The sequence below is a fragment of the Schistosoma mansoni genome (assembly GCF_000237925.1).
Source record: "Schistosoma mansoni, WGS project CABG00000000 data, supercontig 0041, strain Puerto Rico, whole genome shotgun sequence".
NCBI classification, from domain to species: domain Eukaryota; kingdom Metazoa; phylum Platyhelminthes; class Trematoda; order Strigeidida; family Schistosomatidae; genus Schistosoma; species Schistosoma mansoni.
In genome coordinates, this window is record NW_017386027.1 from 583,819 (window position 1) to 727,997 (window position 144,179).

General features: G+C 36.7%; 4 protein-coding genes and 1 non-coding gene across 5 annotated transcripts in view; 2 read left to right on the plus strand and 3 right to left on the minus strand.

The window, feature by feature from the left end:
* Window positions 1-20,326: 20,326 nt before the first annotated feature.
* Window positions 20,327-44,324, plus strand: Smp_053190 (hypothetical protein; the record flags this gene model as incomplete). Its single annotated transcript, XM_018790664.1, has 14 exons — window positions 20,327-20,388; window positions 20,821-20,987; window positions 23,226-23,322; window positions 24,488-24,641; window positions 25,623-25,670; window positions 26,446-26,554; window positions 28,241-28,371; window positions 29,849-29,982; window positions 32,456-32,538; window positions 33,883-33,953; window positions 34,671-34,795; window positions 36,601-36,682; window positions 41,902-42,195; window positions 44,163-44,324. 14 exons carry the CDS (start codon window positions 20,327-20,329, stop codon window positions 44,322-44,324), a joined length of 1,719 nt encoding a protein of 572 aa, XP_018646062.1.
* Window positions 44,325-44,568: 244 nt separating this feature from the next.
* Window positions 44,569-44,642, minus strand: Smp_tRNA_01634_Pseudo_TTG.1.1. The gene has a single exon. It is a non-coding gene (tRNA).
* A 2,548-nt stretch (window positions 44,643-47,190) lies between these two features.
* On the plus strand, window positions 47,191-80,201 carry Smp_150660 (phosphatidylinositol 4-kinase; the record flags this gene model as incomplete). Its single annotated transcript, XM_018790666.1, has 19 exons — window positions 47,191-47,266; window positions 49,562-49,747; window positions 50,153-50,427; window positions 51,646-51,813; window positions 52,625-52,712; window positions 53,010-53,175; window positions 54,258-54,508; window positions 56,399-56,481; window positions 57,715-57,896; window positions 58,988-59,120; window positions 59,611-59,790; window positions 60,902-61,031; window positions 61,092-61,152; window positions 64,613-64,790; window positions 65,896-66,010; window positions 68,118-68,170; window positions 71,840-72,070; window positions 76,126-76,246; window positions 79,117-80,201. 19 exons carry the CDS (start codon window positions 47,191-47,193, stop codon window positions 79,500-79,502), a joined length of 3,063 nt encoding a protein of 1,020 aa, XP_018646063.1. The 3' UTR covers window positions 79,503-80,201.
* Window positions 80,202-89,040: 8,839 nt separating this feature from the next.
* Smp_150650 (hypothetical protein) lies at window positions 89,041-105,051 on the minus strand. The gene is made up of 2 exons (XM_018790667.1): window positions 104,887-105,051; window positions 89,041-89,529 (listed from the first exon to the last, which is right to left on the minus strand). Exons 1-2 carry the CDS (start codon window positions 104,927-104,929, stop codon window positions 89,339-89,341), a joined length of 234 nt encoding a protein of 77 aa, XP_018646064.1. The 5' UTR covers window positions 104,930-105,051; the 3' UTR covers window positions 89,041-89,338.
* Window positions 105,052-143,042: 37,991 nt separating this feature from the next.
* Smp_150640 (hypothetical protein) overlaps window positions 143,043-144,179 on the minus strand; it is a 63,164-nt gene continuing 62,027 nt past the window's right edge. Inside the window, exon 13 of the mRNA XM_018790668.1 lies at window positions 143,043-143,857. Within this exon, the coding sequence (XP_018646065.1) occupies window positions 143,829-143,857 (29 nt within the window). The 3' untranslated portion in view covers window positions 143,043-143,828. The remainder of the gene's footprint in view (window positions 143,858-144,179) is intronic.

Genomic DNA, 144,179 nt, shown 5'->3' on the forward strand with positions numbered 1-144,179 from the left:
ATATGAAAGCATTTGTAAAGGGAGAGAGGGCTTCTACCCAAATCGGACCGTATCAGAGCATTCCGAAGCCATATAATAATATGAACACAACAAAATGAAATTATCAAGTCAAATGTCAAAGTAGTAAAAAGCAGTAATAGTATTAGTCAATAGTAGTAAAGATTAAAGATAGACAATATAATTCGAGGAGAAAGAATAAATTTCAAAATAACTGTCAGTATTTTAAAATGAAAAGTGATTACATTCGCATCGTTGTAACCGATTCTAAGCCATGTCATTCAATGGCTCCAATTATTGATTATGATAAACTTGCGGACTACAACCAGATTGTCTGTATTCACCGACATTGTTTAGTTCAGATATTACTGGCTCGATGAACTCTAAGTTTTTATTGTTTTGTCAGCCGTAGATTTCTTCCATTTTCTTCCTACACCTAGAGGCTTTGGGCGTCGAGGTAGGCAGTACTCCAAGATATGTTCTACTCGGTTGAAACTCTAATCTACTGAGCTCAGTAGTTAAACATTAAGCTACAAATGGTCCTTAATTATGTTTAATACTTTCTTTATCAATGTTCAATTTTCACTGCAAAACTACTTTACATCAATTCATATAATCCATCATGTTGTCACAATCATACAATATTAAACCTTCATGACAGAAATACAGATTACTTACGAGCTATTTAAGCCTCCCAGTTTTAATTTTTAAAAGGTTTAGTTTTCTTATTAGATATATCATAGTTGATCACAAGGCTATTTACTGTTTACTGATACCTAAAAGTTGTTTAAACGTAAAACAGTTTACTCTTAACATCGTTAGATGTCGGCTCAGTAGTCTATCGGTTAAGTGCTCGCGCGCGAGACCGATAGGTCCTGGGTTTGAATCTCGCGAGGCAAGATCGTGGGTGCGCACTGCTGAGGAGTCCCACAATAAGACGAAACGGCGTCCATTGCTTCCAGGTTTTCCATGTTGGTCTAGCTTCAATTGACTCATGATCTCAACTATATAATGAGAATTGTAAATCCACTCAATAATTCATGCTCATCATTGATTTCTGTTTTGTGTATGTATGTGATTATTTCATGCAAATGCAAACGGTTAAATAATCATCAACCCTTGAACTTGAACTGCATTACTGACACAATCTAAAACTAACGTAACCACGTACACATTCATGTAACAGTGTTCAAATTATGGTCGGATTTAACAGATTAGGAAATGTTTTTTTATATTTTTAAATTATATGATCACATATACATCAAAGTTAATTTAATGGCGGTAATATATAAAAGAAAGGTTGTATATAAGGATATAGTATTGGAAGAAAGACAGATATGAAGCAATTTTAATCTGAAGAATTAAGGGAAGATAAAGAGTGTATACACCTACGCCATTCTGATCGATTCTGAGTCATATCACACAGTCTCCAACCATTGGTTACAATAGTCACGCGGACCCCAACCAGGTAGTCTGCATCTACCAACATGGCTCAGACTAGAAGTTAGTGATTTCAAGCACTGATGCCACGTTTTGGATTGGTCTCCCCTAACTTTCTTCCAACCGTCTCCAACACTAGTCAGCACAGCGCGTCGTGGTAATCGGTGTTCAGGCATACGTAACACGTGGCCCAACCAACTCAGTCGATGAAGATTCGTGACCTCATCAACTGATTTATCATCATTCTCTAATACCCTGTGTCTAACCTCACCCGGTGATCCCAACAGATGCACAACTACCCACTATTCCCAGACAGTCTGAATGGAACATTGACGTAGGCCCTCCGGCCCTACCTGAAGTTCAAAAGGCTATAACTAATCTGAAACGAGGAAGAGCAGCTGGTCCTGATGGATTGGCCCCAGATCATGAATCAATTGAAGTTAGACCATCATGGAAAACTTGGAAGCACTGGACAGCCGTTTCGTCCTATTTTAGAACTCCTTTTATAGTTTGTAGTTACCCAATAAAACCACATATGATAAAGTTGTGTCCGTTCTGATGTGTTTATTTCATTTGTATAAGTACAAACACATTGATTTCGTTTTTAAATCACACGTTTTATGATGAATAGTTTACAGGTTTAAACCTCATTCTACCTACCTAGTTTTAGGTAATTGGATAATCAACATACTATCTGATACATAACTAAAGTACAATCCAAAGCCGAACATATAGTAGTCAATTCGATAAATAAATTATATAAAATTTCGAGTAACATATGGACATATTAATAGGTTCAAACTTTTTTTTGATGTAGGTTTGTTCTCTGAGCTGGATGGTTTGTTCGTGGAGCTTTCATCGTCCGTCTGAACGACATCATCGGCACAAACTTCGGGTAGAAGTGAAGTGTTTGAATTTCTCCACATGTCATTCACAGCTTGTCCTGTGCACCCGAAGTTTGTGCTGATGATGTCCTTCAGAAGGACGATGAAAGCTCCACGACCAAACCATCCAGCTCAGAGAAAAAACCTACCTCAAAATCACCCACCTGAGCTACAAATCTTCTCCACCATAGGTTCATCATCATCACAAATACCTCCTGATATTACTATGAGTTCCGTCTTTGATAACTTGAGCTACCGTATACTTTTTTGCCAGAATTTATTCATTGATTATGATCTTCTTGACCGTGAGTTCAATGGTTGGTTTTTTCTCTTCGAATTTCTCTCTTTATAGAAAACTTCTTCAACATGTTCATTTGTTAATTATGAAGCACAATTAATTGAATTATCTAAAATTGAACGACATTTAACTTATTATAATCGTATATTGGAACATGTACGTGGTGCTGCAATTGAAAGTCTTTGTCGGTAATCATTAAAACAAAATTAATTTAAATTTCATTTTTTATCAGAAGGGATTTTTTGGAGATTTAGTATTTTCATAGTTGAAAGCGTGAGTCAATTGAAGCTAGACCAACATGGAAAACCTGGAAGCACTGGACGACCGTTTGGTCCTATTGTGAGACTCCTCAGCAGTGGGCATCCACCATCTCGCCTCGCGAGATTCGAACCCAGGACCTACCAGTCTCGCGCCAGAGCACTTAACCGATAGACCGACATCCAATGGTGTTTATGTGGATATTAATCGTGGATGCGCACTGCTGAGGAGTCCCACAATAGGACGAAACGGCCGTCCAGTGCTTCCAGGTTTTCCATCTTGTTCTAGTTTCAATTGACTCACACTTTCAACTATAAATTTCATTTGTTTTATCAAATAAAAATAGAAAATTTAATTTTAATTTAATGCGTGATAAGGAAATAATCTACAAGATTAGGGAATATATATGAATTTTTCGGCTAACAGTAGAGTGTAAGATGATGATTTCGTCTTATTCGTGATTCGTCAGCTGAATATACTTGGATTCCAGTGTTGACCCGACCGTTGCTGCTACCTTGACGTGGTGGTCAGGCTTGCCTATCGTGATGAACCAATCGAACTAAACTGGCTGGAACAATCGTTCCTTAAGTCTTACCATGCCAGACAGGTCGGTTGATAAAACGGTAAGACTAAAAGCAGCGAACCCAAGGTCCGAAGGCGAAGTCGTACTGCTGACTGTACAGAGATGTGAAGGGAGGAAGGGGTTTCCTTCAGACAACCAGCTTAACAGAGATGCTGCCCTCCCACAAGAAGGGGTGGGATTAGAAAAGGTCGACCCAAAAAAGCACACGGAAATTCGTCTCCGCCGGTAAGGTCCAATCAAGCACGGAGCTAACACAAAAAGTACCCACAAAAAGGTCGTATGTGACCGACCTCAAGCAGTTGTCCCTTGGGCACTGCGGTCACGCTCTCAGGTCGTTAAGACCACTTCTAACCCAATTTTCTTTTCAGGTACCTCTAGAAGAACCCTTCCACGGTGTGAGCATCCGGTAAGTGATAACTTCCCTCATACCTCTAACTGACTGACCAGTGTTGATATTTTGACTGCGGCTTGAACCTTTGTCCACTGTGTTCCAATAATCATTATCCTGTTCAGTTTGTATGATGTTTGTATCATTATTAGCTAGGGTTTAAATCATCCTGTTACTGATAGTCGAGACTGAATTTTGATAAATATTACTTGACATATGGTATGATATTAGAGCGGTTTATCTTGCTCTGTCTATTTCATCATAAGTTTCATATAGCAAGGATAGACTGTGGGAGTAATATAATCAAAAGCACATGTTCAGTCAAAATCCAGTTCTAAGTCTCAACAACAGAATACTTGAAACAGCTCTTAATAATCCCATCAATATCAAAAACTGACCTATTTTGGGAAACCATATAAAGCTGGAATCGTTGGATGGCCATTTTTTTCTACTATGGGACTTCCAAGCAGTGCGCATTCATGATATCACCACCAGGAATCGAACGCACGACCTTCGGTCTCGACTTAATAAAGGTGATATAATATTATAGCAATCAATTTGAAATATATCCTCTTGTTTTATAACCTTGTTTCATCAGTTGTTTTGAATCTCCCCATTCGTAAATATTTACTCCTACCTGTTTTTTTGTAAATTGTCTATTTTTTTTCTAGCATCCTACTACTTACTCCCAGTTTTATTGAAACATTTCTAGCGGATTTATCATCTCGAATATTCAAGGCTGCGGAGAGTGATCGGTAAGATTGTCTAGTGGATTTATATGGGTTAGATTTATTTATATACCTTGTGGAAATATAAATTTTCCATTAACTTTATAATTATAAGTGCTAGGAGTGTTGATTACGGTATGATCTCAGTCAAATCGCTACTGAAACTTAGGTCTTGGATGTCATGTACTCGATATCCGCTGAGAGTATAGATGTTTAATGCAATGGAGTAGTAGCTTCATGTTAAATCTGAACAGATGTATAGTGTTCTTTTGGTTTTCAGTGGTTGTGTGAATTAGTGGGTTGTCAATTAAACTACTTGATTTTCTACCATTAGAATCATTATTCTAACTCTATTCTACTTACTAATTCGATTTCCCTCATCCGATTAGTGTCTTCATTCATATTAACATATTTGTTAAGTGATCTTGTAGCGTGTAGTTGTAACTCCATACCCAATTATGAAGACATGCGATCCACATACACAAACATGTACGTGCCTGTTATATCTAGAGCTTTGATTCTTGCTATACCGCGTACTAATAGACTACTTGTACGATAGAACCCGCAACGTCGCAAGAGAGAAGACAGAAGACTAGTAAGTAGGAATTTTATTCCCCAAAACAGTGTCAAAATATAGTACAAAAATATCATGTATTTATAGTTTTTTGGCTGAAAGTAAATCATCATTTCGGACAGGCAATAGGCACATAGGGGGTCATTCTTATCCATCCTATAGGGAGGCTACACGTCGATATTTTAGAATGTTCCCCTAGTGGTGATTGGATTGAATGTATTCGGATCTTTCTGGGCTTCTTAAGGCTTCCTAGAGTTTTCCAACGAGCCATCCTTACAGTGCCATTTTTTGCTCATTCATATTTTATATCGTTTTTAGTTGATCAGTTTATTCAATATTATCTATTTCCGTCGTAGTTTATCATAGATGGTTGGGCTTCTTTCATTGTGGGCCAATACGCAGGACATTCATTGATTAGTGCTTTTCATAAAAAGTATTTTCATAACCACATTGCATTATTGATCTATGGAATTCGAGGCGTATTGAGAATCGGCTGAACATGATATATGTTATAACTCAGGGCTAAAGAAGGTCATTCGCTGTCTAGATAACTTACTGATGAAGTTTCAGATTGTAAAAGTAGTAGATGTGTCTTAAAAAACCATAAGGAGCTTCAATTTCCTTGAAGATAAGAAATATATCTTTCTGACGAGTAACAACGAGCACAAAACTTAGATCCGTGTTTCCTTCCGATTCTTTTTAACCATCTAACATAGTGTACATGATGTCGAACTACGTAGAATGATGGACACATTGTAACATGATCTTCACAAAGATGACTGGACAAATATGACCTTTTAATAGAATAATGAGAAGACTGGGTTAATCTGATCTGTTTGTTCTATCAACATTTATAAAAGGGATTAATCGCTTTAAATTTGACATCAATCAGTGTTCAACTATGTTTATACGATTACAGCGGTAATTCACCACTTCGCACAGATTATCTTTCCTATACGATAGTATACCATTCAGGGTGTATTTGACTTTTTTAGCTGATAAGCTATCATTATTATCATCATCCTCATCAATAACGTGAAGCATCATTTTCCTATCCTATTAGTATAATTATGAAAACAAATTAATTCATTCAATGCACTTTTAATACAGTCAGTCAGTGATCTTGAGTGCTGTTAGAGGTGTGAGGGCAGTTATCACTTACCGGTTGCTCACACCGTGGAAGGGTTCTTCTAGAGGTACCTGAAAAGAAAATTGGATTAGAAGTGATCTTAATGACCTGAGAGCGTGACCGCAGTACCCAAGAGACAACTGTTTGAGGTCGGTCACACACGACCTTTTTGTGGGTAGTTTTTGTGTTAGCTCCGTAATTGTTGAGACGCATATCCGTAAGATAAGGCGAGATGTGCATTTTTAGGTCTAACGATACTTCTTAGTTGCTCAAACCGAAGGTTTACCACGTCTTGAACATAAGACATAAGCTCAAAGTTAAATGACTTAATCACTAAGTCAAATTGGATGTTTTCTTTTGAATGATTCGTATTTAAGAGATTCCTATTATATTACTTTGATAAACTCAATTGTTGACTATTTAGGGTTTTTTTTAATTTATGCTAATAACACAGAAAGATGTGTATAGTTGAACAAACAATTCTCACAGAGTTCCGATCAACATGTTATGTGCTAGACATATAGGATAGTTAGTCACGGATAACATAGAAGAAACCATCACAAGTGTACATTCTCATAGTCAAGATTAAAATTTTCATAGTTGAAATCATGAGTCAATTGAAGCTTGACCACCATGGAAAACCTAGAAGCACTGGATGGCCGTTTCATCCTATTGTGGGACTCCTCAGCAGTGCGCATCCACGACCTCGCCTCCCGAGTTTCGAACCCAGGACCTATCAGTCCTGCGCTAGAGCACTTAACCGATAGACCACTGAGCCGGCACCCAACGGTATTAATGTCTAACTTCAACCAATCCACGAAATCTGAGCAACCGTTCACCAGTTGTCTTCAGTGAGTTGATATCTCTACAACAGACGTGGTTTGAACTCCACTGGTCACTGCTTCCCAATAGAACTCCAAGAAATATCTCTTGAAGTCAGTCACTAATGAATTGTCAAAACAATAAGTTCAGCTAACATGTAGTGTAATAAAACTTTGCAGCTGTTTGAAAAAACTATTCCAATTAGCTATCAATGATGTAGGACCTTATCTTTTTACTAGTCAGCCAGAATAGAATAGCATCCATAATTTTTGTCAGTCTCAACTTTAAGTGTTAGAGTTTATTTCCTATTGAACTAACTATGCAAAAAGTCACCCGAGGTCTTCAACGACCCATTACGGTTATCATATGCTCCACCTACTAACCCACTGCTCAGTGGAATAGCCAATGACTTTATAGAATGACTCAGTCTTCTTTTTTCATTTTAACTACCTCCTTCTCTCTCCTCACCTACTTCAGTCAACATAATCTGTTGAGGTAGACTGTGGTAGGATATTCCAAAGTTATATCTCAGCCTTCTTATCCGATAAAGATTTACAATATCATCAATAAATCGGTCATCTTTACTTGATAGTTTACATTTCACCTCAATCTTTGGTAATTCTGCTTTTACACCATATCCAAACTATACTTTCAAGACGATTATACTTTTGAATTGTTAAAAATCACGAAAATTCTAGGCGATCATTGATCTATGCTTTTGTTAATCGACACTTACAAATTGATATCAGAAGGGGTTTTGTGGATATTATAGTATTTTTAATAGTTGAGATCATGAATCAATTGAAGCTAGACTACCATGGAAAACCTGGAAGCACTGCGTGACGGCCGTTTCATCTTATTGTGGGACTCCTGAACAGTGCGCATCCACGATCCCGCCTCGCGAGATTCGAAGCAGTGACCAGTGGAGTTCAACCGTGTCTGTTGTGAGATAGTAACTCATTGAAGACAATGGTGGATGTGTCTCTCAATTTCATGTAATGGTTGAAGTTAGACATTAACACCGTTGGATGCTGGTCGAGTCAGTGGTCTAGAGGTTAAGCGCTCGTGCGCGGGACTGGTAGGTCCTGGGTTCAAATCTTTCGAGGCGGGATCGTGGATGCTCACCGCCGAAGAGTTTCACAATAGGACGAAACGGCGGTCCAGGTTTTCCATGGTGGACTAACTTCAATTGATTTATGATCTCAACTATGAAAATTACAAACTGTTTCACTGCGTTTTTCTGTTTGTTTTTTTCCTTACTACATATTGTAACATCTGATCTCTTAGTTTAATTTAATTAATAATTCGGATGATATGATAATTTTGTTAAATGTATGTTTCTAAGGTAGTTATCGTGTTACATATAACAATATTAGACTTTTAAATACAAAATTATCAAAGGAAATTAATCTGCACAAGAAGATCTGGACTCAGTAGCTAAGTAGATAACGCGATGGCGTTTGAAGCGGACGGTACTGGGTTCGAGTTCTTCCCAGAGTGAACATCAACTGTGAGGTGCAGGTACATCCAACTGACGAGTCCCAGATAGGATGAAACACGCGTCCTCGATTCCACTGTTAGCCACTATCCATCTTTGCTCAGGGTTTTCCAACTCTCCTAGGTGGATATTCCGTGTCGACCAACCCGGTTAAAGCTCTTACCGGACATTCTCTTTTCTTCCTCTCAATTTCGTAAACAACACACCGGTTGAGAGAAGGCAGTGATTAGGACTTCCCTGACAGAGGCTATATACGCGTGGCCATGTGAGAGCATTTGGAGAGGGAGAGCGGACTCTCCCTACTCTCTGTCGTACCAGGGAATTCGGGGACCAGACATATACAAATGAATCTCATATTAATCCTTCTTGTTTTCGAGTGTAACAACCGAATTATTATCATGTTTTGATTTGTGTTTTTCTTCTTGATTTATTTCTAGGGTACCAACCAGGTAAACAATAAATGCTTAAACACGCATACACATACACACACTACATACATACTTACATATTTAATCCCTGTGTAGATATTTTGTTTTGCATTGTCTTGTTACTGCTTTCCTTACTTTAGTTTGTGTGTTTGTGATTTTGTTACTAATTAACTTACATATTATTGCCATCACCACTATGAATATACGTTTGTTTGTTGGTTGGTTCAATGATTTGAAAAAAAGGTCAATTATATCACATTTATATGATCTACAGTTGTTTACACCCTTTTCTAATCCATCTCTATATTGGATTCCTTTCCTTTATTGCTTTAATAATCCATTGGGTTAATTCACAAGTTTACAAATGCACTATGTAATTGTTTTTTTTAATAGATTGTAGTGGTGTTCTTTTATTTTGATATTAACAAGCTGTATATATTCGCTTCATTAAAACAGTAGAATTAGCTATTAGTCGTTAACTTGGTGTAAATTAATAATGTAGACTATTTAATCAAATTGATCTAATAATAAGTGCTTAGTTAGGCAATTTCATTCTATATAAGCAAAGATGGATAGTGGCTAGCAGTGAAATCCAGTTTGACGCGGGTTTCGTCCTAGTTGGGACTCGTCAGACGGATGTACCTGCATCTCAGAGTGTACGTCAACTTCACCCTATTGCACAAGCAAGTGGCTATCAGGATTCAGTAGCTAAGTGGATAAGGCGCTGGCGTTTAAAGCGAAAGGTACTGGGTTCGAATCCCAGAGTGAACATCAACTCTGTGATGCAGATACATCCAGCTGACGAGTCCCAAGTAGGACGAAACGCGCATCAAACTGGATTCCATTGATAGCCACTATCCATCTTTACTTACAATGCTTGTGAAATTAGGCTATATCGAGGCAATACTCACAGTATGCACATATGCCAATAAGAGGCTGACCAGTTGCAGTCTTAAACATCAATGGGAAGATTCAAACAAGTAATACTAAGTGAATTTAATTTTAGTCTTTGCTGTTAAAAACTATTTTTCTCAGTTTGATTTTATGTGTATTAATGAATTACTCCTCAGCAGTGCTCATCCACGGTCCTGCCTCGCGAGATTCCACCCCAGGACCTATCAGTCTCGCGCGCGAGCGCTTAACCATTAGTCCACTTAGCCGGCATCCAATAGCGCTAAGAATAAACTGTTTTATGAAATGAGTAATTTGTCCTTTTTGTTATTATGATAATTATAATAGATTGATTATCTTTTTATATTCGATTCCTTAATTACTTATTCTAGTGAGATGTAACTCCGTAAGAAAGTACAATTTTATGTACTTCACTTGGAATTACATTGTGTCAATCATTGATAGATGAACAAGAGAATCTTAAGTGCTGTTAGAGCTATTGGGGGCAATTATCACTTCTCTGTTGCTCATTGTTTATGTGACTGCTACTGATGTACATGACTGTTCAAATTAATGTAGGTGGTATGAGGTTTAAAATCAAGATTCAATCTTTGAAAAGCCGAATACTTTAACCACCAGCAGATTGTCAGTGTACTATTGACACACTATTTGTGACCTTAAGATTCTGGAGCCCATATGGACCATTGATTTTGAATCAGGTTTTTCAACTTTCTTAAATAGATGTTCCTCAGCCGCCAACCTGGCTTAGGTGCCAAACATCTGCTTTTCGTCTTCAATTTAGTAAAAAACACTCTCACCTCGCAAAGATGGTGAGTAGGACTCTCTAGGAGTGGCTATATACGCGTAGCATTTCAAAAAAGTGACTGGGCTCTACCCAATCTCGGCTGTATCAGAAAATCAATTTTCCAGTATTTCTGCCTAACTAGCAGTAAACCTTAGTTCACTATTATAAGTGGTATAACTATCTCTTGATTTTGTGTAATCGATAAAACTTCTTTTTTTTATCTTAACATAAGCAACCAGTTGATTTTGCATATTGAAAACACGTGTAACAGCATAATAATCGAATCAATCAGATGACATTTAGTTGTTAGATTATTATCGAAGAACATATTTTCATTTTTATAGTTAAAAGCGTGAGCCAATTAAAGTTAGACCGTCAGGAAAAACCTGGAAGCACTGGACGGCCGTTTCGTCCTATTGTGGGACTCCTGAGCAGTGTGCGTCCACGACCTCGCCACGCAAGATTCGAACCCAGGACCTATCAGTCTCGCGCGCGAGCGCTTAACCACTAGACCACTGAGCCGGCATCCAAAAAATACTAAATCTCTGCCAAAAACCCCTTCTGATATTTTCATTTGTTCAGTCTGCTATCTGTTTTCATTTGTACAGCTTCATTTGATTTATCTAAATAATTATAAATAGTTTCTTCAATTACTTTTCGTTGTTAGATTTATCCAGATTCACGGAATTACAAGCGCTGAACGGACTTTTCTTCCTAGCATGAGACTCCTCAGCAGTGTGCATCCATCATCTCGCACATGGGATTCAACTCCAGGACCTTCGGTCTCGTTTGAAAATTGTTGACCTCCAATTCAACAATTTCCTTAACCCAATACTGATAACTATCATGTATTCACTAGTGACTAGATCTGAGAGGAGATTCCTGAATTTCCAGTGAGAAGCCGTGAACGGTAATACTAAACCATGTCGGGTATGAGCCAGTCATCCATCAAAGACAGTGGAAGATGATCTTACAATATCGAGGATTAACTAAAATGGTCTCGGGGTTAAGCGTTCATGTGCAAGACGGAAGGTCATGGATTCGAATTCCGCACACTGCCGAGGACTCCCATACTAGGACGAAACAGCCGTCCAGTTATTTCAGGTTTCCAGTGGTGGTCTAACATTGATCGGTTCATGATCTCAATCAAAAACTTAACAATCTCTATAACCCTATACTGACAAAATTAATCGTATACTATAGTTTTGTTTTTCCTATGTTATGTTACAGAATTTATTTTCGATTTTGTTATTCTAATTTATTCTTATCCGCACGTTCTAATATGATTTCGTTAGTTTTCTGGTTTATTCCATGATCCCACCCATATGAAATGCACTGATTGGTGTATATATTGATTGGAATCCTTGTTGGTGTATTGTTTTCCCAATGAATATTAGTAGTAGGCATGATCAAGTTTACTATTTTTTAATAGAATAACCTATTCATACTAGTTAAGTGATTTACTAGAGTTGACTCCCAACCAATCCTGAAGTAACATTTTGTAATTAGGGGGATATCCTTAGAAACTTATCTCATCAATATTGGCATTGTTTTTTTCATAGTTATCATAAGAATTGAAATTTTATTAGCGCCTTGATGCTATTTACGTGTTCTAAGTCAGAAAGTTAATCTCTTGTTAAGTGTTCAATTACGGAGTAAGTTGGTCGAAAGCGTTATTTTTAAAATGATGTTTAAGAATAAGGGTTGTGCGCAGCGTTGACGTACATCACTCGTTGTTATCAATTTCGATAACATTTATTTATTTATTTGAACACATAAATATTGGTACACAGTGGCACCGAATACATATGCGCCACATAAGTCACTTGATTTGTATGTGGACTATGATACTGTCCGGGTGTCTAGACTGAAGCAGTTGGTTTTCTTAGGAGACCATACCCTGAGCCTTTGACTTAGAGGTCAAATTTATATGGCAGTGGAGCAACGGCAGGAGATGCAGTCCCATGGTAGCCGGTGACTTAGAATAGGTTCATACGTCATTTGTCCCCTCAGGGTACTGGAGCCCATGTACACGATTGGTTTGGAATCAGGGTTTTCAACTCCCCTAGACGTATTCAATGTGTCCATCGGCCCAGTTAAAGCGCTGGACATTCGCTTTTCATCCTCTTGATTTCGTAAACAACGCCCCCTTCAGGAGAAGTTAGTGAGTAGAACTTCCCTGTCAGTGACCGTATACACGTGGCCGTGTGAAAGCATTTGGAGAGTGGACACTCACCACCCTTAGCCTTACCAGGGCATTTAGCGGCGATTCCGATAACAATTCACCATAAGCTCTGGCTTGATCAGTAATATTGCTGTAAATGGTCTTCAGAAGCTTTATGTACTTATCCACAACTTGACGCAAAATAAACCTTAGTTATCAATTAACCTTTGATCTAGGCTAAGTAAAATCTTTCATTCTATTTATCTATAATTTGTGAATTATTTGATTATTCATAAAAGTTATCTATTGTTTTTAACTTAGGCCATTTTCTGTAGTATATCTTCCACGTATCCGGTACGTTCATTGAATAAGTAGTATTTGAAGTGTTTCTAATCCTCTCCTTCTATACTTTAACAAACTTTTCTTCATCACTTGTCATGATTATTTTAATATAACTAATGCCATTTCATTATTTTCTACCAAATTTTTGCTATTCACCTATAAATAAGTGTTCATTTGTTTGTTCTCCGTAATTCATCGTTTCTTTTTTTCTTTTGGTGTATTCAGTTTCTTTGTCCTTATATTCTTTGTGTTAGGGAATGATGGTAAATCAGTTGATGAGGTCATGAATCTTCATCGACTGAGATGGTTGGGCCACGTGTTACGTATGCCTGAACACCGATTACCACGACACGCTATGCTGACTATTATTGGTGATTGTTGGAAGAAAGTTAGGGGAGACCAAACCAAAACGTGGCATCAGAGCTTGAAGTCACTAACTTTTAGTCTGAGCCATGTTGGTAGGTGCAGATTACTTGGTTGGGTTCCGCGCGACTATCGTAACTAATGGTTGGAGACTGTTTGACATGGCTCAGAATCGATCACAATAGCGCAGATGTATCTTCCATTAAACCTTGAGATTAAAATTGCTTCAAATCTGTCTTCCTATACTATATCCTTATATACAACCTTTCTTTTATATATTACCACCTCTAAATTAACTACTTCTATGAATCCGGTGTTCATCTTGTTGTGCTAACGAGGTGTGGCAACTTGGACCGATGCATTTGTGTGCCTGGTCGTACGTTGTAGCTCACTGACTAACTGACTGATATACTCTGTACGAAAAATATATACCGTTTAAATTCATTGAACTTTTTCAGTTAAATCATCCGATGATTTTCAATCTTGTTTATTGTAAGATAAATAAATTATAAAATTTGTAGGTTATCTTCCTAAAAGGTCCCGTAGCAATTGTATAACCTTCAAAACTAATGGGTCATTTTTGCGTACTGCTGAGGAGTTCATTATTAGAACGAAACAGTTGTCTATTGCTCGCTGGCCTTCTGTAATGGTTCAAATAAAATCTGTATGTGACAAATACTACATATGAATAAAAATTCTTTTCTTAAAACTGTTCTGACTTACGGCTTCTGTGTGAATTCGCACGAAAAAAAAAACACTAATCAGAATCAGTTCAACACCGATAACCCTGAGTCAACTTCAAGTTCTTATTAGTCCACGATTCTATATCTTCTCTCTTCCCTGCCATCAAGTTCATAAATCAGTAAACAACTGGTGGAGAAGATTTGTAGCTCAGGTAGGTGATTTTTATGTAGGTTTGTTCTCTGAGCTGGTTGGTTTGGTCGTGGTGCTTTCATCGTCCTTCACTTCACTTCTAACCGAAGTTTGTGCTGATGATGTCGTTCAGAAGGACGATGAAACCTCCACAACCAAACCATCCAGCTCAGAGAACAAACCTACATCAAAATCAGTAAACAGCCTCCACTAAATATGTATTTCAATGTGACTTAGTTTATATAAAAGCAGGACAGACCGCATCATACCACCAAAATCCTTATGTAGGATAGACTGTGAGTAATAAACTAGCAATAAATTTAGAAAACAACAATAGTTAATGCGGTTTATTAAGAGCTTATAATCAAAAGCACTACCACTCCTTTAATATTCTTTCGAATATCACAAAACCTCCAAATCATATGATTAATCAGTGTTACTTATTTAAGAATCTTATAAACCCTTCCAAATGAATTTACAAAGGGTTAATGAGTGAACAAAATCGATTAAAAATTAAACCTCAATAAATTACATAATACATCATCATCATCATATGTAACTTAGAATTTGGTACAAAGGGGCATCAATTTAAGGTGCCATAGTAGAAAAAAATATTAGGAAAGGAAAAGAAAACAAAGGTATAGGGAAATTTTAGGACTTTAACACTATAGGAGGACAAAAAATGATTGAAACTTCGCTACTGTGGATGATTCTAAGCTATATCATTTGAAGTCTTTACCCAGGGGTTACGATAGTCACGATAATCATCTATATCCATTAATCCTGTTAACGTCCCCGACCTTCGCTTTTCGTCCTCTTAATTTTGTAAACAACATCCCCGTCACGAGAAGTCAGTGAGTAGGACTTCTCTGGTAGTGGTTGTATACACGTGTCCATGTAAGCATTTGGAAAGGGAGAGCGGACTCTCACCACCATCACAAAACCTTCTCCAAATCATATGATTGTTTTCTTTTTTTATATCTTTGTCCCTAACGGTGCTTGATTTCAATTTTTTTCATATTAGCTCATTTTCCTGACAACAATAATAACTATTCGTTTGCATGTCAACTAGAATCATATCAAACAAATCAACATTATATATGTGTGTGCAAGTCTTATTAATTCATTATATATACTATTTGCTTCTTATATATTCTACTCTCTAATATTAACAATCTTTCATTATATATGTTAAATCTTTTCATATTATTTGATCTCAATCATCAATTGTTACTCCCAATGGAGCATAGGCCGTCGACCAGCATTCTGCAACACACTCTGTCCTGTGTCTTCCTTTCTAGTTCTATCTAATTGTTGTTTATTCTTCTCATATCTGTCTCTATTTCTTTGTGTAATGTGTTCTTCGGTCTTCCTCTTATTCTTTGGCCCTGAGGATTCCATGTGAGGGATTGCCTTGTGACTCAGTTTACTGCTTTCTTCAATGTGTACCTTATCCACTTCCACCTCTTCTTCCTGATTTATTCCTCCACTGAAATCTGGTTTGTTCTATTCCACAGTAGATTGTTGCTGATAGTGTCTGGGATAACTGATCCGAAGTATTTTGTGTAGACAACTGTTAATAAACACTTGTATCTTCTGAATGATGGCTTTCGTAGTTCTCCAGGATTCTGCCCCATATATTTGAACTGTCTTGGCATTTGTATTAAAAATTCTGATCTTGGTGCTGGTTGACAGTTGCTGAGTTGACTTCCAGATGTTCTTCAATTGTAGATATGCTGCTGTTGCTTTGCCGATTTGTGCCTTCACATCTCAATCAAATCCACTGACTGAGTCCACTTGCCTAATAGGTTATATTTTATTCAACTGTAATTCAATATGATTTACATCTTGATATTTTGCCTCGCTACGTATTTAATATTATTGCTCATATAGGCTTTTTGTTTGTGGAGCTTTTCGGAACTGTTTGTACTATTTCACATCAATGTTTGTTTGTTTTCCGCGCATTATTATTTCACTTTTCATTAAACTGAAGGCAATCACCTTTATTTCGATTGTTCAGTGTTCTTGTTCTTCCTTTCTTCGCCTGCCTTCACTTATTCTCTTTTCCCAATCTTTCTCAAGAAAGACCTTGTTCCTCACCTTTTTACATTAAATATGTGTCGTAGAGAAAATTGTATTGATCTTACTGTACCAATTAAGTATGCATCTCTCTTTCTCTGTGTTTAAGTACTTGTTTACGTATTTATTGACTATGTCTATTATGGTGATTAATCAAATCAAACGTATTTCCATTCTCAGAAGGGGTTTTGTGGAGATTTAGTATTTTCATAGTTGAAAGCATGAGTCAATTGAAACTAGACCACCATGGAAAACCTGGATGCTGGCTCAGTGGTCTATCGGTTAAGGGCTTTGGTTCGAGACTGGTAGGTCCTGGGCTCGAATCTCGCGAGTACGGGATCGTGGATGCGCACTACTGAGGAGTCCCATGATAATAGGACGAAACGACCGTCCAGTGTTGTCAGCTATTTCCATTCATTTGGAAGTTTTATACTTTACCAAATTTTCTGTGATCAGATTTGTGCAAACGTTTTTTGCTTGAACTACTGTTCAGAATTCCTTTCTTAGTTCATAGAAATTCAAAGCTTGATGAAATTATTTATTGTCGGATAAATGATCAGTTATTTATTTGTCTATACTTATCCTAGAAATACTGAATATACTCACTTCTGTTAAATATTTTCCTTTGAAAATCTCAATTCTTCAACAGTTCGAACTCAGATCTTAGTTAATGGCCTCACAATCTATGACCTTTAAATGTTACATACAGTGAATGCTTTCAAGTATCGACTGTCAGGAAATCTATGTTAATAAACAGACCATGTCAGGGAGTTGCTTCTTATCACTCAACACATATAAAATTTGTCAATCCCTTAAAAGTCATCAATAGCGGCTAAATTGCAACTTGACCTATCAACTGTAAAGGATTACACAAACATTACTTCACTACTTAGTAATCTGTTAGTCACCTATCAAATATCTTAGCGGTCACATCTAAGACTGTAGGTGATGCAAGTTTGAATCACATAGGGAATATCAATTCCCTGAAGATCATTCCAGATAGACTTTGTTGTAGAGTTCATTGTCGATTGGGGTAAATAAAACGAAGTATTACAATAAAAAATATCATAATCTAATTTATTTTGAAGACCAAGTTTTTTTTCTTAATACCATACATGTATGAGTACCTTGATATTGCCTTAATTCACAAGCATTCTAAGCAAAAATGGATAGTGGCTACCAGTGGAATCCAGTTTGATGCGCGTTTCGTCCTATTTGGGACTCGTCGGCTAAATAATAATGCTTGTGAATTAAGGCAATACGCACAGTATGCACATGTGCCAATGGGAGACTAATCAATTGCAGTCCTAAACATCAATGGGAAGATTGAAGTTAACAATACAAAGTGAATTTAAACTTCATCCCATTGCACATGCAATCGCCTATCAGGACTCAGTAGGTAAGTGGATAACGCGATGGTATTTGAAGCGGACGGTACTGGATTCGAGTCCCAGAGTGAACATCAACTCTGTGATGCAGGTACATCCAACTGACGAGTCCCAAATAGGACGAGATGCGCGTCAAACTTGATTCCACTGCTAGCCACTATCCAACTTTGCTTATTATGTACTTAGGTTTTTAGTAGTTGAATATGGGAGACAAGAAATTGTGTATTGATCTATATTTTATGTTAGTTGACACGAATTTTAGCAACTCAATCTTTACGTGCTTAAATGATATAATACTTTTTGATCACAGTCAGTGACATTGCTGCTTGTAATCATCTCATACATTTACATTGTTCAGTTATTAAATAATCAACAGTGTCATATTTATCTTATCCTTACAACTGATCGTATTTTATTGTTCAATACTTTGTGTGTAAATTACTGATTAGGAGTTATCAGGAGGGGGGTTTTTGTTGAGATTTTAGTAATCTCATATAGTTGAGATCATGAGTCAATTGAAGCTAGACCGCCATGGAAAACCTGGAAGCACTGGACGGCTGTTTCGTTCCTTTATGGGACTCCTCAGCAGTGCGAATCCACGATCCCGCACTCGCGAGATTCGAACCCAGGACCTACCAGTTTCGCGCCAGAGCACTTAACCGATAGACGACTGAGCCGGCATCCCACAATAGGACGAAGCGGCTGTCCAGTGCTTCCAGGTTTTCCATTGTGGTCTAGCTTCAATTGACTCATGATTAGAAGTTGGTTATTTAAATTTTTTCCTCATAACAGTCCATCTAGTTTATAATCAATCACATTTTGATGATTGAAATAATTCTGTATTGTAAATCTTTTTCTCAATTTCTTACGAACAATTTATAAAGTTGATTAAAGTTCATCATTTCTGAATGTTTTGGACAAGCCAAGTAGATCAGTATAAGTAGTAGCTTTAAAATGTACTTCAGAAATATACATACTGTGGTGAGTATCTCCACCTGTCACGTGAGAGGCTCAGGTTCGTTTCCTGGTTGTGAAGCCAACCACCAAGTGCCCTGATACGGCTGTGGATTAGAAGAGCCCTCTTTCTCTCTCTCGAAATACTCCCATACTGCTACGAGCATATACACACTACCATGGAAGTCCTACTCACTGTCTTCTTGTGACTAGGGTGTTGTTTACGAAATTAGGGATGAAAAGCTGATGGTTGTTTTTTGAAATGAATAGGTGGATACGGAGCACCCATCCTAAGGAGTTGGAAACCCTGATCCCAAACCAATGGTGCAAATGCGCTCCAAGATCCTGAAGGAACAAATAGCTCATGAACCTATTGTTGTTCCCTGGCTACCATATGACAACATTTTCTTAACGTTGCTCCACTGCCTTATGGATTAAGTCTCTAAATGATAGGCTTGAAGATTGGTAACCTTCTAAGAAAACCACCTGCCTCGTTTTGGGCACACAGGTAGTATATCTGCCTCACACACAAATCGACTGATTTGTATGAAGCATGTACATTTTGGTGCTACTTTGTAACAATGTTAGTGTTTAAATAAACAAAATAACTTTTAGTGTTCTTTCACTACTTTTTTTCGTTTCAGTTCTTAATATCAGTACATGATTGTGATGATTGTTGAGTTTCATTGAAGTTACTATCTAGTCAAAGTTAGACTACTATTGAAACTATGGAAGGAATATATGTCGGTTTTGTTCTAGTATTGGCCATTCACAATCCCTCAAGCAGGAACTGAACCTATGGCCTCTGATCTTCGCTCACGAAGGCTTGATCTCTAGATGCGAACTACGCAGAAATACCTTACTAGGACACAAAGGTCATCCAATGCCTTCAGGTTTCCAGTAGCTGCCATAACTTTGATTGGTTCTTAGTTTCAATGGAATTCTAATTAATTCAGTTTTGGCATACCTTAGCTACAAACCACTTTTTTGTAATACAAATTTTTAAAATCTGTTTATCAGATTTTTTGCGCTCTATTTAGACTTTGTCATTCTACTTTAATTATCAGAAGGGGTTTTGTGGAGATTTAGTATTTTTTCATAGTAGAAAGCATTAGTCAATTGAAGCTAGACCACCATGGAAAACCTGGTTAAGGGTTTCGGCTCGAGACTGGTAGGTCCTGGGTTTGAATCTCGCGAGAGCGGGTTCGTGGATGCGCACTGCTGAGGAGTCCCATAATAGGACGAAACGGCCGTCCAGTGTTTCCAAGTTTTCCATGATGGTCTAGCTTCAATTGACTCATTCTATTTTGTTTTTTTTCCTATTCAACGAGAAAACAAGTAGTTGAGAGATTATAGATCGGTCATTCGTGTGGTTAATACATCAAGTAATTGAATAAAATTACCATTCTAATCTTTTTATAGCTCAAGAATACTAAAAATATGCTTAGAGTTGATTGCCTTCCGTCTGAATACACTAAATATTCTGGTTTTATTGGTCATCGGTAACTAGGGTTAGGATTGATAATTTGTAGTTTACACAGCGGATCGACTTTAGACAGAAAGCTTTTGAAACCTCAGGGAGAGGAGTGGCGAATAGTTCTTTCGTGTTGTCAAGGTGAGGCTCCTTGGGAGTGTACACCTACGGTCTATCAAACCGTTAGACCTCGTGCGGCAACCTTTTACTACCATCATCCATTTCCATTGATGATACAGCTTTTGCACTACGATTGTATATCTCTTCAATGAGGCTTAAAGTTTAAGCATTCTCTTCCTGGTAAGTTCGTATTTGTGAACTGTCAAAGAACTTTATAATTAGTTGATTCATTTGTTCAATTACTCCTTAGTTTTTAGCTTATGATATAAATTTTCTACAGATTAATCAATCTTCTATTCTAATTATAAATAAACTATCTATCATTATTGATACTTTGTAGAGATGTCAATCTAATGTATTTAAATGCTGTCTATTGTCTTGGTCATATGGGTGTTGTATTAGCACAAATGCCAAATACACAAGAATTAATTTTACAATTTTTACAACAAAATTTAAATCCAGCTAAATTATTACCTCAATTAGAAATTAAATCAATGGAACAATTAGGTTGTATGGTAATTGGTGGATCTGTAAGTATGAATACATTGTTTATTGTTGTTATCCTTACTTTGTTTCTATGCATACCTTTTCTTTTTTGTTCTTAATCGATACGAATTTTGGCTTATTTATCAGTTCGGTTATTCTGTATACGATTTGGGGTATCTAGCCTGTCGTATGCCTTAATGGTGTTCTCGTGACTTTCGGGTTGCCTGATCTATCAAGGGCAATGGGACAGTGTATGACAGTATTGTTGTATGCTAGGTTCGAAGAGAATTGTTTGTTATATGCATGCAAGTCCGCCTCGTTATTGTTCTTCCTGCTTCAGTTTGGGCACCTAGGCAGTATCACAGCCCTCATGAGATGAGATTTGTGCGGCGCATATGTATCTGGTGCGAAGACTGAAATAATTATAAATGTTTCATTACTTGATTGAATTGTGATATAAAGAAATCGAAGGTATACGTTTGTCCGTTTGATCTGGACAAAGATTTGTAAGCGCTGACCTTGAGTAAATGTGTATCATCGACTTCCTCTAGTAATGTGGTTAGTTAATAAGTTTCCATTTACCTTTTTGACATGGAAGTTCACGGGCCTATAACCTATCTATTGCTATCTCAACATAGCGCCCGTCTACTTCATTTAGGATTAAAGCTTATAACTGACCTGCCATCTTGTCAATTTTGTTTATGTAACGATCTTTATATTGGAAGATGTTGAATATTACAGTAGTGACTTCATTTCTTTAACAATAAAAACATACCGTTCATGTTTATTATAAAATCAAGCCGTACCTATATCTCTGTTTATTTGCATTTGGAGTCACGGAGTTAGTTCACGTTTCCAAGAAAATCATTCATGGAGTCAAGATGAATCATTGAACTAATGTTAGATAACTCATAAGTATTCATAATCCCATGCGGTTGTATCCTTCACTCACTATAGTTTGACGTTTTCGATCTGATCTCAATGTCAATTGAAGCCAGACCACCATGGAAAACCTGGAAGCACTGGACGACCGTTTTGTCCTATTGTGGGACTCTTCAGCAGTGCTCATCCACGATCCTGCCTCGCGAGATCCAATCTCAGGACCTACCAGTCTCTCCATCCATTCGTTCGTAAAATAGCCAGTAAATATTTAATAATACAATGATCTTGAGTGCTGTTAGAGGTATGAGGGCAGTTATCACTTACCGGTTGCCCACACCGTGGAAGGGTTCTTCTAGTGTTACCTGAAAAGAAAATTGGATTAGAAGTGGTCTCAATGACCTGAGAGCGCGACCGCAGTGCTCAAAGAACAACTGCTTGAGGTCGGTCACACACGACCTTTTTGTGGGTAATTTTTGTGTTAGCTCCGTGCTTGATTGGACTTTACCGCTGGAGACGGATATCCGTGGGATAAGGCGAGGTGTGTATTTTTAGGGTCGACCTTTTCTAACCCCACCACGACGTGCAATGCTTTATGGTGTAGGAGCAGGTTGGAAGAAAGCCAGGGGCGGCCAGACCAAAACATGGCATAAATCCATGAAGTCTCTGACAAATGGACTGGGCCATGTTGGTAGGTGTAGACTACCTGGTTGGGATTCGCGAGATGATAGCAATCGATGGTTAGAGACTTTGAATGACGTGGCTCAAAATCGTTTGCAATGGCGAAGGTGCATCCACTCTTTGTGTTCTACCAAATTCTAATCTTCTGAATTCTTTATGTCCCTATCTTTTTTCTCTTTCCTAATTTATTTCGCCGTATTATACTCCTTCAATAACATCTTCAAACCCTAATCTTTCACATAATACTTATACACTTACTACTACTTCTACCACTATGGGATTCGAATCGACAACTTCATCTCTGTGCTAATGTGGTATGGCAACTCGAACTGATGTACGTACGTACGAAGTTCTACGTTGTAACTGACTGACTGACTGAACCCCACCCCTCCTTTTTTGAAGGCAGCATTTCTGTTATGCTGGTTGTCTGAAGGAAACACCTTACTGCTGTCACACCTTTGTACAGTCAGCAGTACGACTTGGCCTTCGGACCTTGGGTTTGCTGCTTTTAGTCTTACTGTTCTTCAACCGACCTGTCTGGCATGGTAGGACCTTGAGGAACGATTGTTCTAGCCAATATAGCTGGATTGGTTCATCACGTTAGGCAAGCTCGATTACCACGTCAAGGTAGCAACAACGGTCGGGAAATAATTATTAATAATAATAGTTTATTGTTTCTTATATTTATGTTCTAGTCAGTTGTTTATGATCAAATTATGGATATACTAACTGCAATTCGTGTTCGTAGTACCCGTGAAATGGCTTTAAATCCACAAATGAAAAATTCTAGATTAAGGTTAGTTGAATTTTACACATATAATTATTTCAGATTGTAGATAATTAACTTTTGTTATTCACTGTTGAAATCAACTAACAAACATGCGAATTAAGTTCATTGTGTATTGTCTCTTGTCAATTTATTAGTCCTTCAATGCTGACCTAATTCTATTGATCAAATGCTCTGTTACGGCTGAAGGTGAAGGAGGTCAGCTCTTCCTTTCCAAATGCTCTTACATGGTCACACGTATAAAGCCACTGTCAGGGAAGTCTTACTCACTGCCTTCTCACGGTGGTGGCGGTGTTGTTTCAGAAATTCGGTGGACGAAAAGCGAATGTCAGGCATTTCAAATGGGTCGGTGGATATGGAGGATCCACCTAGGGCAGTTAGAAAACCCTGATTCCAAATCGATGATCCACATCGTCTCCAGGATCCTAAGGGAACAAATGGCGTAATAACTTGGTGTTGGTTATTGGCTACACTGGGACTGTATTGGTAATTAGACCTCTAGGAAAAAGGCTTGGGGAATGAACAGCCCTACGTAAACCACATGCTTTGGATTGGGCACCTGGACAGCAATTCAGCCTTCACATAAATGAACATCTAGCTTGTTGATCTAAATTTCGTTCATATTGAAATTACGATGTTTTCTAACAAGTATTCACACTTTTTTCCAGTGTCAACTTCAATTTTAAAAAAAACGTACCCTTAATTAAATTACATCACTATTGACTATGGTATTTACTTACACCTGTTACACCATGTGAAAGAGTATTGGTCGCTAATCAGCATTCTCCATCCAACTCAGTTGTTATTCGTTTTTCTCATATCTGCTTCCGATTTCCGACGTAGTATGTTCTTAGGCCTTCTTTCTATTCCTTTCTATTCCAAATTAGTGCTCACTTCGTGGTGCAGTTTGATGAATTACGCAATTTATGCCTTATCCACTCTCAACATCTTTCCCTAACTTCCTCTTCAGATGGAAGTTGGTTTGTTATCTTTCATAGTAGTTTGTTACTGATAGCATCCGACTAACGGACATGGGGTATTTCGCGTAGACATTTGTTTAGAGATACTTTTTGATGATGATTGTGGTAGTTCAGCTTCATACAGTTGAACTGTCTTTTCAGTTTTGTGTATGTTTAATCGTTTCTTTATTTCCGTTTTTCTTCTTGTTTTATAGACAGTTATCTGAAGCTATGATCAATGTGTTTGCCAATATATCAACCTTTGTTCAAGGTCAATCGAAATTGTACAAATTATTACATCGTCTTTTAGAGCATTATGTTCATGTTGATATGGAATTAGATCAAGACTCGAAAACGACTAGTATACTTGTAAGTTAAATCTGTTTGTTTGTTTATTATTATTTAAATACATAAACATTGGTACAAGGTGCCACCGAACACATATGCACCACACAATAACAATGAGACCAGTAGCAATTATCATTGATTTTTATGAGGACCGTGATACTACCCGGATCCTCAGACCGAAGCAGGTGGTTTTCGTAGGAGACCACATCCGGAGCCTATGACCTAATGGTCTGATCCACTAGGCAGTGTAGCAATGCTAGGAGATGCAATTTCAAGGTAGCCATTGACCAACAATGTGTTCATACGCCATTTATTCCCTCAGGATCCTGGATTCCATGTGCACCATTGATTTTAAATTAGGGTTTTCCAACTCTCCTAGGTCGATCCTCCATGTCCACCAACTCGGTTAAAGCTTCTGCCTGACATTCGCTTTTCGTCCTCTCAGTTTCTTAAATAAGACCGCCGCCACCGTGAGAACGCAGTGAGTAGGACTTCCCTTGCAGTGATTGTTTGTGTGTCCATGTGAGAGCATTTGAAGAGGGAGATCGGACCCTCACCACCATCGGTCGTACCAGGGCAATTGTAATTAAAGTTGTTCGACTTTTAACCATAGAATGAAAAGCTTTACATTCATTTTATGCATCGCTTTTTATCATTAGTATTTCACACATACAGTACAACTCAAAACCGAGTACATACATATGTACTTAATGAATTGTTTTCTCAGCGTTACTGCCACATTGACATGGTGATTGGGCTTGCCTTTCGTGATGAACCAATCGGGTCATACTGGCTTCTTTTTGCTGTGAATTATTTTGTGTATATTGCATCTGTTATCCTACTGCGTTTTAGTTATTAGGTAGGGATCGTTCTATGGATTATTGCAATTTTCCATTGTCTCCGATTATCTATAACCTCAGATAAGATTACTGATCGTTTTTTAATCTTGTAAATGCTTATTTCCTGCTGTCAGCACTTTTTTTTTCTTATTTTCAAATGTAGACAATAGCAGCTCATGGTCTTGGACAACTTATTCCTGTGATTGCAATCGTAAGTTAATTACGTAATAATTGTGTTTATTTTCTTTAGACTTTGTGTATATTATAGGGTATATATATATATATATATATATATATATATGTGTCAGTGAACTATGCGCATTAATTTTCCATCACTGGTCAGCGTTTTCTTAGCGAGTTCGTTTTTCTACGGAATGGGGCCGCTAACCCCATGCCCAACCTTCCTCCTTTACCCGGGCTTGGGACCGGCAGTAACTCTATAAGAGCTAGAGGCGGAGTTAATTTTCCATCACCTTGAATCTTAATCAACACAGATCGATTAATCAATGACTTGCAAATATTTAGACAGGACAGGACTCTCTCATCATCAATAAGTAGAACTGTGTCGGTTGAGCTACAGCTCTATTCTAGGTTACCAAAGCAACTAAATATATAATATAATTTTATTTAATGGAAACAAGTAAGGGAAACTTAACAACCGCCATCATACATAAAGTGTCATTGGAACTTCTTGGGCATATATTATAACCATTAAGTATATGCAGTGGAGTGATTAACGATTTGGGTTTTCCAATCGATTTTTCGAATCCTTTACTTCTCACAGACGACACCTGGCTTCTAATCCTGCATTCAGGATCGTATATCACCACTGTTGAGGAGTCACATACTAGGACGAAATAGCTGTCCATGTTTTCAATGGTGATCCAACATTTATTGGTTCATGATCTCAATTAAAACTCAACAATCTTCACAACCCTATATTGATCATATTGTTGTTATTGGTACTTTATTTTTTTAATATTTAGTTATTAAAACGTTTATCACCAATACAAAATCCAAATCAACGTTTACAAAAATTATTTCGTGAATTTTGGTTATCTGTTACAGTTATGGGATTCGCTGATCCAAATTCAAGTTAGTTAGTTCATTTTAAATAAGATGACTTACTGATGTTTATGCTCTGTGGTTTAGAACCTTTTTGTTTTACTTTTGGAGCCTAGCACTCGATTTGTCATAATAATTAATAACAGTATGGTTCGAAAAGACGAGTCAGTCTTGAGTGCTGTTAGAGGTATGAGGGCAGTTGTCACTTACCGGTTGCCCACACCGTGGAAGGGTTCTTCTAGTGTTACCTGAAAAGAAAATGGGATTAGAAGTGGTCTCAATGACCTGAGAGCGCGACCGCAGTGCTCAAAGAACAACTGCTTGAGGTCGGTCACACACGACCTTTTTGTGGGTAATTTTTGTGTTAGCTCCGTGCTTGATTGGACTTTACCGCTGGAGACGGATATCCGTGGGATAAGGCGAGGTGTGTATTTTTAGGGTCGACCTTTTCTAACCACACACCTCCTTATGGGAAGGCAGCATTTCTGTCTGAAGGAATTACCTTACTGCCGTCACATCTTTGTACAGTTAGCAGTACGACTTCTCCTTCCGACCTTGGGTTTGCTGCTTTTAGTCTTACCGCTCTTCAACCGACCTGTCTGGCATGATAGGACCTTGAGGAACGATTGTTCCAGCCAGTATAGCTCGATTGGTTCATCACGAAAGGCAAGCCCGACCATTACGAAAAGACGGAATGACATTTTAAACATCAAGGAATACTTGAACCTAAAATCTAGATTAAGATATAGAGTTGGTTCATCTATACCATTTCAACCAATTTTGAGTCATATCTTTCATTATATCTAACTAACAGACTTCGACCGCATAGTTCGCATCTACCAGCATTGCTTTGTTCAATAGGCTATGACTCTATGGACTGATTCCATTTGTTCGCCTATGTATTTCTTTATACTTACTCCTAATCAAACAAAAATCATTCGTTTTGGTATACGGTGGTTAGATACCCCTTCAAATATGTTCCAACCACTTCAATTGATGATGAATTACAAAGTCATCCATCAATTTGTCAATGGTTGGTCAATGATGTGCTATTTACTTCAATTCATTTACCCAATACAGGTTTATGTATTAGATTTTGAAACACAGTTTTGTAATTAGGCCTAATGATACTGCTTGGTTGCCCAAACAAAGAATTAGACGCATCTAGATTCAAACCTTTTATCCATTATTTAAGATTTGTGTGTTTTAGCCATCAATCAAGCCGCTGATCAGAATGATTACGTAACTAAAATATCAATGCAACTTGTTTTATATTTTTGTTCTTTATTCTAAGGCATAAACTGTTGTTCATGTTGTAAGTAAAAATGGATAGTGACTAGCAATGGAATCCAGGAGGCGCGTTTCGTCCCATTTGGGACTCGTCAACTGAATTTACCTGCATCTCATAGTTGATGTACACCCTGGGACTCGAACCCAGTACCTTTCGCTTCAAACGCCATCGCGTTATCTACTCGGTCACTGAGTCCTGGATTCCACTGCTAGTCACCATTCGTCTTTGCTTACAATGCTTTTGAGTTAAGGCTGTATCGAGGCAATACGCACAGTATGCATATATACCAATTAGAGACTGACCAGTTGCAGTCCTAACATATCGATCGGAAGATTCAAACAAACAATACTAAATGTTGTTTATATTATTATTATTGTTCTTTCTCTAAAAATAACTGTTATCATCTTCTAATTTGTTATGTAAAGCAATATGGCCTGTAGAATACTATCGTGGTCTTTGTGAAATTGCTACAAAATCTCCAGTTCTTTTATTAAATGATTCTTTACGCGCTGAACTACAACAAAGCTCTGCATTAAGTCCTCGAAATTTATCACAAGTAAGTATATTTTCTTTATACAGTAATATTTTCGTTGTTTATGTTTTCCTCTGTTTAAAAAAGTCTTAGAAAATATGGGAAAAATGAGTTAGTTATTCCACAAATGCCCCCAAATGCCTTGGTACGGCCGAGAGTGGGGAGAGTCCACTCTCCCTCTCCAAATGCTCTCTCATGGCCACGCGTATATAGCCTCTGCCAGGGAAGTCCTACTCACTGCCTTCTCACTCCACGGGTGTTATTTACGAAATTGAGAGGACAAAAAGCGAATATCCGGCTCTTTAACCTGGTTGGTGGACACGGAAAGTTCGAAAACCCTCATTCCAAAAAATGGTGCGCATGAACTCCAGTATCCTGAGGGAACAAATGGCATATGAATCAATTGTTGGTCACCGGCTACCAAAGGACTGCATCTCCTCACGATGCTTCACTGCCTTCTGGATCAGATCTTTAGGTCAAAGGCTGCGGGTGTGGTCCCCTAAGAAAACTACCTACTTCGGTTTGGGCACCTGGGCAGTATCACAGCCCTCACACAAATCAAATGAGATTTGTGTGGCGCATACGTATTCGGTGCCCCTTTGTACCAATATTTTTGTGTTCAGATAATAATAATAATAATCCACAAGACACTCGGGTTTCGTTCACGAAGTCGCATATTCGATACTCACTTCATTTAGTTTGATTTTATTGCCCAAATAATACGGTTAGTCTTCACACATATAACAAATGTGTTAATCGAAGCTCAATGCATGAATGTCTATTAGGTAAATGAGATACCTCGAAGCATTGATTAGTTATTTTGTCGTAATATAAGACTACTCACGAGTGGGGTACGGACAATCATGTTGACAATAAAACCATGAAATGTAAGACTATGGAGATCATATTCAAAATGTAATGAATTTCTCGAATATATTGCTAGTCATTAAAGGTTATCATAATTCTAGGTAAGACCCAAGTATTCTGGTACGGCCGGTGGTTGAGGATGGTCCATTCTCCTTCTCGAAATGCTCTCGAATGGCCACGCATACACAGCCACAGTTAGGAAAGTCCTACTCACTACCTCTATATGGTGGTGGCGGTGTTGTTTACGAAGTTGGATAAACGAAAAGCGAATGTCCGGTGCTTTAATCGAGTCGGTGTATATGGAGGATCCAACTAAAAGAGTTGGAAAACCACGATTTCAAACCAATGATCCACATATGGCGCATAGATATTTGGTGCCACGTTGTACCAATGTTTATGTGTTTAAATAAATAAATAAAGTAGACTCAATATTCTTATTGGAATGCTTATACATCAGTCTTACTCTATGCGTAAAATCATTCACGTATTACTATGCATTTCAGTGCATGTACAAATGCACTAATAATTTGAATCCATCTATTACTTCACGAATAGTACCGACATCTTCCATGATTTAGTTATATTTGCTTCATACATTAAAGTAATTTTACCTCTTCAATGTATCATTTTCTAGATTGATGTAACTGATATACGTAATAAATTATGCATTTTATTGGATAATAATACTGAAACAACTTCATTAATTAATCGAATGAGTGTTACTCAATGTATTTATTTAATGGCAGTCTATAGACTTGAATCATTGTGGTAAGTTTTATATATTATGTCGGATGATGTATGTCTTGTATTGTTTTCAACTTGATGGATTAGTGTTTTCCAGGTATATAAGTTGAAAGTGTGAGTCAATTGAAGCTAGACCATCAGGGAAAACCTGGAAGCACTGAATGGCCGTCTTATCCTATTGTAGGACTCTTCAACAGTGCGCATCCTCGACTCGCAGAGATTCGAACCCAGGACCTACCAGTCTCGCGTCAGGGCACTTAACCGATAGACCACTGAGCCGGAATCCGATGAACGATACGACTGTCACTGGATTATACTCCTTCATAAACATCTTCAAACCCTAATCCTTCAGATTACTGCTTACAACTATGAAAATACTAAATCCCCACAAAAAAACTCTTCTGATAATAAGTTATATAAGTGTTCAAATATTAAAATGATGCATTCCTTAATATTAGCGACCTGCTTGAGTATCTGGGCTACCTAATCCTGCCATTTAGATATTTCAACAAGTTCTTTTGGTTTGTTTCAATACACCATTATGTTTGTTAATCATGTAATCTATTCAGGTGCCTTTATGAAAAGTTTACGATCTTTTGCTGTACAAGTTATAAAAAAGTCCAGAGAGATTGTGGTTGCTGACAATGTTCATCGAAAAGAATGTACATTAGTCAGATGTCGATTCCTGAAACTCTAACTTCTGACTGGTGACCAATCAATATTTATCGTCAAGATCGACCAATGAGTAGGAAACTTGCTGAGAATTCTGTGTTGTACCAAGAATATAATATTGAATAAAGCTAATAATTAAATAATAATAAATCATAAATTAAATTGAGATACATCGTTTACTTCCGGATAATATACTACCACCACCACTAAATAAACTACTTCTATGAATCCGGTGTTGATCTTGTTGTGCTAACGAGGTATGGCAACTTGGACCGATGCATATATGTGCCTGGTCCTACGTTGTAGCTGACTGACTGATTGAATCCTTTTTGCCCAGTTAATTAATTCTCTGTATCGTCTCAAGAGGTTATCCGTGTAACCTTCCCCACCCCGGTGTTAAATAATATTTGTGCAGATGTCAAATAGTATATCCAATGAGCAATAACTTAGTAAATAAAACACTTGACCAGGACTGTTTTATAACCCTAATCAGTAGGTGAACATTCTCAATGTTATCAGAAGGAGTTTTGTGGAGAATTTAGTATTTTCATAGTTGAAATCATGAGTCAATTGAAGCTAGAGCACCATGGAAAACCTAGAAGCACTGGACGGCCGTTTCGTCCTATTATGGGACTCCTCAGCAGTGCGCATTCACGATCCCGCACTTGCGAGATTCGAACCCAGGACCTTCCAGCTTCGCACCGGAGCACTTAACCGATAGACCACTGAGCCAATGGAGCCAATAAGGTCATAAAAAATCCGTTTCAGATAAATAAAGTGTGAGGGGGGGGGGAACTCCAGAATATCAAACTAGTGATTTAAAATCATAATGTTAACAAATCTAAGATGGTTACGTAATGAATCGACTGATAACAGATTAATGACAATAAACAAAGATATGAATTGAAATCAGTTAATTTTAATGAAAATTATGAATTCAAGTGAAGTGACCATAATTTTAGTGAAAATTGGAGAAAGAGTTGATATAATGAATGGTCTTATTGTTAGTAATCGTTAGGAATAGAGTCCAATACATACGTTTCGTCTTATCTGGAACTCATCAGGTGACCATGCTTCCATCCTATGTTGACGTTAACGAAAATTGAACTCGAACTCAGCCACTACCTCTTTAAAAACTACTAAGTTACGTGACACCGCACTCACTTAACAATTTAATAGCTATCTAAACTTAGTATCTAAATGGATAATTCTTTGGTGTTTAAAACTATAGATACAGGAATTATGTCTCAGTTCGCTTATCAGCACTGAGAATAATACAAACGCATCCAGCTGTCAGTTTCAAACGTCATAAAACCTGCGGTGGTTATTACTCAAAACATATTTTCATTTCAGTTGGTTCTTGATGGGATTGTATGTTCTGATTTGTATCATGAAATGATTATTGCTTTTTTTCATCCTATCTACATTAAAGGAATTAAATTACTCCCATATGAGAATATAACCAACAATTATTCAATGATAGATTCAAACTTTCTAAATCATAAAACCTATCTTTTCCCCCCTCCCGATTTTCGCGATATGATCTCTAAATTTTACGTTGTGTTGTTGCTATGTTTCCTGGGGATTTCACCTATAAAAATGGATTACTACTAATTGTTATTTTAAATTTTCACAATCAAGCCCTTTTTTGATTGGACTAGAAATCACCTCCCCCCCATTTTTGCTTTATTTTACTTTGAAATAGTTGGATGGGTCGAGTCCATAATACAAATCTGATCAAATTATGTTTCATTAATTTTTGTGTATTCATAGATTTGTCATAACAGTTTATTTGTATTTGCTTTCATCATATTACCTTTTATAGTATTGGTCATTCATCTGATCCTGAAGCATTACATCGTTTATTCATGTATTTAGAAGATAATATTATTATAAAGGATAAATTTGGTAAGTTGATCTTTTCACTATTGATATTTATATAAGTTGTATATTTGTAAAACTTTGTTATCTTTACTTTGAACTGGTTGGCTTAATGGAACAGCTTTCACTGTTGTTCTGTGCAACATCAGTCTTACTGTATAGTATAACTTCGTGATCTGGAAGTTGTATCGGGCTGGGATCTGTCCATCCATTATGATTCCTTGACTCAAGTCTTACAGGTGGTTCAACTCATTTGCTTAACGTTTTATCAGATATGACTCAAAATAGAGCACGATCACAATCTTACCATAATCTCTTTTTATGTTCTGCATAAAATTATAAAGAACTCCCTTAACTGAAAGAAGTTATTTTTTCAAACCCTTTAGATGAGTGTTCCATATCAACCGACCCAGTTAAAGTACCGGACATTCGCTTTTCTTCCTTTCAATTTCGTAAACGTTACTCACGTCATGAGAAGTGAGTGAGTAAGACTTCTCTGATGGTGCCTGTATACGCGTGGCCATGTGAAAACATTTCGAGAGGGAGAGCAGACTCTGTCTACCATCGACCGTCCCAGGGCATTTGATTGATTCATTGTACTTCTTGTTCAAACGTTTAATGGCTGCATAACTGTGTGATTTATGAATGTTGATTGTCATTTACATTCAAACTGTTCACCTTATACATGGTATTTTTTGTGCGGCTACCTATCTTGTTGAGATTGTTTTCTTCTTATCATTATTATTATTATTATTATCAATGGTTGTAGACTTTGGTTGACATTTCTCAAAATCGTTCGAAATGATTGGGGGGGGTGCATTCGGTTTCTGTCCTACCTTGAATTTTAAGTGTTCTGATTTACTACTTAGATTCTTTCTATTTCTTTTTATCCTACCAATCCATGTCTTCAATGAGAATTGTGTTTTCAATACCTAATCGGTGAGACTATAATTTATAAACAAATCAGTTAGATATATGATAACAGGTCTTGGGTTTTGGCGCGGAATTCGTTCATCCATTGGTTAAAGAGCGTTTTGACACTTTAACTGGTGTCAGTTTGTTATGAAAACCCTATCCATCTACTGTAAATGATTATTTTAACTCCACACATTGCTTCGTAACCCTCATTTAGCTCTAGTAAGAAGGTGGACATTCTTAAGATCACTAAAGCATTGCTCCATAAATTATGGTCTCACCTACCTAATCTTTTCCATCAGACATTTCTTGATGCTCATAAGATGTGGCAACACATATACCAGATTCTACGTTATATATGACTAACTGATAATGCATAAGGGTTTTCGTATATATCAAAGAAAAACTCACCTTATTATTCTATCTTTTATTTTCAATTTTTGTATTTTCTCTTAGGTATGTGGACGTGTATTTCTCAAGTGGCTGTACGAATATTTACACGTTATCTTGCTCATATGAAAGCCAAGGTACGTTTCATTTTAGATCTCAGTCACCTTTGTTTACTTGTTCTTAAATATGATAAACTATCATCTCTGTTCATTGTTGAATCTAATGTAACTCACTAATGTGAGGTACTCGATTTTGAAACTATATTAGTTTGATTATAAAGATGCTTAATACTAATGTGATATGTTTAGTGACTATGATAATATTTCACTACTCCAATTTAATACCATGAATGTGACTCTTCCTGTCCTCTTATCTATTATCGTTGACTCGTGAATTGAACTGTGAAAATACTACAATCTCCACGAATCCCCATACTGATTATAACCATGTGTTCACTAGCTTCTAGATGTAGCTTCTGGAGTTCTAGTGAGAAGCTGCGACCAATGGAGTCCAATATGTGTCGGGTGTGAGATAGTTATACACCTTAAACAATGAATGAAGCGTTGTGCAACATCATGAATCGATTGAAGTTTGACAGTAATACTGTTGAATGTCAGCCCAGTGGTCTAGAGTTTAAGCGTCCTTGGGCGAGATCGAAGGTCCTGAGTTCGAATCCCGCGTGCGGAATCATGGATGCGCGCTAGTGAGGGGTCTCACGCTAGGACGAACACGGCGATCCAGTGATTCCAGGTTTTCCATGATGACCTAGCTTCAATTGACTGATGATCTTAACTACTGAAATTATTATAATTTACTCAGTGTTTTTATTCTGTTTAAATTTTCTACTCATTTAGCCATTAGATAATGTACGTGAATCAATTATGGATATGCATGCTCAATTCTTATTGGTCATGTTTACACGGATACATAAAAGTTTACGTATTGTAGCTGATGAATTTCTTAGTATGTTAGCTAAAGAGTAAGTGAAATGGTAAACTTTGTGTGTGTGTGTGTGTGTGTAGCAAAAAAAGAATCCCGAGTCATTGTAGCTTATTTCTCTATTAGTTAACAGTTTGTTAATTAAGTGAAATGATAACTGTCAGTTCATAATGTAGCATAATTTATAGGCATTAATCTTGGGAATCTTTATTAACATAAATATTAGTACATGGGGCACCAGATATATATGCGCAGCACAAATCTCATTTGATTTGTGTGAGGGCTGTGATACTGCCCAGGTGCCCAGACTGAAGCAGGTGGTTTTCTTAAAGTGCCACATCCGGAGCTTTTGACCTAAAGATCTTATGCAGAAGGCAGTAGAGCATCGTGAGGAGATGCAGTCCTTTGGTAGCCGGTGACCAACAATTGATTCATACATCATTTGTTCCCTCAGGATACTGGAGTTCATGCGCACCATTTTTTGGAATGAGGGTTTTCGAACTTTCCGTGTCCACCAACCAGGTTAAAGAGCCGGATATTCGCTTTTTGTCCTCTCAATTTCGTAAATAACACCCGTGGAGTGAGAAGGCAGTGAGTAGGACTTTACTGGCAGAGCCTATGTCATGTAACATAGGCATTAATGGTTTTAGGCAATAAAATTAGAGACTTATGCGAAAACGGATCTTATGTATCGATATATTTTTGTTATATGGTGAATACCACCAATCTAGTGACCGAGATTATGTTATCACTAGATTGGGTACTCCATTGAATCCTGATATACATAATTCATGACTATATTTAGAGAATCAGTGTATAGACTAGGTTATGTCTTATTCAATACAATTACAAAATGATATACACTCAGTGTGTGCAGATCAGAATTCGATAATAAGAAAGGAAATCACAAATTAAATATTCAGTAAGCTGAGTATCTGTTAGTGGATGCATAGTTGTTAACCATATTTACTCTCACTGGAGGAACATGAGGATTGATCCAAGTAAAAGCATTTAAATCAGAGATGAATTACGGCTAGCAATGGAATCCAGGATGCAGATTGTCTCATTTATGAGTGATCAGCTGGATGTACCTGTAACCCATAGTTGATGCTTATTCCGTGGCTCGAATCCAGTATCATTTAAGACAAAATTAATTTGTGAAGTCATTGCACATTACGCTAAATCATATTGAAAAGTATGATTTTTTTATACTCGTGATCAACGATTGAAGATATTAGGGTAATATGCGCAAAAATAGACCATTGTAGCACACTTTTATTCTTCGTCTGTTTTTCTTCAAGTCTTCCTTTTGTCCCACTATTAATTCTTCGTTTGATGAAATGACCTTAGTTATGTTGGGTGATTGAAAATAAAAATCTAAATTACCGAGATTAATATCTTGTACTCATCGGAGCGTCGTTTTGTTATGACTTCCATTTCATAATATGTTTAATCGGGTTCAATCTTCATGTAAACTTACTTGAGAGTAGTCTGCAGACAACTCTCGAACCCGTCATTCTTTATGCTAGTTAACACTCCTCAGTAAGGTATACGCGCAGTTTTCATGGGATAGGTGCTCTCTGTTGGCTACGTTAAACCATCTTACTTTAAGACTTAGTACAGGTGATACTGAATCATATAGACTAGTGACCGTGTTACAATTTGATTAATAGTATTCGATTGACACTCAAGATTATACAAACCTGACATCAATTATTACCATATAGGGTTTAAACAATCGGAATTATATTTGTCAGTATTAGTAATTATGTGTTCATAGTTTGACTAAACTTTAATGTTACTCCACTGTATATTCTATGTGCAACTTCTTTTTTCACTTTATAGTTTTCCTCATGTTATGTGGAGTGGACGTGTTCTATTCACAATGTTAGATGTTGCTCAATTATTATCACAGTCATTAGAAATGGTAAGTTGCTTTCTCTCTCTCTCTCTCGCTCTCTCTGTACAACATTTGTGTAATTTCTTCTTCCTAGTGTAATGTTGTATAGATATCTGTTGTTGTTTTTTTGGAAACAGTGTACTTGAGTATCATTGACTTTTTTGTTCAACCCTACTTTATACGAAAGCTGCAACTACACCTCTGTAATGTACAAGTGATATCTCATGTAAATTCTTTGTATCCCTGTAATCGGTTAAGTACTGTTCAAAAAGATTTCTACTTAATTTTCTTACTAGTTGAGACTCTTCAATCTGGTGCTCTCTTCCAACTGATTTTTAACATACTACATCAAAATTTATTGCACGAAATATCTAGACACTTAATCTATTTGATCGATTGAACTCTAAAAGCACTAGGGTTTAGGCAAACATGACATTAGTTACTACTTTGCGAACAATCAAGATCACTTTCATGTCACAAGAAAAGACAACAAAATAAATGAAAATCATAGTAAATGTAGTAAGTCAAATGTCATAGCCATATTTCAAAATTCATGATATTGTAGAAATGTACGGTAAGTCAGAGAGTAATACTTATCCTAGTCAAACTTAACACTTCAATACTGATTTCGACTGTTAACCCTATTGCATTATTTGTGTTAGAAATGCTAGATCCCTAGAAATCACTTGGTAAACGTCTTACTTTTGTAATTTTATTTTGGAATTCATTGAGTATTGTTTGTTTGAAACTTCCCATCGATTTGTTAGGACTGCAACTGGACAGTCTCTGATCGGCATATGTGCATACTGTGTGTATTGCCTCGATATAGCCCTAATTCACAAGCATGGTAAAGAGAGGACGAAACGCGCGTCCTGAATTCCACTGCTAGCCACTATCTATCTCTGCTTACCATGTTTATTTTGGAAGTTTGAATTTCTTGCTTTTGCGCCATGAGCTTCCATTTTAACTTTGAGATTGTATTTCACACTTGGAAGGACTCTAAATACCATTGGTTCGTTGCCTCTTTCAATACACTATATATATATATATATATATATATATATATATAACGTAACCTTAGATGCCTACACAACACTGACTAACTCGAGTTCGATGAAGCTTCCTGCAACAAAAATTACTATAAAACGTCATATTCAGACCCTATTACGAGTTTCATACAACTAAATCTCCCGATAAATCCAAACAGGGCAAAGACGCTTACATGATAAATTGAATTCATCAGTTCACGTCACATTATTGAGTTTGTAGGTATGATTACCAAGTTTATTTATTATATTTATTTAAACACATAAATATTGGTACAAGGAAGCACCAGATAAATGTGCGCCTCACAAATCTCATTTGATTTGTGTGTGAAGGCTGTGATACTGCCCAGGTGCCCAGACTGAAGCAGGTGGTTTTCTTAGGAGGTCACACCCGGGGCCTTTGACCTAAAGGTCTAGTCCACAAGGCAGTAGAGCATCGTGAGGAGATGCAGTCCCATGGTAGCCGGTGACCAACGATTGGTTCATACGCCATTTGTTCTTTCAGGATACTGGAGCCCATGTGCACCATTGGTTTGGAATGAGGGTTTTCCAACTCCCCTAGGTGAACTTTCCGTGTCCACCAACCCAGTCAAAGCGCCGGAAACTCGCTTTTCGTCCTCTCACTTTTGTGAACAACACCCCCGCCACGAGAAAGCAGTTAGTAGGACTTTCCTAACAGAGGCTATATATTTGCGTGGCCATATCAGAGCATTTGGAGAGGGAGAGCAGACTCTCCCCACTCTCGGCCGTACCAGGGCATTTGTGGGCGATTACCAAGTTTTGATCTGATAATTTCGAATAAATTTAGCATTGGGTAGATTGCTATAAATAAATAATATATTTCTAATATCCCAGTGAGTAGAAAAATTAGATTTTCTGACGTTTCGTGACTCAGTGTAAGCCTGTTCTTCAGTGAATAAATAGCCAAAATAAAATGAATCTAAGTTTAAATAGTACAACGAAACAACACGCATATTATGCAATCAATCAGTCTGAATAAATCACTATCATGCCATTTCGGTCAAGGAGATTCATAAGCGACATGTATGTAAATTTGTATGTATATATATGTGCACTATTAAAAATGAAAATGGTGTAACTTTTATGGTGATAAACGATAGACTTCAATAGTGTGAATTGTAAACACTATCAGACTAGGTGGCTAGGATAGATTGTCCACGTATAATGCTTGGTAATACCTACCTTTCTATTGAGAGAAGTAGGATTAAGCATTATATGGAAAGCTTTAACTACTCTCTTTTCTTTGTAATTGGAGAAGCCTTTTCGTAATATTTTGATATCAGTATTTTTCAAAGTTGAAATCATGAGTCGATTGAAGCTAGACCACCATGGAAAACTTAGAAGCACTGGACGGCCGTTTCGTCTTATTATCGTACTCCTCAGTAGTGCTCATCCACGATCCCGCACTCGCGAGATTCGAACCCAGGACCTACCAGCCTCGACCCAGAGTCTTTAAACGATAGACCACTGAGCCGGCATCAAATGGTGTTAATGTCTAACTTCAACCGATCCACGAAATCGAGCAACCATTTTGATATTTTTGAGATCGATTTGATTGTCATTGAAAGTGGTGTGAATAGCTATTGCCGATTCAATTTGAAGTCTATTCAGTTGTACAGGATTACGAGGAGGTTTCTTTGTGTACCTAATATGTTCGTTGGCACGAGTCCATATTTCGCGAGATAACTCTCCAATATAGAAGGCATCACAATCGATACAATGTAATTTGTCGACGCAGTTCTGTGTTGACATTAATGGAATTTTTTGTCTTTTAATAGAACTAAAGTTTTACAAAGTGTGTTCGTTGATTTGTAATGTGCTTTAATTCTGTGTTGTTTTGAGATTCTTTGGAGTTCTTCAGTTGTGCTATGACGGTATGGTAAAACTGCAGTACCAATCCTTGTCATTTCATTGGAATTATACATATACTTAAATGGAGTGCTTGGTTTGTTCTTGCTTTTGACTGCTTGTGGAATATACCTTTCCCTCATCTGAACCTGTTTCTGCTCCCTCGAGTTAGCAGATCTGTGGCTTATGAAAATTGTTTAATCTGTCATTGTGTTACTGATCCTTCATTTCTTTCGCCGATTTTAAGGTGTTCTCCTAATCTTTTCAAACATTGCAATTGGATACTGCATATTTATTGAATCAATAGAAATAATGTTTATTCAACTTATATACTATTATTTATTTATTTAAACACATAAATATTGGTACAAGGAAGCACCAGATACATATGCGCCACACAAATCTCATTTGATGTGTGTAAAACCTGTGATACTGCCCAGGTGCCCAAACTGAAGCAGGTGGTTTTCTTAGGGGGACGCACACGAAGCCTTTGACCTAAAGGTCTGATCCACAAAGTAGTGGAGCATCGTGAGAAGAGATGCAGTCCCATGGTAGCCGGTGACCAACGATTGATTCATACGGTATTTGTTCCCTCCGGATACTGGAGCCCATGTGCCCCACTCATTCGGAATTGGGGTTTTTCAACTCCCCTAGGTGGACACGGAGAGTGTCCACCAACTCAGTTAAAGCGTCGAACATTCGCTTTTCGTCCCTTTATTCTTGTTCTTATTTCTGCAATATGAATGTTTAGTATTCAAGTATGGTTCATGTGCCTTTCTTCTTTTTGTCTGTATCCATACTTTTAACTTTTTTCATAGAGTCATTTCAGTTACATTAATCCAGTCTATAAGAGTAATGAAAAACACAAAAAAAAGTTTCTATCATTCCATTCAATGAGAACAATGAACATTAATGTGAATAGATCATTATTTAGTTCCTTCTAGGTTTACTTCATCATAAATGTGGTATGATTTAGATGTGTTTAGTTCTTAATGTAGTTCCTTTGATTCATTTCACTGATCTATCAATGTACTGGTGTATTTGTCATTTGATTTCAGAAGTACTACTGGATAGTACAATTGTGTGTGTATTTGTTGAAGATAAATAAGAAAAGACTATAATCCAAAAGATTATTTTGCATAATATGTTTGCATTCCTTTTTTGTTCATTGTTTCGTAATAATTGGATGTCGTATTGACAAGGTTAATGCCTATCATAACGCCATAGTCTTGTTAATACTTTCAGTGATTACTTTAACTCATTAATGTGAGCTTAAATACTTTGGGGATAGTGGTTAGCAGTAGAATGCAGTACGCGCGTTTCGTCCTATTTGGGACTCATCAACTGGTTATACTTTCATCCTATAGTTGGTGTTTACTCGGAGCTGATGTTCACGCTGAGACTCGAACCCAGTACCGTTCGCTTCAAACGTAAATACTAGGATGTAGATATCCATCCAGCTGATGAGTTTCATATTGATGTGAAATACTTTCTTTCTAAGTTTCGTTTTCAGTCATTATCTTGAATTGAGAATATGTTTCAAAATAACGTCAAACAATGGAAATGACCCATTGAAAGTGATTAATCTTTGTTTACTCAGATTCAGGAATAGTTTTCATCAAGCGTTAGTGTAGTTGTTGATCAGTTTTTTGTTGGCATATGTGCATCTTGTGCGGATTACCTCGATATTGCTCTAAGTCACAATCATTATAAGCTGAGATGATGGTGTCTAGCAGTGGAATCCAGAAAGCACGTTTCGTCTTATTTGGAACTCGTCAACTGTTTTTACTCCGGGACTCAAAGCCAATACCGTACACTTCAAACGCCATCGCGTTATCCACTTAGCTACTGAGTCCTAATAGCCACTAGCTCGTATAATGGGATGAATTTTAATTCGTTTTTTGTATTGATTGCTTGAACCTTAATACACTACTTATCGGTAAACTTTAGCACAATTCGAAATCTCATGATCTTCACATTTTATTGATTATTAGTTGGCATATGTGCATCTTGTGCGGATTGCCTCGATATTGCTCTAAGTCACAAGCATTATAAGCTGAGATGATGGTGTCTAGCAGTGGAATACAGGAGGCACTTTTCATCTTATTTGATACTCGTCAACTGGATATACCATCATCCTATATAGTTGGTGTTCAGTCCGGGACACGAACCTTAATACACTACTTATTAGTAAACTTTATCACAATTCGAAATCTCATGATCTTCAAATTTTATTGATTATTAGTCTAGCTTCTCTGAATAATGATATTCGTACACTTTGGAACTGTCTTTTACAAATCTTAAATGTCCATTTTCTTCTAATATCTCTAGGATCCTAATCTTATTGCACCGGTGTATAATGTTCCAGGAACAAATTTCAAATTATTTACATCTGATAGTTTACCAGCTAGAGAAAAAATGTTAACAGATTTTGTGAAACGTTGTAAAGGAATTATTGAAGTTGGTTTACAATGGGCACCAAATTTAGTTCGTTCGCATTTAATTAATTATATGTTAGAAATACAACATCCATCAACAGATTTACCTCAACATACTGGTTTAGCATTAGCTACAGAATCTGTATTAAATTATGCTGGATATAATCGTTCAGCATCTTTCTTAGGAGTAAGTTTAAAGCTTTTTTTTTGTAGTTTGGTAATCTGTACTTCTTTGATTTTGATCATATTTTAAATTCATTATTTTGGAATACTATCAACGGGATCATCGATCATCATCAAAGATATCTGTATAATGATTCCATTAGTGGCTTCAATACGGGTTTTGCCCCCAAATGCCCTAGTACGGCCGAGAGTGAGGAGAGTCCGCTCTCCCTCTCGAAATTCTCTCACATCACCACGCGTATATAGCCACTGACAGGGAAGTCCTACTCACTGCCTTCTCACAGTGGCGGGGGTGTTGTTTACGAAAGTGAGAGGACAAAAGCGAATGTCAGGCGCTTTATTCGGGTTGGTGGACACGGAGGGTCCACCTAGGGGTGTTGGAAAACCCTTATTTCAAACCAATGGCGCACATAGTCTCCAGTATCCTGATGGAACAATTGGCGTATGACTCAATAGTTGGTCACCGGCTACTATAGGACTGCATCTTCTCACGATGCTCCACTGTCTTGTGGGTTAGACCTTTAGGTCAAAGGCTCCGGGTGTGGCTCCCTAAGAAAACCACCTGCATAAGGGTTTCATTAGTGGTTTCAATATAGTAACAGCAATGATTCGAAGACAGTTCAGTTAGTATGTTTCCAATCAACATATAACATTTATTTACAAAGTTCATGTTTTTGTTAGCCATATCAAGGTAATTTACATGAAGTGTGATGAATAGGTTTGAAGCCTTATACTTACTGATGATACTACTTAGAAGTTACGTTCAGGTGACTAAAAGCTGAGGACTGAATCATAAATTATTAATTTACCCCATCTATCTAAGACTATAAATTAATGAATTGACAATAAAAGGTAAAACAACGAAATTGTTAGACTTCTCATAACTTCCAAACGTAAATCAGTCCATACAGGGGAACGATACAAAACTGTTGTACTCTAAATTTTGCATAACCAAGCGTTTATAACCTCAGTTCGTGTATTTATTGGATAAATTGTGAATATCAGTTACTTACTATTATAACTTATGCCCCTGTCAATTTTCACATGATCAAATCGCCAAACAGAATATCGGCTTCTATGACCTCGTCCTGGTACTAGGCTCATTACTGCTCCAAACAACACTATCAGCCTTGAGTCAACTTTGAGTCCCTATCGGTTGTCGATATAGTAGCTTCTCGCCTAGCCTAACCTGTCCAGTTCAAAACACAAATATCAGTCTGCGCTATATGAATCGTATATTTCTGACATATGTAGTTTACGTGCAAACAGATCAGACTGCATCATACCACAAAATAAAAAATAGCAATTATACGGTTGGTTGCCGGCTCAGCAGTGGTCTAGAGCTCAAGCGTTTGCGCGCGAAATCGAAGTTTCTGAGTTCAAGTCGTGCATGTAGGATCGCGGATGCTTACTGTTGAATAGTCCCATACTAGGACGGAACGGTCATCCAGTGCATTCAGGTTTTCAACAGTGTTCTAGCTTAGATTGACTCGTGAATTCAACTGTTAAAATACTACAATCTCTACAAATCCTCATAATTATAATGATAAAAGATCAAGCCAAAAGACAGTAAAAGAACAGTAGTTAGTAGGTCAAATGAAAACTTATGATGAAAAAAAATACAAATTTGTATATAATCTGGTTACTTAGTAATCATAAAATAAGAATATATATATATATATATATATATAATACTGATAATAGTAGTCTGTAAATAACTTCTGGAAGTTACCAATAATCTAGTCTACTTTAGATACAAGTCCTAGGTTCGAATCTCGCGAGTGCGGGATCGTGGATGCGCACTGCTGAAGAGTCCCATAATAGGGCGAAACGGCCATCCAGTGCTTCCAGGTTTTCCCTGGTGGTCTAGCTTCAATTGACTCATGACCTCAATTCTATAAAATTACTAAAATCTCCACCAAACCCCTTCTGACAAGTCTATATTCCATTTTTTTTAAAAATTATTTCTAGACAAGTGCACTTGACAAACGACCAACTTGTGCCAAAATGGATTCATCAAATTTTATGTATAATTTAATCTTACGTAATCGTTATTTGGGTGAAGTAAGTAATGTCTATCTTAGTTTTCTTTTGGCAATCTATTTGTTTTATGTAATTGTTTTTAAACAATGAAATATTTATGTATACATCTTAGTGATGACCTTGATCTCTTATTGTTATGTAGTAACTTTTGTTTTCATTCAGTCTATATGTACACCTATTGTATTAATGATCTACTGGCTACGAATATAACCTAATATACTGATTTCTTGAATAAACCTATCGATTGATAAGAAAAGATGGATAGTGGCTAGCAGTGGAATCCAGTTTGACGTGCGTTTCGTTCTATTTGGGACTCGTCAGTCGGATGTACTTGCATCTCAGAGTTGGGGCTCGAATCCAGTGCCTTTCGCTTCAAACGCCATCGCGTTATCCACTCGGCCACTGAGTCCTGATAGCCACTTGCTTGGATTCTACTGCTAGTCACTATCCATCTTTGCTTACCATGCTTGTGAATTTAGGCTATATCGAGGCAATACGCACAGTATGCACATATGCCAATTAGAGACTGACCAGTTGCTGCCCTAAAACACCAATGGGAAGTTTCAAACAAACAATACTAAGTGAATTTCTATCGATTGATAGTTAAACACTCAGTTAGTCATCCACAACGTAAGACTAAGCATCGATCTAAATTTCCATACCTTATTAGCATATAACAAGATGAACACCGAATTCATAGAAGTAGTTACTTTAATGGTAGTAATGTATTAAATAAAGATTACATATAAGCATATAGTGCGAGAAAGAATTAGTTTGTAGAAATAAAGGTATGTAGTAATTTCAGTCTCAGTTTAAAGGATGACACAGGTTGTATACACCTACACTATTGTGATCGATTCTGAGCTATGTCACTCACAGTCTCCAACCAAGTAGTTTGCGTCTATCAACATGACTCAGATCAGAAGTTAATGACATTACGGACTGGTGCTACGTATCGGTTTGGCTGCCCCCAACTTTCTCCCAACCATCCCCAACACTAGTCAGCATGCGTAATACATGGCTCAACCATCTCAGATGATGAAGATTCACAACGTCATCAAGCAACTTACCATCATTCCCTAATACCTTGCGTCTAACCTCACTATTACTTACCTGGTGATCCCAGCAGTTACGATTGATAGTTAAGTACTCATTGAGTCAGTCATGAGTAATAAGAAATTGGGCACTTATGTGCATCATCAACATAATGAGTTGCCAGATTAGCATTATTTGTAACAGTATTAGTGTTAGCAGAAGAAGCTAGACATGAAAAATATGGTTCTAAAAGAAATAATTGTTTCCCTTAAAAAAATATAATATTATTTTTAGAACTAAGATTTAAAAGAAGATAAAGAGTAAATACATCTGTGTGTTTATGACCATTTCTGAACCATTCCATTTATTAGTCCCGGTAATCTTACAGACCTCAACTGCGTTGTTAGCATCTGTCAATATGGCCGTAGTTCAGCAGTTTATTGAGTCATAGATAAACGCTACGTTTTGATTTGAACACTAGTTTTTTTCCGACCTACTTTTACACCAGTTAACTTTAACAACAACATGCACATTACCAGGTTCGAAGTTTTAAATTCTGTTTAGCGGTGGTACTTATCTTTATAACAGGAGGTAGTCAGTGTGGGATCGTAACCTAATTTTCATGCTTGTCTTCAGTCCTTATCAAGGTTTATTTAGAATGTCGATACTGAGTGATGCAATTACGAAACCCACAAGGAGTATCAGTTCCTTTTAGATTCCAAAAGACGTCTGATTCATTAGTCTTTAACCAGTGTAAAACCTTAACTCTTATTTATTCTGGTGACTGCCTTCAACTACTTAACGTCAAATATGACTCAGTTGAGTAGTATTTGCACAATCACTTAGGTTAGTAACCAGATTATAATGTAATTCATAGAATGTTGCCACTAAAAAAAACATCATATAAACATGATATTGAGTGGCTATCAGGACTCAGTGGCCGAGTGGATAACACGAAGGCGTTTGAAGCGAAAGGTACTGGGTTCAAGTTCCAGAGTGAACATCAACTCTGAGATGCAGGTACATCCAGCTGACGAGTCCAAAATAGGACGAAACGCGCGCCCTGGATTCCACTGATAGTCACTATCCATCTTTGCTTGCAATGATATTGAGTACTACTCAATGCTGAAATAAATCCGTTTTATTTCATAATTTTTTAGGTATTTTTACCGTATAAAAATATACCTAAATAGAATTGGTGAAATGTAGCAAGCAGTGGAATGTAGGATACGTGCCTCATCCTATTTTGGATTATATTAATGAATGAAAATCCTTCATTGCTTATGTAATTCACACTTCACATCTTCTCTACAGAAATCAATCTTGATTATGTAATGATGTCAGTTGATGATTGAAGTCAAGTTACAAGTTTACAAAATAGGATAGTTACAATATTGTCATCTATTTTTCAGAGAATAAAATCTATTTATTCTTATTATTCTTGCCAATGTAATGTTTTCCTGCTTCGATTTGAGCACCCGGGCAATGTCTCAACCTTCACACAAATCGAATGATTTATGTAGAGCATATCTATTTGGTACCTCTTTGTACCGACGTTTATGTGTTTTTTAAATAAATAAATAAACTTTATGGTTGAAAGCGTGAGTCAATTGAAGCAAGACCACCAGGGAAAACCTGGAAGCACTGGACGGCCTTTTCGTCCTATTGTGGAACTTCTCAGCAGTGCGCATCCACGATCCCGCACTCGCGACATTCGGACCCAAGACCTACCAGTCTCGCGCCAGTGCTTCCAGGTTTTCCCTGGTGGTCTAGCTTCAATTGACTCACGCTTTCAACTATGAAAATATTAAATCTCCACAAAATACCCCTTCTGAAAATAAACTTTAATCACTATGTGTATAATATAACTTTTTATGTGTATCTATCTATCTATCTATATATATATATATAGGCATCAGGAATGTTACGTTATTCTGATGATCCAATGAAACTTGTGAATAAAATGAGTAAAGATTTAGAAGTTGCATGTCATAATGGTAAGTATAAATAAAGTTATGTTCTAAGATATCTTATTAATTTTCTTTTGTTATCTGTTGTAACAGGATGCAAGCTTATTACTTACTTGCTTACTTAGGCCTCTTACTCACAATGGAGCATTAGCCGCCGACCAGCATTCTTCAACCCCCTCTGTCTTGGACTTTCCTTTCTAGTTCTATCCAGTTTTTGTTCATTCTCCTCATGTCTGTCTCCATTTCTCGGCGTATTATGTTCTTTTGTCTTCTTCTTTTCCTTTGGCCTTCAGGATTCCATGTGAATGCAAACTTATAATCAACTTATAATAGCTATCTTGATACGTTATAATTGGAGTTATCTGGTTTAACAAGATTATTCAATTAGACTTTTAATATACTTAAAACACTTCAGTTTACAACGCAACAAATTTTAAATAGTATGATAAAGTTGTATTGTGTTTACTTTGTCGGTATGTATTTCAGCGGTGAATTGTTCTTTCCTTCACGATTTGAATCTAGAGGGCATGGGACAGATGATTTTCTGTTCGTTTATTGTAGTTTCCACATTGTTACTACTCTTAAACTTAAGCAAGGCTAGATTTCCAGAGGTGAGACGATGAAAATTATGAGAAACTGGATCACTTGGCAATATTTATCGATGAACCATACTGGATCGAGGCTCAATCCTTCAAATCTTGTGACTAGTATTAGTGTTATATATGCTTTTCGAAATAATAAATATGTACAATTTTACTGAATTGTAGATGTATCCTTACTAGTGAGTCATAAAGGTGAATACAGGAAAAAGGGCAAATGATTGAAATGTGGCATTGGTGACATAATATATACACAAGCGTCAGTGATTGGTGCGGTTTCTTACCTCATTCTATCTCTAAGGAATAAATACCAATGATATTCAATAATTCATTATGAAAGTACTCTGGCTTGCTCACGTTATAATCTTCATGTTAGAACTTCGTTAGTAATGTACTCCGCATCCACGATCCTGAGCGCGAGACTGCCCGATTCTGTAACTGGCTCGGTGGATATGGATCACTCATCTAGAGTAGTCGGAAAACCCTGATTCCCAAAGAACGATGCATATGGGCTCCAGAATCCTGAAGGAACAAATGGCGTATGGACCTATCATCGGTCATCAACTACCATCTCCTAAAGTTGGCCCACTGCCTTGTGTATCAGACGTTTAAGTACAAAGTGCACTTAGAAAACCAGTTGCTTCAGTTTGAACACCTGGCAGTAGTTAAGCCCTCACACAAATAAAGCTCTGGCGCACATACATTATTGGCACCTCCTTATACCAATGTTTCTGTTTAAATAAATAAACCATTGAGCCGTTCTATGTTCGTGTCCTGTGCGCGGGATCTTGGATGGACACTGCTTAGAACTCCCTTACTTTGACGAAACGGTCGTCTTCCAGGTTTTTAATGATGGTCTACCTTAGATCGAATCATGAATTCAACTATTAAAATTACTACAATCTCCACAAATCCCTATTATGATAATTATATTTATATTGTTATAGAGGCTCTTTGGAGATTGGTAAATTTGTATTTAGACTCACGAACTGATTGCAATTAGATAACCATCAGTCAAGAAAAAACACTTAGCAATCGTTTTGTCTCAGTATTAAACCCTTCAATGGTGTGCACCCATGACTACAGTAATGTTGGAGTCCAGAAACTTCTTGCCCACTTTGTAAAAGCTTTACTGTAAGATCCCTGAGTTGCATCCGATGATGTTAATTTCCCATTTCATTTGATTCACGATACTGTGCAGCCAATATTCAGTATCATAAGTAGGTAACCACTTTGTTATCAACGTGATTGAACTCTCTTGTTACTGCTTCTTACTACGACACCTGGAACAACTACGTCTCGGAGTTTATTATCAATAAATCCTTGATCATATTAGTAGTTTAAATCACTGACTGACTTTCGTTAGACGGCCATTACGAAACTTGATCGATATAATTCTATCAGCACTAAAATGGACCCGGCATTCATGACATTGGTCCACTGATATCCAGTGGCTATTCAATTGTGAAACTAGAAAACACTTAACGCCTTTTTCATCTCAATTTGACAGTTGTCATCCACGCTACGCATCTACCTCAATCCAATCGATTCATCTAAACTGAATAATGAATTTAACTAATGAAGTAACCATGTTCAGTATCGTAATAAAGCTTATTATAACAATCTTGTGTCTAATAACTGTTCTTGACTTCTGTGTGGAACTTTTCCTCTCTCCCCTTTTATTCTAATTCTCTACTTTTACTGTTGTTTACTTTTTTGACAGCATCACGTCTATCTAAAACTCTCGCTAATCTAGAAGAATCACAGCCAAAGTCTAAACAACAACAGCTGTTGAAATCATCTTTGAATAGTAGTAATAATCAGTTAGTCAATGAAACTAATGAACAGATTAAACGATTACAAAATCAAAAATCCATTGCATTGGATGTTGTACAAGCATGTTTATTCCGTATGACAGCTTTATTAGTGATGCATAAATCACAAAATCATGATCCCATGATGAATAAAACTAATTTGACTGGACAAGATCTTATTGTTGGCGATGTTGATGATAACAATGAAGATGATGAGGAAGAATGTCAAGAAGATGAAGTTAGTGAAGATGATGACGGTGACTCCGATGATGACGATGATAGTGATGATAATGATGATGACGACGACATAGATGGTGATGAAGTTAATGAAGATGATGATAGATCGTCTGGACGACAGAGACGTCATTATCATCATCGTCGTAAATTTCATCATCATCTTCAATATGGTGGTTCAGTTATGAAACGACTATTGCTTAAACCAAAACGATCAGTTTCTCGAATGAATAATTCAAACACTACAAACTTTTCTGTTCCTCCAGTCACTACAACAACAGTAACAGTATCAACTACCAGTAATCCTAATCCTTCATGTCAGTTAATCAATGATACCAAAAGTCCTACAACTAATGATCTGACAAGTACAACAACGACATCATCAAGAAAGAAATTATATGTTATGAAAGGTGATACAGTAAGACGTTTATTACAAGAAATATGTCATTCACCATTAAGATTATTTACTACAGAAATGTTAGAAAATGCTTTAGCATGTTGGCAATGGTTAATTGTTGGTAGACCAGAGTTAACTATTCAGGTAAGAATAAATGAGACTATTTATTTTTGTCTTTTAATGATTTTCTCAATATCCACCTGAAATGTGAACAAGTCACATTTATTGGGAAGTCCTACTTACTGCCTTCTCGTCTCGGGGGTGTTATTTACAAAATTGAGAGGATGAAAGCAAACGTCCGGCGCTTTAACCGGGTTGGTGCACACGGAAAATCCACCTAGGGGAGTTGGAAAACTTTGATTCCAGTATCCTGAGGGAACAAATGACGTATGAACCAATCGTTGGTCACTGGATACCATGGATATGCATCTCCTTACGATGCTCCACTGTCTTTTGGATTAGGCCTTTAGGTCAAAGGCTCGGGGTGTGGCCCCCTAAGAAAACCACCTGTTTCGGTTTGGGCACCCGGGAAGTATCACAGATCTCACACAAATCGAATGAGATTTGTGCGGCGCATATTTATCTGGTGCCTCTTTGTACCAATATTTATGTGTTCACATAAATAAATAAAATAAATTGGTTTATAATACAGTAACTCTGATATTCAAAAAACACTTTCTTCATCTGTTGATCTTCATTTATTGTATTTCTTACGATTGCCCACCTCAACTTAAAATACTCATATAGCAACAATATTCAAGATAATGTCATTCAGCGGTTAGGTCAAAGATGAACAAGGCATGGGTTCATAAAACAATTGATTGTCGAGTGATGTAGTGTTCTTGGTCAGTTACGACCTTAATAGTTCAGTGGTAAAAATCTCTGACCATGAAGCTGATTAACACGTGATTGAATCCACCGGGGAAAATTTGTCTCCTCAATAATATGGGTTCATCTTGCAGACGAGTGCCGAATAACATGGAATCTAGATCAAGGGTTTCTAATCAACTACCTTCAACCACCACCTTGTATCTCAACATAGTTTGTCGAAAGTTAAGGTCATCTGATAACGGATATATGCACACAGGCTTTTTTGAATACCAGTTAATCGTCTAATAGTTAAGCGTCCACTCAAATTGTTCACCTTTTCTCAACTATTCGGTTTTATGTGTAGGAACAGCCTGGGATCATAGGAAGCGGCTAAAAAGACAGTAATAAGCGTTAAAAACTCGTCAATATCATGTATGACTCCTGTAACTAGTAAATGTTTCATATTACATCAGATCACTTCTTATTTTGCGATAACTTTTCCTACTCAATGTTTTCAATATATTCTATTTTCATATTATTGTTGTGATGCAGCTTTTAAACGAATTAAGTGATGCTTGGCAAATAACAATTCATCGACGTCTTGGAGTCTTCTCTGTACATAATGCAGATGATGGTGAAGTTTTACCATTAATTGTATCAGATCAATTAAAGTATAGCCCACCAAAATGTAATACTGGTCCGCATCAGTTATGGTCACAGGTAAGTACACGTGTGTGTGTGTGTGTATGTTTGTGTGTACAGCGACGAAAGTTTATTATAAAGTTTTTTTTCTTGTCTTTCTAGAAAACATGACGTTAGTACACACTTCAAAAGTATTAGATTTCATAGAAAATTGCTAATCAAAATACTGACTTCTACGACCTTGTCCTTGTGCTAAACCATAGATACGTCAAACAGCACTAGCAGCCTTGAATCAACTCCGAGTTCTTATTGGTCGTCGATGTAGTATCTTATTCCTAAGCCCACCGGGTTCAGTACAGAATTCAATCTCAACGTCTATTGTATAAATCATGTATTCCAGACATTAAAAGTTTATATACAAGCAAATCACACTGCCTTACACCATAACATAAATATTTTACCAGTCGAACTCATGTTTCATAAATGCCCCATATGCATTGATATAAACAAGACTGTATCACATTGTTTAACAGCTAGCCAATGATCGCATGAACATAAGCAAAGCGGACGGTTTTTTTCTTCTATGTAGTGTTTTTCATAATCATATTGTAGATACTCTGGTACAAACAAGAGTGGGGAGAGTTCACTCTTCCTGTCGAAATGCTCTCATATGGCTACATGTATATAGCCCACTATCAGGGAATTTCTACTCATTGTCTTCTCGAGACAGAGGTGAAGTATTCCAGCCCTCATATATATCGAATGATTTGGGTGGCGCAAATATATTTGTCACTTCCTTGCACCAATGTTTATATGTTTAAATTATTAACTAGATCATGTTTTCTGTTGCTATATGTTTTCTTTCCTCTTTTCTCTATTTTCAATTAAGTTTTTCAGTGAACGTCTATATGTTGCACAATCATCAAGTCAAGAACAATTAGATATATTCTTTGATTTATTACAAAAAACGTTAGCAGGTGAAATTGCTTCATTAAATAAAAGTATCCATACAGTAAAAACGTCATCGGAAACTTCAAAAAAATCACAAAAACATCAATCACGTCGTCATGATCATCCATCTTCAATTATAAGAGGACGTTTAACTAACAATGTTGCTGCATTAGGTGTACGTTGTCGTCTTGTTGAAATGTGTCTTAGTTTATTACAAAATACTGGATTTAAATCAAATTATTCTGCTGGTCAAGGAATATCAACTGATGAATTATCTAGTCATGTTGGTGGTGTAATAACAGGGACGACAACAACAACAACAGGAACTGGTGGTGGAGTAGGTAGCAGTGGTGGAAGTGTTGTTAGTGCTGGAGGAAGAACTGGTGGAAGTAGTGGAAGTCAAGGTCAAATAGAAACAGGATATTTATTTCCTTTAGCTAGAATTGCTCTTCGAGAGAAAGCATATGCAACTATATTGAATTATTTCACGTAAGATTATCGATCATTTGGTTTGTAATATACAGTTATTTATTTAGCCTTTTTAATTCTCATCATTATTGACTTGAACGGTGTAATCAAGTATCTCTAATACTGTAAACACTTGAACCATTAAATCATATTGATTGAACATGTTTCTTTTGCACACTGTTCAAGTTTGAACCTCTCAATTACTACTGAACCCTCAGGAAATACATTCCACATAGTAGGTACTTTGCTCCATTTCTGGGCTATTTTAGCTCTTTATTTATTTCAGATAAGTTGATAGATGATGATTAAACGATCATTAATCTTTAAGTCACGATGTTAACTTGAGATATGAAACAAGATGAAGGTTTTCAGATTCTAATAACCATCCAGTTTTCAATTATTCCCTTACGCCTGTAACCCCTCGTGGAGGAGCATAGGCCACTCACCAGCACTCTCCATCCAACTCTGTCCTGGACAATCCTTTCTAGTTGTTTCCTATTGCTATACATTTTTTGATGTCTGCTTTCAATTATCTACTTAATAAGTTCTTTGACCTTCCTCTTTTATGTTTCCCTTCAGGATTTCAAGTTAGCGCTTATTTTGTAATGCAGCTTGGTGATTTCTGAAATATATTCCCTGTCCACTTCCAACGCCTTTTCTTAGCTTTCTCTTCAGCTGGAAGCTGGTTTGTTCTTTCCCACATTAGGCTGTTGCTGATGGTATCCGGTCAACGGAAATTAAGTATCATGAGCAGAAAACTGTTTATAAATACTTATACCTTTTTGATGATAGTTGTAGTAGTTCTCCATATTTCACCTTCGTACAGTAGAGCTGTCATGACGTTCGTATTAAGGATTCTCACTTTGATATATGTTAACAGTTGTTTTGAGTTCCATATATTCTTTAACTGTAGGAATACCGTCAATACTTTGCCTTTACGTTTGCTTCAACTATTCTCACTGATCACAAATATAATCAGTTGAACGTTTAAAACTCTACTCCATTTCATAAAAAAACCCATTTAGATCATTGCCAATATGTTTTTTAGGAATAGATTATTTTAATAACAAATCTAAATTGTATAATATCTTTTCTTTGTACAGAGTAAAACCACAATATCCCATCAAACATGATGCTGATTTATCTGATGAATTGAAGGCATTAAGTCGACTATGGAGTTTAATGCAAGCTGAACGTAAATATTTAAATACTAGTATGATTGAAACAGAAATGGATGCATTATTAGAAGCTATTGGTCGTGTTGGTTTCATGGTTGGTAATGAATTTGACTATGGAGCTGGTTATCTTTCAGACCAGATGACAATTAATACACAAGAGTCTATCGCTGTCGGTGGTGGTGGCGTTGTTGGTGCTTCCGGTAGTGCTTCAATTGGTCCGTCAAGTTTTCCAACAAATTCTATGTCAAATATAACAACAACATATCACCCTACAAGTTCTTCACCAAATATACGACATGTGAATTCCAATGTATTTACTGAATCATGGATTACTTCTAATGTAACAACAGTGACAACAATGACAACTACTAGTATGACCAGTGGGGGAGCTACACTTCCAAGACTGCGTTCACAAGTCATGCTGTTAACAGACCAACCATTAGAACGTCCTGGTGTTGGCTCACTTATTCTACCGTCAGCTTTAAATTCTACAACTTCACCAACATTACAAAATGCAGCGGTTCTAGCTGGAACTAATATTGCTCATTCGGTTGTGTCAAAGCGTTCCTCAGCTACTGGAGGTAAGTTGTACTGAAATAAATGAAGGGAAGTATTCATAAAGCATTAATGTGTATTTAAGTTTGATAATTTTCTTCTTGTCTAAGTATATCCTCTGAAAGAACCACATAGTGAACAATGTTAAAGTTGGATGCCGCGGTATTAAGCAAAAATGGCAGATCAGTTAATGAAGCAGTGAATCTTCATCGATTGAGGGTGGTTGGGCTATATATTAAGTATGCCTAATCACTGTCTACCACGACGCAGAATATTTGGTAGTGTAAGAGAAACCTAAGTGCAGCCAAATCAGGTTTTGACAATAATTCATAAAGTCATTGACTGTTGGACGGAGCTGTATGAGTAAATACTGACTACTTGGTTGATGTCAGTGCAGTTATTTTAACTAATGAGTGGCGTCGCCTAGAATAGGTCTCAAAAGTGTAGATACATACTGATATTCTTATCATTTCCACTACACTCATTTGTCTCTATAAGTACTTCTCTCTTAATGTATTGTTGGAACCGTTGCATGAATATGCCACGTCTTATACTACCTGTGACTGATTGATCCCCATGTTCACATTCCAAACAATGATAGATCAATTTCAAATTATTTTTTCTTTCAGTGACATATAAGAGACGGTAATCTCTGTTCATCAATCTTAAGCGATACCTAGTTTTTCAATGAAGCAAACAGTTGCTCAGAAGATAGTTTTTGACATTATCTGTTTGTAGTCGAAAGATTAATCACCGAATATGATCTACTACACAGCTAAATTTGAATCTATTATCACATCTTGAGACATATGGCATTACGTGAAATATATTGAGATTGACTCATCTTAAAATGGATAATCTAAACACCACATAAAGCACTTACTCTGATGATAACCATATACTCACGAGGAACTAATTTGGTGAGGTGATTCTTGGATTTTTAGTGACAAACCGTGATCAATATAGCTCAATTATGTCAGGATTGTGACAACTATCTGTTAACGGCATCGGTTAATGGTTGCGCAGTATCGCAAATTAATTGACGTTGTAAATGTTAACTATTAAATGCTAACCTAGTTCTCTGAAGGTTTTATGCTTGATTTTCACTGACATTTTGGATAAACAGTATTACCGATGAGTACCACACTATGAGGAAACAGTTATTTAGTATTTCCAGGTGTCTGATGACTATCTAACTAAGGTCAATTCGAGATGTAAAACTATGAAACTGCACAAATTCCTTAAACCTCTTACACTGAAGATCATCTTAACGTCATTATTTTGAAATCTAACATAATCTAGATGTTCATTGCCTGCTATTCTTGTCTGAACTACTACTGGTACTACATAAGCTATCTTGAATTAGCTAGAAGAATTTCTCATTTAAAACCATCTTGTTTGTTATGAAGCATGAAACCTTCACTTCCTAGTTCGTCTTTTTGGGTGCATAAAACTGTGCCTACTTGTTAGTAGTATAAAATATTTTGTACAATATTTCGCTTTTTAATTAGGTAAACAAAGTGCCAGAACCAATGGAGAGAATTATTTAAAGCAAATATTTTTACAGAAACGTGAATTGATTTTAATCCTGCTGGTATGTCATTAGTTTTGTTTTTATTATTTTTTTGATTGTTTTAAACCTAAATTTATTATGATATTCACCTTTGAATGCCGACTCAATGTTTTTAAAGATTAAGCATTCGCGCGCTAGACCGATGGTCCTGGGTTCGAGTCTTGCGTGCACGATCGTGAATGCACACTGCTGAGGAGTCGTATATTATACCGAAATGGTCGTACAGTGCTTCCATGTTTCTATTGGTGGTCTAGCTTAGATCGACTCATGAATTCAACCATTACAATTCACGAAAGTTTTGATGACGATGCTTTTCGAATAAGTAGCTACTGTGAAAAATTTGTGTAGTATAACCATATATTATTGATTATGAGTAACTCAGTCGTATTTATATTCCGATATTTCACTAATCAGTCGTAAACTGACTGTTTACTCATCGGTTTACAGAAGTTCTTATTTGTATGATCATACTGTTCCTGTCAAAGAACCTGTTTACTGAAATACCTTTTGATCATCAAAAGCTACTTCATAATATTCAGCGTATTTATTTGTTTGTAAAGCCAACTTTAGTCTGTGTTTTCCAACAAAATTATTATCCCTCTTAAACTGATAGTATGTAACCAAAGATCCTAAGTTCACTACCCGGTGGAAGAATTGTCAATGTTCACTATCGAGAAGTCCCATACTAGGATGAAATATATTTCCAATGCTTTCCTGGTTAGAATCAATCCATGGAACTCCAAAGACTAACTAACTTTCATACTGATAAGTTTTTTCATTGTATTCGTTGATGTGATAACGCCATGCTTCACAGTATTGACCTACAGTTAAATTCTCTGTTAAAAATTGTATACCAATTATATTTAATAATTCTTATATATCCGAATATCATGTTTTACCGATCAGATTAAAGATCTTGGAACGTAGAAAAATGTGAGAAGTAATCTGCTTAATCCTTTCTTAGTGTTGTAAATTTTGGTCCACGTGTTAAGTGCTCTGGCGCGAGACTGATAGGTCCTGGGTTCAAATCTCGCGAAGCGGAATCGTGAATGCGCACTGCTGAGGAGTCCCACAATAGGACGAAACGGTCGTCCAGTGCTTCCAGGTTTTCCATGGTGTTCTAGTTTCAATCGACTCATGATCTCAACTATATAAAACTCGTTTTTGGATTGTATTTCACTCTAATAATTATATCAAATTTTGATTTCTTATCTTAGATTTTGCTTTTCTTTTTTCTATAATAATATTTGATAGTCTTCAGAAATTGAACGACTTTCAGTATGGTTTAATCCACAAGGTTTGTCTGATCGTATTGGAATTAAAGAAGCTGAAGTTGAAACTTGGCTACGTGAAACATTGCGTAAAAAATCATGGCATAGATGGATATCATTAGCATGGGATTTATGTCCACCAGTAGCTGTATACATGCCACAAAGGTAGGTTAATTAATTTAGATCATTTTATATTAAATCGATCAACATCATGATTAGTTGCTCTAAGACTTATCACTTTCAATCATTTAGATTGGTTTCAACAGCAAACGTTGGTCAGTTATGACTATAAATTACTGCGCCCATGTTTTTCCAGAGTTTGTGTGTGATAATGATGACAGCTCTTTGTTGAGCGGATCCCTCGATATGTGGGATCGTACGCAAAATTTATTTGAAGGTGTAAAGTTGATTTAATATCAGTAATTGATTCAAGTTTTCAACATTTTTAGTCAGTCCTTGTCATATTCTACATTTCATATTTTGTTATGAGGAGTACATCTAAGTCCTACTCGCGGCGGGGTGTTGTTTACGAAATTGAGAGGTCGAAAAGTGAATGTTCGGAGCTTGAACCCAGGGTTGGTGAACACAGAGGATCGATCTAGAGGATTTGGGAAACCTTGTTGCCGAATCAGTGGTGCACATGGGCTCCAATGTCCTGGGGTAAAAATGACGTATGAACCTATTGTTGGCCATCGGCTACCATGGGACTGCATCTCGCAGCGTTGCTCAACTGCCTTATGGATTAGACCTGTAGTAAAAGATTCGTGGAGTGGCCCCCCAATAAATCCAGTTGCTTTGGTTTGGTCACCCGTGAATTATCACAGCCACGTGCTTCGTTTATGGGCGTCTGGGCAGTATTCCGGGCCTCACGCGAATCGAATGACGAAGTGTGGTGCCTTCATGTTCCAATGTTTAATGTGTTTAAATAGATAAACACACAATCATATTAGAGATGAGTGACTTTTTTTTAATCTCTTTCTCTCTTAATATACTTCATAGCAAACTACCGATGTCTAATTGAATACAAATCTAATGATATCATCCACTTGTGTATAACTAGACGAAGAACGTCCATGTGAGTAGTGAAGCGAGGAATGTGGTTCAGAGATGTTGTCTTTTACCGATTTCATTCACACCACTGTGAAATCACGTCTATATATATTATATTTCATCAATTAATTTGTTCAAAAACATTTTAAAAACCAATATAGATCATATGTATGGTTCTTTTTACTCTGTACATTTTTTTCGGATAGATTTACTGGTTCAGATGAACTACGTCGTGAGGTCTCATCATTTGTAACAGCCAATCCTTTGCTTGTAACTCATATCCCAGCTGCTTTACAATATTTAGCTACTTCAAGTAATATTGAAGACGGACGTCCTGAAGTTAGTAGAGTTTTTTTACGCCTGATGTTTTTAAACTATTTATAAATAATTAAGTAGTATATATGTTTGTGCATGTTTTTCTGCATCACCTGTTGCCCCAGTCAGTATAGTGAACTGTAACGATGGTTATATTCACTATATAACGAAGAAATACTTTTTCAAAATCCCTAATAGATATTTGTTGCTAAGATTTACATAAGCATTGGTTTGTTAAATGTTAACCATCTTCCGATAAGTTTTATAATTATGGATTCTATGCTAACCAGTGGTTGTTAACAAAGTAGATGATTTTAGTCTTCTGCATAGTTCTTTTTTCGACTAAGTTTACTTCACCCTACATTTCCATGCCAACTGACAAGTAAACTTGTTCAGTCTACCATGAATTATGCGTTCAGGTTTGTGTAGTTAACTACCGTTTTAAAGTGAATTTCTTTGTTGATTTTTTGTTGACATCTGTATTTTTATGGTGTTTTTCTTCAACAAAAAACAGTTATCCCATATACTAACATGGTCACCTGTTGCACCGGTTGTTGCTCTGTCGTTCTTTTCACGTATGTATCCTCAACATCCATTAACACATCAATATGCTGTACGTGTATTATCTGATTATCCATCGGAAACAATGTTATTTTATGTTCCACAATTTGTTCAAGGTATTCGCTATGATAAGGTAAGCTAATCTGTGTATATATATTTTGTGTAAATCTTCTAATTGCAAATTACTTTCACAAAACTTCTAGGATTCTGAGCCTGAATTGACTGTTGGTAATGAGTAGTTAGAAGTATTCGAGAATCACATGTATTTGGGTAACTATGTTCTTGCTGTTGGTGTTGTGAGTGATGAGATCAATTCACGTATAGTGTGAGCCAGAGTTACGTTTTCCATTCTGTGTCGTGTTTGACACCCTCGTCATGTTAGTCTGGTTGTAAAAGTTCGGATCTACATAGAGTCAATTAGAGTAGACTTTCATTAATGCTTGTAAAACGTGACCCCTCCTAGTTGAGGATGTTAAGCGACTCTATCTTAAAACATCATTGTCTCTGAAGTATTGCAAAACCATGTAAGTAATGCAGAAGTTCGGTAATTTATGTTCGAGCACAGCGACGATACTTCAATTGGTGTCACCATTTTGATACACTGACTTCGGTGCCCGTCCTTCTGTAACTCTCTCTCACTTTTTTTCACTAAAGTGAGTGTAATTTCTGTAACTGAAAAAAACTGAGTTGCTTCTCCTACTATTATTATTATTATTTACGAAATCCAGAGGATGTAAAGTGATTGTCCAACACTTTAACCGGATTGATGGATATGGAGGGTCCACCTACGGGAGTTGGGAAACCCCGATTTTAAACCAATGGTGTACATTGGCTCCAGTATCCAAAGAAACAAATGATGAATGAACCCATTGTTGGTCACAGGATCCTGGATCCCACGTGCACTATTGGTCTAGAATTGTTGTTTTCCAACTCCCCTAGTTGGATCCTCCATATCCACCAACTCGGTTAAGGCGCCGGACATTTGATTTTCGTTCTCTCAATTTCGTAAATAACTCCCCCGCCACTGTGAGAAGGCAGTGAGTAAGAATTCCCTGACCGAGGCTATATACGCCTTGGCATATGAGAGCATTTCGAGAAGGGGAGCGGACTCTCCTCACTCTTGGCCGTACCGTACCAGGGCATTTGGGGGCACTACTGAAATGTTTCATACATTATAACTGTACAAATACGAAAGTATTTTCTCTCTTTTTTTGTTTTCTGCCTTCTTTCTTTTCTTCTTATAGTTAGGTTATTTATCTGAATCAATTATGACTTTAGCTAAACGATCACCCTTATTAGCTCATCAATTATTATGGAATATGAAAACTAATATATATCGTGATGAAGAAAGTTTAAAATTTGATAATGAAATTGGTAATCATTTATTAGCCTTATCAAGTACTATACAAAATAATTTCAATGGACCAACATTAGCATTTTATCAAAGAGAATTTGAATTTTTTGATCAAATTACATCAGTTTCAGCGAAAATTCGGTGAGTTTTCTCTTTTCTTTTCCCTGGAAACACTGTAGGGCCGTTTCGTTCTATTGTGGGACTCCTGAACAGTGCTCATCCACGATCCGATCTCGCAAGATTTGAACCCAGGACCTATCGGTCTCGCGCGCGAGCGGTTAATCACTAGATCGTTGAGCTTCCAGGTTATCCATGGTGGTCTAGCTTCGATTGACTCATGATTTCAACTCTGAAATTACTGAAATCTCCACATCGCCTTCTGATATTTCATAACCATCTTCACTGGTGATTTGATAATCCCATAATTGCCCCCAAATGCCCTGGTACGGCCGAGAGTGGAGAGAGTCCGCTCTCCCTCTCGAAATGCTCTCACATGGCCAGCGAATATTTAGCCTCTGCCAGGGAAGTCCTACTCACTGCCTTCTTGTGGCAGGGGTGTTGTTCACGAAATTGAGAGGACGAAAAGCGAATGTCCGGCGCTTTAACCGGGTTGGTGGACAAGACGAGTCCACCTAGGGGAGTTGGAAAACCTTCATTCCAAACCAATGGTGCACATGGGCTGGCTCTAGTATCCTGAGGGAACAAATGGCGTACGAATCAATCGTTGATCACTGGCTACCATGGGAATGCATCTCCTCACGATGCTCCACTGCCTTGTGGATCAGATCTTTCGGTTAAAGGCTCCGGGTGTGGACCCCTAAGAAAACCACCTGCTTTAGTTTGGACACCTGGGCAGTATCACAGCCCTCAAGCAAATCGAATGAGATTTGTATGGCACATATATATCTGGTGCTTCCTTGTACCAATATTCATGTGTTTAAATAAATAAATAAAATCCCATAATTATAGTGAAGCAGATGATCGTTTCCTTTATCTACTAATCTACTCACATTTGAGCTATTTGTTTACGTGAAATACTCGACCAAGGGTATGGTCTTTGTTGTTTCTATACATCAATCAATGAACACCGGTCGATTCGGGCTATGCAGACTGTTGAATTTCATTGAAATCACGAAATGATGTTTGATAACCATTAAAAACCGGAAAACGAACTGGATAACCGGTTCATCCTAGTCTAGCACTCCTCTTCAGTGTGGATCGACGAAGTTCTCTCACAAGGCCGAAGTTCCAAGGTTTAGTTTGGAGCTACTGGATCGTAGATGTACATTGTTGAGGAGTCCTCTACAAGGACGAATCGGCCATCAAGTGTTTCCAGCTTTTCAATGGTTTCCTAACTGAAATAAAACCTATCAGTTTAATTAATGTTGTTCAATTCTGAGAAGGATTAATTATACATTGACCAGCTCGTTCGTTGGAAAACAGTATCTCGTTTTTTATGACAATCAATCTGGTTACTATGATGGCGAAAAAGTGTAACTCATGTCGCTGTTAGGGAGATCCAGGAAACACCTCGAAAAAACAACCAATAAAAGTCTCCGAAAACACTGAGATGTATCTTATCCAACCAGCATTCAGTACGAGTTTTGCTAGAAACGTCTAGAAACATCTAGTTAGGGTCTTTCTCCAAATTCTAACTGAACAGCTTCCAAAAAACTACCTCAACTAATCACCCGATGGATTAGATATCAAGGAATTCAGTCAGTTAATTATTTCATATACTTCGATAGTGTAATAAGAAGACGAAGATTTTCAGAACTTTGTGATGATGCATTAGTGCAATACATTTCAAACAATCTGATCACACTTTATATACTTGTTAAGAACATTTATATATAAAAATAAAAGGTCAACTAGAGTGGAAATGGGGGGTAAGAATAGACAAGGATAATAATAATAATAATAATAATAATAATTGTTATATCTAGAGCCTTGATTCTTAATATGCCGCGAACTACTTGACTACTTGAACGATAGAACCCGCAAACGTCGCAAAAGAGAGAAGACAAAGACTGGTAAGCAGGAAGTTTATTGCCCCAAACAGTGTCAAAATATAGCACAGAAATCTCGTGTATTTATAGTTTTTGGCTGAAAGTAAATTATCATTTAGGTCAACCAATAAGCACATAGGTATCAAACTAATCCATCCAATGGAGAAGCTCCACGTTGGCATTTCTAGAACATTCCCCTAGCCGTGATTGGATGGAATGTCTGCGGCTCTTCCTGGGCTTCTTAGGGCTTCCGAGAGTCTACCGACGGGCCGTCCTTACAATAATAATAATAATAAACATAATGTGAAAACAATTTGACACCTTATCACTCTGGATAATAAGCTAATATTACCAGGGTAGGTTTAAAGAGAGAACAAACTGTTTTTGAATTCCCAAAGGGGGTTTGAATTTTCGTATAACTAAGGCTTCAACAAACCTTAGTATACACCCTTTTACACTTTTATACAACACCACAAAAGCCGAGTTAAGATCAATCTTATGACCTGTTTCGATTATGTGTTTGGCAATATCAGATGATGGGTGTTTATCCTCTATTTGTTTCTGCAATCATTTTGGTACATGTTCACCCACCCTAATTTTCAGATCACGATTGCTCCTCTCTATGTATGTGTGACCACACACACATTTAAATTGGTAAACGCAGTGGGATGTGACACAAGCGTTCTCTCTTAGTTTCAATAAAAGACTATTTGAATCACCTCTAAATGTTAAGGTGATGTAGACAGGCTTTTTCATATACAACTATATTGCTCCAGATCAATATGACTTATAGGAGGATAGATGATTATTGAGCAAAAGATATCACGAAACAACCCACCAATCTTTCATTTTTATCCATTCTGTCAATTTTAATATCGATTTGTTCTTTTGAGTTGAATATACCTACTTTCTTTGTCAATAGATTACTTACTTACGCCTCTTACTCCCAATGGAGCATAGGCCGCCGACCAGCATTCTCCAACCCACTCTGTCCTGGGCCTTCCTTTCTAGTTCTATCCATTTTTTGTTCATTCTTCTCATGTCTGTCTCTATTTCTGGGTGTAATGTGTTCTTTGGTCTTCCTCTTCTCCTTTGACCTTACGGATTCCATGTGGGAGATTGCCTTGTGACTCAGTTGGGTGATTTCCTCAATGTGTGTCCTATCCACTTCCAGCGCTTCTTCCTGATTTCCTCCCCCACTGAAATCTGGTTTGTTCTCTCCCATAGTAGCTTGTTGCTGATAGTGTCTGGCCAACAGATTCGAAGTATATTGCGTAGACAACTGTTGATAAACACTTGTATCTTCTGGATGATGGCTTTCGTAGTTCTCTACTTCTCCGTCCCTTTGTCAATAGATTGTGTCCCTATGCTACTGAGTTATGTTTTGCGACTGATGACTACGACGAACAGGTCACCATTCCATACACCTGTTATCACTATTATTATTATATTATTATTATTATTAATTACTGAATGAAACGGGTGTCCGGTACTTGCAGGTGGTTTAACTTAGATCGACTCGTGAATCCAACTATGAAAATATTACTGTACAGTTTACTCTGATAGTTCTTTTTTCTCCTTAAATTTTATAGATCATTCCCTAAAGGTGAAGCACGTAAAAAAGCTTGTTTAGAAGCATTACGTGAAGTCAATGTGAAACCTGGTTGTTATTTACCATCGAATCCAGATTCTGTTGTATTAGAAATTGACTATATGTCTGGTACACCAATGCAATCAGCAGCAAAAGCACCATTCTTAGCACGATTCAAGGTTAGAACAAATCTAATTGTTGTTTAAATATTGTAACTAATCTGTATAGAAGTGGTTTGTGTCTTTTTTTTTTATGAATCCATGTTATATGTAAGCAGTAAGTTAATTTTTCACCGGATGAGGGCGATTCATCAATGGAATCCATAGAATGCGTGATTTCCTCTTGCTGAATGGATTGAAATATCAAATTTATGAGTAAATAGTTTACAGGAGGATTCCTATTTTCTGTCTGTAATGACTCGTGATCCACGAAGTTTAACTGTATGGCTGGCTGATGTTAGATGATTGATTTGTTTAGTTATAAGTTCACTGTAGTCGGATGTCGACCCAGTGGATCTAACGACTAAGTACTTTCAGTGAGATCTAAAGTTCCTGGGTCTGTGGGTGCTTTAATGGCAAAGTAAACAAGGAACCAGAATTTATTCATAATATGTTGATTAAAATGTGTATTTTCATAGTTGAAATCATGAGTCAAATTGAAGCTAGACCACTACGGAAAACCTGGAAGCACTGGACGGCCGTTCCATCCTATTATGGGACTTCTCAGCACTGCGCATCCACGATCCCGCACTCACAGTGACCAGTGGAGTTCTACCAAGTCTGTTGTGAGATATCAACTCACTGAAGACAATTGGTGATCGGTTGCTCCAAATCGTGGATTGGTTAAAGTTAGACATTAACACCGTTGGATGCCGGCTCAGTGGTCTATTGGTTAAGTGCTCTGGTAGGTCCCGGGTTCGAATCTCGCGAGTACGGAATCGTGGATGCGCACTGTTGAGGAGTCCCATAATAGAACGAAACGGCCATCCAGTGCTTCCAGGTTTTCGATGGTGGTCTAGCTTCAATTGACTCATGATTGCAACTATGAAAATACTAAATTCTCCACAAAACCCCTTCTGATCTAAAATGTGTATGTATAAATAGGGAATAGGTTTATTCAAATAGTATAGTTTGTTTTTCGTTTTAAACTCTTGGTGTTAGAGTGATACCTTGTTATGTATCTATGCACTTGTCTGGATATAATATTCATTTATATATTATTTCACATAAAATACAGTTCTCATACCTATATTATATTATTCAATATTTTATTGTTGATTTCTAGGTTCGTCGAGTCGGTGTTCAAAATCTAGAAGCTGAAGCTATCAATGCAGCTAAAGAGGCACAAAATCTTACAACTATACCTGGTGATCCTTCATCTCAACAAACTCATCAGCATCGTGATTCCATAGATGGTATTAATCCAGTTGTGTAAGTTAGATTGATCTGTATATCACTGTAAGAGGTTTATGGAGTTTTATAATTTACATTATCGATTGACGTCAGTTTGGCAACCGTTGAAAACCAGAGATCACTGTACAGATGTTTCGTTCGAGGATGTAACTATTCAGCAATGTACATTCACGACCCAAATGCTTGTCGAAAGCCAGACCCTTTAGTCTGACGGGGACATTAAAACCACTAAGTTGACATCCACTTTTCCTGTCATACTCGACCTAATTGGACTGCGCTGGTCACAATTTCGTATGACTTTTCCGAATCAATCCCTGTTGCCCTCATGATTTTCATTATCAATAATGTAAGGGGGCTTGGAGAGATTTTTTTAGTTTTTAACCAAGTTCAGTTTGTAATAATACTATAACTATATATCATTAAGAAAAGTGATTTGTCTACAGGTAATTCATAATAGAAGGTTAGGGTGAGATTACCATTGCCATCCTACTAGAAGGCAATTGGATGTATGAAGTCTACGAAATAAAACTGATCACTATTGGTTCATCAGATGATTAGAAATTTAGTATGTCGTTTGTGCAACAGGTCACATTACTATGTCATATTAATACAGCGTCGTGGAATTATTGAGACAAATTTACTACTACTTACGCCTGTTACCCCTCGTGGAGGAGCATAGGCCGCTCACCAGCATTCTCCATCCAACTCTGTCCTGAGCCTTCCTTTCCAGTTCTTTCCAGTTGTTATTCATCCTTTTCATATCTGCTTTTATTTCCCGGCGTAATGTGTTCTTTGGCCTTCCTCTTTCCCGCTTCTCTTCCGGATTCCAAGTTAGGGATTGCCTTGTAATGCACATTGGTAATTTCCATAATGTATGTCCAATCCACTTCCAACGCCTTTTCCTAATTTCCTCTTCAACTGGAAGCTGGTTTATTGAGACAAATACAAGAGTTATATATGTGGTAACTGTACAGACAATATGATTGAAAAGAAAGAATAAATTCCCATAATCAAAGTTATCAATACTAAAGATAATCGAGCGGATCTTAACCACCTAATCTAATCTATACACATGACTCAGTTCAACAGTAATTTACTTCATGGGCTGACATTATATCTTGGTTCAGATGGCTCTAACCTTTTTGAAACTTACTCTTACACTAGTAAGCTATTATGACTTTTTCCCTGTTAATTACCACGTGACTAAACCGCCACTTGGAACATGACCTTGGCACTGTGCCAAACCAATGACGCGTTGGGTATACTTAATATATGTCTCATCATGTTAGTCGATGAAAGATCTATTACCTCATCAAACAGTTTGACATGTTTACCTAGCACTTTACGGGAGAAGTTACGAAGTATTTACATGATATATATACATAACCTTCAATCTTCTATATTTATCGTCATCTCGTCTGATCTTCACGTGTTATATCGATGCCATGTTTTCGATGCACTGAAATTCTTCACTCCGTCTAACAACTCCGACTTCACTTTCTGCTACGCACTACTTACAAACAATTCATACTTTAAACCCTGAACTTGATTCATTTCAGTATTTTATCATAAACGAATGGTGCTTCTAAGACATTTGTAACCAACTATTTTGAACTTGTTCATGTCTCTTACCGTCAAGGACAAATGTTTCTCATTTTGAAAGTACAATTTTTTTTGGAAATGTTTGCGAAGTATACTTACCCAACGATAGGTGAACAGGCATCTCATCTGTAATATAAGGTGACTTAATTTAGCGAGATTGTATTTATACTTAGATTTCTTCAATCACCAACAAGCTCTTCATGTTACACTGAAATGATATTTATTTCCTTTTACATCTTTTCTTATCTACATAAAATATGGTTGTTGTTTTTTTGAATAGAAAAATGCTTTCCCAGGCAGGAATAAAATATAAACGACGCAATAGTCATCATGAATCACCAAATAGTCCATCTAGGCAAACTCTGGCATCAGTTACTCATAAATACAGTACAGTTGCATCACGTGTTAATAAAATTCGTCAACCTACCGCAAGTGGTGGCAGTACAACGAATCCAACAGATGATAAACAACAAACTGCATCCACGAAATTAGGTCATGTATTCATGCAAGCCTGTATTTTCAAAGTTGGAGATGATGTTCGTCAAGTAAGTAATTATTACCATAGAAAACAAATTAATGATAATCGTTTACTGTTGCTAGCTATCTAAATAAGCGGATTTATATAGTGGCTAGCAGTGGAATTAAGGATGCACTTTTCGTCCTATTTAGGATTCGTCAGCTCGACGTATATCAATCCGTATTATGTTCAAACCGGGATTCTGAACTAGCACCTTTAGCTCCGAACTCCTAACTCGTTATCCACCTGGCCAATAAGTTCAGGTAGCTGCTCGCTAGTATTAGCCTGAGATCTGACTCCAAGTAGATCGTTTGCTGCTCGTCATGGTAATATACATGTCACCAATCCTCGTATATAATCATCGACTTAAATGGCGTTGGTGAATATTGGAATTAAATAAACCAAGTAGGAAAATGTCAACCAGACAATAAGTAAATAAGTACAGTCTTCATTGAAAGATCCAGGTCGACTAGAAAAAACTATTACCATAACTGATTTTTTCCACCAAAGAAGATGTTTCTCTTACTCTTATGAAGAATGCGATTGTAAACAGTTATAGAGTCCTCACTGGTTTCTATACTGAGATTTCTGCGTGACGTATAGAGTTTTAACCAAGTATTCTTGGTTGAAAAATAGATGTCACTCCTATATTGATATTTTTTATACCATGGCACTATATCATAAACTATACACATCGTCACTTTTTCCACGCAGTCCCAGGATCGAAAAATATCCATAGTATGTTGTAAGCTTCTGGGATGATATTTGTAAAATGTATTCAATCTACCGATGTTCATTAAATTCTTTTTCCCATAGTGGAACACATCCCCAGACCTCTATATAACTAACATGGTGTTGCCATCGAGTATAAGTAAGCCCTTTCAGATGATAATGAGCAAACACACAGATTCACTTAAAATCTTCTGTTTGGAGAATCCAGTCTGTTCAAGGATAAAAGGGAGTTCAACTCACGGGTTCGATGTGTATATAAAACGTTCACTAGTACGGACTACCTTCACGGCAATGCTCAGATTGATATAAATTTCTCTGACTTTCACTATGCATAGAGTGGATAGAATCACAGTGTATGATAGGATTAAGTTAGTGATTTGTTACAAATACGATTATGTATCTATTGGACTTCATGTATTTGGAAATTTTCTAGAGAAATAATATATACTAGTAATGTCTATTTATTTACTTTATTTGAACATATTGGTACAAGAAGGCACCAAATATATATATGCCATACAAACCATTCAATTTTTGTGAGGGTATCCAAACCGAAGCAGGTTGTTTTCTTAAGGGGCCACACCCCGAGCCTTTGACCTAAAGGCCTAATCCAAAAGACAGTGGAGCATCGTAAGGAGATGCAGTCCCATGGTAGCCGGTGACCAACAATTGGTTCATACGCCATTTGTTCCCTCAGGATACTGGAGCTCATGTGCACCATTGGTTTGGAATCATGGTTTTCCAACTCCCCTAGGTGGACTTTCCATGTCCACCAACGGTCACGACAAGTTCATATAGGGGAGTTGAGAAACCCTGATTCCAAACCAATGGTACACATGAGCTCCAGTATCCTGAGGGAACAAATGGCGTATGAACCAATTGTTGGTCACCGGCTTCCATGAGACTGCATCTCCTTACGATGCTCTACTGCCTTGTGGACCAGATCTTTAGGTCAAAGGCTCTGAGTGTGGCCCCCTAACGAAACCATCTGCTTCAGTCTGGGCACTCGGGCAGTATCACATCCCTCACATAAATCAAATAAGATTTGTGTGGCCCATATATATCTGATGCCCCCTTTGTTTACCAATATTTATATGTTCAAATAAATAAATCCTATGAAAGAAACCATTTCTTCTATCAATCATCTCTATTATTCTAATTGAATTATAATCCATCTGTTTAATCACTACAAAACAATAATTGACAGAGATATCCATTATTACTTTTCTTTTCTTTTTTGGCTTCTCTTTCCTATTTATTTTTTCTTATAAAGGATATATTGGCTTTACAAATTTTACAATTATTTAAAAATATATTTGAAAGATGTGGATTAGAGCTATTTGTTTATCCTTATAAAGTTGTTGCGACTGCACCAGGAGTAAGTTCCTTAACAACAATCTTTATTCTTATTCTTCATCTTATTATTGCTATGAGCACTACTATTTATATATTCCATGTTGAATTAAACAGCAAAATCTCCACAAAACCCCCCTTGTGATAATGATCATATGCTTACTAGTGACTGGCTCCATGAGGTAATTCCTGGAGTTCTAATGAGAAGTCGTGGCCAGTGGAGCTAATCCATGTCAGGTAAAGACAGGTATCTACCTCAGTACAATGGAATTTGGTCGCGCAACTTCGTGGATTGGTTGAGGTTAGACATTAACACCGGTGAATGTCGGCTCAGTGATCTATCGGTTAAGTGCTTTGGCGCGAGACTGGTAGGTCCTGGGGTTGGAATCTTGCGAGGCGGGATCGTGGATACACACTGCTGGGAAGTCCCACAATAGGACGAAACGGCCGTCCAGTGCTTCCAGTTTCTCCATAATGGTCTAGCTTCAATTGACTCATGATCTTAACTATATAATATATAAAGTAGGATTAAGGGATACTAGCATTTGATCATTCGCATCTGTTGGAATCATCTGGTAAGTAATAGTGAAGTTATAAGCAGGGTATTAGCGAATGATAATAAATCAATGGATAAGGTTGTGAATCTTACCGACTGAGATGGTTGGGCCAAGTGTTACTCATGCCCAACCAACCACCACAGCGCACAATTCTGACTAGTGTTGGAGACGGATGAAAGAAAGTTAGGAGTAGCCAAATCAAAACGTGGCATCAGTTCGTAAAGTCACTAACTTCTGATCTGAACCATGTTGGTAGATGCGGACTACATGGTTGGGGTCCGCGTGACCATGTAAACCAGTGGTTGGAGATTATGGGTGATATGGCTCACAATCGATCACAATGATATAGTGTATACACTCTTTGTCTTCTCTTATACTGTGAGAATAATGTTACTTGATGCGTTTCTAAAGCATCTTGCAATCAAAGAAGCTGACACTTCAAACTCTTTATCGTTACAATAAATTTAATCCTTTTCTGTAAATTATTGTACACAATATGATCATAAACTAATGACCGATCCACTCTATCCTATTAGTCAAAACACACGATAACAGTACCGTTCACGATTCATTATGTTACGAGATTTTTGATTAATCACATCTGCTTACAATGGTATATTTTAGAAAAATTCCCGTATTGTGAATTAAAACAACATATATAAGTTAACAATATTGTTTTCAATTGGATCCTCATCAGGCTTTACAGCAATATATAATGCAGATAACCTCTTTATCGTTCTCCATTCGATCTTTGATGTTCCTCCAACTAAAGGATAAGTTACCTGGTTCTGCCACACCTACGTGTATCTACGAATTCAGCTACTTCTGTGGAGAAAGCTATATTGGACTCACCACCAAACAGCTGAGCCAAAAAATAAGTGAACAACTCCCTTCGTGGTTGGGAGAGGGTATCGTCAAAACAATATGCAGCTTTGTTCTATCATAGTTGATCGATAGCGATCATGAAGTAGACAGAAATAGGTCATTTAAAGTAATTTATCATATTCTTACTAGTTTTCCTTATGAGGTTCGATCTCGTCTATTACAAATAACAGAAGCTAAAGGGATTTGAGCTAATAATCCAAGGATCCAACCAAAAAGATATATTTTTAAAAAATCGTTTAATTTACCGTGTTTTATTTTATATTTTCCTCTTTCAGCGTGGTGTAATTGAATGTGTACCAGATAGTAAGTCACGTGATCAAATTGGACGTCAAATTGATGGCAAATTATATGAATACTTTTTAAGTATATATGGTGATGAAACTAATCCCAATTACCAAACGGTACGTAAACAATTGGTGCTTTTTTTGTGTTTGCTTACATTTGGTTCTTCGATAGACATTAGAGTATCAAAATCTTTTTAATAAGTTGTGATAGAGAATAGGCTCAAATAATCATATTTACTTAAGCCTATTACTTCCAATGGAGCATAGGCTGCCGACCAGCATTCTCCAACCTACTCTGTCCTGTGCCTTCCTTTCTAGTTCTATCTAGTTGTTGTTCATTCTTCTCAGGTCTGTCTCCATTTCTCAGCATAATGTGTTCTTTGGTCAAATAATCATACGTTAGGTTAATTAACTCTATACAATAGTAAATTATGTTTCATTATGAATAACAATTGTTGATAAAAGATAACAACAATACGAACCACATCTGTCTAATGGATGGGAAACGTGTTGCACGCATACATCTACCTACTGTTGACTCTGTTATTCTGTTATGGTTATCAAATGAGTATGGGGTGAGGTCATATGTGACCTGAATATTTCAATGGTAACGTCTTAGAGTGTAGAGATAGGTAAAACTAGTTCGAATCCCTCAGAAGCTTGTCAATCCTCTCAAAATTGTAGACACTCCTTGTCAACTAGTATGAAACCTTATCCGAGCAGGGTCTCCTCCCGATTACTTCCAACTTCTTAACAGTGGGTCTTTTTCTAAAGAAATATAAAAATATCCAAACTGAGATGTAACGTCAGCTCGTCGAGTCAATTGGCCAGTTGACCTAAGCGGTAACAAAAATATCAACGTTTGATTTCGATTTGTCTGTTCTAAACTACAGATTTATTCTACGATACAATGATGCATCTACTAGTCGTCCTCTGAATTCGCTTCTTCCTAGAAAAATAAATGCCTAACTGTTTCTTACACAATCCGATTTGTGATGAACGTTTGCTTGCATTTCTCTTTTGAAACCATATCTTTCCTAGTCTCCCAGTTATTGTTTATTTAATGCCTTATCAGTATAAGGTTTTGTAAAGATGGTTTAAGTCAAGCACTGATCTTAGCTAGACCACCACTGAAAACTAAAAAAAAAACAGTGATCAGTTTTTTTTGGTCTTTATATGGAACTCCTTAACAGTGTGAATCCATGCTTCAGCATCCGGAAATTGAACTCAGGACCTATGAGCTCGCACACAAGCCTTCAATATCTACAGACTACCAAGCTAGCATCTATTGGTATACATCCAGTAGAGTTCACTGATGTCTAGTATGAGACAGTTGTTTTCCTCAGGTAATTGAAACAATTGATATACGACATATATACCATTTGATCCCGGCTTAGTGGTCTGGAGGTGTAACATTCATATGCGAAGCTGGAGTTCCTGGGTTCAATTCTTTTTGGTAAGTTAGTGGATGCACATTTCTGGGTAGTTTCATACTGGGACAAAACAGCTATCCAATGCTTGTTTGGTTTTCAATATTGGCCTAGCCAAAGATCAGTTCATGATTTAAGCTATGAATATTTCATACTCATTATAATTAATTTCTTTTTCAAATAAACAATATTATGTTTAAATTCTCTTGGTATTGTCTGGTTGAATCTTCACATTGATGTTTAGGACTACAATTGATCAGTCTCTTATTGACATCTGTGCATATTGCCTCCATATAACCTTAATTCAACAAGCATTGTAATCAAAGATGGATAGTGTCTAGCACTGGAATATAGGATGCACGTTTCATCCTATTTTGGACTCGTCAGATGAATATGCCTGCATCATATTGCAAAGTGGATAATGCGATGGCATTTGAAGCAAACGGTACTGGATTCCAGTTCTAGAATGAACATCAACTCTGAGATGCAGGTACATCCAACTGATGAGTCCCAAATAGGACTAAACACACATCAAATTGGATTCCACTGTTAACCACTATCCATCTTTGTTTATAATATTATGTTTATTCTTTTTGATTATCTTCTTTTCTACATACCTAAATGTTATTTTGTTATTGTCCTGTATTCGAATCTCTCAATGCGGGATCGTGGATACGCACTGCCACTGAGATGTCCCACAATAGGACGAAACGGCTATCCAGTGCTTCTAGGTTTTTCATAGTGATCTAGCTTCAATGAACTCATGATCCCAGCTATTAAACATTACTATCATATCCACAAAAAACCCCTTCTGATATTTTGTTATTTGTTTATTAATAATAATTTCGATATCCTTCATTGTCATTATCATCAATATTTATTAATATTTAATATTAGAGATAATCGGTATCCTTCTACCTTTTTGTTTGTACAACAAATTCCTATAACTAATTAATTAGGTCTTAATATTTCATTGATTCACTTATTGTCTATAGAATAGAATCATCTAATCTGTGATAATTATTGAATAATTGAAAGGACTATCTTCAATATTGTTTTAATGGTATATCTAAGTGATTTGATCAAGTTACTAAGATGATTCCTTATGATAACAATAAACAGATTATTTGTTGAGGGGGGAGGGGAGGGGGGCAACTATTTGTTCATTCATCTTTATCGGATAATTGTGTATGTGTGTGTGTGTTGTGGGAGGAGGAAGAGGAGGAGAGGGGACAGAGGAGTATATAATATGAAAATTTTGCCGAATTATTGAAAACAAAACGAAAAAAAGTGAATACAAAACATTAATTATGTATTGGATTGTTCACTTATTGAATAGAAAAGTAGGATAAAGTGAAATAGCTTGTTAGTAACAAAATAATCATATATATATATATATATAATTGATGTTAATCACTTTATGCCAAATGTATGTATGTGTGTTATTTTATGTTCAATATATACTTTCTTTCGAATGTAGTATGTTAAAAGAGAGGGTAGTTAGTACGCTTACTCTTTTCATAGTTGAAAGCGTAAGTTAATTGAAGCTAGACCAACATGGAAAACCTGAAAGCACTGGACGACCGTTTTGTTTTATTATGGGACTCATCAGCAGTACCGTCCAGTGCTTTCAGGTTTTCCATGATAGTCTAGCTTCAATTGACTCACGCTTTCAACTATGAAAGTACTAATTCTCCACAAAACCCCCTACTCTTTTCATCTTTATGAAGAAACCTGGACGAGTATTATTTCATACAAGGTCATAAGTGTTTAACATTTCTTGATAATTTAATAGCCTTTCTGTAACTAATAATGTTTATGTGGTCGCTTGTAACTAACTTTGAAGTGAATTATTACAATTCAAACAATGAAGCTATGACTAGTGGTGTTCAATTATATCCGAGTTTCACCAATCCTAATCGGTCTTCGTCTTATATGACTCAAAATTGATTAAAGTGGACAAGAACTTAATGATTTTGTCTTATTTTGAGATTGATTATGGTAATTTTGAATTCTGAACAATTAGAAGATTCATATCGTACGAGCCCAGACCTACGCAGTTGGATTCGATAAAAGTCAGGAACCCTTGATATTTCAAAAATTCAAACGACTCATATAATAACTATGCTTATATAATAACAGCTGTGATCTCAAGATACGTAAGAAAAATTTCGAACTGAAGACAAAACCAATCAAGTCAACAGGGCGTCATAAAATTCTCATCGTCGAATGGGTGAGTCAATTAAAGCTAGACCACCAGGGAAAACCTGGAAGCACTGAACGGCCGTTTCGTCCTATTGTGAGACTCCTCAACTGTGTGCATCCACGACCTCGCCTCGGGGGATTCGAACCCAGGACCTACCAGTCTCGCGCCAGATCACTCAACCGATAGACCACTGAGCCGTCATCCGATGCCGTTTATGTCTAACCTCAATATAAAATTGAAAAACAATGACCGGCGGCTTTTTTGCACGTCAGAGCTACTAGGTACTTTCAGTGGCTCATTCGAGGTATAAAAGTGGCGCGCTTTTTACTGTGGTGCCTGGCTTCTGTTCTAAGACAGTGGGTTGCTACTGTAACCATGTATATAACCTTTAGAACAAGTCATTATTGATTTGTTTGTTTTATTTCCAAGTTAGCTAAAACACATTATTTTCTTCATTCTATCGATTAAATAATTCGTTTGGTTTTTTTTTCTCTCTCTCTCTCTCTCTCTTTATTCCCTTTGCTTATTGATTTTAGGCTCGTCGAAATTTCATATTAAGTCTCGCTGCCTACAGTGTATTCCTTTATTTAATACAAATTAAAGATCGTCATAATGGTAATATTATGATTGATAAAGTTGGTCATATTATACATATAGGTAAGTGAGAATAGATAAAAAAATTTCTTTTTATTAGTTACTATGGTTACAATTACTTTATCTTTTTGTGCGGTGTTGTTGTATTCTCGATAGTTTGGAATGCACAGCTTTCATGATCACTATTGCCTAGGTGTGAACCGTGTTTATAGTTAATCCATAAGCTTGTTTTGACCAATATGTCCCATTAAGTTGTTTAATCGAGTACTGTCAGAGGTATGAAGGCGGTTTTTAATTCTAATTCGTTTGCTCTGCGGAAAGATACTCTGAGAAGGTAACTAGGTTGAAGGAATAGTTATAATGACCAATAAGCATGACTGTACTGTTCAAGGGACAACTATTTGAGACCCGCCATGACTTGCATACACTATATTTCAACATTAGGTGATACTATGCTCTAATACCTTAATGGTAATCTCTCAGACTTTCAAGTTGGGTGATATGAGTTCGAATCCCCTTTTGAGTATCCCTTTCTTCATTGTTCCAAGTACACCTTGTTGACGAGTCCTAATCAACTACGTAATATTAACGATACCATTTCGTTGCTCAAACCGAAAGAGATAGAGAAACGCTTGAATTATATGATCTACTCTTTGAAAAGTAAGAGCTTTTACCATTAATCACATAAATAGTAGGTATTTAGGAAGGAAATCTGATTTACCCGTTGGTAATTACAAGCCTGACATATTAAACAGATCATTTTATTTATTTATTTAAGCACATAAATATTGGTACAAGGAAGCACCAGATAAATATGCGCCTCACAAATCTCATTTGATTTGTGTGAGGGCTGTGGTACTACCCGGATGCCCAGACCAAAGCAGGTGGTTTTCTTGAGGGGCCACACCCCGAGCCTTTGACCTAAAAGTCTGATGCACAATGCATCGTAATGAGATGCAGTTTCATGGTGGCCGGTGACCAACGGTTGGCTCATACGCCATATGTCCCCTCAGGATACTGGAGCCCATGTGTACCATTGATTCGGAATCAGTGTTTTCCAACTTCCCTAGGTGGACTTTCCGTGTACACCAAGCCGGTTAAAGCGCCGGACATTCGCTTTTCGTCCTCTCGATTTCGTAAAGGACACCCCGGTTGAGAGAAGGCAGTGAGTAGGACTTCCCTGTCAGAGGCTATACATTCGCGTGGCCATGTGAGAGCATTTCGAGAGAGAGAGCGAACTCTCCCCACTCTCGGCCGTACCAGGGCATTCAGGGGCTTAGGATTAGTAGTTACGGACTACATATTCCTTATTTATTTACACAATCAAATTTATTCCATCTGTCTCACTTCATAGTAGTTAAATATTCTTCTCATCATACATAAAGTAACTTGTTTCTTCTTGAAGTTCTAATGAAAAGCAGTAACTGGTGAAGTTCATACATATACACAGTAAAACAGTTTTCACCAATGACTTTGAATGACCATTGCGATTCTAATGACAAAGCGTTTGCACAGAGGCCTGAAGGTTTTAAGTTTGAGTCTTTATCAAAGTCATGAATGTGTGCATTGCTGAGAAGTCCCATACTACTAGAACAACTCAACTAATTAATGTTCTCTGGCTTTCAATGATACTCCAACTGCGATCAATCTACGATGAATATGAACTACAAATTTAGCCAGTCTTCATGAGACCACTTCAACTGAGACATTTTCCTTTATTTGGTTTAGATGTTTTTATCCATTGTGCATTATGCTAAATTTTTTTCCCTAATTTCATCAATACGTCTAACAGACTACTGTAGTGTTTTTGCATAATCATAATTGAAATATTAAGATTTTTACGAGTTAAGTCCCCAGTTCAAATCTCACTCTACCTACGTAGACATTCGAATAGTATTACTCCTGTATTTCATATTGTGACTCAAAAGTCACTTTAACCGTCAAACCTGTGCAGTTAAGAAATAAGGTACGTAAATAAAATGGAACTAAATATATTCACTGAGTTCAGTCTTGTAGACTATGAGGCAGTCACTCACCAACAGTATTAGAAGATGTTCTGCACAATATCACAAATCGATTGAAGGTTGTGGAACCAGGCGTCCATTGAGATCGTGTATGGATATAGCTGTGAAGTTCCATACTGGAACTAAACAGTTGTCCGGTATTTTCCGGTTTTTTTTAAACGGCTATTTAACTAACTTCAGTCTGTGGTGTAAACTGTAAAACCCAACAATTTTCACAAACCCTTTATACTAATGAAAAATAGGCTGAAGGCAAGTGCTCCACTCATACTTCCTTTAACATATATTACATCGAAATATAACATCATCTCGATAGTCTGCACAAATTCTAGCAGTCATTTGATCGGCGCAATCATAAATAAAGGAACTTCTTAGTAAACTGATCTGTTGTAGCCTCTCAAACCTCCTGTAAACCGATCGTATGTGAGCTTTGGGTACTGACATAGATGCTTTGATCTTGAAATCTCTCAGATGCTTCTGATTGACTCGTCCATAAATTATAGTCTCGTCAACCTATGAGTCTAACAGTTTTCAGAATCTTTCTACCAGTCAGTCAGCTATAATGTAAGACCAGGCACATATATATACATCGGTCCAAGTAGCTGTGCCATACCATATGATACAGGGAGAAAGAATTAGTTCTTAGAAAGAAAGATATCTAGTAACTTTAGTCTCACAGTTTAAGAGAAGACAAAGAGTATATATACTTACACCATTATGATTGATTCTGAGCTATGTCACCCAGAGTCTCCAATCACTGGTTACGATAATCGCATGGACCCCAACCATGTAGTCCGCATCCACCAACATAGTTCAGACCAGAAGTTAGTGACAATTTTTCTATACTAATTATAAAATGGTCGAGGAGAATACGGTTTTATTACTTGTTTTCTTTTTCTTTTCTTTCTACAGATTTTGGTTTCATGTTAGAAAGTAGTCCTGGTGGTAATTTAGGCTGGGAAAGTGATATGAAATTAAGTAAAGAAATGTTTATGATTATGGGTGGTCGTATGGATAGTCCATCATATTTATGGTTTGAACATTTATCTATACAAGCCTATCTTGCATTAAGACCATATCAAGAATGTATTGTATCATTAATATCATTAATGTTAGATACTGGTTTACCATGTTTTCGTGGACAAACAATAAAATTATTAAGACAACGTTTTGCACCACAATTATCAGATCGTGAAGCAGCTGCATCATATTTACGTATAATACGTTCATGTTTAGCACATTGGCGTGATAAATCATATGATGTATTACAATATATGCAAAATCAAATACCTTATTAAAAGTACTTATACACACACACACAGACACACAATGTATGTATATTCTATTCAATAGTTACTCTTTGTTGTCATATATATGATTTGATTATATACATGTTAAACTCTGAAGCATAATAATGATTATCCCTTTGGAACAAATTATGCTCAATTTCTCTCCCCTCCCCTCTTCCTCTCTGTTTCTGTCGTTGGTTCGTATCCGCGCTTGTGTTCAATCAATCAATTATCTATGTTTCATTGAATGATCAATATATCCATGAATGAGTATTTATATTCAATGGATCCTTATTTATAAATATATATATGTGTGATGTATCTATCAGTTCCTATTCAACTCAATCAATAGATATATTTCTCTCTCTCTACCCCTTTCGTCGGTTCGGATCCGCGCTTGTGTTTAATCAGTCAATTATATATTTTCCATTGAATGATCAATTTATCTGTGGTTTAGTGTTTATATTCAATAGATCAGTTCCTATTCAATTCAATCAATAGATATATTCCTCTCTCCCTCCCCCTTTCGTTAATTCGTATCCGCGCTTGTGTTCAATCAATCAATTATCTATGTTCCATTGAATGATCAATGTATCCATGAATGAGTGTTTATATTCAGTGGATCATTATCTATACATATGTGTGTGATGTATCTATCAGTTCCTATTCAATTCAATCAATAGATCTATTCCTCTCTTTCTCTCTCTCCCACTTTCGTCGGTTCGTATCCGCGCTTGTGTTTAATCAGTCAATTATCTATTTTCCATTGAATGATCATTGTATCCATGAATGAGTGTTTATATTCAATGGATCAGTTCCTATTCCATTCAATCAATAGATATGTTCCTTCCTCCAAGATGATAATAATAATATTGTTATTATATCATTTATATGTATTCTATACAATCATAATTATATTGTATCTGTGATTTATAATGATTAAATTGTGTATATTTAATGCTTAGTTTATGTATTCATCTTTAATATTACTATTATTATGATTATTACCATTGGAACCTCCATATGTTGGTTACGTCGTCAAGAAGAAAAGAAATAGGTAATTCGGTGCCCCCCTTACCCCATGTTTCTTTCTTTTTGTTCTTGTTGTTGTTATCATTCGTTGTTGTTATTGTTTAATATCATAATAGTAGTTGTATCATTGATTCTTTTTCCCTATTCCAACAATTGAATAAACTTTATTATCTACATCTTGATCTATGTAAGTATATGAATGTGTATGTCAACAGAATTAGGGATTATAATGAAGATTAGGGGATTAGTTAAATAAATCATCTATATTCGTGTATATTATATTTCAGTCTGTCTAAGAAGAATAATCACTTTCCATTTCATACTAATTATCTTCTTTTCAATATTCTACAAATACATGTTATGTATTCTTTTTCAATTACTTATGATTTACTCTGTCATCTTTCCTTCAGATTAAGAACAAAGCAAACAAATATATATACAAATCCATTGAACTAAATACAAAGATCATATTTATATGTTTTCTTTATTGAATATAGATTTTATGGAAGATCAGTTCTCTGCATTTGATATAGATGTGAAGTGTTTAATATAGTTAATTATAGTCTATGTAGAGCTTGGCACTTATGTTCATTGCCGCCCCCCCCCACCGCGAATGTTCTGTTATGGCCGAAGGTGGGGAGAGATAGTTCTTCCCTTCAAATTTCTCTCATATGGCCACATGTCGGGGGAGTTCTACTCACTAGCTTCTCACGACGGGATTGTTGCTTACGAAATTGAGAGAACTAGAAATCAAATGTTCGGCGCTTTGGTTGGGTTGGTGGATCTATCTAAGGAAGTTGGAAAACCTTGATTCTAAACTAATGATGCACATGGGCTCTAGGATCCTGAGAGAACAAAAGGTGTGTAAACCTTTCGTTAGTCACCGGCTACCATGAGACTAGACCTCTGGGTCAAAACCTCGGGAGTCTCCCCCAACAAGAAAACTACCTATTGCATTTTACGCACTCAGCTCACACACTAATACACTGATTTACGTGCACATACATTTTGGTCTCCCTTTATACCAATGTCTAGTGGTTAGGTGTTTGTGCGCGTGACCGATAGGTTCTGGCTTCAAATCTCTCTGGGTGGGGTCGTGGATACGCAATGCTGAAGACTCCCACACCAGAAAAAAACGACTGTCTATTGCTCTCATGTTTTACATAGTGGTCTAGCTTCAATTGACTCATGATTTCAACTATAAAATTACTAAAAATCTTCACAAAACCCCCTTCTAATATTAATCGCAAATGTTTAGTGTTCATTAATATATACTTTAATTTTATAGAGTTGAGATCATGAGTCAATTGAAGCTATACCACCATCGAAAACACTAGTGACTGGCTCCATGGGGTATTTCCTGGAGTTCTACTGAGATGCAGTAACCAGTGGAGTTCAACCAGGTCTGTTGGGAGATATCAACTCACTGATGACAGTGGTGAATGGTTGCTGAATTTCGTGGATTGGTTGAAGTTGGACATTAACACCGTTGGATGCCGGCCGGCTCAGTGGTTTAGAGTATAAATGCTTTGGTGCGAGACCGTTAGGTCTTGGATTCGAATCTCGCGAGTGCGGGATCGTGGACGCGCACTGCTGAGGAGTCCCATAATAGGATGAAACGGCCGTCCAGTGTTTCCAGGTTTTCGATTGTGGTCTAGCTTCAATTGACTCACACTTTCAACTATGAAAATACTAAATCTCCACCAAACCCCTACTGATATACTTTGATTATTTAGTGTTATTGCATAAAAATAAAGCGAAAGAGAATCTCTCTTCTCGATAGAATTATTTACTTAAGCTGTACATTTGGTATTCATAGTTGTATGGTAAACATATGAGTCAATAGAAAGGATAGAAAAGATTGCATCAAATGAGGTTACGTAATTATCAAGAGGTCAATTAAGAATAGAAGGATGAAAATAATTTTCGGGTCGAAATTATGAAAGATAATTGTCCACTTGATAGATAAGTAGAAAAACAAGAAACATAAATGTCATAGTAACAGCTTAAATAAATGATCTCGTCGAAAAGAGGAAATTATCATTGCTTAATTCTCTGTATTTTTATTCAGTGAAACAATCAGTCAGTCAGTTACAACGTAGGTCTTCGTACGTACGTACATCAGTTCGAGTTGCCATACCACATTAGCACAGAGATGAAGTTGTCGATTCGAATCCCATAGTGGTAGAAGTAGTAGTAAGTGTATAAGTATTATGTGAAAGATTAGGGTTTGAAGATGTTATTGAAGGAGTATAATACGGCGAAATAAATTAGGAAAGAGAAAAAAGATAGAGACATAAAGAATTCAGAAGATTAGAATTTGGTAGAACACAAAGAGTGGATGCACCTTCGCCATTGCAAACGATTTTGAGCCACGTCATTCAAAGTCTCTAACCATCGATTGCTATCATCTCGCGGATCCCAACCAGGTAGTCTACACCTACCAACATGGCCCAGTCCAATCGTCAGTGACTTCATGGATTTGTGCCACGTTTTGGTCTGGCCGTCCCTAGCTTTCTTCCGACCTAATCCTACACCATAAAACGTTGCACGTCGGGGTTATTTTAGTTATTTTAATTAATTCATGAGTCGATCTAAGCTAGACTACCACTGAAAATCTGGATGCTCAGGACGACCGTTTTGTTCAGTTATGGGACTACTCAACAATGAACTCGCTTGATTCCGCACATGGGACTCGAACCCGGGACCTGCAGTCTTTCACACAAAATCTATACCAATAAACCGGACTCCAGCGGTGTTAATGTCAAACTTCAATCGATCCATGATCTTGCGCAACCATTTATCCATTGTCTAAATTAGATACCTGTCTCTACTCGACATGGATTGGACTCCACTGATCACAGCTTCTTATTAGAACTCCATGAAATTTATTTTGAAGTCAGTCACTAGTGAGCACGTGGTGATTATTATCAGAATGGGGATTTGTGAAGATTGTAGTAATTTTATTAGTTGAATTCATTTTTGTATTGGTTGTTTGAGTCTCAAAATGAACATTGACTTTTGGATGCAGGTGCATCTAACTCACGAGTCCCAAATAGAACGAAACGCACATCCTGGATCTCACTCACTGCTGATCACCTCCCCTCTCTGTTTGTACAGATTAACACCAAATTAGTCGGAAATCATGAATTATTAAGTATTTTAATGTTGGGATGACCCTGCATTTTCCTCGCAAGCGACATAACAAGCTCAGGGGTCATCAAGGAGCATTCCAACCAATCAGCGATTAATTAGAAGTTATGTGAAGTTATGTTACTAAAATAACGAAAATGGAAAAGTCACATGTGGAGATCCTGATTGGCTGATTTATACACTGCTACTATGTTTAGCAGTGTTCTAGAACTTTCAGTAAAACTCAAGGACTCTTAAATTACTATAAAATCCCCATATTTTCTGTACATAAATGAACCCTGTAGTAAAGTGCTTCCCACACACTTTGTGCCTTTTCTCTGGTCTTCAAGTCGGTGTATAGTTCTAGCTCGGGGGTACGGAACTAGCTTAGGGAAGCGAATATAACGTTCACAATCGGCCAGACGTAACATTTAATAAAGCCAGAACAAATATTGATGCAGAATAATATGAATTCATTATACTTCGTGGTTTCTCGTCAGCTTACTTACGCCTGTTACTCCCAATGGAGCATAGGCCGCCGACCAGCATTCTCCAACCCATTCTGTCCTAGGCCTTCCTCTCCAGTTCTATTCAGTATTTGTTCATCTTTCTCATGTCTGTCTCCATTTCTCAGCGTACTGTGTTATTTAGTCTTCCTCTTCTCCTTTAGCCTTCAGGATTTCCATGTGAGGGCTTGTCTTGTGACGCAGTTGGGTGACTTCCTCAGTGTATGTCCTATCCACTCGTCAGCTGCTTAAGACCAAATATGTTTTAGAATTTCAGCATTGAGATAAGAAACAGTATGTAACAATTGACATAAGTGAATGTAAAGGATCGGAATGACTAAAGGTTATCAATGATAACCAATTATATATATATATATATGCAAAAAAGCTCAGAGATTATTAGGTGTTAGAATCAAGGAAACATAAAGGGTGGGTGGTGTAATAGTTGAGTGGAGTTCAGAGATAGATAAGATAAATTGTGTGATAATTTTAGAAGTAATAAAGGATTCATGGAATTAAAAACGAATAGGATGGGTTACGTAATCATTGAATAGAATTTGAAAACTTCACATAATTTAAAAGAATCAAGTGAGGGGAAATGTGTGAGTGAGATAGTGGTTTAGGAATTCGTTAATGGGAGAGGAATATAATACAAACTAAATATTAACAAAATAAAACTAATAACCAAACACAAAAAATTGGAGTACCAGCGCTTTAACCGGTTTGGTGGACACGGAAAGTCCACCTAGAGGAGTTGGAAAACACTGATTCCAAACCAATGGTGCACATTGGCTCCAGTATCCTGAGGAGACAAATGGCGTATGAATGAATCGTTGGTCACCGGCTAACATGGGGCTATATCTCCTCACGATGCTCCACTGTTTTGTGGATTAGACCTTTAGGTCAAAGGCTCCGGGTGGCCCCCTAAGGAAACCATCTACTTCGGTTTGGGCACCTGAGCAGTATCACAGCCCTCACACAAATGAAATGAGATTTGTGTGACGCATATATATATGGTGCCCCTTTGTACCAATATTTATGTGTTTAAATAAATAAACTCTTTTTGAATACATAGATCCGGCTTAAGTTTTATTTATCGCGATCGCTTCAGCAAACCGGAGAGCAGCCGTACTTCTTTGTTTGCTAATAATTTAGAAAGCATGAGAAATTTCAATGGTATACCTGGTGTCAAGTAAATGCCGAGCTGATGCACTGTTGAAAGCTCTGGTCCCTCGCAGCCTCACTTTCTTTGGAATATGCTCAGAAATGCGAACATGTACTCTTCTCTCGGCTCTTTGGCACGTACATGTAAATTGGTAAATACAGTTGGAGCTATTGAGAAAAGAGGACTTGTCGATTTTAGTTTGTTTGAGTGAGCAGTTCGTTTCCCACACCGTTGTCAGTTTAACTGCTGGGTAGGTAGCTTTCAACGCGGAATTAATTCTGTGATTCATTATACCAGCAATTTCATCTCCTTTGAAGTGTAAGTATAAGAAGCAAGTTTTCTTTTCCACTCGATCATACTTTACCTGAGGGTTGGTGTTTGCATATGTGTGGATGAATTTCGCCGGATATGCATTTTCAAGTAGGCACTTAGTGATTAGAGCGATTTCTTCTTCCAGACATTCATTAGAGCAGATTTTACGTGCGCGGTCATAAAGGGTTCGTACAATACCCTTTTTGTAACTCATTGGACAGAAACTGTAGTAATTGAGATATAAACCACTCCAGGTGTTTTTGCGATGAATATGTTTTTGTAATGTACCAACTGATGTTCGTCTAATTCTAATATCTAGGAAATGGAAATTACCTTCAACTTCATGTTCCATGGTAAATTCTATAGCCTTGCGTGCTTTATTAAACAAACTGAGTTGATTCGTGGAGTGCTTGTGATTGTTGCAAACAAGAAGTGTGTCATCAATGTATCTACAATAGAGTGTGGTACCATGGATGGCATGCTTAAGCTTATTCTGTTCAAGGTTCACCATAAATATGTAGGCTAGAATTGGACCCAAAGGGCTACCCATGGCTACTCCATCAATTTGATGGTACAACATTGTTGAATTTGAATTGTATGTTCTTTGTACACAGAAACAGGAGCTGTTTAAATTCATGGATTAGTAACGGTAGAAGTTCAGAATATTCACATATGATCTCTGCCGTTTCATCCAAGGGGACATTTGTGAAAAGCGATGAGACCTCAAATAAGACCATGAATTTATCAGAAGCATTTATATTATCAAGTTTTTGTACAAATTCAAAACTATCTTTCAGACTGTAGGGTGCTAGTTTCTTGCGGATTGGCTCCAAGCACTTTGTCAGCCAGAGGGCGAGTTTATTAAATGGTGATTTGGTCATGGATATTATTGGTCTTATCGGGATGTCGGTTTTGTGTATTTTGGGTAGGCCGTATAAGTATGGTAATTGTGATCTTTTTGGTTTGAGTTCGTTATATGTATGATTATCTATTAGATTTTTCTTCAACAGTTCTCTCAACTTTCTAAATAGACGCTTCTTAGTTGCATCTGTTAAGTCTTTCTGGGGTGTGTCGATGATAAATTTAGTGGGACCATTTAAAATGGACATAACTTTGCTGATGTATTCATCTCTGTTTAAGAATGACTACACAAGGCCGTTTCGTACTATTATGGGACTCCTCAGTAGTGCTCATCCACGATCCCGCCTCGCGAGATTCGAACCCAGGACCTACCAGTCACGCGCCAGAGCACTTAATCGGTAGACCACTGAATCGGCATCCAACGGTGTTAATGTCTATCTTCAACCAGTCCACGAAATCTGAGCAATGGCCAATACTTTTGATTGTGGGATTAGTGTCGTAACAGACAATGCATGAAGGGTTGTGCAAAATCAAAGGATGTGATCTTGATATTTGATTGGATAACTTGTACAAATTAACACCAAATTCATCGAAAATCATGGATTATTAAGTAAACTATTTTGTTTAAAATACAATGATCGTGAAAAGAACTGATTATCTTAGTCTCTTTTTTGGTATTGTAGACCATCAACGTTGATGGTCTATGTCAAATGATTTGAGGCCTACTCGGGTTAGACGGGAACGGTGTAACAAGCAATCTAACTTCGAAGTCACACCTCATGACCGGCACCTTACGTGGATTGCCCCATCGATGCATCAAGGGACCATGGATGCTCTGAAGACTGTACAACACAAAGGACGTTATTACAGGAATATATTAGTTAAAGTAGATAAAAGTGAAAGTAGAACCACTGCCACATGGGCCAGTCCATGGCATATGATTAACTGATGCGCGTTGATTGTCCTTGACCTTGACAGGGATCGATGATCTGTTCCATATTCAGTGACCTAACTGCCGGATGATTTGGCTAGGGTTCAGTGACATTTCACTGGCCCTACAGTATCATCTATCCTTTCTATTGTAGTATATTAAACTCAAGTGATATATATATTAGAGATCTTTGTCAGTTTGAAATAAGTGGCTATTACAAATCTAAAGATTCTTTGTCATATCTAGAGCTTAGATTCTTGACATTACGCATGCAACTTGAACGCTAGAACCTTCCAAGTCACAAAATGAGAAGACAGCAGATGATTGATAAGTAATGTTATTTCAAGTGTCAAATATGGTAAAAAAGACTCTTAAGTATTTATAGTTTTTAGTAAAAGCAAAATTATCATTATAGTCATCCAATCCCCATACAGTGGTTTTTTTAGTATTTGTCCAATAGAGAAGCTGTACATCGAGATTCTGGAATGCTCTTTTAAAAGATAACTGTATGGAATGTTTTCGTCTCTTTATGAGCTTCTTAGAGTTTCCTCAAGTTCACTCTTGGGTCGTCCTCACATTCTTAAACTCATTCTCATGAAAAGTACTGTTATATCTAGGGCTTTAGGCTATCGCTATGCCGCGTACTACTAGACTACTTGAACGATCGAACCCTCAACGTCGCAAGAGAGAAGACAGAAGATTAGTAAGCAGGAACGTTATTCCCAAACACATTGTCCTATATAGTAAAAAAAATCTCATGTATTTATAGTTTTGGCTGAAAGTAAATCATCATTTCAGACAGCCAATAGGCACATAGGGGATCCTTCTTATTCGTCCAATAGGGAAGCTAAAAGTCAGCATTCTAGGATGTTCCTCTAGTGGTGTTTCAGTTGATTCTTCTAATTGTCTTCCATGAAATTCCTGGAATGAAGATACTTCTTATCGATCAAATATCGTGTATCTGATAAACTTACAAGTTTCATCTATACTTCAGTAGTAATTTAATACTGACTTTTAAGCTGACTAATCTATCTCTTTGTCTGTCATCTTACCATCAGTTAAATCTTAATACATAAATTATTATATTCACTTGATCTTATCATTTGTTTAATGTCCAGAATTGTAAATTAATGATCCGATCAAAAGACCAATTTAGAAAAGTATTGATTATTAATCTGAACCTTATTCGTATTCGAAGACAATTCCTCTATAAATTCTTGGGTAGATCGATAGAATTCCTCCAAAAAAGGCTCTGATTACGCTAAGAAACACCTTATCGAATCAGTTTTCAACAAAAGTTTCGCCAGAAACATCTTGAAAGTGAAAAATCCCATGTCACCTTTTTGATTGGATGATTACCTATACTGCTACTATGTTTAGTAGCGTTCCAAACATTTTCCAGAAGCCTAATGCCATTCAAAATGTTATAAACACCTTAGATTCTCTGTACATTAGCGAACCTTTTCTATTGTATTTAAGTTGCTGTATAGATTTAGTCCCAGGGGTCGGGGGTGATGGTTACTAGGAGAGCTTAGCAACCAAATCTAGGCATTCAAATTAGAAAACTTATCATAAATAGATTGAAATAACAAAAAAAAACAAACAATTGTAATCTTTCTTTTCTTTAAATTACATTTCATTTATTGCACATAAATATACTCTGTAATAGAGTATAAACTCTTCTATATATGAATATTGTATATATGTATATAGATCAATAAATTGCATAGCAACAATGCTATAGTTACCATGTTGACAAATTCATGTAGAAAAAGAAACAAAAAAAAACATTTTTTGTTTCCATTCACTCTTTATTTTATCGAATCATTAATATAAACAAACAACATAATAAGTTCAATATTATTATTCTGGAAACAATAATGAGTAAGTAAGTTAATGTTCTAATTTATTCAGTTGGTATAGATTTAATACGTTCATACATTGATCGTTTACCCATACGCATATTACGTAATCCACGTTTATGATAATCTGAATATCTTCTTATATAATTAATTGGATAATCATAATTTGGATATTTTTGCCATGGATCTAAATCATCTAATTCTGTATAACTAATTGTATATTGAAAGTGTATACCTATAAATAAATAGAAAAGGAATCATATATTGGATAGATATCCTAGTAAGGGACTCCTTAGAAATGTAGATTCAGGACCATCCATTTGAGATTTGAACTAATGATCTTTGTTCGCATTTGTAAACGCTTAACCTCTAGACCACTGAGTTGGTAACTAAAAGGATAATTGTCTAATTTTAACCAATCCTTTTAGTATTGTTTGTTTGAATCTTCCCATTGATGTGTTAGGACTGCAACGGGTCAGTCTCTAATTGACAAATGTGCATACTGTGCGTATTGCCTCGATATAGCCTAAATTCACAAGCATGGTAAGCAAAGATGGATAGTGGATAGCAGTGGAATCCAATTTGACGCGTGTTTCGCCCTATTTTGGGACTCGCCAAATGGATGTACCTGCATCTCAGAGTTGATGTTCATTCTGGGGCTCGAACCCAGTACCATTCGCTTCAAACGACATTGAATTATCCACTTAGCTACTGAGTCTTTGAGTGAACATCAACTCTGAGATGTAGGTACATCCAGCTGACGAGCCCCAAATAGGACGAAACACGCATCCTGGATTCCACTGATAGTCACTATCCATCTTTGCCTACAATCCTTGTAGGTTATGAACAGCTATTTACCACAGTCAAGGATGGAGGTTTGCTTAAGACGTTAAACGTCAACAGCTTTGTATGTCGACCTTAAAGGTCTAGGGTCTGAGGTTCGAGTCCCATGTGCGAAGTCGTGAATGCTCAGGTTTTCAGTGGTAGTCTAGCTAAGATGAACTTGGGATTTCAACAGTGAAAATACTACAATCTTCACAAATCCTATATTTTGGGTTATTTCATCAGGTATGAGCTATTGATTATAAATAATCATAAAGATTGAAAGTATTCAGATTCATGTATTTTAACCAAGTGCTTTGATTTCATTAACTGTAAAACATGAAAGTCTTTGATTCAGTCTCATCTCTAGTTGTAAAGTTTGTATTTCTGAATAATCTCAAAAAAAGCAGACGAATATCACCAAAAACAATTGCATGATGGTTTTAGACTATTCAAATTTACTTAAATTGTAATTATGAACTATCGAATGCAAGTTCAGTGTTCTAGAAGTTAAGCGTTCTCATTCGATTCCTAAGAGCGAGGTCATGGATGGGCATTGCTGAAGAGTCTCATACTGGGATGAAATGACCATCCAGTACTTCTAGGTTTTCCATGATGGTCTAGCCTCCTGCGTTCGAGTCCTACGAGTGGGATTGTGGATGCTCAATGCTGAGTCGTCCCATACTATGATGAAACGACCATCAAGTACTTCCAAGTTCTCTATGATGGTCTAGCTTCCTTTAATTGACTTATGAATTCAACTATTAACTCACCATAATATCCACAAAAACCCTCTTTCTGATTCAAAAAAAAATTAATCAACAGGATTAAATGATCAAGTTACTTTGTTTATCTTTTAATGATAATAATAATAATAATGATAATAAAACAATCCCTGAATAAATATGATTTGTTTATTTACTATATCCATATATCCCTATTTTGTCACATCATTCTTCATCAGATCAACAAACAAATTAACAAACAAACATTGTAAACAGATATCTTATTATCCCCCATTGCATGAATGTTATTCATAACTGAAGTTATGGATTAATCAGGCAATGTAAAGAATTGGAAATGAGTGGAAGGGGGGGGGTAAGGGTGGGATGGGTGAGGGGGTGGGAAATGATTTGTTAATCCTACATGATATTGTTATTATTATTATTATTGTGTTGTTTAATTTATTAATGATATACATATATACTACTTATATACTTAAATGAATACGTGCAAGAATGTATTTTGTACTACTACTACTACTACTACTACTACTACTTTAGAGTATTATAATATGCATTACAAAATTATGACAAGATTTGTTTACTCTTATTTGAGTAAATTTACATAATATAGTTAACAGGGGAAAAGAAACATAGTGATTATTTTTATAGATCAGAATGGGGTTTTGTGGAGATTTCAGTATCTTTCATAGTTGAAATGATGAGTCAATTGAAGCTAGACCACCATGGAAAACCTGGAAGCACTAGACGGCCAACTCGTCCTATTATGGGACTCCTCAGTAGTGCGCATCCACGACCTCGCCTCGCGAGATTCGATCGCAGGACCTAACGGTCTCGCGCCAGAGCACTTAACCCTTTCTGATTATAATCATATGCTCACTAGTGACTGACTTCAAGATACATGTCCTGGAGTTCTAGTGGGAAGCAGTGACCAGTGGAGTTTAACCACGTCTGTTGTGAGATAACAACTCACTGAAGACAATTAGTGAACGGTTGCTCAAACTTCGTGGATTGGTTGAAGTTAGATAATAACACCGTTAGATCACTGCTCAGTGGTCTGTCGGTTAAGAGCTTTGGCGCGAGACTGATAGGTCCAGGGTTCGAATCTCGTTTGGCGGGATCGTGGATGCGCATTGCTGAGGAGTTCCACAATGGGACGAATCGGTCGTCCAGTGCTTCCAAGTTTTCTATGGTGGTCTAGCTTCAATTGACTCATGATTTCAACTATGAAAAATACTGAGATCTCCACAAAACGCATTCTGAAGCTTAGCGTAGTTAAGGTATGTTCTAGCCTTGAATCGAGTATATCTGAAACACTATTGACAATTATAAGCAGGTTTGAAATCCTCAATAAGGTGTTCGAAATGTAGATCAAAGCTAAGAATCTTCGGATTTAGTGTCCAGAATAACAACTTGAAACCAATACATTTACATTTTTTTGTAAATCACCAAGCCAAACCAGAGTCAGGTAGAGACATGTATCTAACTTACTACAATGGAAGATGGTCGCGCGAATTTCGTGGATTGATGGAAGTTGGATATGAATACAGTTGGGTGCTGAGTAAGTTGTCTAGAGATTAACAGTTCGCGTGCGAGGCAGACCGAAGGTTCCGTATTCGAGTGATTACTCGTGCACTACTGAAGAGTCTCATAATAGGACGAAACGGCCGTTCAGTGCTTTCAGGTTTTCCATGGCTGTCTTACATCAATCGATTCATGATGTCAGTCAAAAACCTAATAATCTCCACAACGTCATACTGATATAAAAACAGTCAAAGTATTAAAACCGTAAAAATGGTAGTAAGCAAATTAAAACCATTAAGCTCTTATTAGTTTTAATACTTCATTAACGAAATACTTTTCAAGCTTACAGATCCTCTCTTTAATGACTTAAAAATCACTTTAACGAATTGTTTGTTTGAATCTTCTCATTTATATGTATGACTGCAATTGATCAGTCTCTTATTGGCATATGTACATCTTGTGCGGATTGCCTAGATATTGACTTAAGTTACAAGCATTATAAGTAGAGATGATAGTGGCTAGCAGTGGGATCCAGCTGATGATCCCCAAATAGGATAAAACGTTTGTCCTTGATTCCACTGCTAGCCACCATCATCTCTGTTTATAATGACTTAAAAATAGTTATGAAATCAAAGAGCATCAGATTGACAGAATAGTTACATGACCTTTTTATGTTTAGGAATGACGAATGAAATTATTCACCTTACTACTGGTTAACTGACGAATTATTGTTGTTATTATTATTATTGAAACACATGAACATCGGTATAAGAAGGCACCAAATAAATATACGCCACATAAATCATTCGATTTGTGTGAGGGCTCGGATACTTCACAGGTGCTCAAAACGAAATAGGTGGTTTACCTAGGGCGACATACCCTGAGCCTTTCACCTGAAGGTCCAATCCACAAGGTAGTGAAGCAATATAAGGAGATACAGCTGCATGGTAGTTGGTGACAAACGATTGGTTCATATATCATTTGTTCCCTCAGAATACTGGAGCCTAAGTGGATCATCAATTTATAATTAAGGTTTTCCAACTCCCCTAGGTGGATTTTCCGTGTCCACCAACCTGGTTAAATCACCGACCATTCAGTTTTCGTCCTCTCAAGCTGGTGAACAACACTCCGGTTGAGAGAAGACAGTGAGTATGACTTCCCTGACAGTTGTTGTATGCATGTGGCTATGTGAGAGCATTTTGAGAGAGAGAATTCTCTCTTCCCATTTTCGGCTGTACATGAGCATTTGGGGGGCAACATCTGAATAATCTTCATTCTTTGATATGTACATTACCAGCAACTACGATATTTCTGATTGGACTTTTATTGTAACTGAATAGTTTCTATGATTATTAGACATAATGATGTGTTAAAACAAACAAACAAACAAACAAAAGAAACAGATAACTTATTGAAATATCCAGATGACAGGAACAAATAGTCCAGATATTCAAATAGGCTGCCTTCTGATGACATGACATTCATAATTGGTGCTATATATGCGTGGGTGTGTTTGTATACATAAAAGAAGATTGAATGTAGGGAGAATATAGTACGTGTATTATTGTAAAAAAACAAATGCAGGAAATTAATCGACTATGACGTAATAGTTCATGTAATATTATGATCAAGTTATGAGTACTAATGTCTGAATATCCGGTATTGTTAGACATTACCTTTTAAAATACACAAAAAATGAACAATCGTTTGAACTTAAATTTATTCAGATCACAAATGGATTTGCATCCTGTTGCATAAATTAAATGTTTTTTTGTGTATAGTCAGTTTATTTGTCGTCAGTTAGTTATGGTTAGACACTAATGGTCTATATAAAGAAATTGTACCGATTCAACTATTCTTTTATTTGATAGAGATCACGAATCGGTGAATGTTGGAACATCATTGAAAATCTGGAAGCACTAGTTGGTCGTTTCGTCCTGGTATGGAACTCCTCAACAGTGTTGTTACGTTCTTGAATCTGTCTACCCACTTTCGTGCTGAGTATAATTTGTCTAATGTAGATTAAGACCTTGAGGCGATAGACTGATTGGCTTAACTTTGAGGCTTGTATGCGTGAGTTCGAAGCGGGGGTAGTGAGACGAAAACTATTCTATCCCTAATTCGCTGACAGGCACGCGAGAGAGAGAGAGAAGACAAGTCAATTGGAACACTAATCGCTTTATTTCAATCCCTATCTGATACCCGAATTCCGAATTTAAATTAGTGTGAAAAGATACATGATAATATGGATGAGTAACCTGACCACAACGTACAATAATTGGGAAAATACAATTATGTCCAAAACTGGTGGATTAGAGTAGAAAATAGAGTACAAAATGTTACGTCTAAATTACAATACCTTTGGAACAGAAAAGGTTATGGCAGTGAATCATACATCAAACGAAAGCTTATGATCTGTAGAATAGACTAGGGACAAAAGTAAATATTACGGTTATACAAGCTCTGAATTAAATGCCACAACGTCCCCAAAAATAGCTTCCGTAGTTTGTTAAGCCTTCTTGTTTCACTGTTCACATCAAGTGTATATTCACGATCCCGCACACAGGATTCGATTCTAGGACCTTCAGTATCGGTCAAGAAGCCAAGATCAGTTGTATCCAATCAGTGTTGTGTGAGGCAATTAGTCACAGATGACAATGGAAGATGATCGCGCAATATTATGCATCGATTGAAGTTAGATATTAACACAATGAGATAAAGGCATAGTGATATATAGATTAAGCGTTCTTATACCAAACAAACTGATAGTGTTGGGTTCGAGACTTGTGTGCAGGATATTGGATGCACACTGTTAAGTCATCCCATATTAGAACGAAATGGCCCTACAGTACTGTCAGGTTTTCTATGATGGTCTAGCTTTAATCAACTCATCAATTCAAATATATTTTAAATAGTTGACATCATGAGTCAATTGAAGCTAGACCATCATGGAAAACCTGACAGTACTGTAGGGCCATTTCGTTCTAATATGGGACTCCTCAGCAGTGCGCATCCACCAAAAACACCTTTCTCATTATAGTCATCATATGTTCACTAGTGATTGGATTCAAGAGTATTTCTTGGAGTTCTAGTGAGAAGCAGTAACCAGAGGAGTTCAACTGGGTCGGTTGTGAGATAGTAACTCACTGAAGACAATGGTGAATGTGTTGCTCAATCTCGTGGATTAGTTGAAATTAGACAATAACATCATCGACTTCAGTGGTGTAGAGAAGTTAAGCGTTCGCGCATATGACTGATAGGTCTTGGGTTCAAATCTCGCTAAGCGAAATTGTGGATATGCACTGCTCAAGAGTCCCACAATAGGATGAAACGACCGTCCAGTGCTTCCATGTTTTCCATGATGGTCTAGCTTCCATTGAATCATGATCTCAACTATTATAATTCAAATATATTTGTTAACTCTTAACCACTCTTTCATATAGTTTTTCTTTTAATTCTGATCACATTTTCTTAGTTCTTAAGGGAAAACATATTCGAAGAATAAAACTTTTTTTTTCATTTCTATATGCATATTCGTTTATATTCATAAAATTCCTAAGGGAAACTAAACTTTACTTTTTCATTAACTAACCATAACTAACTAGTTTAAAACGTCGGTTTCCTTTCCTTTTTTTTAGTTTTTTTCGTTTTCTCACTTCTTTTTTTCTTTTTTACTTTATCTCTCTATGGTATTCATTCATTAGTATTATAAAAGATGGTAAACATTAGTGAAAGAAGTCATGTTTCGACACCATATGTATGTATACTGAAGATTTCAATTCGAAACATGAGTGAATTACTGTCTATATGTAAGAAACTGGGAGAGACGCAGAGAGAGAGAGAGTGATAGAAAGGGAGAGAATGAGAGGGAGAGAGAGGGGAGATGGGCTGGAGAAAGAGACACCGAATGATATGACACTTAATTATTATTATTATTTTAATTCTTTACATTCATTAAATTGTTTTTTCCTTAAATTCACTAAATTAAAACGTAGTTTACTGTTAGTACAAATAAAATTTTTGTATTTTTTTTCATAGTGAAGAATTTTGATGATTAAGGTGTTTGGGTATGTGTGTGTGTGCGTGGGTGGGTGGGTGGTTGAATGGGTAGGGGGTAAAGATTTGAGTCTTTGGAGTAATTTTCTTGTAAAAAATATTTTTCTCTTGACGACAAAAATAAACCCCCTAAGGTTTTTATTTTACTAATTACATTATTTATTCATGTGTGTATACATACACACATACATACACACACACACACTTACATACATGCATACATACATGGATACATGTAAGCCAATTTTATGATAGAATCCATTAAAATTGGATTGAAATATTTGTCAAATTTCTAGACATAGTAAGTTAGAATGAAGTAAATTTTATTGAAAAAGGGATTTTGTGGATAGTTTAGTTATTTTTTAATAGTTGAATTCATGAGTTGATTAATGCAAGCTAGATTATCATGAGAAACATGGAAGAACTAGATGATCGTTTCATTCTAGTATGAGACTCCTCATCAGTATGTATCCACAATCCTATATGATGGACTCAAGCCCTGAACTTTTGGCGTATCTCATAGGCAAATATTGAATCTCTAGACTACTGAGCTATCATTCAACTGTGTTAATGTCTAACTTCGACATCATTGTCTTCAGTCAGTTACTATCTTACAACTGACCCGGATGAACTCCTTTGGTCACGGCTTCTCACTAGAACTCAAGGAAATACCTCTTGAATCCAATAACTAGTGAACATATGATGACTATAATCAGAAAGGTGTTTTTTGTTGATATGCACTGTTGAGGAGTCCTATACTGACGATCGTTCATTGCTTCCAAGGTTTTCCATAGTGATCTAGCTTGAATCAACTCATGAGTTGAGAAGCAGTGACCAATGGAGTTCAACCAGGTCTAATGTGAGATAGCAACTCACTGAAGACATTGGTGGATGTTTCGCTCAATTTCGTGGATTGATTGAAGTTGGACATTAACACCGTTGGATGTTAGTCGGGTCAGTGGTCTCGAGGTTAAGCACTCACGTGCGAAACTGATAGGTCCTGGGTTCGAATCTCGCGAGGTGGGATCGTGGATGTGCACTGCTGAGGATTCCCACAATAGGACGAAACGGCTGTCTAGTGCTTCCAGGTTTACCATGATGGTCTAGCTTCAATTGATTCATGATCTCAACTATTAATGAACTAGTTATACTTTTAATTACATAAATACACTTTCTAATAGAACTCTAATTAATTTGAACTGGATCAACATTGAAAACCCAACTAATTGCTTATCAAATGAGTAACTCAATCATATCATATTAACCATAGACTTTATCATTGTATAATTTTTAGAATTTTTCAATGATTAAACAAAATAATGATCAATATCCCCCCACCCTCTTTATTAATCACCATGGTTTTAATTAAATGAATTTTCCCTTTTTTTGTTTTATCACATAGATACATATAAATATACTTACACTATTCAATCTATGAATTTATTAATTAATTAAATCTAGATACTTTTAATCAAAAAAAGAGATAAATTCTTTAAGAAAATAATAAGCGGGTCATGAGAGGGGGTGGAGGGGGGTAACAGGTCAAATAGTTTGTATTTTTTGTTGTTCTTCTTCTTCTTCTCCTCCTCCCCCTCCTCCTCCTCCTACTACTAATTCCTTGGTTATACATCTCTACAACAAGTTTATTGTATAAGTTACATTAACTTGTTAAGTAGTCAAGTTTTACTTAGATGAACTACTTAAATATCTTTGAGTAGTAAAAGAAAACCATTTTGTTTGTTTTTATTGTCATTTACACATACACACAAACACACTTATACACACATGGACATATACACACATCTGTAGATAAACATAGAATATATGAATAAAATTCAATTAATATAATGATTGTATGACCTAATTAATTATATCCTGAAATTTTTAATTAATTTTCTCCCTTATGAGAAATATCCCCCTTATGAACTTTACATTTTTGATTTTTTTCTTGTTTTTCTTTCTGACAGAAAAGAAGGTTTATCTGAATGAAGAATTGTGAAAATTATAGGAGTCGATCTAAGTTAGATGACTATTGAAAATTTGAGAGTGTTGTAGAAGTGTACAGGTTAAGTGTTAGGTTATGAGACTAAATGTTCTAGGTTTGAGTGATCACTTGTGCGTGATCGTGGATGTGTACTATTGAGGGATAGAACACATAGTCATCTAATGTTTCCAGGTTTTCCATGATGATCTAGCTTAGATCAACTCTCCATGACTGAAGGTAACCTGTTTAGTTTGTTAACCATAGTGTATATTCTAAAATTACAGAATCTCTTAGTCAAATCAGAGAACCATAAAGTAAATATCATATTTGTAAACTATCAATCAGTCGTCTGAGATTTGATTGTTCCTTAATTTCCATACCAATTGCTTTCTGTTCCCATTCTTTCTTCCTCGACCTTCTGCTGCTAGACATTTTATTCCTGACTAGCGTTATATACTACTTATGTCGATATAAGTAGCATACACCACAATATGACATGCAGACAAATTCATTTAGTATTGTTTGTTTGAATCTTCCCATTGATGTGTTAGGACTGCAACTGGTTAGTCTCTAATTGGCATATGTGCATCCTGTGCATATTGCCTCGATATAGCCTTAATTCACAAGCATGGTAAGCAAAGATGGATAGTGGATAGCAGTGGAATCCAATTTGACGCGTGTTTCGCCCTATTTTGGGACTCGCCAAATGGATGTACCTGCATCTCAGAGTTGATGTTCACTTTGGGACTCGAACCCAGTACCTTTCGCTTAGTGGCCGAGTCGATAAAACGAAGGTGTTTGTCGCAAGAACATCAAGCCAATATCTTCAATAAGTTGTAGGGTTGATTACGATGTTAAGCTCATATAACTTATTCTAGCTTCTGAACAGACCGTTTGATCCATTCTCCTTGAGTCATATTTTGACCTTGTTAACTATTCACACATCACATCGAGCTCACTAATTCTGTGACTATCGGTATTCTATATAATCCTTAAACTTTGAATACTCCTCGTCCTAATAACGATGTAGAAATCAGAAGATGAATATGAAGCGTTAATTACGTTTATTATCGCACCACACACACACACAGATCACCAAAATCATATGCATACAAGAGAAAGAATAAGTTATGTAGGCTTATCAGATTTGTTTAAATAAAATATTCCCTCATGGGAAAATTTAATGAATATAAGTCAGTCTAATAGGTGTCTGTGTGTGTGTGTATTTTTCTCTTGTGTAGAATCGATGCAGATACAGATAAAACGTTTTTCCCATTAATCGAAACTTATTGTTTAACATGTAGTAGTCTACAATGAAATGAAAGATTTTAATAGAGATTATTATGTTAGAAAAAAGATCGTAGATACACACTTCTGAAGAGTCCTTTAATAGGACGAAATAGCCATCTAGTACTTTCAATGTTTTCAATGGTGATCAAGCTAAGATCAACACATGAATTTAACTATTAGACTATTATGTGAAATATACTGAATTCAATTCATTGTACTGGTCTGTCTCTGGTCAGGTGATTAAGCCCCTTGTAGAAAATGATAAAACAATACTTGTTTTTTGTATTTTTGATCTTTCTTCAAGTAATATCAAATTTCAATGATAAATCCTTTTATAAAGTTCAGATCATGAGTCAATTAAAGCTAGACCACTATGAAAAACCTGGAACTACTAGACGTCCTTTTCGTCTTATTATGGGACTCCTCAGCAGTGCGTATCCACGAACCCGCACTTGCGAGATCCAAACCCCAGGACCTACCAGTCTCGCGCTAGAGCACTTAACCAATAGACCATTGAGCCGGTATCTAACGGTGTTAATGTCTAACTTCAACTAATCCACGAAATTAAGCAACCGTCACCCACACCGTCTCACACTAGGACGAATCGGCCATCCAGTGCTTCCAGGTTTTTGATGGTGGCCTAGCTTCAATTGACTAATGATCTCAACTCTATAAAATTACTAAAATCTCCACCAAACCCCTTCTGATAAATCCTTTTTAGTTAAACTAAAAACAAAAAATACATTTTACTGTATAACTTACCCACTGGAAATCCAAGTGTATTTTCGCAATAAATTACACTAACAAGATGAAATCCCAGTTGTTAAGTCAATTATTTTAAACTTTTCACATTAATGACTTAATTTTTATAAAAATCAACCCAATTGTCTGGATGGTGTCAAAATAAATTAACGAAAACGTTTCTTTGTACTTTTTTCATTTTAAGTAGTTTGGTAAATTATACAAAATGTATTTGCGGGGTTACGGATTACGCTGTATAAGTGAATGTTACAATCAAGTAAATTCTGTAATGGAAATAATCACCAATAATGAGAGTTGTGTATGGTTTTATGACTTATGAAATGGAGTTCTCATCAGATCTATAAGCCAATTATTTCCTAATTATCCATGTATTCATCTAGATTTTTCTATTGATGATTAATTATAATCAATTAATTATATTTCACATAGTTGAGAACATTAGTCAATTGAAGCTAGACCACCATGGAAAACCTGCAAACACTGAACGCGAGGTGGAATCGTGGATGCGCACTGATGAGGAGTTACACAATAGGACGAAACGGCCTCCACAAAACCCCCTTCTGTTAATTATATTTCACACAAGCGAATTTTGAAAATGTGTTTACAACCTTACACTGTATACAGTGTTATAAAAATTATTAGGTTAATATTAAGTTCATTGATTAGTTTCTGTTTTTGATTATCTTTTATAAAAACAAAAGGGAGTTTACTTGATGAGTCCAGTACATACTACACAAGAAAAGGAGTTGATATGGAAGAAACGATAGAACTATTATGTGGATCAAACTTAACACAATCTAATCAACATCTAGCTAGATAAATAACAGTTCAAATGTACAAATGCGTTAGTTGAAGAAAATGTAAGAAGAAAAAGACACTTTTAATTAAGTCATTTAAGAAGAGAGTTCATTTAGTTTAAGCATTCGCCAATGAGACAAATCAGAGGTCCTGGGTTCGAAGCCCGCTTACAGGGTTGTAGGTGCTCCCTACTGAGGAGTATCATATCAGAACAAAATGACCGCTCAGTACTTTCAGGTTTTCTAAGGCGGCCTATCTGTAATCAACTCATGAATTCAATCATTAAAAGTGACAATAATTTCTACAAACCCTAATTGTGAAAACAATTACTTGTTTTACGTTCTTTTGTATATGACTACACTACTCTGTTATTAAATCTGTGAATGTATATTATTGAATGAGAAAAAACAAAACAACTACTTTTCATTTCAATGAAATTACAGAGTATTATGTAAGTTAAGAAGGATAATTTACGTAAATCACATAGGAACAATATAGACTTTGGTAGGATACATAAAAGGTAACCGGAAATAATGTATGTTTTGTTTTCTTGTTTTTAGAGATGCTTAGCAACACAAGGGAATTGACTGTTAAAGTTTAGATGATGGAACAAACCAGCTGTTAGGAATATCTCATCTATGTAGTATCAGAATGGGGTTTTTGTGGATATTATAGTAATTTTAATAGTTGAGATCATGAGTCAATTGAAGCTAGACCATCATAAAAAACGTGGAAGCAGTGGACGACTGTTTCATCTTTTTATGGGTACCGCTGATGAGTTGAGTACTAGGACGAAACGATTGTCTAATGTTTACGGGTTTTCAATTATGGTTTAAACATTAGTTGATTCATAATCTTAATCAAGGAAATAACTTAACAATCTTCACAACCCCATATTCATGAGAATCATTTTATTATTGGTTTTGTAATTCAACTGTTTATATCCATTGATATTCGTTATTCTATGTCGATTCATCTAATTGATTCAATACACAAAAATACATCTTAAGTAAAGATGCATATTGGTTAGCAGTAGAATCCAGGACAAGCGTTTTGTCCTACTTGAGACTTTTCAGCTGGATATACCGGCATCTCATAATTGATGTGTCACTCTGGAACTCGAATCCAGTACCATTTGCTTTAAACGCCATCTCATTAGCTACTTACCTACTGAGTCCTGATAGGCAATTGCATGTGCAATGGGATGAAGTTTAAATTCAATTTGTATTGTTAACTTCAGTCTTCCCATTGATGTTTAGCACTGCAAAATGATCAGTCTCTCATTGGCACATGTGCATACGGTGCGCATTGTATTAATTCACAAGCATTATTATCCGACTGACGAGTCCAAAATAGGACGAAACGTACGTCAAACTGGATTCCACTGCTAGCCACTAACTATATTTACTTAGTGTTAATAAGACGCAATAATTTTTATTCACTCATTATTCATAATAAGGAATAGAACTATTAGCAGTTGCCTATCTTAATGAATCTTAATGAAACCATTTTACATAAATCTATTAAACAAGTAAAAGTTATGTCAACAGTCAATTAATTCAACAAGTTTCAAACCCACCCCCCTCCATCTCTCCAAAGGAAATACGTAAACTCAAACTCTGATAAATATGATTACCTTCTTAGACATGAAATAGCTTATAGTTCTAATCAAAACCTTTTCCACAACATCATATAGTCTGTTAGACTCTTTTGAACTGACAACATCGATCATCAATACTTGTGTTACCCAGTCCTGGTTCGGTTCCTCTGTTTGGATTGTACACGCTAAGATAGGTGAATCACCAAGGGAGATATACAACCTTTTGTTTGTAGAGTTATAGATACATTAATACATTAGAGTTTGAGAATTCGATATTATTTATATATAGTTGAAATTATGAGTCAATTAAAGCTAGACTACCATGGAAAACCTGGAATAATCTGACGGTTGTTTCGTCTTTGTATGGGACTGTTCAACGGTGAGCATGCACGATCTTTTGCGAGACCGAAGGTCCTGTGTTTAAGTTCCTCGTGCGGGGTCGTGAATGCGCACTACTGGGAAGTCCAATAATCGGACGAAACAACCGTTAGATGCTTCTAGTTTTTCAATGATGGTCTAACATTGATCAATTCATTGTCTCAGTAAAGTTTCATTATATTGATAATGGTTTGTAATATCCTGTTGTTTATATTCAGAATGAAATTTTATTCACTGAGTATTAAGATACCTGAATCCTAAACAGAATGCGTTGATCAAGACGTTTTGTTATAAAATTAGAATTCAAAGAAACAGATACTAGACTGAAGTCCCACAGTCAACATTAAAACTAAGTCCCATGAATATACAAACGACAAGTTAAAGATATGATAAATTTAAATGTGCAACACTCAATTACGTCATCAGGTATTAGTTTATCACATCTTATCTCTATTACAACTTGTCTTCATTGTCTTAGCATAAAAGTTTAAAACAACTTAAGATTCTATCGAATTGCCTTTATTTAGAAAAAAGAGATCTGTTTCAAACTGTATACATTGTATACAAAGATGGATGGTAGCTGGTAGTGGAATACAGGATGCGTGTTTCTTCCTATTCACAACTTATCAACTGGATATACCTGCATCCTACAGTGTTGATGTTCACTCTAGGACTCGAATAAAGTACCGTTCATCTCAAACTCTTTAAATCCACTTTTGCTTATAATACTCGTGAATTAAAGTAATATAAAGTTAATCTATACAGTATGCACATAGGCCAATAAAAGATTGATCAATTACAGTCCTAAATATCAATCAGAAGATTCAACTAAACAATACTAAGTGAATATAAGCATTGTAATTACATAGCAACTATATTCGATACTACATTGTATAGAACACTCATAATACTCAACATCTACACCAAAAAAATCCTTTTAAATATTAGTTGTATAACAAGTTTAAAACACCACTGAATACCTCAAATCTCTTTAATCAACTAAATCTTAGTCACAACAAAACTATCTTCTTTACAATATACAGATTATAATTTATAAATGCCCACAAATGCCCTGGTACGGTCGGGAGTGGTGAGGGCCCGCCCTCTCTCTCGAAAATGCTCTCACATGGCAACGTGTATACAGCCTCTGTCAGGGAAGTCCTACTTACTGCTTTCTCTCAACCGGGATGTTCTTTACGAAATTGAGAGAACGAAAAGCGAATTTCAGGCGCTTTAACCGAGTTGGTGGACGCGGAAGGTTTACTTAGGGGAGTTGTAAAAACCCTGATTCCAAAGCAATGATGTACATGGACTCCAGTATCCTGAAGGAACAAATGGCGTATGAACCTATTGTTGGTCACTGGCTACCATGAGACTGCATCTCCTCACGATGCTCCACTGTCTTGTGGATTAGACCTTTAGGTCAAAGGCTTCGAGTGTGGCCTCCTAAGAAAACCATCTGCTTCAGTTTGGGCACCTAGACAGTATCACAGTTCTCACACAGATTGAATGATTTGTGTGGCGCATATACATCTGGTGCCCCTTTGTGCCAATATTTATGTGTTCTAATAATAATAATAATTTATAAAATGATTCAATTCACTTCATATACACATATATACATGTATAACTTACTTATAATAGTTAAAATAAACATTAACACCACATATGTGTTCATTTTGTTGTTGTTGTGATTGTTGTTTACTGTTTTCTTCTTCTGTTTGTTTTGTTTGTTTTCCTGTTTTCCTTAATTTACTTTGTATTATTCAATATGTTTTAATTCTTGTTGCTAGGTGAAAAATTTACCCTCAAAATTTTTGTATTTATAGAGTGGGAATAAAGTTTTTTTCTTTTTTTTTTAAAGAAAACAAATAAAACAAAACTGTCGTATTATTGGTTTATTTCAATTTGAAATGATTCCACCTTCGAGACTGAAGCTTCTTTTCCTGAATCGCCAGAGAGAGAGAGTTTTTTGTTGATTCATATTTTCAACACCAAAAAAAATTGTTGCTAAAAAATTAATTTGATTGGTTGAAAATAACAAAAAAAATAAATTTTTTTTTGGGGGGGGGAGAAAATGATTTTAACCAATCAGAATTGAAGGATTTATATTTTCAATAAAAATTATTATTTTTTAAAAAAAAAATTTGATTATTAAAATAATAATCATTAAATCTGATTGATATTTCTTGTTTTCTGAAACAGTATACAGATTATTTACTTTCGCCTGGTAACCCTCGTGAAGGAGTATAGGTCAGTCACCAAACATTCTCCAACTAATTCTGTCGTTGACAATTCTTTCTAGTTGTTATTCAGCTTTTATTATTATTAGCTTTATTCAATATTACATTTTTTTGGTACAATATAGAATTCTCAGCACAAAGTACTTCAACAAGTTTCCGTTTCTGACTTATTCGTCCTTCCTGACGATAAATATTGAATGATCGCCAGTTAGAAGTTAGCAGCCCAGTCAATCGACATATGGATAATGTACATTCTTCTCACTGCATATTGTCAGCAACCACAATATCCCTGATTAGGCCTACTGTAACCTTTACAGTGAAAGGTCTTACACTTTTCAGAAACGCACCTGAATAGGTTGTGCGATTAATAGGCATAATGATGTATTTAAACAAACGAAATTAGATAACTTGTTGAAATATCTAGATGACAGGAACAGGTAGCCCAGATGTTTAAACAGGCCACCAATATTTCGCTTATGTGTGTTTCCAATTCACCACACAGTGCGTTCTTTGACCTTTTACGTTTTTGTTATCCTTCAGGATTTCAAGTTAGACCCTGAATCATGATGTAGTTTGATGAATATGATTCTGTAACAGTAAATAATATCCCAGAGTTCTGATAGGAAGCTTAAATCAGTTTTTCAACTGATTCAACGGTTAACGATTTCTCTATCATAGTAGATCAGTTGAACAATGAATAGATATACTCCATGGTTCTTCATTGGGAATTCACATGATGAAGATGACAGTCAAATAGTGTATACCTTATACTTACTTACTTACGTCGGTTACCACTCATGTAGGAGCATAGACCACTCACTATCATTCTTCATTCAACTCTAACCTAAACAATCCATTACAGGTCTTTACATTTGCTATTAATCTTTTCCATATCTGCTCCCGATTCTTGGCGTGGTGTGTTCTTCGGCCTTTCACTTTTCTTCTTCATTTCAGGATTCCAAGTTCGTGTTTGCCCCGTAATGCAGTTAGATGACTTCCTTTCTGTATGTCCGATCCACTTTCAGAGACCTTTTCTAATTTCCTATTTAGATCAAAGCTGGTTTGTTTTCTCTCACAGTATACTGTTGCTGATGATATCCAGCCAACGGACAATTGTTTATAAATACTTGTACCTTATTGACGATTGTTGCGGTAGTTGTTCAAATGTTGGCTACATACGATAGAACTGTTTTTACGTTCATATTGAAGATTCTGAATTTGACATTGGTTGAAAGTTATTTTGAGTTCCACATGTTGTTCTCAAATTGTAAGAATGCTATCCTTGCTTTTCTAATTCTCGCATTTATGTCTGCATCCTATTCTTTGTGTTCATCGATGATGCTGCAGGCCAGTAACGTGAAAGAATCCACATCTTCCAGAGTTCCTCCATCAAGTGTGATTGGATTGGTGTTCTCCGTGTTGTATTTGAGGATCTTGCTTTTTCCTTTGTGTATAATGAGGCCTACTGATGTAGCTGTTGCTGCTACACTAGTTGTCTTCATCTGTATTTGATGATGTGTATGGTATAGAAGTGCCAAGACATCTTCAAAGTCCAAATCTTTTAATTGATTCCGATCTGTCCATTGTATTCCGTGTTACCTCTCAGATGTCGAGGTCTTCATAATCTAATCGACCACCAGAAAAGAAATGGAGGAAGTAAGCAGCCTTGTCTGAGTCTGGTCCTCATTTGGAATACGTCTGTCAGCTGCCTTCCATTCACGATGTATACAGATTAGTTGAAATTTAATTTCCTGCATGAATTACTATCAAAGCAAGAGAAAGTTATCTCCTGATGTTTTCATTTTTGAAAGTTTGCATTCTGATTAAAGATAAATAATAATAAGTTTGACATTGTGGACAGGAAACATAATTTTATCCAAGAATCTAGAGCCATAACGATGAAAAGTATCGCAGAGATTGTTCTGGACTTGACTTTAGATTGGTCATTTTTAAAGATTCCGATTTAAAACTGAGGTATATAGATGTGTTTTTTGATGGTTCCGATTTCATATTATCAACAGTATGGAATATAAAATCCGACAATATGTGATTCAGGTCAATTGTAGTTGCAAAATAGAGGATCCCATAACTCCTCACCACCTCTCTTTGAACTATAATTAGAAATTCATTCAGTATTGTTTGTTTGAATCTTCCCATTGATGTTTAGGACTGTAACTGGTCAGTCTCTAATTGGCATATGTGCATACTGTACGGATTGCCTCGATATGGCCTTAATTCACAAGCATGATAAGCAGAGATGGATAATTGCTAGCAGTGGAATCCAGTTTGACGCGTGTTTCATCCTATTTGGAACTCGTCAGCTGGATGTACCTGCATCTCAGAGTTGATGTTCACTATGGGAATACAACCCAGTAACTTTCGCTTCAAACGACATCGCGTTATCCACTCGGCCACTGAGTCCTAATAGCCACTTGCTTGTGCGATGGGGTGAAGTTTAAATTCATTTAGTATTGTTTGTTCGAATCTTCCCATCGATGTGTTGGGACTGCAACTGGTCAGTCTCTAATTGGCATATGTGCATTCTGTGCGTATGGTCTCGATATTGCCTTAATTCACAAGCATTATAACCAAGATGGATAGTGGCTAGCAATGGAATCCAGAACGGGCGTTTCGTCCTATTTGGGACTCGTCAGTTAGATGTACCTGCATCTCAGAGTTGATGTTCACTGTGGGACTCGAACCCAGTACCTTTCGCTTCAAATGCCATCGCGTAATCCACTGAGTCCTGATAAACGATTAATGAGCTTAGATCCTCAAATGTAAGTGAACAAGAATTGGAACGTTCAGTCTGTCAATCGCAACGTAATGAACATTGAATAGATGATTTCAAGTCAACCTATAGTATACAATGAGGCTGGATATATTATTTGTTGTAATGAACTATGTAAACAATCCCTATATGGTTTATGTTAAATATCATCCTTGAATCCAACATTTAAATATACTTTGCTCATCAGTTCACTGATATGGCTTTAAAAATTTCCGAATTATCTAGTATTTTCGTGGTTGAAATCACGAGTTGATACAAGCTAGACCACCACTGGAAACACAGAAACCTATGGACAGTCGTTTCGTCCTAATATGGACTCCTCATCAGTGAGCATCCATGATCCCGCATATGAGATCGAAGGTTCTTTATTCAAATCCCTCATACGAGATCGTGATTGCTCACTGCTCACATGTTATAAATTTTATCGAATTCATGGTAAAGATATTTTCAATATAAAACTGTATAACAGATCTATAGCTATTCGACTTATAATCTCTGGATAATCAAAGAGATATATTTTCAGTTCATTAAAAAGATGGATAACTAGTCAATTTTCACATATTCCGCCATCAACCCTCCTTTCTTCATTGATATAATAACACTGATTGAAAACTTGAAAAGTAAGGGAAAAAAGGAAGATCAACGAACATACTGCGTCAAGAATCGAAAGCAGACATGAAAAGGAGAATAACAACTGGAAGTAAGCGGAGAGGATTGTCGAGGACGGGGTTGGATGTAGGGTACTTATGGGTAGTCTATGCTTCTCGACTAGGAGTAACAGGCGTAGGTAAGTAAGTAAGCAATAACACCGATAAATATTTTTTGGAGGTTCTGATGTAATTTAACACAGAATTAAAGGAAAAAAATAATAGGAAAGTTTTGAATTTGACTTATCATTCATTATTTAATAATTTTACGGCCGTGTCAAGTGTGAGGCAGTTACTGATGATGGTTGTGAAATATCGTGAATTGGTTGAAGTTATACATTAATACTGCTGAATCCTGTCTCAGTGGTCTAGAGGTTAGGCGTTCGCGCACGAGACAGACTGATTGTCCTAAGTTCGAGTGATCCCACTCGTAAGATCGTGGATGTACACTGCCGAGGAGTCCCATGCTAGGACGACATGGCCTTCCAATACTACCAGATTTTCAACAGTAGTATAACATTAACTGGTTCATGATCCTAATTAAAAGTTATTATTATTAATGTCATATTTAGAAGAGGTTTTGTGGAGATTTCAGTATTTTCATAGTTGAAAGCATGAAACAATTGAAGCTAGACTACCACGTTGCGAGATAGGAACTCACTGTAAACAATTGGTGAACGGTCGCTCAAACATCGTGGATTGGTTGAAGTTAGGCATTGACATCATCGGATGCCAGCTCAGTGGTCTATCGGTTAAGTGCTCTGACGCGAGACTAGTGGGTCCTGGGTTCGAACTTCGCGAGGCGAGATCGTGGGTGCGCACTGCTGAGGAGTCCCACAATAGGACGAGTTGGCCGTCCAGTGCTTCCAGGTTTTCCATGGTTGTCTAGCTTCAATTGACTCATGATTTCAGCTATGACAATAATATAAGATTTAATAGTTGAGTTCATGAGTCAATTAAAGTTAGAACACTATAGAAAACCTGAAAGCACTGGACGGCTGTTTCGTCCTAGTATGAGACTTCTTAATAGTGTGCATCCATGACCCCTCTCGGGAGATTCGAACCCAGAACCTATTGCATCACGCGCGAGAGCTTATAACATAACAAACACTAGTTAATTGATTCTAAAAGTAACTTTCAATCAATAATATTTTACTTTTTATTTATCATAAAGATAATTGGTCTTTTACAAAAGAAGAAATTATTTGGAAAATAAAATTTTTAATTAGAGGAAAATCTATTTCTGTGATCAAATTTGATTCTTCTTGGAAGATTACCAATAATCACTAACTGATTTATGATATTGTCAAGTTAATTGTTTCTATAGAATAATTATAGTATATGATAAATATGGTGGTGGTGATCGTCGTGGTAGTGGTGGTGTTCCAACTAGAAACATCTGATAAAACCTATTAAGGATCAGATACAATAGATTGGGTAATCGGTTCGATCTATACGACTACCTTAGTTGGCTAGTAGGATTACGCCCCCAAAGGCCCTGGTATGGCCGAGAGTGGGGAGAGTCCGCTCTCCATCTCGAAATGCTCTCATATGGCTACGCGAATATATAAACTCTGACAGGGAAGTCCTATTCACTGCATTCTCGTACCACGGGTGTTTACGAAATTGAGAGAACGAAAAGCGAATGTCAGGCGCTTTAACCGGGTTGGTGGACATGGAAAGTTCACCTACGGGAGTTGGAAAACCCTGATTCCAATTCAATGGTGCACATGGGCTCCAGGATCCTGAAGGAACAAATGGCCTATGAACCAATTGTTGGTCACCGGCTACCATGGGACTACATCTCCTCACGATGCTCCACTGTCTTGTGGACTAGACCCTCGGGTCAAAGGCTCGGGGTGTGGCCCGTTAAGAAAACCACCTGCTTCAGTCTGGGCACCTGTGCAGTATCACAGCCCTCACACAAATCAAATGAGATTTGTGCGGCGCATATTTATTTGTGCTTCCTTGTACCAATATTTATGTGTTTAAATAAATAAATGATGCGTTAATCGAATTCGATCGATAACGTTGTGATGTGTCTCTAACAATCTAATCAACACAAAATTAACTGCACAATATTTTGGTGTAAAAATGTTAGGACTCTGTGTGAGAGAACAAATCAGCTTTCAACTGAAAAGGAAATTAGGATAAGATGTTGGAAAGGGATAGGATATACGTTGAGGAAATCATCAAACTGCATCACGATGCAAGCACTAACTTGGAATACTGAAAGGAAAAGGAAAAGTGGAAGATCAAAGAACATACAACGTTGGGAAATAGAAGCAGACATCCTGGAGCCAATGTGCACCATTGATATGGAATAAGGGTTTTTTAACTCCCCTGGGTGGACTTTCCGTGTCCACCAACCCGGTTAAAGCTCTGGACATTCGCTTTTCGTCCTCTCAATTTCGTGAACAACATTCACGCCACGAGAGGGCAGTGAGTAGAACTCTCTTGACAGTGGTTGTATGCACGTGGCCATGTGAGAGTATTTCGAGAGGAAGAGCTGACTCTCCCCAGCCTCGACTGTACCAAGTCATTTGTGAGGGGGGTAGGATGGACAGTGGCTATCAGTGCAATCCAGGACGTAAGTTTCGTTCTATTTGAAACTCAGCTAGATGTGCCTGTATTCCTAAGTGAACCCCATAGTGAACATAAGCTGTGGGATGCAGGTACACCCAGTTGATGAGTTCCGAATAGGTCGAAACGCTCATCCTGGATTCCACTGTTAGCCATCATTCATCTTTGCTTATAATGTACTTTAAATCAACTTTTAAAGTCCTTCACTCACACTTTTTAGAGAGTAATATTGTAGTGAACACGAATGGGGCAGTCGAATGTATTTGAGCACAAAATTACAGAATATTTAGCTAAAATCTGACAAACATCTTTGCTTACAATGCTTGTGAATTAAGGCCATATCGAGACAGTACGCACAGTATGCACGTATGATAATAAGAGACTGATCAGTTGCAGTCCTAAAAACATCAATGGGAAGATTCAAACAAGTAATACTAAGTGAATTTAAACTTCACCCCATTGTACAAGCAAGTGGCTATCACAAATCAGTAGCTAAGTGGATAACGTGATGACGTTTGAAGCGAAAGATACTGGCTTCGAGTTCCTCCCAGAGTGAAAATCAACTCTGAGATGCTGGTACATCCAGCTGACGAGTCCCAACTAGGACGAAACGGGCGTCCTGGATTCCACTGCTAGCCACTATCCATCTTTGCTTATTAACCATTTGTCTCAATCTTTACTGTCCCTTCTGCAAATATCAGACCATCTTCTCTGATTTCATTGTTCATACATTTTCATACCAATTACATTTCGTTCCCGTTCTTTCATTATCGATCTTTAACTGAAATACATTCTATGTCTGACCATCGCTATATACTACTTATATGGATATAAGTAGACCACACGACAATAGTAATTTAGTGTTCATTGACGGTAGAACTAACAATAAGACTAGGCTAATAACAATCATTCAGAAAGAAATTTTTGTTGCCTAAGGCTAAATTTAAAAGTAACTTTTATCTTAATTCTCATTTTGAAGAGGAAAAAAAACTGTAAGGAATACGTTGATCTACTTCTCAGAATAATCAATAATTGATCCGAAAACTGTTTTTACCGATCATAATGGGAAGTGATGGTGTAAAACAAACAAACAAACAAACACCAGACACCCATTCATAGTGATTCTTGTTTTATATATAATAAGCAAATGTACAACCACGTCTGTTGTGAGATAACAACTCATTGAAAACAATTGGTTAACGGTTGCTCAAACTTCGTGGATTGGTTGAAGTTAGACATTAACAACACCGGATGCCGGCTCAGTGGTCTATCGGTTAAGTGCTCTAGCGCGAGACTAGTAGGTCCTGGGTTCTAATCTCGCGAGTGCGCGGTCGTGAATGCGCGCTGCTGAGGAGTCCCATAATAAGACGAAACGGCCATCCAGTGCTTCCACGTCTCCCATGGTTGTCTAGCTTCAATTGACTCATGATTTCGACTATGAAAATACTGAAATCTCCACAAAACCCCTTCTGATTATTATTTACTTATCAGTGTAGAGTTGTGAAGATTGTGATTAAAATCGTGAATCGATGAATTTTAGATGACTATTGAAAACTTGAAAGCATTGGATAGCCATTTCGTTCTAGTATAGATTGGTTGAAGTTTGATATTAACATCGTTGGATACGGGTTCAGTTGCGTAGAGGTTAAGTTTTTGCAGGCAAGACAGATCGAAGATCCTGGGTTCGAACCCCACTTGCAGAATCTTGGATCCGCTCTGCTGATGAGTGCCATTGTTTCATGATCTGAATCAAAATGGTTGTTACATTAGACTATCTGGGGTCAATAAAATGTTAAAATCTATTACGAATTCTATGTATGACTCCCTTATTTCATTGTCTCTTGACTTGATCTCACTATAACTGTTTAATGAATTAGTTCATAAAGAGTTTGTCAACGACAATTGTTAACTACAATAAAGAAGAATATCGCTATGATTCGGTATCGTTTTTATTCTAGTAAAAAGGATTGAAAAAGGTAATAACACCACTAGGGTTCATAAAACTAATCTTCTATCGATACTAACTCTCTCAACTAATTGGCTGAGATGGTATCCCAGAGATTATTTTTTACTTATAAGTAGTATTTTTTTCACAGATGGATCTTAATTGAGGTATCATTGATAATCAGGAAGTATTGATGAATGTTTCGTTCTAGTATGGAAGGCTTCCAAGATGTACATCCACGACCCTGACAGAGATTGAACACAAGAGTTTTAGATATCATTACAACTGATTGGTCATTAAACCACCATGTTATCGTCTTATTGTATATATTTATAAATTTCATCCCATTTGTATTACTGGGTTCGATCCTGAGACAGATCGTAGAAGTCCAATAGTTACATTGTTTATATTAAGTCAGAACAGCTATTCAAAACTCCTTGGTTTTCAACATTAACCAGAATAATATCTATCCCATAACAAATGCAATCAACAGATTTTGAACTTTATTAAAATATCTAGAATGAGCTATGCAAAGTTTAATTAAGTCAATCATAGATGACGTAGAACTTGGCAGTTTTACACATTGATCCTAATTCTCCCATATTACACCAGTAAGAATTGATAGAAGCCAAAAAGTAATAAATTTGAATTGCAATAGGAGGATAAATGCAAGAAAAATCATTTAAAATAAAGCATGAAAAGAGTGTAAAATTGACTTTACAGGATTTAAATCTTCACCATCCAGTTTTTTTTTGGTTAAAGGGATTCTTACGGAGATAGCTGTGATACGGCTGAAATTATGTAGAGTTGAGATATTCACACAGTCACTTAGTATTAATTAATGTGATGTTTGTTTAAACCTTAGTGCTAATAAAATTCTTTATATTTTTATCCATTGTCTCAATGGTTTGTGTTTAGATATGATGTAAATTAGTTGGACATTGAAATGCTAGAATATTGAAATTTACTTAATTACTTACTTACGCCTGTTACTCCCAATGAAACATAGGACATTGACCAGCATTCTTCAACACACTCTGTCTTGGGCCTTCTTTTCTAGTTCTATCCGATTTTTGTTCATTCTTCTCATGTCTGTCTCCATTTCTCGGAGTATTGTGTTCTTTGGTCTTCCTCTTCTCCTTTGACCTTCAGGATTCCATGTGAGTACTTGCCTTGTGACGCAGTTGGGTGATTTCCTCAAAGTGTGCCCAATCCACTTCTATCCAGCACTTCTTCCTGATTTCTTCCTCCACTGGAATCTGGTTTGTTCTCTCCCACAGTAACTTGTTGCTGATAGTGTCTGGACATCGAATCCGAAGTATTTTGCGTAGACAAATTTTAATAAACACTTGTATCTTCTGGATGATGACTTTTGTAAATCTCCAAGTTTCCGCCCCATTTAGTAGAACTGTCTTGATATTTGTATTGAAAATTCTGACTTTGGTGTTGGTTGACAATTGTTGAGTTGACTTCCAGATGTTCTTCAACTGTAGATTTGCTGCTCTTCGCTCTTTATTCTCTCAATATCTTCACAAACTAACATCTATCAAGAATTCTCATGTAATGATAACACTATCACTGATATTATCATAATTCAAAGACAGACAACAAATATTAGTCAGAAGAATAATCATGTTAGTCACTTAGTGATATGAAGAGATCTTTCACAGAAACTATTATCAACCTTAGCGTTCCTACAAGAACAGCACACTTATTATTCAGAGAGCCATTAGCAAAGTGATTTCTTTAGAAGTTTATGATGAGAAACAGACTACAATAAAAGGTAAGTATTTTACAGTTTCAACACTCTCTTCTTCACTATATGATGGCAAAATAATGATTACCAACAATGTTTAACATTTTGACCGAAATGAGAAGGTCATTCCATCATGCATTTGTTATATCTTGTAGCCGAGTGGATGCCCAGTTGATGTGTGACGCGATAAGACCGCCTAACCGGGAGCAGCGAATTGTCGATTGGAACAGTGACACGAAACCCGTACGAGCAAACTAGAGTGCTAACCGGTCCTGCGATCTGCCTAGCCCAGCCAGTTAAGTCCAGAACACAAATAACAGCCTCGGCAATATGAATCATTATTCACAAGCATACTGGGTTTATATACTAAACAAACAGACCAAATTATACCAAAAAATAGAAAAATAACATTTGTACAATAATTGGCCAATGTGGCTGTAGATAGGGGGAAAGTAATCAATAACAATAGTCCAAAGGTCAAAATAAAGGTTATGATAAGAGGAACACGAATACGATTAGGTCAGTTATTTGACAACTATACAATAGGAAATAGGCATATTACATTGATCCATAAATAGACCTAAAAGTTACCATTCGTAATTCACCGGGGGATATAACAGCATTACATAAAGTATAAGATAGAAGTCTCTTGATATCTAACATAAAACAACTGTCAAGCAACATCAAAGTCGAAATCTTCTATATGAATGTCAGCATAGTTCTATCGTACGGAGGTGAAACGTGGAGAACCACCACAATCATCATCAAAAAAGTACAGGTATTTATAAAAAGGATTTATGAAAGGTACTCAATATCCACTGACCAGATACTATCAGGAACAACCTACTATGGGAGAGATCAAATCAGCTTCCAATAGATGAGGAAATTAGGAAAAGACGATGGAGGTGGATAAGACAAAAATTATGGAAATCCTAAAACTGCATTATGAGGCAAGCACTGACCTGGAATCCTGAATGGAAAAATAAAAGAAGACTGAAAAACACACTTCGTCGAGAATCGGAAGCAGACACGGAAAGGATGAATAACAATTGAAAACAACTGGAAAGAATTGTCGAGGACAGAAATCGGTGGGTGGCCTATGCTCTTCGACGAGAGTCAAGAGGCGTAAGTAGGTAAGAAGTCGTTAATTATTGAATTTCATACAAAAAAAATCATTAGAATAATAATGAATATCAGAAGGGGGTTTGTGGAGATTTTAGTAATTTTATGTAGTTGAAATCATGAGCCAATTGAAGCTAGACAACCAAGGAAAACCTGGAAGCACTAGACAACCGTTTCGTCCTATTTTGAGACTCCTTAGCAGTGAGCATCCACGATCTCACCTCACGAGATTCGAACTCAGGACCTATCAGTCTCGGCTGTCCAATGCTTCCAGGTTTTCCTTGGGGATCTAGGCTTCAATTGACTTATGCTTTCAACTATGAAAATACTAAAAATTTCCACAAAACCCCCCTTCTGATTACAATTATAATCACTGTAAGCTAAGATGGATAGTGGCTAGCAGTAGAATCCAATTTGACGCGCGTTTCGTCCTATTTGAGACTCTCCAGCTGGATGTACCAGGATCTCAGAGTTGATGTTCACTCTGGGAGGAACTCGAACCCAGTACCTTTCACCTCAAACGCCATCGTGTTATCCACTCGGCTACTGAGTCCTAATAGCCACTTGCTTGTGCGATGGGGGTGAAGTTTAATTATAATCATTGATTAAAAAAATGATCTCAACTTGTAGAAGAAGGTCAACTTTCAATGAATATCAAGACAAAGAATAAAAAAAGAACAAACGATTTAACATATTAATCCAAAACACGAATTATCCTGTATCTTTATCAATATGAGGATTAATATTGACCTCATTTTTAATGGATCATATTTTTTTTGTCAAGTTGATTAACCATCATTCCCCTTAGAAATTAGATTTTTTTTGGTGCCTTTTTTTTAGGTTTTTTTTGCTTTTTTTCCTTTTTTTTTACAAAAGTTTAAAGGTTTTCATCACATTGAGAAAATTGTGATTTCTCCTTTTATTTTATACAAAGTGTTATTTCTATGTCAACTGAGAGTAAGTTTCTCTATTGACCTGAATCCATGAAAAAAATATAGATATATCACATATACTTCAGTTGGACGGGGGGGGGGTTCATGTGAGTGTAGGTGGAGGGGGGTGGTAGCAGAAAGGATTTAGTTTAATTTGTAGGTTATACTTGTCACGAACTGATATTGATTAGCTTACTGTTTTGAATTGGAGAACATTGGAGAACAGTTGTTTTGGTTCTAGTAGGAGAATCCTTAGTTGTGTGACACTTCTAGGTGTACAATAGAATGAAATGGTTGCCCCCCCCTTGTATAACCTGATTATCAGTAGTACTTTAAATTAGATTAATCTATGATGAATAGAATAGAAAACTATCCTAACAATTAATGAATGTTAGTCGTTTATAAAAGATGTTTCTTCTGATATGATCTAGATCATAATTGAATGTTGTCAGTATATGAATCTGATTAACAGTATATAAGTAGGTATATATTTGATTTAGGAAATTGACACCGATAATATCAGGGTTAACATTTAACAGAGGAAAATATATCATTCTTATTCATAGGGTTATTATTTCAGGTATAAGTGAATAAATGATGATGATGATGATGATGATTCGGATGATGATGATGATGATGATGATGATGATGATGATGATGATGATGACGATGATGATGATGATGACGATGGTAAGGAATGGAACTTGAATCGAAACCCTGCACAAGATTCCAGAAAGGAAGATTAAGAAGATATAAATTAACAACAGTCAAACAAGAACAGAGGAAGTCAAGGCACAAGATGAATACACTAAACCAAAGAAGAGAGTGAACAGGAGCATTAGAGTTTAGGAAACAGCATTACTGTTATAAACGTAGAAGAGAGGATACTGATTATAACAGTCCTTTCACTTCTTACACGTATGTGGGACGTTAATTTATCTTAGACGAATATCTACACTAGATTCCCACCCAGTGTCTATTCTACAGGACTTCAACACAACTCAGATCAAGAACACGAGATTAGCCTGACTACAATGTCAATATATTTCCACACCAAAATCCGACACAAGGAACAGTCAATCAATGACAGTCCATCAACGAGTGTCCAACAACAAGGAACAGTTAATATATAATAAGGATAGAGGAATATATATAACACATAACACCTGTCATCCTGTCTAATGTCTGACTCATCAAGACAACCAATCACTGTCATTCTCGCCCACACATCACCTCCCTCGCGAAGTTTGATCGTATGATTTCACTTTAGGGTCTATTTGAAAAAATTTCGTTTGTTTCCGTCCTCTGGATGACCTTCGTTTAACTTCTGATTCTAGATCATTTTTTCTCATTTCAACTTGTGGTGGTGGAATATCAAATGTATCACATAATAATGTCCGTTGACCAAAGAAAGGAGAACGAGAACAGAAAATCAGATCAATGATAATCTTTTCAAGTTTCTTTCCTTTGCTGTTCATCCTTTTGATGTCTGCTTCCGATTCTCGATACAATGCGTGCTTCTGTCTTCTTCTTTTCCTCTTCCTTTCAGGATTCCAAGTTAGTGCTTGTCTCATGATATATATATATATATATATATATATATATATATCCTATACACTTCCATAATGCTTTTCGAATTTCCTCTTCAGTTAAGAGCTGGTTTGTTCTCTCCCATAGGAGGCTGTTACTGATGGTGTTCGGTCAACGGACATTGAGTATCTTGTGTAGATATCTGTTTATAAATGTTTGTACTTCTTTGATGATGGTTGTAGTAGTTCTCCACGTTTCAGCTCCGTACGATAGAATTGTTTTGACGTTCATATAGACGATTATGACTTTGATGTTGGTTGACAGTTGTTTCGGGTCGCATATTTCCTTCAATTGTAGGAATGCTATCCTTGCTTTGCCAATACTCGCCATTACATCTGCATCTGATCCTTATTGTTCATCGATACGTGGGAGTTTCCACCTCTTTCAGAGTTTCGCCATCAAGTCTGATTGGGTTGGTGCTCTCTGTCTTGTATTTAAGTATCTTGATTTTTCCTTTGTGTACGTTGAAGCCTACTGATACAGGGCTGCTGCTAGCCTGGTTTTCTTGACCTCCATTTGTTGATGTGTATGTGATAGAAGAGTCAGGTCATGTGCGAAGTCTAAATCTTCTAATTCATTCTAAAATGTCGATTGTATTCCGTGTTTCCTCTCAGAGGTTGAGGTCATCATAATCCAATCGAACACCAGAAGAAAGAGGGAGGTAGAGAGTAAGAAGCCTTCTATGACTTCGATCCTCACTTGGAATGCGTCTGTCAGCTGTCCTCCATGCACGACTTCGCGGTGAATTCCAGACGGTGTTGGAGATTTCCTCAGCTATTCACTCCATAGTGTCGAAAGAGGTTCTATAATGTTCTACTCTCCACACTCTCGAACACTTTCTCATAGTCAAGGAAGTTGATTTAGTGTGACGAGTTCCATTCAATTGAGTTCCATTCAATTACGATGAAACCGTAGGTCCTAAGTTAGAGCCCACTGTTAAAGTATCCTATGTCAAAATGAAATAGCTTTTTAATCCTTTCTAGTTTTCAATGGCAACCTCACTAATATCAGTCCACAATGTATATCATAAAGATCTTAATAATACCCACAAAACCTCCTAAACAAAACTTTTGTTTTACTGGTTAGCAACAATGAATAAATGATATTTATATGGATATAATTTATGTTCTTTTTTTTCCTTTCAATCTATATATACTACTAATAAATTCATTAGCACGTTCCTTTGTTATTACTGAATAAGCTTTAAGAATACAAAGAAGGAACCATAAAAGTCATCATAGAAACAAAAACAACAAGAAGAAAAAAAGAGAAAAGCAAATGTGAAATAGAAAACCTGAAAAGAAAAAAAAAGAAAACAATGATTATGTAAATCAAATGTAAACAAAAGACTTCTCACCTACTCCCTCCCCCTCCCTCCGCTCTTCTGAAAGGGGTGGAGAAGATCATTTACCATAAAATTGTCATGACAACAATATTATTCATAATGAATAATGTAGCCTATTTGAAAACAATAAGAATATTATCTATTCACTAATAATAACAATAATAATAAATATATAACGAATAGGGTTGAGATCATGAGTCAATTGAAGCTAGACCACCAAGGAAAACCTGTAAGCACTGGAAGACCGTTTCGTCTTGTTATGGGACTCCTAAGTAGTGAACATCCACGATTCCGCCTCATGAGATTCGAACTCCCCTCTTCTGATAATGATCATGTGTTCACTAGTGACTGGTTCCATGAGGCATTTCCTGGAGTTCTAGTGAGAAGCAGTAACCAATGGAGTTAAACCAAGTTTGTTATTAGATATCAACTCACTGATGATATTGGTGAATGGTTGCTTAATTTCGTGGATCGGTTGAAGTTAGACATTAACACCGTTGGATACCGACTCAGTGGTCTGTTGGTCAAGTGATCTGGCGTGTGACTGGTAGGTCCTGGGTTCATATCTCGCGAGTGCGGGATCGTGGATGTGCACCGCTGAGGAGTCTCATAATAGGACGAAACGGCCGTCCAGTGCTTCCAGGTTTTCCTTGGTTGTCTAGCTTCAATTGACTCATGATTTCAACTCTATAAAATTACTAAAATCTCCACAAAACCCCTTCTGATATAACGAATAATTTGTAATAACAGCCATTTAATTATTGGTGTGAATGGTTTAGTCTTAATAGGGAAAGGAATTACTTATTATTATTATTATTATTATTATTCACACAATGAGGAAATCACCGAACTGTATCACAAGGCAATCCCTCACATGGAATCTTGAAGGCCAAAGGAGAAGAGGAAGACTAGAGAACACATTACGCCGATAAGTGAAGACAGACATGAGAAGAATGAACAAAAGACGGATAGAACTAGAAAGGAAGGCTGAGGGCAGAGCGGGTTGGAGAATGCTGGTCGGTGGCCTATACTCCATTGGGAGTAACAGGTGTAAGTAAGTAAGTACTATTATTATTAGTGGTTTATTGTTATTACTTTTGTAACTACTATTGATCTCGATCAAGGTTTCTATGTATTGAAGGTGATTTGTGAAAATTTACTTATTGTTTAAAGAAAGATATTTAGTTATTCATAAACTAACTGATTGTTATCAAGATCCTGGATCCTGGATCTAAATCTAGAACTTTCTGTTTAGTGTGCAAACGATTAACTTATAGACTACTAAGCCGGTATTAAATGGTGTTTATGTTTAACTTCAACTAAGCCGTGAATTGACTGTTATGTTCTGCTCATTGATTCAGTTATTGGTGACATTTTTAATGTTTGATCAACCAACTCACATGGATGATAAGGATAGAAACTCTATTGAAGAGAGTAATTACAAAGATTCTAGCAGAAGAGCATGAATTCATTTAACTTCGTTTGGTTCTTGTCCATCGCCTACAACCTGTGATATTCAAAAACTATAGTTACAAAATGGGTTGAAATTACTCACATGAATAGGTTTAGTTGGAAGTTATATGGAAGACACACTATTACAGTATAGCAAGGATGTGAATAAATTTACTAGACTGAAGGGAGGCGAAATTCGACTCACACGTCCTCATCGTACCTCCTGGATAATGGGACTGTTCGCATGAACTAACGTGAGCAGTAACCCGGGTGGTGGAGATCGACCTAATCATCCACTCTACTTATACCCACAACTGATTACGAAAGCTACAAAGAATCATTGGTTCAAAAAGAAAGAATGAATGAATGAATGAGTCTGCTCCACGAAAATGCAAAGATAGCCCCGGTAGTTGTGCCTTACTTTGATGTAGCATTCTTCTCTAGAAGGGGCCTACTATCCTTCACCATGTTACTATGGTTGGAAGAGGCACTAGACTGAATATTGTAAATATATACCTTATGTAAAAGAACATTCTACAATATTGATAGTAATAAAAATCCAAAAGGTTAGAAATAGATGGTTACGTAATGAGTAAACTCTAATGAGAATAAAGCGAGTAAAGCTCAGTTAATAAAATAAGATTACTAATCTGGAATATACTCGAAAAAAAATTGCAAAAAACTATCTCCTAGATACAACGAAGGAAAATTTGTTACCAAGGCAAGAAAATAATTATAACCCTTTCCTTTTGTACACATAAGTCAGCATTTTGACACCTGATAGGAAAAGCTTCAGCAAACTTTAGAAAACTAGAGTTTGGCTGTTTTTTAATCACCTTGAAAGATTGCAAGGTATAGACCTGATGTTTTGTATCTAAGAGATTTATGGTGATTGGTTTGTTCAACGTTGTCCATTCTCTTGTTGTAAGGCTTTTTGAAACATTTTCAAAAAAGCCTAAGACATGCCTTCCTTCCTGTCCGATCAATGTAGCTACTTTGGAGGGTACACGTAAATTTATGAACACAGTTAGCGGGGATATAAAAGCGATGCTTGTCGACCGTTGATTGGGTTATTGAACTTATAACCTGGGAACTACGTAAATTAAATCAAATTACTTGGCTACAAAACAATGATATGATGAAATGAGAATATTGAATACCAAAGAAGTCTAAATAACCGTAGTAACAATGATATTGTGAAGGGATAACTATTAGGAATATTCATTTGGTACTGTTTGTTTGACGAAATACGCGTCCTGGATTCCACTGCTAGCCAATATCCATCTTTCTTCATAATGCTTGTGAATTAAGGCTATATTGAAGCCATACGCACAGTATGCACATATGCCAATTAGAGACTGACCAGTTGCAGTCCTAACACATCGATGGGAAGATTCGAACAAACAATACTAAATGAATTTAAACTTCACCCCATCGCACAAGCAAGTGGCTATTAGGACTCAGTGGCCGAGTGGATAACGCGATGTCGTTTGAAGCGAAAGATACTGGCTTCGAGTTCCTCCCAGAGTGAACATCAACTCTGAGATGCTGGTACATCCAGCAGGTGAGTCCCAAATAGGACGAAACACGCGTCAAACTGGATTCCACTGCTAGCCACTATCCATCTCTGCTTATTAGGAATATGTTTCTACAAGACAGGAAAAACAAGTGTGTGGAAGAAAGCTCAGTCAAGATAAATAGTAACCACATTTGAACCTTTGTGAATGATTTTGAGCTACATTAACCAATATCTCAAACCATTGACTGTAGTGATGATGCCGATTCTTACCAGATAATCTTAGAGTACCAATATAACTCAGATAAACAGTCAGTGATTGCAAGAGTTGATTTTACAATTTGGTTTGCTCATCCATATCTTATCCATATCAAAGTATTCCATCGTTGAGCATACGTAATAAAAGTTTCAATCTTCTTAGTTGAACAAAATCTATAACTTCATTGAACAATATGTCATAAATGTCTTTTGCCCCATATCTCAAGATCGTCCAATTATTCGTTTCATAATAAATGAGTAGTGCTTTGAAGCCATCTTTTATCAGATATTCATTTAAACCATTAATAAACATGTAAGCAATAAACAATATACACATAATTACTTTTTAACATAGCTCCCAAATGCTATGGTACGGTCGACGGTGAAGATAGTTGGCTCTCAGTCGAAATGCTCTCATATGACCATTCGTATACAGCTACAACCAGAGAAGTCCTACTCACTGCCTTCTATCAACTGGGGTGTTATTTACGAAATTGGGAGGACGAAAATCGAATGTCCGGTGCATTAACCGGGTTAGTAGATATGGAGGATCAACTTAGGGGAGTTGGAAAACCTTAATTCCAAACTAATGGTTCATATGGGATCCAGTATCCTGAGAGAACAAATGACGTATGATCCAATCATTGATCACTGACTACCATACAGCTGTATTTTCTTACATTGCTCCATTTCCTTGTGGGTCAGACCTTAAGGTCGAAGGCTCCAAATGTGACCTCCTAAGAAAACCATCTACTTCGGTCTGGACACCCGAGCAGTATCACAGCCCACGCACAAATCAAGTGACTTGTCTAGCGCATATGTATTTGGCAACCCCTTTGTATTAATAATCATGTGTTTAGATAAATAAACAATTATTATCAAACCAAATAAATATATTGCTTATATAGTTAGTGGGCGAACACTTTAAAACTATTCATCTGTTGTCTATTTCATATTCAATGTACAATGGAACTATTGTTTTTCATATCTATTATTCTTTTAAATCACTTAATCTTCTATATTCATTGATGGATTAATATTAGTAGTAGAATTATAAGCAAAGGTGGTTAGTGGCTAGTAGTGGAATCTAGTTTGACGAGCGTTTTGTCCTATTTAGAACTTGTCAACTCGATGCATCTGCATCCCAGAATTGATATTCACTCCGGGACTCGAACCCAGTACTATTCGCTTCAAACACCAACGTGTTATCTACTTACCTTCTGAGTCTTTGCTTAAAATAGAGACCTAAAGTTTTATGAATGTAAGATGAGAACTAAAAGTTGGAATTAAGGTAATGATCATATGTTCACTATGAAGTTTAGATATTAGCGTGAAAATTGAAGATGGTGAATTTGATTTGTTATCATGGAAAGCCACAAACAAGATAATAAAAGAGTTTGCCTAGTGCTTAAGATGTTTCGTAATAATGTTCCATGTATAGCTAGTTCATAGTTCAAATTACTCACTGAAGACAATGATGGACGGTTGCTTCATTTCGTGGATTGGTTGAAGTTAAACATTAACACCGTCGGATGACGGAAAGTTCAATGGTCTGGAGAGGTTAAGCGCTCGCGTGCAAGACTGATAGGTCCTGAGTTCGAATCTTGCGAAATGGGATCGTTTATGCGCACTGCAGAAGAGTCTCTAGGACTGGGACAAAACGGCCGTTCAGTACTTCCAGATTTTCCATGGTGTTCCAGCTTCAATTGACTCATGATTTCAACTATAAAATCACTAAAAATCTCCACAAAACCCCCTTCTGATAAGTCACTAAAGTTTATAATAAATCCTGTAAAATACTCTCAAGGAATTCATGACCTGTCGTAGTACATTTATGTGAAGACTTCAAACTGTTACACTCTCATGACGATCATTAACCTCTAATGTTATGAAAACATTAAACATTTTTTGATAGTTTTAATAGTTGAGATCATGAATCGATTGAAGCTAGACCATTATGGAAAAGCTGGAAGCACTCGACAGCCGTTTCGTCCTGACGTGGGACTCTTCAGCAGTGTGCATCCGCTATCCCGCCTCGCGTGATTCGAACCCAGGACCTATCGGTCTCACGTGCGTGCGCTTAGTCTCTTTAGACCACTGAACTTGCTGGTATCCAATGGTGTCGATGTCTACAAAATTGAACAACCGTCCACCAATGTCTTCAGTGAGTTACTATCTCACAATAGACCCGGTTGAATTTCAATCGACTAATGATTTCAACTATAAAATTACTAAAATCTCCACAAAACTCCCTTCTGATAATAATCGTATACTCACTAGTGAGTGGCTTCAAGAGGTATTTTCTGGAGTTCTAATGAGAAGCAGTGACCAGTAAAGTTCAACAAGGTCCATTGTGAGATTGTAACTCATTGAAGACAATGCTTTGGACGGTTGCTCAAAATCCATTGCATTCACTTTTACTTTTCAATTTTACATTTGTTCCCTGTTTTTTATACTACTTATTTCTGACCAACTTAAGTAATATATATATATATATACATTATTCTTACATGCATATGTAGTCATAGGGAAGAACATCATATACTGGCGACTATTTCATGCTAAAGTTCCATTCAAATCTTCATCTAGAGAGTTAGACTCCTTAAAGAAAGTATACAAATTACATATTGTTACAATATAACATTATGATTAACCCAATAGTCATGGTAATAAAACTATATTTTTTTTTGTTTTTCTGAAGTCTCGAATCTCAAATATTCTTGTTTCCATGTATGCAATCTTGGGAGGGGGGGAGAGAGAGTAAATACTGATACACTTACACACGCACAGTCACACACACACATTTGCACACACACACATAGAGTCATATTAGGTATGCTCATACTAGTGAATATATGTGTATCTTTGTAAGTTTTATAACAGTATGATAACTTAGCCATAAAATTTAGTCATTATGTTCTTCTTTTTTTAAAAAAGATTAATGACATTTTATTACATAATTTATGATATTCTAATACGGTGGAAGTGAATAGGACACACATTGAGGAAAGTAGCCGACTACGTCCCAAGGCAAGCTCTCACATGGAATCCTGAAGGCCAAAGGAAATGAGGAAGACCGAAGAACGCGTTACGCCGAGAAACGAAGAAAGATGTGAGAAAAATGAACAAAAGACGGATAGAACTAGAAAGGAAGGCTCATGGCAGAGCGGGTTGGAGAATGCTGGTCGGTGGCCTATGCTTCATTGGGAGTAACAGGTGCAAGTAAGTAAGTATGTATATTCAAATAACAATATGCAGACTATGTAGCAAAGTATTGAAAGCATTGAAAAGTTTTCTTGGTACTGACAACAGATTGATGCTTCTGTAATCCTCACATTTGTTCAGATCTTCTTTCTTTGTTACCTTGATGAGGTATCCTTCTTTCCAGTCCGTTGGCACTTGTTCTTTTTCCCAAATCTTCTTGAATAGAAGGTGAAGCATGTTTGCAGTTACTTCAATGTCCGACTTCAGAGCTTCGGCTGGCATGTTGTCAGTACCTGCTGCCTTCTCATTCTTGATTTGTCTGATGGCCATCCTTATTTCTTCGGTCGTTGATGGAATGACAGAAATAGAAAGGTTTGTAGGTGCTGCTGCGATGTCCGGTGGATTCAATGAATCTGATCTACTCAATACTTCCTCGAAGTATTCTACTCATCTTTTCGTCTGTTCCTGAATCTCCAGGACTGACTTCTCTTCTTTGTCCTTTATTGATCTCTTCGGTTTAGTAAATTTACCTGCTAGTTTCTTCGTTGTATCATATAGTTGTTTGATATTTCCTTCTGTTGCAGCTTTTTCCACTGTCGTTGCTAGCTCTTCTACGTATTTCTGTTTGTTGAATTCATTGCACTTCTTCGTATACCTTTTTGCTTCTTTGTACTCGGTTTGTGTTTCGCCTTCCACTTCTCTTCTTTGGCTGACGTTAATTACTGTCTTCTTGTGTTTCGTTTCATGAATCATGTCCAGGGTTTCATAGAGATGCATTTCATATGGTGTTGATGCTTGTAGCGACCCAGTACTTCCTGAAACATTGAAGTTAGTGCTTATTTGATCTCTTTCCAGTTGTACTTCGTAGTAGTTTCTTCTTCTCCCAAGAGAATTCGGAACACTTGGAACCGTTTGTTGAGAGTTATGTTGAATTCTCTAAGTTTGTTAGTATATCGTACGAAGGTTGCATTGAACCTTTGAAATGCTGTTCACCCAGTTGTCCAGTGTTTCTTTAGCTTCAGTTTCAACTTGGACACAACTAGGTGGTGGTCTGAAGCTATGTCAGCTCCTGGTTCTCACATCTTCCTTTGTCCTTCGGAATTTTTCGATGATTCAAATACGTTATATCTGGTTCTCTGTGGTATGGCCCGGTGAAAGTCATATAGCTTTTTGTATGCGTTTGTGTGGAAATATTGCGCCGCCTATAACCAATTTATTGAATGCACATATATTTGAAAATCTCTCACTATTTTGGTCCCTTTGTACTAGTTCATTTCGTCCCATTATATCTTTATATCTTGCGTTATCCTATCCGACTTCACCGTTTAGATATCCCACCAGGATGCTGAGGTCCATTCTTGAGCACTTAGGTATGATTGATTGCAGTCTCTCATAGAACTGATTTTTATTATCATCGTTGCTATCATTGATGGGTGCATAACATTGGATAACATTCATTGTGATCCCTCCCTTCTTTGTTTTGAATGATGCTTTGATAATTCTTGATCCATGAGATTCCCATCTTATAAGTGCATTTCATGCTTCTCTGGACAGCGTTGGAGGGACTCTCTAAGTATGTGGAGCATTTTCCCCTTCGTGACCGGACTACAGCAGCATCTCTCTCGTATCTAATCTCTGCTGTCCAGCTTGGGTCCAATGGCTTTTGCTGGTTCCGAAAACCGTCTAGTTGTGTCTTCTCATTTCCGTTGCTATTTCACCGGTCTTTCTGGTCTCCCACGTTGTCCGGACGTTCCGTGTACTTATGAAAATTGTTGCTCTGGTTGTCATAAGGAGCATCAGTCTTGTGACTCCTGAAGAATCTCAGCTTTCATCATGAGGCGTCATAATTCTTCCTTCAACTAGGAGGGACGATTTTAAATGGTTTGAATTATTTTTCCCGGTTAGAGCTTTTTTAAAGAGTTAGTTTTCTACGGGATGAGGTCGCTAAGCTCATGCCCACTCCTTCTCCTTGACCTGAGCTTGGGACCATCAGTAACTCCTAAAGAGCAACAGGTGGAGTTAGTAGGTTATAAGGGGATGTTAAATTATGATTTCACTTGAATGGCTCCACACATTGTTTATATAAATAATAAGAGGTTAAACCGAAAGCTTACTATGTAAAATAATTGGTAAATTCAATACGAAATCTTTGATTTTTGATTCACTAGAATAGGAGAGTCCGAAATACGCTTTACTTTCGAGATCTATTAATCTACAAATAAATGATCTTTAAACTTGATGCTTCTTGAATAGACTTTAAGTTAGGTATACATTCGATAATTAAGCAATTAGAATAAAGACCGAAAGTCCTACGTTCGAGTCTTACTTGGAGGGTCGTGTATTCGCACTGCTGAGGAGTCCATACTAGGCCGAAACGACCGTTCAGTGTTTTCACTTTTTCAATTCTGGTCTAGCTTATATTGACTCAGGAATTGAACTGTTAAAACAAAATAATGAATTGATTTCTAAATTTTCGTCGATAATAGTAGAGATGTTTTAGGTACTCTTTTCCTAACTTTATTATTATTACTTTGGATCTTTGTATAGTTTGAGTACAACTTGAAATTATAAACAAGGATGGATTGTGGCTTGCAGTGAAACCCAGGATGCGCGTTTCGTCCTATTTCGAACACGTCAACTAGATGTACCTGAATCCCAGAATTGATGTCCACTCCGACACTCCATCCATCTTTGTTTATCAAGCTTGTGAATGAAGGCAATTTCAAGCCAATCCATATAGAATGCATATATTGCCAACAAGAGACTGATCAATTTTAGTCCTAAACCAACAACAATGGAAAGATACATGCAAGAAATTCTATGTGAATTTAGAAGTTGAAATTGTTCATCAGAATATGAAATAAGAATAGTGAAGAATATCACTTAGTATTGTTTATTTAAATCTTCCCATTGATGTTTTTGGACTGCAACTGATCAGCCCCTAGTTGGCATATGTACATACTTTGCGTATGGCCTCGATATAGCCTCAATTCACAAGCACTACAAGCAAATATGGATATTGGATAACAGTGAAATCCAGGACGCACGTTTCATCCTATTTGGGACTCGTCAGCTGCGTGTACCTGCATCTCAGAGTTGATGTTCACTCTGGGAGGAACTCGAAGCCAGTACCTTTCGCTTCAAACGTCATCACGTTATCCACTCGGCCACTGAGTCCTAATAGCCACTTGCTTGTGCGATGGGGTGAAGTTTAAATTCATTTAGTATTGTTTGTTCGAATCTTCCCATCGATGTGTTAGGACTGTAACTGGCCAGTCTTTAATTGGCATATGTGCATACTGTGCGTATTGCCTCGATATAGCCTTAATTCACAAGCATTATGAAGAAAGATGGATAGTGGCTAGCAGTTGTACAGTTCTTTCTTACCTATGATCTCATCATACCTAATTGTGTCTATCCATAATGAATAGTTCACCTTAAGATTTCTTCTCCTTACTATTAAATGTTGATATAAATTTAAAGTGTCATGATTGGCTTCATTTCACCCACTAGTGTATAGATATATTTACTTAGTCTCAAGAGAATATACATTCTTACATACTACTTGTTAACAATATGCCTATTTGATACTAATTAAAGTAAGGTGTCAATCAGTCAATCTACTCAGTGACAACGTAAGACCAGGTATATGTATATACATATAGATGCATCAGTTCAAGTTGCCATACTTCATTAACACAACAAGATGAACATACCCTAGTTCCATATAAACTAGATTACAGAAATGATACTTTTTACCTTTAAACTTATTGTCTAATATCAAATGTCTATTTATATAATGTAAGTCATTATAACCTGTCGAAATGAATTAATATTTTTGTCTTAACTACTACTACCAACTGTATGTAAGGGTTTATAGGTGTTCTAAGGTTCTAAGTTTTCTAAGGGTTGGGGTTGCTAACCTTCATGATCAACCCTCCTCCTTTACCTACAGCCTATTGTGGGAGAGAACAAATCAGCTTCCAGCTGAAGAGGACATTAGGAAAAGGCGATGAAGGTAGAGAGTGGACATACATTGAAGAAATCGTTAAAATGCATCAAAAGGCAAGCGCTAACATGAAATTTTGAAGGGAAAGGAAAAATGAGGAAGGTTGAAGAACACATTGCATCAAGAATGGGAAGCAGATTTGAAAAAGATTAATAACAACTGAAAACTACTAGAAAGGATTGTTGATGACAGAATTGAATGCAGAATACTGGTAAGTGGCCTATGCTTCTCCACAAGGGATAACAGGCGTAAGTAAGTAAGATGTCCCCAAATGCCCTGGTACGGCTGGGGGTAGGGAAGGGCCACCCTCCCTCTCGAAATACTCTCAGATGGCCACGCGTATACAGCCTCTTCCAGGGAAGTCCTACTGAATGCCTTCTTGTGGTCATGGTGTTGTTTACGAAATCGAGAAGAAGAAAAGCGAATGTTCGGCGTTTAACCGAGCTGGTGGACACAGCGAATCCACCTAGGGGAGTTGGAAAACCCTGATTCTAAACCAGTGGTGCATATGGGATACAGGATCCTAAGGGAACAAATGGCGTATGAACTATTGTTGGTCGCCGGCTACCATGGGACTGTATCTCCTGACTTTGCTCTACTGCCTTGTGGATCAGACCTTTAGTTCGAAGGCTCCGGATGTGGCCCCCTAAGATAACCAGCTACTTCGGTCTGGGAACCCGAGCAGTACCACAACCCTCACACAAATCTTATGAGATGACAATTACTTCATGGTATACTATGGTCGCTCGAATTAGAATCAAGAATGAAAACCACTATGGTTGGTTTGAGTTCTACTTTTCATTAGCAAACAACAGTTCATTATATCAGAATTCATGGACTAAACGATAGAAAATGCCTTAGAAGAAACACTGATTACATGAAGATCACTATTGAATGTCCCTAAACTCCATGGTTTCAAGATGAAACTAATTTTAACATATCCTTTACTGTTTACGCTCTTATCTGACTTCAAAATGATAGAACAATAATGATGCTAACAGAATGAAGATCCTATTCACTTCCTATAGATTCCGTCGATAAATCAGATTAATACAACGTAGATAATGAAAGTTGAATACAATTTGTATCTGGGATGCATACATTTCAGACATGCTAATATTAGACTCGTCAACAAGATGCCCCCAAATGCCCTAGTACGGCCGAGAGTGGGGAGAGTCCGCTCTCCCTCTCCAAATGCTCTCACATGGCCACGCGTATATAGCCTCTGTCAGGGAAGTCTTACTCACTGCCTTCTCGTGACGGGAGTGTTGTTTACAATATTGAGAGGACGAAAAGCGAATGTCCGGCGCTCTAACCGGGTTAGTGGACACGGAAAGTTCACCTAGGAAAGTTGGAAAACTCTCATTCCAAACCAATGGTGCAAATAGACTCCAGTATCCTGAGGGAACAAATGGTGTATGAACCAGTCGTTGGCCACCGGTTACCATGACACTGCATCTCCTTAAGATGCCCCACTGCCTTGTGGATCAGACATTCAGGTCAAAGGCTCCGGGTGTGGTCCTCTAAGAAAACCACTTGCTTCAGTTCGGGCACCTGGGCAGTATCACAGCCCTCAAGCAAATCGAATGAGATTTGTATGGCGCATATGTATCTGGTGCTTCCTTGTACCAATATTTATGTGTTTAAATAATAATAATAATACAACAAGATGAACTTGCCTCGCAGAGTTGATGTTCACTCTGGGGCTCCAGCTGACAAGTCGCACATTTGGACGAAACTCTCGTCAAACTGGATTTCACTACTAGCCACTATCCATCTTTATTTAGAATGATTGTGACTTAAGGTAATATCGAGTCAATCTGCATAGGATACATGATTTCTCATACATGGTTCTAATCATCAAACATATTTGACTGCACTAGATTGAATAAAGTTAAAATTATCAGAAGGGGGTTTTGTGGAGATTTTAGTAATTTTATGAGATCATGAGTCAGTTGAAGCTAGACCACCATGGAAAACCTGGAAGTACTGGACTGCCGTTTTGTTTTATTGTGGGACTCTTCATATGCTCACTACTGACTGGCTCCATGAGGTATTTCCTGGAGTTCTAGTAGGAAGCAGTAACCAGTGGAGTTCAACCAGGTCTGTTGGGAGATAGTAACTTACTGAAGAAAATGGTGGATGTGTCGTTCAATTTCGTGGATTAGTTCACGTTAAATATTAACACCGTTGGATGTTGGCTCAGTGGTCTAGAGAGGTTGTGCGCTCGTGCGCGAGACTGATAGGTCCTGGATTCTAATCTCGCGAGTTGGGATCGTGGATGCGCACTGCTGAGGAGTCTAACACTAAAACGAGACGACTGTCGAGTGCTTTCAGGTTTTCCATGATGGTCTAGCTTCAATTGACTCATGATCTTAACTGTATAGAGTTGAAATTATCAAAGTAGATGAGGGGGGGGCGGAAGGAAGAGGCAAATAAATATTGAACAATTTCTTTGAAAACATAAAGCTAACGTCTTGAAAACGGAATGAAAAACTGTATCCAACTCAATGGATACCATTGACATATGAAATGAAATTAAAAGAAAACAAACAATCACTAGGTATTCTACTAAGTTTGGTTACATTATCAAGGTACAATAAGTAATATAGAATAGATGAATGTCAAATTGTAGACTAATGTTTAGTTAAAACATCATTTTAAAATAAATGTATACAATTGATATAATGTAACAACTTACTTACTTACCTACGTCTCATACCCCTCGTGGAAGAGTATAGGCCACCCACCAACATTGTCCATTGAGATCTGTTTTTAACAATCTTTTTAGTTGTTCCCAGGTGCTGTCCAGTATTTTGATGTTTGCTTACAATTCTAGACGCAGTTTGTTCTTTGCTCTTCCTATTTTCCATTCCTCTTCGAGATCTCAAGTTAGCGCTTACCTGGTGATGCAGTTTGATGATTTCCTCAGTATGTCTTATCTACTTCCAACTTACGCCTATTACTCCCAATGGAGTATAGGCCGCCGACCAACATTCTCTAACCCACTCTGTTTTGGGCCTTCCTTTCTAGTTCTCTCCAGTTTTTGTCCATTCTTCTCATATCTGTCTCCATTTCTGTGTGTAATATGTTCTTTGGTCTTCCTCTTCTCCTTTGGCCTTCAGAATTCCATGTGAGGGCTTGCCTTGTGACGCAGTTGGCTGCTTTCCTCAATGTGTGTCCTATCCAATTCCAGCGCTTTTTACTGATTTCTTCTTCCGCTGAAATCTGGTTTGTTCTCTCCAACAGTAGAATGTTGCTGATAGTGTCTGGCCAACGGATCCGAAATATCTTGCGTAGACCACTGTTAATAAACACTTGTATCATCTGGATGATGACTTTCGTAGTTCTTCACGTCTCCGCCCCATACAGTAGAACCGCCTGTAGCTCCTCCGAGGGCTACTGCCGATCTCAAGCCTGGGTAAAGGAGGAGGGTTGGGCACGGAGTTAGCGACCTCATCCCGTAGAAAACCAACTCGCTAAAAAAACGCTAACCAGAAAAAAATCCACCTCCAACGTCTTTTCCTAATTTCCTCTCCAGCTAAGTGTCAGTTTGCTCTCTCCCACAATAGATTGTTTCTGATGATACTCAACTAACGGACATTAATTATATTGTGTAGAAAATTGCTTATAAGTACCAGTACCTATATGGTGATGATTGTAGTAATTCTCCTGGTTTCAGCTCAGTGCAGTAGAACTTTCTTGCTTTTCCTATTGAAAATTCTGACTTTGATGTTGGCTGACAGTCGTTTTGAGTTTTATATGTTTTTCAATTGTATGAATAATCCACCTGCTACGCCAATCCTTGAATTCATATCTTCATCAGATCCTCCTTGTTTATCGATGATATTACCCAGATATGTGAAACTTCCCACCTCCATCAAGTGTGATTGGGTTGGTGTTTCCTTTGTGTATGTTGAGACCTACTGATGCACAGGCTGCAGCAACACTGGTTATCTTGACCTCCATTTGTTGATGTGTATGGGATAGAAGGACCAGGTCATGTGAGAAGTCTAAATCTTCTAATTGATTGTGAACTATCCATTGTATTCCGTGTTTCCTCTCAAATGTCGAGGTCTGCATAATCCAATAGACCGCCGGAAGAAAGAAGAAGGAGAAGAGTAGCCAGCCATGTCTAACTCTAGTCCTCACTTGGCATGTGTTTGTCAGGTGCCCTCCATGCACGACATTGCGGTGTAGTTCTTCACATGAATTCCGGATGGTGTTGGAGATTTTTTCAGCTACTCGCTCCATAGTGTCGAAGAAGATTCCACAATGTTCTCCTCTCCAAACTCTCGAACGCTAACTCATAGTCAATGAAGTTGATGTATAGTGAATAGTTCCACTCAATTGACTGTTCAACGATGATCCGCGTTGTCACGATTTGGTCTGTTCACGATCCATATTTACGGAATCCGGCCTGTTGATCTCAAAGTTGGGTGTTTAATGAATCTTTCATTCGATTCAGCAATACTCTGTTAAAAACATTTCCTGATACCAATAGTAGTGTTATGCCTTTATAGTTTCCACACTTGCTGAGATCTTCTTTCTTTGATATCATGACGAGCTATCCTTCTTTCCAGTCTGACTTCATCTCTAATTTCAGTACTTTGGCTCGTATATTGTCAAGTGCAACTGCTTTCTCGTTGTTGATTTTTGTGATGATCTTCCCGATTTATTCGGTTGTTGGTGGAGTAGCATCTATAGGAAGGTTTGTGGTAGCTGCCTTGATGTCCGTTGGATTCTATGAAGCTGGTCTACTCAGCAGTTCCTTGAAGTATTCTACCCATCTTTTCCTCTGTTCCCGAATCTCCGTGATTTTCTTGCTGTCTTTGTCCTTGAACGGTTTCTCTGGTTTACTATACCTCCTTATCAGTTTCTTCGTTGTGTAATAAAGTTGTATGATATTTCCATCTGTTGCAGTTTCTACCACTGTCGTTGCTATCTCTTCCACGTATTTCTGTCTGTCGACTTTATTGCACTTCTTCATATACCTTTTTGCTTCTGTTTATTCATCTTGTGCCTTGACTTTCTCTGCTCTTGTTTGACTGTTGTTATTTACTGTCTTGCGTTTCCTTTCACGAATCTCGTTCAGGGTTTCCATAGAGATCTATTCCTTATGGTGTTGATGCTTGTTGCGACTCAGTACTTCCTGACACATTAAAGTTAATGCTTATTTGATCTCTTTCCAGTTGTCCTTCGTGGTAGTTTCTTTTTATTTCAATAGATCTTGTGAGGCTTGTAACCTGTTGTTGAGAGTTATCTTGAATTTGCTAAGTTTGACAGTTTGTCGAAGTAAGGCTGTATTGAACCTTTGTAATGCTGTATATCCAGTTATCCAGTGCTTCTTTCAGCTTCAGTTTCATTTTGGCAGCAACCAGGTAGTGATCTGAAGCTATGTCAGCTCCTCTCGTGATCCTCACGACTTCCATTGATCTTCTGAATTTTTAAGTGTTGCGAATATGATAGATTTGGTTCTGTGTAGTATGGTCCGGTGAAACCCATTTAGCTTTGTGCATGTGTTTATGTGGGAATATATTGGCGCCTAAAACCATTTTGTTAAGTTCATATGAACTTCCAAGTCTCTTTCCATTCTCGTTCCTTTCTCCCAGTCTGCTCATGTTGTCCCATGATATCTTCGTAAACTGTGTTGTCCATTTCGACTTTGTCGTTTAGATCTCCTATCAGGATGATTAGTTCCTTTTCCGAACACTTTGTAATGATCGATTGAAACCTCTCATAGAACTGAACTGTATTATCATCGTTGCTATCATTGGTGGGTGCATAACATTGGATAACATTCATTGTGATTCTTTTCTTCTTTGTTTTGAAGGATCCTTTGATGGTCCTGGATACATGAGATTCCCATCCTGTAAGTCTATTTCATGCTTCTCTGGACAGCATTAAAGGGACTCTCTAAGTGTGTGGAGCGTTTTGTTCTTCGTGACTGGAGTACAGCAGCATCTCTGCCGTAGCTAAACTTTGCTGTCCAGCTTGAGTTCAATGAGCTTCGCTGATTCCAAGTACTGTCAATTTTTATCTCCTCATTTCCGTTGCTATTTGACTGGTTTTCCTGGTCTCCCAAGTTGTACGGACGTTCCGTGTACCTATAAAGAGTGTTGCTGTGGTTGTTAGGAGTGGCATCTATCTCGTGACTTCCTAAGAATCTCAGCTTTCATCATGAGGTGTCATAATTATTCCTTGAAATAGGAAGGCAGAGTTTAAATGGTTTGATTTGTTTATTCCGGTTGGCGTTTTTATAGCAAGATCTTTTTTGCGGTATTGCTGACCTTGTGTTCAACCCTCCTTTTTCACCCAGTCTTGAAACCAGCAGTAAATCTGGAAGCGCCACTGGCGTAGTTAATATATAACAAGATCCTGTTGAATTCTGAATAATTAGGAAACACAAATTGTAATGATCATTGAACTATCAATTGTAGCTTTAATTCTCGATTATGATCAACTGTGTAAATTTCTATCAAATGAAATATCAAGAAACCGAAATGATCACTGAGCTTATTGGTTATGTAAATCAATGTAAATCTCTAGCAGGAAAACGATAGTACGTACTGCGTACGTCTTTATTTTTTCTTGTTTCTATGTAGACCTCTGAAACTGTGATTGGTTGAGCTCATCTGTATGACTTGATAGCTTAGATGTATACATAAGGGAATATAGGTTAGAAATGAGGCGACATAATGTATCATCACTGATATTCATACACTTTGACCGCCACAGATATAAATTCGACTGCTGAAACATTACAATTATTGATCACCGAGGATGTAAATGCGTCAGATAGTTTCTAGAAGCAATGAAAAAGCACATCAACCTAGATCCAATCTACCAATCCATAAGAAAGAAATCAATCAATCAAACGGTAACAGGTCAAACATACTTCTATGTAAAATCGGTTCTGATGATATTGTTTTTAATAAAAATGAAAGTCCCATATTTATAATTTCACTTGATATTGTTCACTTGAATCTTCTCATCGATATTTAGGACTACGATTGATAAGTCTCGTATTAGCATATGTTCATCCTATACGGACTGCTTGGATACTACCTCAATTCACAACAGACATAGTGACTACTAGTGAAATCCAGGATACACATTTTATCCTATTATATACTCATCAACTATATGCACCTAAATACCAGAGTTGATATTCACTCTGGGATTCGAACCTAAGACCATTCACTTCAAATATCATCTCGTCATTCACTTATCAAATGATTCCTAATAGTCATTTAATATTTGTTTACTTAGATCTTCTCATTGATATTTAGGATTATCATATTTTAACTTTTCAAAAGTGTCATTATAATTTACTTTTGTTTACACAAATCTCACTTTTGATTACTTTTCCATAGATTCATATAAATAAACAAGATTCCTTTTTTTTAATTATATACAAACAAACAAATTGAATATTGAACAATAACAAAACAAAAAATTTTTTATTGTCAATAATGAATTAGCTTTATAAAATAAAAAAAAATTATATTTTTTATTTTTTCCAGAAAAAAATATCAAAAAAAATAATTTTTTTGTTTTTTACAAGAAAAAATACAAAAATTTTTTTTTATTTTTTCAAGGAAAAAAAATACAAAAAAACATTTTTTTATTTTTGAAGAGAAAATACAAAAAAATAATGATTCTGCCAAAAGTCATCTTTTACTTGTTGTCGTTGTTATGATTATCATCATTGAAATGTATGTTGAATTATTATTTTATTCTCTTTTTTTCTTTTTTTTTAAAAAAAAATTTGTTAAAATAACTCAAGCATAAATTTGTTTAATTAAAAAAATTTTTTCTAAGAAAAAATCAAGTTGAACTAAATAAAAAAAAGAAAAACAAAAGAAGAGAAAAAAAAGGGGGGAACTCTTTTTGAAAGTGTCCTGTTGACAAGTATATGAATGAAGTAAATAAAAAGGAGCATGAAACTTAAGATTGAATGTGGGGGAGGTGGAACTAGGTGGGTGGAGGGGAGGAGTCTCAATGAATTCCTTTTTATCGTTTGATTATATTAGTCAATGTAGATATTAGATTCTAAATGGGATGGATCCAAAAATTCTTAATATACTACTTATAAATCATTTAATGCATTCTATAATTAGAAGGAATCTAATCTAATTGAAATCTATTTCCATTATCATTAGAATAACTTTTAATGTTGTCATTCATTTGTTGATGGATTGATTAATTGATTGATTGAATGAAACACGAATATACTACTAATTAAATAATTGATAAAAGTGAAATGATTATTGGATAAATGTTTTAATAATGTTGAACTAATAAAAAGCTAGGTAAGCAGAGATGAATAGTGGCTAGCAGCCGAATCCAGGACACATCGATGGGGAAGATTCAAACAAACAATACAAAATGAATTTAACTTTACGCCATCGCAAAAGCAAGTGGCTATCAGGACTCAGTGGCCGAGTGGATAATGGGGTGACGTTTGAAGCGAGGGTACTGGGTTTGAGTTCCTCCCAGAGTGAACATCAACTCTGAGATGCAGGTACACGCAGCTGACGAGTCCCAAATAGGACGAAACGCGCATCAAACTAGATTCCGCTGCTGGCCACTATCCATCTTTGCTTACAATACTTGTGAATTAAGGCTATATCAAGGCAATCCGTACAGTATGCACATATGCCAATTAGTGACTGACCAGTTGCAGTCCTATCATATCGATGGGAAGATTCTAACAAACAATAATAAATAAATTTATTACAAAGCTAGATATGAGCTTCGAAATATTACTTTATGCTATTGTTATGTAATGGGAGATATCAAACCAGACTCAAACTGAAAAAGAAATTAGGAAAGTTGAAGTTAGACATTAACACCGTTTGATACCGGCTCAGTGGTTTAGATGTTAAGTATTCGTGCGCGAAACCAATAGGTCCTGGGTTTGAATCTCGTGAGGCGGAATCGTGAATGCGCACTGCTGAGGAGCCCCACAATAGGATGAAACCTAAAATATTACAATTATGAAAAGACGTTGGACTAAAATAAGGAAGTCTGAACTATTCCAACTATCACTAATTTCATAGATGATGTGCCATTTTGTTGTTTAACCCACATAAGGAATACACTCTATATCTACATAAATAATAAGGGAAATTTGAGCAAGCTAAAAAGATATTATAAAGATCAAATTTGGTGGGATAAAGTACGATCCATGCTTCTTAATAACCAATAGTCGGTTTCCCCTATATTGCTTCAAAAAATTATTCTGACTAACTTACCCATACTTCACTGTTCACCTGAAAAAAGATTCGATTTTATCTCCTACACATTATAGTAAGAGTCACAGAGATTCAAGTTAGTTATCCCAGTCTATGGTTTCAGGAGATTTTTGTAATATCTGTAGTTCGGTTTCGATCGAATGATAATGATAGTAATAAACGATTTAAATAAGCTCACACATCCTTTATTTATTCCTTTCCACCCACTTTTATATCTATTCATTAATCGCTTTTTATGACTTAATCTTACTAATAAGCAGAGATGGAAGATGGTCATCAGTGAGGTCAAGGATGTGCGTTTCGTCCTACTTAAGACTCATGAGTTGGATATAATTACATCCCATAGTTGATATTCATTATAGGACTCGAACAATCAATACTAAAATGAACTAATGACCAATCACTAATCAGTACGATTATTTTACTCTATTTTCTTAGTTGATTATATTCACCTCCTATTCTTGTATCAATTGTATTGAGTTAAACTCTAGAACAAGGTACCATTGGAGTTATGTTTCCTATTGCTGTACACATGGATGACTGGTAAATGAATAGAGCAACAAGTTCAACTTCAAATTCCTGATGAGATTTACTGAAAGTTCTGTTTTCTTTTGCTTATATTTCCGAAAAATCCAAAAATCATCATATAGAATGATACCAAGATGAGATGAAGTATTAAAGGATTTGAAAAGAACTTCTTAAAATATGTTGACTAATGGAAACTAAGTGGAATAGTCTATTTCTGGTGTCTTTAAAGGTATAAGACAGATTATTTACACAAACATAGTATACTAATCAAACTATTTTATTTATCTTCACTTGTTATTGTTTGTTTGAATCTTCCAATTGATGTTTAGGACTGCAACTGGTCGGTCTTTTATTGGCATATGTTCATACTGTGCGTAATGCCACGATATAGCCTTAATTCACAAGTATTATAAGCAAAGACGGATAGTGGCTATTAATAGAATCCAGTTTGAAGCGCGTTTCTTCCTATTTCAAACTCGTCGAATGGATTCATCTGCATCTCAGAGTTGGTGTTCACTCTGGGACTCGAACCCAGTACCGTTCGGTTTAAATGTCATCGCGTTATTCACTCAGCTACTCAGTCATGATAGCCAATTTCATTGTGCGATGAGGTAAAGTTCAAATTCACTTACGAATTAAGGCTATATCGAGGTAATATTCACAGTCTGCACATATGCCAATAACAACCTGATCAATTGAAGTCCTAAACATCAATGGGAAGTGTTGTATCCTGAAGAGAATTGTGAATGGTAACTTTTGAGGTCTATTTATGGACCAATGTGTTATGTATATTTCCTATTGTATAATTGTTAAGTAACTAACCTAATCATATTCGTGTTTCTCTTATCATTAGCTTTATATTGACCTTTGAACTATTAATATACGATTCTTGAGTTATCATCAGTCTATTGATTACTTTCCCCCTACTCACAGCCACTTTTGGCTTAATATTGTACAAATGTTATTTTCTATTTTATGGTATAATGTGGTCTGTTTGGTTGGTATATAAACCCAGTATGTTTGTGAATAACGATTCATACTACAGAGGCTGTTATTGGTCTTTTGGACTTAACTGTCTGGGCTAGGCAGATCGCAGGACCGGTTAGCACTCTAGTCCGCTCGTATGGTTTCGTGTGCCACTGCTCCAATCGATAATTCGCTGCTCCCTCATTGGCGGTCTCATCAAGTCATACATTAACTAGGCATCCACTCGGCCACAAGATATAACAGGAAGATTCAAACAAGTAATATCAATAGAATTTAAACTTGACTCCATTGCACAAACAAGTGGCTATCAGGACTTGGTAGCTAAGTGGATAACGCGATGGCGTTTGAAGCGAATGGTACTGGGTTCTAGAGTGAACATCAACAAGTCTGAAATGCAGGTATATCCGGCTGACGAGTCCCAAATAGAACGAAACGTGCGTCCTAGATTCCACCGCTAGCCACTACCCATCTTTGCTCATTTTATTTAATGTTTGTTTCATCGAAGTTAAAATACTACCGGAAGAATGACAGATCTATAACTGATCAGTTGAATTATAGAGAAAAATTTCTTGGTATATAATTCCATAGATAGAATAGATTTCAAACCAATGGAGTAAACCTTATTGAGAACGTCAAAACTTTCATTCAAGAGGCATATGAACTAATCAAATTGAACAAGTAAACCTATCAATTACTTAGTGAAAAGCTTTAAGTGATAATAGTAAATAGGATGTTTCATTTACCCACTTGATGTTTGGTCTAGATCTCTTAGGATGTATACTAGTTAGTGAGTGAATACAGTCTCTACAGTCTCTATACTCTTCACAAGATTAGTCACAGCTTAAGCAATTCTGAATTAGTCTGTGGATTCAAATACTTCCTACTGACAAAAAACAACTTGTACCAATTCTTCATTTCATGGTTTCTTATTGATCATCTCTTACCATTTAGTATGGGAATATTATACACTGAAATCATGGGTCGTTCAGAAAAATCAACGTAGGCTATGGGGTTGTGTAGATTGATGAGTTTTTATTGAGATCATGAATCTATCAATGTTAGACCATCACTGAAAACCTGAAAGTGCTGGAGGGTCGTTTCGTCCTACTATAGGACTACTCAACAGTGCGCATCCACAATCCCACATGTAGAACCTCTTGATTCCAAGAACTTCGGTCTCACATACGAACGCTTAACCTTTATACCACGGAGTCGGAATTCAACCGTGTTAGTGTCTAACTTTCACCAATCCACGAAATTTATTGATTCTAAGAACTTCACTCTCACATACGAACGCTTAACCTCTATAGGACTGTGTCGGAATTCAGACATGTTATTGTCTAACTTCCATCAATCTAATGAAATTGCACGACTATCTTCTATTGTCTGAGATAGATACCTATCTCTTCCCGACATGGATTAGCTCACTAGAATTCCAAGAATTTCCTCTTGTAGCTAGTCACTAGTTAGCACACGGTACAAATCTTAACCATGAAACCAAGATATATCAGCATCTATCTCGTTTCAAATTTGATTTACTCCTATCCTTTTGTCACCATTCAGATACTAACTTATTCAAATGTAAACCATAAGTAGTCTATATTGAATAGAACAAATAAAAATCCATTACATAACATTCACTATTATGTCATAAAATGTCAGATTACATAATCGTCAACTTCATTCATTGAAGCACATATAGGATGATATAATCACATATGAACAGTCAATATATTCAGGTATAAAAGCATTGAAAGCAAACTATATATATAATCAACTTGTATAGAGTAATACAATAGAGTAATAGAGACATAATGAAAGATTGTTCAATCAAGTAGATTAGATGAAGTATAAAATAAAGAAGATACATTAAAAAGGAAAGGGGAGCGGGAGTGAGAGAGGGGGTTGAGAGGCTGGAATACAAAATGCTGATCATGGTGCACCATTGAATGAAGGAGATGTGGTCGACGACTATAGATGAATGATGGATGAAGATAATGACCATGATGATGATGGTGATGAGGATGAGGATGAGGATGATGAGGATAAAGCAGAAGGCAATAGTGATGACATAATACAACGGATGAATATATATTACTTAAATGTAATATAATCGACTGATTCAATGTTTATAACATGATAAGCATTTTAAAAAAATTGTATTAGCTAACTAAGCATTAAGGTATAGATTTAGTCCAAACAAAATGCATTAGCATACATTGCTTAGTTTATGAGTAGTTTATGAGTAGTCATAATAGTAGTATATGTAATTGAGATAGAAAAAAAGGAATTTGATTGTATTGAATACATTCTATTGTCTATTTTCCTTTATATTCAGCTAACTAGACATTCATTGAACATAACCATAGTGTTGTCGAAGGTTTCGATTTCTTTCTTTGTTCATTCATTTTAACTACCAGTTATGATATTATAGGAAGCTGTATAAAGAGAAAAAACAAAAAAAGAAAGAAAAGAAAAACATGGATAAAAATGATGTGAAGAGATCATTATGAAAATGTTTAACTCCAGGGTACCCAGACCGAAGTTGGTGGTTTTCTAAGGGGGCCACACCCTGAGCCTGTAACCTTAAGGTTTGACTCACAAGACAGTGGGTCAGCGTGAGGAGATACAGTTCAATGGTAGCCGATGACTAACGATTGGTTCATAGGCCGTTTGTTCCCTCAGGATACTGGAACTCATTAGCACCATTGGTTTGGAATCAGGGTTTTCCAACTCCCCTAGATGGACTTATAGTGTCCA

Excerpts from the sequence above, each read along its gene's own strand:
- Smp_150650 (XM_018790667.1), bottom strand. The coding sequence starts at position 104,929 with ATGAACACATATGTGGTGTTAATGTTTATTTTAACTATTATAA. Across the intron at positions 89,530-104,886 it reads GTTTATTTTAACTATTATAA|GTATACACTTTCAATATACA; the intron begins GTAAGTTATACA and ends ATTTATTTATAG.